At 45.1% G+C, this 126030-nt stretch overlaps 2 protein-coding genes across 4 annotated transcripts; one reads left to right on the forward strand and one right to left on the reverse strand.

Moving 5' to 3' along the window:
• Positions 1–24317: 24317 nt before the first annotated feature.
• On the forward strand, positions 24318–47372 carry SORD (sorbitol dehydrogenase). 3 transcript variants are annotated; one of them, XM_053365192.1, is made up of 9 exons: positions 24327–24563; positions 29388–29421; positions 32536–32700; positions 34817–34976; positions 36988–37106; positions 38536–38601; positions 40107–40282; positions 42370–42491; positions 45243–47372. In XM_053365192.1, the coding sequence occupies exons 1-9, from the start codon at positions 24501–24503 to the stop codon at positions 45406–45408; spliced, it is 1071 nt and encodes a 356-aa protein (XP_053221167.1). In that variant the 5' UTR covers positions 24327–24500; the 3' UTR covers positions 45409–47372. The 3 variants fall into 3 exon arrangements, with proteins under 3 accessions (XP_053221168.1, XP_053221167.1, XP_053221169.1); XM_053365194.1 differs by lacking the exons at positions 24327–24563; positions 29388–29421 and adding exons at positions 31262–31363; positions 31735–31765; XM_053365193.1 differs by lacking the exon at positions 29388–29421 and having other exon boundaries at positions 24318–24563.
• A 21579-nt stretch (positions 47373–68951) lies between these two features.
• On the reverse strand, positions 68952–121604 carry DUOX2 (dual oxidase 2). Its single transcript, XM_053365183.1, has 33 exons — positions 121509–121604; positions 118986–119069; positions 117394–117558; positions 113877–114064; positions 112006–112204; positions 110856–111022; positions 108721–108784; positions 107366–107462; positions 105564–105654; positions 104816–104918; positions 102060–102217; positions 100922–101088; positions 98351–98469; positions 97230–97367; positions 95763–95879; positions 94666–94868; positions 93544–93729; positions 91182–91407; positions 90255–90348; positions 89422–89597; positions 88539–88608; positions 86819–86914; positions 83163–83341; positions 82310–82540; positions 80039–80138; positions 78454–78503; positions 77730–77857; positions 77104–77257; positions 76102–76334; positions 75177–75335; positions 74113–74268; positions 72250–72378; positions 68952–69463 (listed from the first exon to the last, which is right to left on the reverse strand). The coding sequence occupies exons 1-33, from the start codon at positions 121585–121587 to the stop codon at positions 69341–69343; spliced, it is 4629 nt and encodes a 1542-aa protein (XP_053221158.1). The 5' UTR covers positions 121588–121604; the 3' UTR covers positions 68952–69340.
• Positions 121605–126030: the final 4426 nt, after the last annotated feature.

The raw sequence follows: 126030 nt of genomic DNA on the forward strand, positions 1-126030 counted from the left end.
CGAGCTAAAGGAGTTGTGCATCATCGTGGAAATGAGAGCAACCCCCACCCACCCAGCTACCACCAGCCCTGCCTTGAGGCCCTCAAGTTGAGGAGGGCACACTTCACAACCCGCAATACACGGTTGGCATAAACAGGCTGAGTGAAAATGATGTGCTTTACTGAAAAGATTAACTCAGCCAGTTCTGCAGTCAACACAAAATTCTGGCAACTGGCTCAGAAGTATAAAATTAAAATAAAATAAAATAAAATACAGCAGTGTGGTTTGATTTTCCTGATTGTTTGGCACAGTAGGAGCAACACTGATGCCATGTGAAGGTAGACAGACTCACGCAGAGTCATGGGAAGGCATTCACTAGCAGGGAAGGGCGATGTGCAGTGACTCCTCCTGCTGTTACTGGCAGCTGCTGCAGCAGCTGAGCTGCAAGTCATGCAGCACTGAGGCCTCTTTCACGTGTTACTATAAAAAACTACATTCTGCACCAATGCACAGCCATTTTAGGTCTATTATCCTAACTCACAGAACTCAATGGGACTTATTTCAGAATAGGCCTATCTGGGATTGCTCTGTAAAAGAATAAACATTGTCCTTGCAAGTTGGGGTTGCATTTGTTCATCACTTTTGTGTTTTATGTCCAGCCCAAAGACATCCATCCATCCGTCCACCCATCCTTCTGCCTTCAAAAATTTGGATTTTGATGTTCTCTTGTAACTTCGTTGCATTTTCTGTCTTCAACAGCCTTTTTCTTTTCTATTTGTTTCTCTACCCGTCAGTTTCCATGCTCAAGTTAGTTTGATTGTTTGAAATGTATAGGAAGCCAAAAGACAATCAACAGATATAGTATCAGTCAGCCCAAGGGGATTTCCCTGAATTAGAGAATGTTCTTCCATAGCAGTGAAAAACAGGAGGAAGTTTTTTAAAAATAAAAAAACAATAAGTTGTCTCTTTTCTTTATAGAAAACAACTGTCATTTATGAATTGCTGCTGCATTTCAGTTTCAAAAGATCCTGCTCTTGTTCCCACTTATTGAGTTTCCCTCCCTTTGCCAAGCATTTGTTCCTGTACTTCCATGTGCATCAGGAAGAAAAAGATCACGTACTAGGCATTGTTCTGAATTGTTTCCGTGTACCTCCTGCACTGTTTTCAGATTTATTTTTCTTCCTTTTTAAGCTTTGCTACTGATTTCACTTTATGACTTACAATATCATTGGCGGTGTTTGCTAAGCAAAAAAAAAAAAAGAAAGAAAGAAAGAACAAAAGCAAATGGTGTCATTATGCTTTTCAGTGTTAAAAAAAAATGTTTCAGCATTTATGTAGTCACAAAAATGTAGTAAATAAAAGGTTGGAATTTCCAGCACTTTACATTTAGTGGACTCTTGCGTTCTTCTGTTTGCCTAGGATTGGAGCACCTATGGCCACTTCTATGGTCAATGACGATAAAGGGTTGGGAGAAAAGCGACTCAACCCCCGTTAACAGAGGGATGGTGGAACTAACCACCCGGAATCTGTAAATGTTTGCAAACTTTTTCCTACCCTGCAGGAATGCCCCCCTTAGAAAAAACACTCTTGGAGAAACAGGTGTGAGTGTGAACAGTGCTGGATATACGTATAAGCTAAACAAGCTATAGTTTAGGGCCCCACCCTCTTGGGGGCCCCAAAAAAATTAAAGAAAAAAATCCTGGGTGTACATTTCCAAAATATAAGATAAAAAACAAATAAAATAAAACCTACTTACAGTTAGAGCTTAATAATTATTTCACTATTAATATACTTCTTAATTGTAATTCAGTTCAACAATTACTTTGATAAAATACATATTTTGTTATGTGCAAATGGCTTTAGATACATGTTAGGTCCATAAATTTCCATATAGCATATATTCAACACAAAAAACTGCAACAATTTGTTGTTGATAATGGACAGCTGGACATATAAAGGGCCCCATTACCTTCAGTAGCTTAGGGCTTCATCAAACCTAAATCCAGCCCTGGGTACAAAAATGACAGACCTGACCAAAATGCATTCCCAGTGAGACACGGGAACAGAAACACAAGCTGAAATGACACAAGCCATCACAAATTCAACAGAAAGGCTAAATTAGACGAATGAATTGTGTGAGGTGCCCCGTTAGAACTTGAACCGCCTACATGTCTTTGGACCTTCATGATACCTGCAGCCCAGTAGACCCCTAGGCAGCCCCAGCCTTTGGCAAAGGTCAAAGCCCTCTCAGGTGTCACCAACCTTTTAGAGCTGGGGGGAGGGAGCACATTTGAAATGTTGAAGCGCCATGGATGCAGTCACAAAATGGCTACCATAAGGGGTATGGTGTAATGTAAAATAGCTGGCATGAAGTGTGGCATAACTGAATTAGAGTGTACTTACTGCTGTAACCCAAGAAAACCTCACGCTTACAGTGGAAAGTCAGCTATGTTGTACTGGCCCGGATTGTGGCGATCACACAATATTGATCCCCTCCACCAGACATACAAGGATGTTGCTGTTGAACAACAAAGCCTTGGTCCCCTTCCTGCATCCCCACCAGTGCTCTAAGTCAAACTGTTGTGTATCTTCCACTGCACTCGCTTAGAACCTTTAGAAAAGTTCCGTATTTTTCGCTCTATAGGACGCACCCGACCATAGGACACACCTTGTTTTAGAGGGGGAGAACAAGGGGAAAAAATATTCCCCCCCCCCTCTGCTCAGCACCCTTCAGTGAAGCGGGAGAAACTGAGCCCCTTCCATTTCTCCTCCCGCTTCGCTGAAGGGGCACTGCACAGCTCTCACTCTCTGCTGAAGCCAGGAGAGTCTTGCTCTCCCGGCTTCAGCAAAAGGAACCCGAAGCCTTTGGAGCGCAGCGCGAGTTCCCGCTGCACTCCGGAGGCTTCAGGCAGCTATCCCTGAAGGCTGGAGAGCGAGAGGGGTGGGTGTGCACCGACCCCTCTCGCTCTCTAGGCTTCAGCGATAGCAACGCGAAGCCTCTGGAGCACAGAGGGAGCGCTCCCTCTGCGCTTTGGAGGCTTCGCATTGCTATCACTGAAGCCAAAGAGCCTGCATTTGCTCCATAGGATGCACACACATTTCCCCTTCATTTTTGGAGGGGGAAAAGTGTGTCCTATAGAGCGAAAAATATGGTAATTGCTTTTGTGAATCACAGGTCCACTCCCATCCAGGCTGCAAGAGTGAGAGGGAGGGTGGTGGCAGCTAGGGGCTTATCCAGTGGGGGGACGCCTACAGGTCATGTCCCTGGATGGAGAATCTGGGGGTGGAGAACCAGGTGTGTCCCCCATGCACCTGGTGCATGAGCCCCCACCTGTAAAAGTGGTGGGGATGGGCAAGGGAAAGTGAAAGTGAGAGTCCCTTCCCCTTCAATCTCACGCTCGCCCTCCCTTTCACCCTCACCACGGTCTCTATCACAATACCCCTACTTCTGTTTGCTCCTCAGCTGAACACAGTCTAGCTCCCCCCTCCCCCCGCCAGTGGCCCAGATGTTTCTAAGTAATTCACAGAAGGCCAAGGTGGAACTGGCCTCTTCCTTGCCAAGTGATTTGATTTGCCTGGGAACTAAATGATGGAGATATAACTAGCAGAGGGCTGGCTCAAGACATTTTGCTGCCAGAGGCAGAGTAGCAAATGGTACCATTTCTCCAACTCATGGTGCACACTGCCAATGTCTGGTCAAGTTATTTGGCACCAGAGACTGGAAAAGCCCACAAGGTTGGCTCAAAACGTGGTGTGTTTCTACATCAAAGTCACTTGTCTCAACAAATGAAACTGATCTGTAGAAAATGTAACTTGAAAAAAGAGACATTGCACATACTTTTGTAAACCAATAAATCTTTAATAAAAATACATTCATTTATTTTTTCAAGTCACTGTTCTGACCATATATACCTGTATGCATACTAACAGTAAACTTGGGGCATGGGAAAATGACAGAATAGGGAGCTGAGCTATTGTGACTCTTTCTGCTGATTTGACTTGATGGTGTAGAGACAACTCGAGCAAGGTTGGATTGGAGCCCCTCCAGACTGTTGTGGTTGCAGCTACTACTGCTGTTTGCAGGTATATTCCACATCCTTGATGCGACAGCAATGCACTAATTATGGTGGATTTATACTGGCCTCCCCACACATCATTCGACTTCCTTAGTTATCCCCCCAATGTTACCGCATTTTTTGCTGTCTGGAGGGGCAGGCTGGCACTTTAACACAAGAAAAAGAGGATGAAAAGGAAAGCAGAACACTTGTGAGATGAAAAGTTACAGGATTTCAGCAGGAAGTTGCAGGGCATGAACTGATTGGAAGCAAAGCTATTTGCCTGCCCTGAAACCTTTGTAGGCAGAAATATCACTGAAAGTGGAATTGTGTACAACCACCCTGATAACATCATCATAACAACATCATAACAACGACCAGACCTTTAGAAGACATCTGAAGGCAGCCCTGTTTAGGGAAGCTTTTAATGTTTGATGTATTATGGTATTTCAATATTTTTTTGGAAGCCGCCCAGAGTGGCTGGGGAAGCCCAGCCAGATGGGCGGGGTATAAATAAATTAGTAGTAGTAGTAGTAGTAGTAGTAGTAGTAGTAGTAATATGAGCACAAATCATCAAGAATGCACATATGAAGGGGGGCCCAGTCTCTTTCTCATCTTACCTTTCTGAAGATGTTATGGACAAGCTCATTTCCACGGTCAACTCATAAAGGGTGAGAATGGCCTCTAGGTGGAGCACTGAGAAAACAAATGAAAAGTAAGATGGATTGGGGGTGGGGCGGAGGGGGGAGAATGAAACATGAATGAAATATGCGGATTCACAGAAGATACTAAGGATAGCTGTAAATCGCAATTGCATCACTTCTGAATGTTGTCCACGTAATTTACAAAGTGCGATTAAAAACTGAACATCCACTCTGATCAATGTTTAAAAACTTTCCTTTTGTTGGAAATGCCAGAACTGTGCAACAAATGCCAGAAGGCTGTATCTTTGTTAGACTGTTGCAATAAGAACAACAACATATTTTATTGCCCTCAGTTCACAGATTATCTGGGTTTTTTATGCACACATGCACACACACACACACATTCCAAATTTTATTAGGACCAACTGACAGGTCACAATATAGTGAGCCAGCTTTCAAGTTTTCCAATCTATATCAGGCTAGAAGTTATACAAAGCAGGTGATAATGGGAAGGGAAGGAACCCTGCCCTCCCCCACCCCTCAAAATTGGGTTGATGTTGTAACCATGAGGTCTGTATCTAGACTCAGTCCCATAATGTGGACATTGCAGACTTGATTAGATTAGCTTTTGTGCTGCAAGTCTCATGATACACCTAAGAGTCTGGGGCAAACAGGCAATGGCTGACCTACTTTTTTAGAAGTTTACCAATTACACAGATGTGTCTCCCGCCTTAAACAAATGATAGTTTCCTTGTTATTTTGATAGCAGAAATCAAGTGCACCAGTCTTTATAGTCGCAAACCTGGAGATGAGTTTAACGAATTTTTAGTTGAAGGAAAGGGGTAGTAAAAGGCAATGACCATCAACTTTGGGGGGGGGCCAATATGTTATTGGGGAGGCCAAAGGGGCCTTGGCCTCTAGGAGTTGGCTCCTGTTGGAGAGGATGGGGATTCAATTCAGTTTGCATTTAAAGGTGAACTTGTCTACCTCAAAGGGGTAACCTCCAGGCCAGACAGACAGGCCTCAGGACTCCTGAACCACCCCCCTCAGGAGCCCAGCGTAGCAGCCTCCTTGAGTGCTTTTGGCTGGCTAGGAAAAGCCCCCAAAGTCTGCTAATGCTTCTTGCTTGCCTGGATGAAGGACAGTTGTAGAAAAGAGCTGACTGCACATAGGTACAATTTACATTTATGGCTCTGTTCACTTTTGCCTCTAGCCCCGTCCTCCAGTGGAAGCCTGCTCAGAAGGAAACGTGTCTCTCCACCAGAAAAATATTCCCTGCCCTGGTCTATCCTAAAAGCTGGCCTGCAAATCAACCAACTGATCGAGAATATTAGTGACTGCCACAGCTTTGTGCAAATGCTCAGAGGTCAGCTCACACTGACAGCAAAGCAGGGAGTGAGGGCTGGGTGGGCACAGCAGAATAATGGAGGGGGGTGGAGGGCCATGGCCCCATGCACATTTTTTGAGGGGGCGCGATGAGGTGCCACCACAACAAGCTCCCTTATTGAAGCCTGAATGGGCTCATCAAGCCTGACCCTCAGCAAGCCTGACCCGTGGATGGAGAGAGGAGAGTCGCAGCAATGCTGCTGCCCTTAGCTCTCCTTAGCTGTGGCACACTGACCGCAGCAGCTCCACCCCTGGGTCAGGCTTGACCTGGGGGGGGGCCACAGCGGGCTTCCTCTATGCCCTGTGCCCCTTGGGGACATGCCCCACATGCCCACCCAAGTGTCTCCTGCAGAGAAGCCTCACAATTGCATCATCCTGGCAGAGCCAGTGTGGTGTAGTGGTTAAGAGCGGTAGTCTTGTAATCTGGGGAACTGGATTTGCGTCTCCGCTCCTCCACATGCAGCAGCTGGGTGACCTTGGGCCAGTCACACTTCTTTGAAGTCTCTCAGCCCCACTCACCTCACAGAGTGTTTGTTGTGGGGGAGGAAGTGAAAGGAGAATGTTAGCCACTTTGAGACTCCTGAAGTGTGAAAGGCAGGATATCAAATCCAAACTCTTCTCATCCTCCACGTATGACACAAGAGGCGGAAAGGAAACACAAAGGTTAAGAAGTCTTTGGCCTCCATGTGCCACTCTCGTTGGTTCTTGACATCTCTTGAGTCAATGTCTTCCAAATAATCATTTTCAGTTTAGGTAATGGAACAGGGAAGTCAACGAAACACAGATAGCCTTCAAGCACAAAAATCACAGAAGTCATCACGGACAAGGTCAAAACCTGTGATTTAATAATGGCTTTAACTTGCTCTCTGTCCAGATACCTGAAGGGTTCCGCATCCTTTTGCCTCTAAGGCCTTTGCATTCGTTGAGCAACTGACAGGCTAGCTTACGCGGTGATAAATCTCCCTGTGTGACCCACTGGCCTCAGTTTACACACAGTGCTCAAGGTGGAATGGAAGCCCTGCTTTCAGTTTACCTTTCTGGACATTCCAACTTTGCTAAATTACATGCAGGTGTCAAAATCAGAACACAGTGCATCCTTTTCCAAGCTGGGAATTCCCCAAATATTTTGAACTACAGGTGCTATCAGCCCTAAGGAAATGATGATGTGAGTTGCCAGGGGAAGACTGTGGTTCAATGACAGAGACTCTGCTTTGCATCAAGAAGGTCCCAGGTTCATTTACTGGCACTGCCAGGTAAGGCTAGGATCATAGACCTTTATCTGAAATCTTGGAGTGCTGTTGCCAGCCTGGGTGGATAACACTGAGCTAGGTAAACCAAGGATATGACTTGCCATAAGACAGTTTCCTAACTCTGACATGGAATGAAGCATGTTGGGCAACATTCAGACTTCATTCAATTAATTCACCTTCCACTTTTCCTCCAAGGATCTCAAGGCAGCATACGTGGTGAGGCAGTTTAGGCTGAGAGATAGTGATGGGCTCAAGGTCACCCTGCAGACTTCATGGCTGAGTGGGGAATTCTATGTGGGTCTCCCCAGTAACAATCCTACACTGAAAGCCGGTCCTGTAGCCCTCCAGATGCTGCTGAACTACATCTCCCATCAGCCATGGCTATTGATTGTGTTTGCTGATGGGAAGGTGGCAGATCCCTCACATCTCCTCTAGGCATTGAATCATGCTGGCTCCCATTGGCCATTGGGTGCCAGAGTTCAACTTTCTCATTCTGCTGTGGCTCATTTGGGTGTGATCCCTAAGCAAAGGCTTTCTCATGATGCCAATGCCTTGTCTCATCACTGATGTCAGCTCTGGTGTGATGGGCGAGGCTCACCCTGGCTTCAGAACTAAGCCCTTCATTAGGGCAGCTCTAAGGCCCTGAGCACCAGTCTTTTTGGCAAAGGAAAATGCTGAAGATGGATGGGGCAATCCTGAGAACACTCTTCGAAAGCCACACCCCATTCCCTTATGAATGCCACCTTTCATCACTATTATGCAATTGCAATTATTATGACAGCCACTCTTTGTCAAGAACCAAACGGTTAGCGGAAGTGCCTTTCTAGGAGAAATGACCCTGTATGCAATGGAAAGCCTACTGTGGTTGGACCATTTGTGGGGTTCTGTAAATGTCTATGTGAAAGTTGTGGCAGTTTTGGTTGTTTTTTTAAAGGCCAGATTCACACCAGTAAACCTTTTTAACAATCACAGCTTAAAATATTTTTAAGCACCTGCATGGAACATTTTTGTTTAGGCAAGCCTATCCCAACACATAGATGTTGATATGTTGTTGTCATTCATTTCATTTCTATACTGCTTTATATTTTAAAGAAAAATCTCAAAGTGGTTTACAACCTGCATTAAAACAACAAACAAAACAATCCTAAAGAAAACACTACGGAAGAAAATCAGATATGAAGCATATATCCAAAGTGACATAATTAACAGGAAACTAAAATATTACCTTAAGAGAGTCCAAAATCAGCACATTTATACAAAAAAATTAACCAAAAAAACCCCCTATCTTTAACATTTCAAAATAAAACGTAACTAAAGGAAGTAAAAAATGCACATTTAAGGCAGCATAATGAGCAAGACAATAAAACATTATCTTAAACATAGAACACATTTGTTGCTGCCTCTGCCATGGGTGGTTCAGGGCAGTGGCAACTGTGGAAGCTCAGGCTCAGAGATCTGGGTCTGCACTAAGAGACCTGGTGCCAGAGAGGGACGCACAGGGACTTCAAGGTCACTTGGCCTGTATACTCAGTCCTGTATACCTGAAGGAGCGTCTCCACCCCCATCGTTCTGCCCGGACACAGAGGTCCAGCTCCGAGGGCCTTCTGGTGGTTCCCTCATTGCGAGAAGTGAGGTTACAGGGAACCAGGCAGAGGACCTTCTCAATAATGGCGCCCGCCCTGTGGAACACCCACCCTTCAGATGTCAAGGAAATAAACAACTATTTTACTTTTAAAAGACACCTGAAGGCGGCCCTGTTTAGGGAAGTTTTTAATGTCTGACGCTGTATTGTTTTTGATATTTGGTTGGAAGCTGCCCAGAGTGGCTGGGGAAGCTCAGCCAGATGGGCGGGGTATAAATAAATTATTATTATTATTATTATTATTATTATTATTATTATTATTGGCATGTGGCTTCCACAGATACATCTCTTACTTCAATAGCTCTCCATATTTTCCCTCCCTACTCAACCATACGACATCTGCTCCTGGTTTTACTGTTAATTCTAATTGTTTTTAAATGTTTTCAATTCTTTGAAACTGTTTTACTGCTAAAAAACATTAAGAAGAGCCTTCTGGGCCAGGCCAATGGCCCATCTAGTCCAGTGTCCTGCTCTCACAGTGGCCGGCCAGATGCCTGAGGGAAACCTGCAAGCAGGACCCCACACAAGACTCTCCCCTTCTTTGGTTTATTTTATTTTATTTTAATTTTTATTGGAAATTTTATTTACAACATAACATAAACCCCCACCCCACTAATACAGAAATACAACAAGCATAACATCCAACAATACAAACAACCAAATAAAATGCTTCCTTTAACCTGAATAATAATAATAATAATAATAATAATAATAATAATAATAATTTATTATTTGTACCCCGCCCATCTGGCTGGGTCTCCCCAGCCACTCTGGGCGGCTTCCAAAAAAATATTAAAATCCTCCAATACATCAAACATTAAAAGCTTCCCTAAATAGGGCTGCCTTCAGATATCTTCTAAAAGTCTGATAGTTGTTGTTCTCTTTGACATCTGGTGGGAGGGCATTCCACAGGGAAGGCGCCACTACCGAGAAGGCCCTCTGCCTGGTTCCCTGTAACCTCACTTCTCGCAGTGAGGGAACCACCAGAAGGCCCTCGGCGCTGGATCTCAGTGTCCGGGCAGAACAATGGGGGTGGAGACGCTCCTTTAGGTATACTGGGCCGAGGCCATTTAGGGCTTTAAAGGTCAGCACCAACACTTTGTATCTGGCCTCCTTATTTACTTCTTATAAGCTGTTTCCTTTATGAATAATTGTTAAGATTTTTCTAATCATAACTTAAATATCCACAAAGTCTCCTGCAGACATTAATCGAAACAAGTCCAGGTATGTATTTTAGGGCACTGTTTTGTGAAGTTTTCTCTGCATTTCCCCCATGCTTTTTGAAACTCTTGTCTAGTGTGATCTCTAATTGCCTCAATTTCTTTATTTCCAGTTTTTAGCAATTAGGATCCTTGCCGCTCCTGTGGCATAGAGGAATCCTCTATGACTCTCCCCTTCTTTGGTCCCAGAAACCAAAGTGTTGCTACTTCTAATTGTGGAGGCAGAGCAAAACCAAGGTGGCTACTAGCCACAGATAATCCTTTTGAAGCCATCTAAGCTGGTTGCCATCACTGCCTCTTGCAAGAGCAAGTTCCAGAGTTTAACTATGTGCTGTGTGAAGAATAACTTTCCTTTATCGGTCCAGAATCTTCCATCTCCCATATGATATGTGACGATCAATTGAGACAACCTCCCCAGACCCATGGAAGCACCTCGAGAGACCTATTGGATTTGTCTTTAATATGCATTATAAACTGGTTCTAAGTAGAGATTCCAACTTTAAGCTGCTGTTATGCCCTTTTCGAAGAAATGACGGACTAGCTGCTATTGTTGTTCACTACATTTTATGTTTAGTACATGCAAAAAAGCATAAACATACATTTTCATTTTTTTAAAAGATCTTCCGATATTCAGCTCCAACACGATGGGAGAGAGAAACTTCTCTGTATCCACATTCTCTTTGACATGCATTACGGTATTTTATAAACTTCTATCATTGCAGCTCTTATTCACCTGAAACATCCCAAATGCTGCAACCTTCCCTCTGAGGGGAGTCACTTCCACCCCCTTGTTCATTTTGGCTGCCCTTTTCTGTAGGAATAATGGAGACGACAGGAGGTTGGATGCAGGTGAGCTGTGCAGAAGCACGCTGGCAAGCATGCTCCAAGCAAGCTGCCGGCTAGCTCTGCCGAGACTCCTTTTATTAGCAGAAGTCAACAATTGGAAACTGTAGTGAAACCACCCTGAACTTAATGTATTTCCATCTAAGCACATTTCCAGCGTTAGCAAATACACGTGTCAGCAGGTGTTTCCCTTAAATGTTCCCCCGATACTTGATTACGTCTGCGTCCCCTGTCATGCTCCAGCCAAGCGATATGTCTAACAAACAAATTATGAGAGGACAAAAGGTTGGGGGGGGAAACGACCCTGTTTTCTAGCCAAGAAGGTCAGGGAAAGAAGGTGTAACGTTCCTGGACATACTGTTGCATGTCTGGTGCGAGGTTTGTCTTTGCAAAGCGGAGTGTTACCTCCACACTTTTCCACATCTACAATATTATTTCTGCATAGATGTAGCTTTAGAAAGAATTACTATCATTTAAATAGAAACACAATGCATCCCAATGTAGTGGGAAAGACTGTGGGATTGGGCGACCTGTTTGCCTGCCCTGCTGTCTAAGTGCAAACTGTTGATGGGCAACTTCAAAGCCTATCCTGCTGGGAAATGATATACAATGAATTGAAAAGGATGTTCAAAATAACTTTTATTTTAAAAACCAGAAGCTTTTCCTTTGGGAATTATAGGGACAGAACAACCTAAATTGTACAGAAATTTATTTATGTATGCAACTACAGCAGCAAGAATGCTACTTGCCCCAAAGTGGAAAGAAGCAAAGGTCCCAGTAAAGGAAGAATGCATATAAAAACTTGTGGAATTTTGCAGAAATGGCAAAACTTACCGGAAGAATAAGAAATCAAGGTAACAAACTTTTTATAAAAGAATGGAAATGGTTTATTGAATATTTACAGATAAATTGCAAACAGATAAGAACATTAGCAGGATTATTGTAATTACCTGCAGTTTTATAAGAGTATATATTTAAAGTAGATAATTAAATGAGCAAATTAAATGAATTTGGATATGCAGAAGATTAAAAAAATATATCTTGAGAAACCACAGAAAGAGGGGGAAGGAAGTCAAATTTTGAAATGTAAAACTAATGAAATGTATAAACTTGAAAAGTATAAATAAAAACTTTTTTTAAAAAAAAACCTCTTCTGCTCTGCTTTCTTAGGGTTCTTTCTCTTCAAACTGGACTTGGACTGAATAGCCCTTCAAACAGAGAACTGCCCTCCGCAAATTAGGGCACAATGTATTTTTTCCTCCTGCATTTCTATCTGATGAATTGCAGAACAGAGCAATCATGTTCATTATTTCATCCCTAGGTGCATGACCTATTGACTTCTCATTTTGTAATATTGAATTCCATTCTATTTGTTATTTTATTGCATGAGTTCACCTTGTTCCTCACAGGTAGGTTCCTGATGCCTATCTTTATTTGTAATGCCTCTCAATTTCAATAGCAAATTTCATCACATCCCTTCTCCACAGCCACTAATGAAACTGTCAGCTGTAACAAGGGCTGTCAACCGGTTAAGCTGACAGGTTTAGCCAATTTAAGAATTTCCATGTTGATGAAGACCCCAGCTTAAAAAAAAGAAATTCATCGCTGTCGGCTACAGCTATTTTATCATTGGTCTTGATTCCCCTGGCCCCCTTCATATGTTTTAGGCCATAGGTAGGCAAACTAAGGCCTGGGGGCCAGATCCAGCCCAATCACCTTCTAAATCCAGCCAGCGGATGGTCCAGGAATCAGCATGCTTTTACACGAGTAGAATGTTGTCCTTTTATTTAAAATGCATCTTTGGGTTATTTGTGGGGCCTGCCTGGTGTTTTTACATCAGTAGAATGTGTGCTTTTATTTAAAATGCATCTCTGAGTTATTTGTGAGGCATAGGAATTCGTTCATTTTTATTTTTATTTTCAAAAAAATATAGTCCAGTCCCCCACAAGTTCTGAGGGACAGTGGACCGGCCCCCTGCTGAAAAAGTTTGCAGACCCCTGTTTTAGACTATGGGCTCCTCCAGAGAGGTGTTGTATTGAGGATGTATTCTGCAGCATGCTTTTGACACAAAATAGTGCATTAGGGACAAAATAGTGCATTAGGGATGTGGGTGGCACTGTGGGTTAAACCACAGAGCCTAGGACTTGCTGATCAGAAGGTCGGCGGTTAGAATCCCCGCGACGGGGTGAGCTCCCGTTGATCGGTCCCAGCTCCTGCCAACCTAGCAGTTCAAAAGCACGTCAAAGTGCAAGTAGATAAATAGGTACTGCTCTGGCAGGAAGGTAAACAGCGTTTCCGTGCGCTGCTCTGGTTCGCCAGAAGCGGCTTAGTCATGCTGGCCACATGACCCGGAAGCTGTACACCGGCTCCCTCGGCCAATAAAGCGAGATGAGTGCCGCAACCCCAGAGTTGGTCACGACTGGACCTAATGGTCAGGGGTCCCCTTTACCTTTTACCCAGTGCATTAGTGGTAGATTTATTCTGCTTTAGCTTCTTCTGAGATTCTCCCCCAGGGCTGCCACCTTATTGCTGTCTGGAGGGGCTATTGCACAACAAAAGCGGGACAAAAATAAACCAGAACACTTGTGGAATAAAAAGTTGGGGGATTTCAGCAGGAAGTTACAGGACATGCACTGACTGGAAATGAAGCAGTGCGACCATCCCCAAATATTTTTTTACATCATTTCTGTTTGTAACAAAATATGTTTCAATTTATTTTCTGTGTTAATAGTTTTCTTAGTCTTTATTTTTTAATGAGTTTGTTTAATTAATAGATTTCCTGTGTGAGTTTCTGTTATGTACTGAAGTTCTCACCCTGGGCCAGCAGGGGGATACTGTAGATAGTTCAGGTCCACATATGCAAATAAGGGATCGAAAGTGACGGTCAGTGATTGGCTAGTTACAGAAAATGGTTACTGTTGCGTTCTAGTGGAGCTCTATATAAGCAGGCTGGCTGAACCCTTCAGTTCAGTTCTGTTCTGGCCTGTGAATAAACAAGAGCTGTTTGAAGAATCGCTGTGTCGTCTGATATGTTCACCCACAACTTAACAGTTTCCCTTTCCTCTTCCTCCTCCTCTCTTAATGGGTAATGTGTGACTAATTGTTAAATTGTGTGGATAGATTGGATTTGTGGCAAGTTGGATACAATGATGATTAACTTGAGAGGTTCACCGAGTCACGTAGTCACAGTTTGAGTGGCATAACTGACTAATTAATAACTAGCTGTGTAAATCGTCAGACTTAAATGAACATTATGCTTGTGAGCTGCTGCTATTTTTAATATTTGCCTTTCTCCTTCCACTTAGCTCTTTAAAAAAAGGAAAATTCATTTTTATTAAGCTTTTCAAACAGAATTCAAATGATATAATATAAACATCAAAGCATGAAATATCAGCTGCAAACAGAGTACATTAACTGAGGACATCTTTTCTTTTTCTTTTTAAAATAACATTTATTAAGTTTTCCAATTTAACAATCCAATAAAAGCCACCTTAAAAACATTCCAAATTATACAATAATCAAACAGTCCAAATAATATGCCAAATTGTAAATCTTTGTTTTGCTTCCCATGCTCTGAGGTCGGGGGGTGGAGATCACCTCAAATTTGTTCTGCTTCAAAGTTAGTCCAGGTGGTTCCCATAAATCAATCCAATGTTAATCCTTCGTTCATTTTTCATCCAGCAAGCGAGTTCATCCAGCAAGCGAGTTAAATCGAACAATATGTTCCTGTGTGGGTGTTTATCTTCCATGTCTTTCACTTTTGTTTCTTCATAACTAGAATTATCAGCTGCGACATGTCCCAAAATTGAGAAAATCTGGCTTTCTGCCAATGGTACCAGGCATAAGTCCAATCTCTTCATTTTAAGTCTGTCCAAAACAGATAAGCCCGTACTTTGGCTAGAAGCCCCAATTCCCCATGTCCATTAAAAATAATTGCATCTTTATAAATCTTTTCCACACAGGTAATAATAAGGTCAAAATAAGTCTCAAATATTGCAATACACTCCAATCTCACTTGCTTACATAGGCAGTCAGTCCTTCCTGGGGTTTCTTTTGCCAAATATAATAGCAAATACAGAATATATCAAAAGAAGCAAAGAAGGCTCACCCCCCCTACCAATCCAACATACCAGCTCCATTGTGATGATAATCCCCCTTCAACTCGAATCTTTTAGCACCTCAGTGGCTGAATCAATTAGTAGAGTAGTTTATTCCCCCTCACTCAAAGTATGCCCGTTAATTAAATCCAAATTATTAACTTACAAAACAGGAGTTTGCTCATGGCAGCAACTTTGGAGAGTTGCCAAAGAGACGCACGGTGCTTTCCACCCAGCAACCCCAGCACCCTCATTCCTTTCCAGATTGGCGGCTGGTGTTGGGCGATCTGCGGCTGAAGCTGCCCCTCCCGGCCCTGGGTGGGGGAGGATGATTACTCCCATCTCATCCTCAAAACATTCCATGCGAAGCGGCTCCAATGTTATAATCAGTCCCCGCCATGGCGAGCCAAAGCAGAAGTTGTTGACTGAGGACATCTTCTCACTAGCACTGGATACAATCTGTTTTATTCCTGGCCATTGATATTGGTTTATTGTAGAGTTTATGCACCGTTGAAAACTATATCTCAAGAATAATTAAAACCTGCAGCAAGGCTTGTTGGCATTCTGGAAAGTCTAGGGTTACAAATTGCTTTGATACTTAGTGAGCACCAGTTGCTTCACTCGACCATGGTTTATTGTGAAAGCCACTATAATTTCAGACACCAAAAGGAAACTCTTTGCTAGGTTTGAATGCTTGCTGGAAGGAAATGTCATCTTTCAACTTTGCCTTCTTCAAATATGGTGATGTATGAAAGGAGTTGGCCATTGTGCAAGAGCAAACCTTGGCTATACATAGACCACGCTTTTTGAGGAACAACGCATGCCATACTCTTGCATTCGTATCTAACACTATGCCAGAAATTGGGTGGGTTCTTTTCTTCTCTCCCAGCGTAAGTAAATAAAGGTAAAGGTAAAGGGACCCCTGACCATTAGGTCCAGTTGCGGGCGACTCTGGGGTTGCGGTGTTCATCTCGCTTTACTGGCTGAGGGAGCTGGCGTACAGCTTCCGGGTCATGTGGCCAGCATGACTAAGCCGCTTTCTGGTGAACCAGAGCAGCACACAGAAATGTCATTTACCTTCCCACCAGAGCGGTACCTATTTATCTACTTGCACTTTGACGTGCTTTCGAACTGCTAGGTTGGCAGGAGCAGGGACCGAGCAACAGGAGCTCACCCCGTCGCGGGGATTCGAACTGCCGACCTTCTGATTGGCAAGTCCTAGGCTCTATGGTTTAACCCACAGTGCCACCCGCGTCCCAAAACATTCGTAGTAAACCATAAAGTCTGGCTTACCATGGTTTGTGAATGAAGCTAATGTGTTTCAAGAAGGATAAGGCTATCAATGTCTACTAGACACAAGGCCTATGGTTTGTCTCCATTGTCAGAGGCAGCAGGGCTTTGCATAACACTTGCTGGGAATAATAATAATAATAATAATAATAATAATAATAATAATAATAATTTATTATTTGTACCCCGCCCATCTAGCTGGGTTTCCCCAGCCACTCTGGGCGGCTTCCACAAAGACAAAAAATACACTAAGATGTCAACATTAAAAACTTCCCTGAACAGGGCTGCCTTCAGATGTCTTCTGAATGTCAGGTAGTTGTTTATCTCTTTGACATCTGGTGGGTGTTCCACAGGGTAGATGCCACTACCAAGAAGGCCCTCTGCCTGGTTCCCTGTAGCTTTGCTTCTCGCAATGAGGGAACTGCCAGAAGGCCCTTGGCGCTGGAACTCAGCGTCCAGGCAGAACGATGGGGGTGGAGACGCTCCTTCAGGTATACTGGGCCGACGCCATTTAGGGCTTTAAAGGTCAACACCAACACTTTGAATTGTGCTTGGAAACGTACTGGGAGCCAATGTAGGTCTTTCAAGACCGGTGTTATGTGGTCTTGGTGGCTGCCCCCAGTCACCAGTCTAGCTGCCTCATTCTGGATTAATTGCAGTTTCCGAGTCACCTTCAAAAGTAGCCCCACATAGAGCGCATTGCAGTAGTCCAAGCGGGAGATAACTAGAGCATGCACCACTCTGGCGAGACAGTCCATGGGCAGGTAGGGTCTCAGCCTGCGTACCAGGTGGAGCTGGTAGACAGCTGCCCTGGATACAGAATTGACCTGCGCCTCCATGGACACCTGTGAGTCCAAAATGACTCCCAGGCTGTGCACCTGGTCCTTCAGGTAGGGTCTCAGCCTGCGTACCAGGTGGTGTTGGTAGACACCTGCCCTGGATACAGAATTGACCTGCACCTCCATGGACACCTGTGAGTCCAAAATGACTCCCGGGCTGTGCACCTGGTCCTTCAGGGACACAGTTACCCTATTCAGGACCAGGGAGTCCTCCACACCAGCCCGCCCCCTTTAAGCTTTAAAGCCTTTTCTCTCTGTTGCAGTCGGAATCCCCCACTCCATGCCTGCTATTTGCAAAGGGAAGAAAGCACCCACTGGGGGCAGTGGAAACAGGATGCAAATGTACTGATGTGTGTATATGAGAAATACTAACACGATGAAAGTGGAAAGTTAAAATCATCTGTTGATTATGATTGCTTGTTTCGTTTATTCTTCCTCCCAAAGGCACTCAAGGCTCCAAACACATCTGCAATAAAAACACAATTAAAAATTTAAAAAGTATTGAAAACATTTAAGAAATGTCAAAAACATCTAAAAGCAATAACATATCTAAAACAAATTTGAGAACAGATGCCACCAAGTCATGTGTCTGGATAAGCCGGCCAAAACAGAAACATTTTCAGCAGACCTCTAAAGCCTAATATCTATAGGCAGGGAGTTCCACAGTACAGGTGCAGCCACTCTAAAGGAATGTCTCATTTCAAATGCAGAATGGACATGGTGTAACGCTTGTTGAGTGCAAGTTCCATGGTACACATTTATATTTGGTTGGGGCTCACTGATCGGTTGGCAAGGACTCACTGTACCATACGAAATGCCAAACCACAATGGCATTTTTTAAAAATAAATAAATGGTGGGGTTTCTGGACAGTGAAACCTATTACACCATCATTGGCTCCTACATCATATCTAGATATGGTTCTTTTGAGGGGTGATTATTCAGTGACAAATATTGAATAGGGAACACGGCAGACAATACAAGCCAACTTAGTTTAAATATATGTCTATTTGGTCACCGATCACTTAGTAAAGACCTGATGTGCAATCTTTTTAAAAGCGAGCAAAGTACTGTGGCATACTTTTTCTGGGTGGAGCACCCGGACAACTGTACCTGTTGAGTAAACTTGTACATTAGTACTGCATCCTGTATCTTTTGCTGCTTAGTTTGCTGACGGGAACACTTCCATTTACAAATTATCTCACACTGCAATTTAAACATTGCTACAAGCCAACACAGCGGACTCGGGTGGTGCTGTGGGTTAAACCACAGAGCCTAGGAGTTGCCGATCAGAAGGTTGGCAGTTCGAATCCCCGCAACGGGGTGAGCTCCCGTTTCTCGGTCCCTGCTCCTGCCAACCTAGCAGTTTGAAAGCACATCAAAGTGCAAGTAGATAAATAGGTACCACTCCAGCGGGAAGTTAAACGGCATTTCCGTGCACTGCTCTGGTTTGCAAGAAGTGGCTTAGTCATGCTGGCCACATGACCCGAAAGCTGTACGCCGGCTCCCTTGGCCAATAAAGCGAGATGAGTGCCTCAACCCCAGAGTCGGCCACGACTGGACCTAATAGTCAGGGGTCCCTTTACCTTTACAAGCCAACAGGGGCTAGGCCCACAGGACAAGTTTAAGGGCCTTGTGAGCATCCATTTTTCAGTTCCACGGGGCCCCAAGAAGTACAGTGGTACCTCGGGTTACAGACGCTTCTGGTTACAGACGCTTCAGGTTACAGATTCCGCTAACCCAGAAATAGTACCTCAGGTTAAGAACTTTGCTTCAGGGTGAGAACGGAAATTGAGCAGCGGCAGTGTGAGGCCCCATTAGCTAAAGTGGTGCTTCAGATTAAGAACAGTTTCAGGTTAAGAACGGACCTCCGGAATGAATTAAGTTCTTAACCAGAGGTACCACTGTACAAGGCCAGGAATTCCAAGATTAGCGATGGATGATGCCACACAGGGAGGGGTGCGGGAGAAGTTTGATTCAGTTCTCATGTAAAGGCAAACCGACCCAATTCACACTTCTTGAAACGATGTGTGAAGAAAAACATAGACACTCCTGAAAATGCACACTTTTCCAGATTTTGCAATGCAGTTCTCCAGCCAAGTGATGTGAGTGAAAATGCACATGCTGGTGTAAAGTGTGCATATATTTCTAAAAATGACGTGCAAATATGAATTATATTAGAGAACTGCTTTGTAAAAATGTTTACATTAGGCAAAATTGCATACAAAAACAGGTATATTAGGAGAAATATGCTGTAAAATGCAGATGAGTTTTCACAAGAACTTGTTTAAAAAATGTGGAAAACTGAATTTAAGATTGGAAAAATAAGAAATGGCAAGAAACCAAAATGGACAGATCTGACCATCCCTAAATAGAGGCAGGAGGCCAAGTTGTATAATCAGGAGCTGAAGCTGAAAGGGCCAGAAAACAAAAGTAATTGAAAGCAGGCAGACCCCAAATCCTAGGACAGCATTGGACTGTGCTCAGAATGAAAGCTCAAGTTTACGACCAGATTGCTCCATCCTGTTAGCTGACAAGTGTTTGTTGAAGAATTGGCCTTTGGCGTTGCAGATTAGACAATGCCCTTGAGGCACACGGGCAGAGCTGCAACCCAGATAGGTCAGAGCCCTTAGTGAAAGTAAGGCAGCAGAACAAGTCAAAGCTTGCCTCCCACCCAAGACCTTTGCAATGAAAGTCATTCCCTAGGAAAGGAAACAAAGGTTTGCTAGGGCCACAAATGACGAACTACCAGAACTTGTGTGCCTGCCAGTGAAATCAGTCAGGCTGGTGAGCACATGGCCTTCTTGGTGGTGACCCCACAGATATGGAACTCTCTTTCCGTTCAGTGTCATTTGGCCCCATCAGTTCTGGTATTCCAGAAGGCCTTTAAAAAACCACACCTTTTTCATTACTGGATTTCCTTAAGAAAATGTTGATGGTCCATTGTTATATTAGAACCCAGAGACATATAATGAAGTTGAATGTTGGAAAAAGGACAAAAAAAGAGAACAGTACTTCTTCACACAGAAAGTACTTCCTCACACTGCGCAGTCGAACTATGGAATTTGTTCCCACAAGTGGTAATGGCCACCAACTTGGATTGCTTTAAGAGAAGATTAGGCAAATTCATGGTGGATAAGGCAATCAATGGTTATGTTCTACCTCCACTGCCAAATTGATGTAAAAATTGGGGTTTGGCTTTTGCTGCCCAACTCCCCATGGGACTCTGGGTCCCCTAAGTCCATGATTGGTCAGAAAAGAATGGATGGAGGCTCCAGTGGAAAGCAAGGCAGATATTTATTTTTCTGTTGCAACAGAGTTCCCTCCCCTCCTTCCCAAGAGGGAGAGACCCTGAACAAAAGTGTGCAGGAACCTCTAAAGACTTTTGACATTGCCCAACCCCTTTAGCCAAAGACCACCCCAAAATCATCATACATACATCATAGGAGGCAGTCTACAGCAGAAGTCCAGTCTGCCAGGATACCTGATAATGGGCGCTGATTGCATTGCCTCGGCAGTCTGGCCATTCTTTTGTGATGGTTGAATTCTTTAGTTCCTGAATTCAGGTCACAGGCTGTTATGTACTGAGTTGAATAGGATCCAAAATGCAGCAGTCTGATTGGTCCTAGAACAATAGGATTCAGAATGCAGCAGTCTGATTGGTCCGCAGGAGCCACCCAATCCAACTCCAGGTGGAAGTGAATCTGCAACCTGATTGGCCTACAGGAGAATCCCAAAATTAGCCAATCATGTGGGGCCCATTGTGTAAATAATGTATATAAAGCAGACATTTCGGGGAAACTTCCATTCCTCGCTACTATGAGCTGAATAAAGAGCATGAAATCCACACTTGACTCCGAGTATATTTCACAGGCTCACCCTATTCATACACAAATACACCCTTAAGACAGGATTTGTAAGCGGAAAGACAATGGGAAGGCTGTCCCCATTTGCCTCCCTTACTGCAGAGGAATATCTGAGGTCACTGGGAGAGTCAAAATGGCTTTAGGATTGCTCTCCTGTACTATTTCAGACACATGGTTTATATATTTAGATACGTGTGAATTTGGGGAGTTCCAAGCAGGGAGAGTGCACTCAGGTCCTGCTTGATGTTATCCCATAGGCATCTTGTTGACCACATAGGATGTTGGATTAGGTGGGCCTTTGGTCTGATCCAGCAGAACTGTTCTATCAGCGACTGAGACTTAACTTTTTTTGGCATGCAGAGCAGGTGTGCTATGGCTCTTTGTAGAGACAGGCAATCCTGCACCCATAAAACAAGGTACTTGAGTGGTCATGTACAGATCATGACAGACTAATGTAGTGTAGTGTACAAAATGGATATAGCCTATGATAGGTAATCTGGAAAATTATAGCATACGGTACAAAGGCTATAAAATGGATCATAAAATATTACTCATAACACGCACACACTCCCCAATTGATATTCTACAGCACGTAGTCTACAAGAGGTCCCCTCCAACAAAATGTTGCAGTGTACCCCTAATGTGCATGTTACCTGAGCCTGTGGTTGAAAAATAAAGTATCAAAGACAGGAGGTTCTAATTTGTGGTGTAGAGCACTCCCAGTTTAGGATTCCAGCTGCTCTATGCTATTAATACTCCCTGCTTGTTTTCAGTTTTCCCCCTCTGAACAGTCAGCATTCCACCGCCTTAAGTTCCCAAAGATTCATTGTGCTTTTGCAAACATTGGAGTTACCCAAATACGTGAGATCAGTTAACTGTATAGACAAGCGTGACTTGTGATTAAATGATTAAATGTGTTCTTTTCTTCAGTTACAGCCATTCCCTGTCCCCCCAAAAGGACTCCATTCCACTGCCTGCTCCTCCTCTCCATCGGTATTTCATGACCACTGCGAATCCATCTATATCTCAAATCTATTTTGTATAAAAATTGTATCAGGTATCCATAAAGTCTCTGTTGCACTATAACTAGGTCAGCTACAAAATCTAGGTCAACTGCAGATCCCGGGATTATTTGGGAGAGAGGGTGTGCTACAAATGTATTAGAGGTTATTGCATATATAAAATGTGCAGTTCTTAGTGGGTTTTGAGGGAGGGGGCCCCTTAGGATTTCCACAGACACCCGTCTCCCACATATGTTTTGTACTTCTGTAAAGCTTTCAGTTTCTCTCAATAGGTCAATGCTATATTGGCTTCAAAAGGACAGACACTTGGATAATTGAAATCACCCTTAGTATAAATGATGATAGTACAGTATATGATAGTCTATACTTTTATAAGATTATCTGATATGTTATATAGATTTTAGATATTTTTATTTATTAAAATTGTATACCGCCCTTCATTCATTCAGTTATAGTGCAGCAGATTTTATGAAACGCTGTAAGATACCTGTTAAGTACTGAGTTGAATAGGATCCAAAATGCAGCAGTCTGATTGATCCTAGAACAATAGGATCCAAAATGCAGCAGTCTGATTGGTCCTAGAACAATAGGATTCAGAATGCAGCAGTCTGATTGGTCCTAGAACAATGCAGCAGTATGATTGGTCTGCAGGAGCCACCCAACCCAGCTCCAGATGGAAGTGAATCCACAACCTGATTGGCCTACAGGAGAATTCCAGAATTAGCCAATCATGTGCAGCCCATTGTGTAAATAATGTATATAAAGCAGATACTTTGGGGAAACATTCATTTCTCCTCACCATTATGAGCTGAATAAAGAGCATGAAATCCACTCTCAACTCTGAGTATATTTCAATACCCAATATAAGTCTTCTAAATTGTTACCAGGAAATTGGAAGGCAGGCCGAGACCTTCTGCCGGCCGCCCCCTGCCCCCCCCCCAAGCCTTGCCTCTCCATGCTATGAGGCAAAGATCACATTACCAAATATAGCAATTCACTGATAAACCTAGCTATGTAAAGGCTCAATGGGATAACTTTAGAAATTCATAAGAAATCACATTTTGGTATCAATCTTCTCAGTTCCAATGGCATTTAGGACTCAGGAAAGTGAGGTGTAAGGGGAGAGGTGAGTGAGGCCACCATAATCTCCGAGATGTGCAGTCAAGTCCAGGGGTGATATTCTGCCCCAAGTGTCAAACAAATAACCATCTCAGTCACAATGCTTACCCACCCCATAGTGGAAGCCCAGACAAGACAAAGGGTACAAAGTATATTTGAGTATATTTGAGTGACAGGGCCATGCCTGGATCTCAGGTTCTGAGAACACACCTTTTTCAGTGACATATCTATGATGTCTTGATGATGCTTCTGGAAATGTATTCTGGGAAACTTTGAGAAACTTTAAAATACAGATGTAACCATTGTTCGGGGCTTCTCTCTGCTTTTTCTATGTGGTAGTTTGAAGCCTTGTTGCAACAATAAAGATCAGGCCTACTGGCCGCTGTTTTGCTTCTATCTCCTGGCTGAAGTCTCTTGCTTGTGACCCCCAACCTGAACCTGTGGGTGCCAAGGTTAGGCAATTGAGGGGTTGCTCCAAGGACTGCCTTATACAAAATCGACCCATAAGAGGAAGATACAAGCAGGGTTGGTAGCCTCAGATCTGCAAAAGCACACTTACAAAATCCCTAAGGGTGGTGGGGTAAATCCCACCCCCAAAAAGAGAGGTCTGAGCTTGTTCAGCAGCCAGGGAATTACTGACTGAATGCTGCAGGCGCCTGGTGAAAACAATGCAAGAAGTGGGGTGCTTGGAGCTGCACAGAGGAGCAACGACTTCTCCCAGCCTCCCCTATATATATATATATATATTAAAGATTTCTTCCTTTCCAAAAATATATGCATTGTCTCTTTTTTCAAGTTGTGTTTTCTACTTTCTTTCGTTATGAATCATTAGGTGTTGCATGCAGTATTAGGTTAGGAAGAAAAGGGGGAAAGAGGAATGGTGAGTCGGGTGGGGTTATGCTTCTATTCTTCCAATAATTGAATATTCTTCTCTTCTTCTAAGTCTGTGTGGGGTTTTGTGTGAGGACCCCCTTTTTTGCGTAAGCAAATAACACGCCCAACACACAAGAGGCAACGTGCCCTAGATAAGCACGAGGATAGCGCATGCAGGCCTCACAGGTCCGCTCCACTGAGCCGGGGCCCGGCCGCGAGGGGCGAAGTCCGAGCTCTCCCGCTCCTCGCCGCCCACCAAGGACCAAGTTCCCCGACCAAACAGAGGGCGGCGAGAAGCGGCCGGCTGCTGAGGAGGCGAAGCGGCGGCGGCGGCATTTGGAGGCGCGTCACCTCAGCGGACAGCGAAGCGCGCAGCGATGGCGGCTCCCGACGGCGCGAACCTGTCGGTGGTGGTGCACAAAGCCGGCGACTTGCGCCTGGTACGGCCCCGCTGGACTTTAACGTGCCGTTTTCCCTCAGGGAGAAGCGGCCCCGTCGGGGCGGGGGCGCGCGGGCGTTGCATGGCGGCCTCCAATTCGGGGAGGGGGGCGGCTGGCCGCGGTTTATTTTTGCCCGGGGCTGCAGCCTCAGCCGCCTTCGTGCATGCACGTTGCAAAAGCGCCTTGCAAAAAGGCCGGGCCTTTCGGCTTTGCGCGGTTTTTCCTTTCGAGCCGTGCCGGCGTGTGTGGCCCCGGTGTCGCCCGGTTGCAAACTTGCCCCCAGCTCGCCCTTGAAGCGAGAGCGGTGCAGCCGTGGCCTTATTTAAACGCCGCTTTCCCCTCAAGGGACTCTGGGTAGTGTAGTTTGCCTCTCCCGGACTTGCAATTGCTTTGCGAGGCTTCACGAACTACAATACCCAGAATGCTTTGAGAAAGGACTGTGCGCACTTACCCGGGAGTAAGCCCCGTTGAACACAGGGAGGCTGACATTCGAGTAAACAGGTGTATGCTTGCAGCATCAGGAAGCAATCCTGCCCTTGGGAGGCCCCTTGAATTCAGCAGAACGTTTTATTTCTGAGTCAGCATGAGTAGGATAGGGCTTTTAAAAAATACTCAAATGTAGGATTATTGGTCTGTTTGTATTGTCTCCATTGACGCAGCAGCTGTCCGTGTCTTCAGAAGGGGGTCTTTCCCACTCCTTCCTTGAGGTTTCACCAGGGACTATTTCCATTCAAAACATGTGCTTGTAGTGCTGAGTGACAGCCTCTCCTAGAGAATAACCCCATCTAATGTTGTGGGTCTTACTTCTGAATAAATGTGCATAGAATTGGGCATTCCATGCCACTTGCAAAAATGGAGCATTTACTCATAAGTGAGTCCTGTGCTGTTTAGTGGAATTTGATCCCAGGTACCGTATTTTTCGCTCTATAGGACGCACCGGACGATAAGACGCACATAGTTTGGGGGGGAGAAAACAAGAAGAAAAAAATTCTGAACCCCAGAAGCCAGAACAGCAAGAGGGATCTGGCTTCTGGGATAGCCTCTTGCTGTTTTGGCTTCGGGGACAGCCTTTGAAGCCTCCGCAGAGCAGCGGGGGCACCCCGCTGCCCTGCGGAGGCTTTGCGCAGCTAACCCCAAGCTAGAACAGCGAGACGGAGTGCTGCGCAGCCCTCTGTCTCCCTGTTTTTGCTTTGGGCTTAGCCGCGCAGCCTGCATTCGCTCCATAAGACACACACACATTTTCCCTTACTTTTTAGAAGGGAAAAAGTGCATCTTATAGAGCGAAAAATACGGTAAGTGTGCCTAGGATAATATAGCTGCAAAAACTCCTTTGCAGTTCAGGGCAAGGGAGTTCCTTGATGCATGGCAGATTAATGAGCACACTGCATAGACACTCTGCCTTTACCCAGCTTGTGAACACTGATCTTTTTCCCTCTTTATGGGTACACAGCATGTGCTCATTAGTTACGTAGTATGACCCAAACCTTAATAGCTCCAGTGCGTGACACATGAGGCCACCATCTTGCTGAAGCTAAGCAGGTCTGGGTCCGGTGAGTGCCTGGGAACCACATGGATGTCGCCTTGGGTTCCATGCTGGGAGCAAGGTGGTATATAAATGCATGCAGATAAATAAATCTTGTGCTGTTGATCAAATTGGGATGTAACATGAGCACCTAGCTGGATCAAAATGAAGGTCAATTTGGTCCAGAATCCTTCACCCCATAGAAGTTGATTAGATGACTCTGGGAAGCCATGAACAGGGAATGAAAGCAGTTGCCACCAACCACTATTGCTCTAAGGGTATGTCCACATCCAGTGCATTCTCATGGCTAATTCTTGAAGCTACGTACATACATTAGCCACAATTCATAGCAATCCTGTAGTTTCTTGACAAATACTTTTGTTTTATGTGGTTTTTTCTTCTCAAACCATCTACAATCCAACTAGAAAACTTAAGCTGCATTCACTTTGTATTTAATAATGGTGTGCACATTTGAGACAAGTCATTGCACATGCACAAATGAGCATGCATGCACATGTGACAGCTTTATGAATGGGCAATCCGAGGGTGGGTGGGTTACTGGGGCAGGGAAACAAAAAAGGTCATGCGCGTTGGGTAAATACATCCCTGACCCCTCTCTGGTGTGTTCAGCACTGCGAATGTGGCTTGAAATGTAGCAGGTGGGGAATGACCTTGCTGTGTTTTAAGCCACTGCTGTGAAGTATCGTAAGCTGTCGTACTGTTCTTTTCCCGTGTGCTGCTTTCCTTGCAAGAACTTTGGCTGCTGCTGTGGAATTTTAATCAACCTTAACCTCTCTGATGTCTTGAATTCTGATAAGAAAGGAAGATTTACCACTGGAGTTTAGTCACAGGGCTGATAGTGAACTATTAGCATTTTCTCCGTAGTTATGGAATGTTGCTTTCCTCACAACAGATAGGTAATGATGAGTTTAAGCACCATACATTTAAAGCATATGTTGTCCCCCAAAGCATCCTTGGAACTTTAGTTTACCCCTCAGGATTCTTTGAGAGAAGCCATATGCATAACAACTATGGTTGGATGTGACCTATTTGCAGTAAGGGCGCCATCTTGGTGTGGGCAAATGTTTCTGGTTTTTTAATGCTAGGATCACATTTTTTAAAGAGCAGGCTAAAATCAGATGATTAGCTATTTGGGTGGTTGCTCTAGCAAAAAGAACTTTTAGCTGTACAGTGGAGCTTCCTCCCCCTCTCCCCTCCCCATGTGACCCCTCATTCTGTTCTAAAGGTTCATTTAACCCACCCCCCCACCCCACCCAGAGCTGATTTACAGGGTGCACAAGGGAGATGAGCAGGCAGGGAGATTCCATCATGTAGCTAAAAGTCCTTGTGCCAGCAGAATTGTTAAGTTGGAAGCCACCAGTTGAGATTTTGTCATCTTGGACATGGATCCCTCACCCACAACCAATATTATGTTTGCTCACTGGCTAAACATTAAAGACTTACTTGCATGCTCCACTCCATCCCTACAGCAGTTTTAGGTATTTCATCACACTTTCCTTTTACTTATTACTCACTTTTCTTTAAATGGTGAAGACTGAGTTTGCAGTTCTATGGAACTCTTGTTTAGTCGTTTAGTTGTGTCCAACTCTTCATGATCCCATTGACCAGAGCACGCCGGGCACTCCTGTCTTCCACTGCCTCCCGCAGTTTGGTCAAACTCATGTTCGTAGCTTCGAGAACACTGTCCAAACATCTCGTCCTATGGAACTCACTGGGGCTTAATTCTGAATTGACATGCATAGGATTTCCCTGTGAGTGTACTTTCTCTGAAGCTTTTCAATTTGAACATTGCATTTAGAGTGTTCAAAAAGCTTGTTCCAATGTGGGCAGAAGGCAATCAAGTAGGATTGGAGTCAAGTAGGAGTCTTCATTGAAAGTGCTAAATTTTTGAACATTTCTTCTCAGAATTAAAGGGACACGGGTGGCGCTGTGGGTTAAACCACAGAGCCTAGGACTTGTCAATCAGAAGGTCGGCGGTTTGAATCCCCACGACAGGGTGAGCTCCCGTTGCTCAGTCCCTGCTCCTGCCAACCTAGCAGTTCGAAAGCACGCCAGTGCAAGTAGATAAATAGGTACCGCTCCAGTGGGAAGGTAAACGGTGTTTCCGTGCACTGCTCTGGTTCACCAGAAGCAGCTTAGTCATGCTGGCCACATGACCCGGAAGCTGTCTGTGGACAAACGCCAGCTCCCTCAGCCTATAGAGTGAGATGAGCGCTGCAACCCCAGAGTCATCTGCGACTGGACCTAATGGTCAGGGATCCTTTACCTCTCAGAATTAAAGTGGTGCAGAATCAGAATTGACTTGGAAGGAAACATACAAACTTTCTGCTTATGTTAAAAACTTTACCATTTTTTGCCTAGTGGAAAGAGGAGTTTTCATAGGTTTCGTTCTGATATATTGACGTATCTTATTTCCCTGTGTAAAAATTATTAGGAAGCAACTAGGCAAAATCTTACATCAGGCTAGGAAGATTAAGGTTGCAATCCGAATTAACCCATTAATCCTAACTTAATAGTTTTTTTAAAAAAAATCAGTTGAACTTGGTAGGATTTAATTCTGATTAGATTCAGGCTGGTGCTCGTATGTCCAGCAATGTAATAAGTTCATCCCCTTTGGATTCATTAGTACTACCCAGTCAATTCATCTAAGTTGCAGGCAAGCACAGGCCTTGTAGACTCAGCTTCACAGCAATTGGAAGAAGTTGCTCATATTTCGACCCACAAGTGGCTCAAATACCTCTGTTATGTACTGAAGTTCTCACCCTGGGCCAGCAGGGGGATACTGTAGATAGTTATGCAAATGAAGGATCGAAAGTGACGTTCAGTGATTGGATAGTTTGTATGCAAATGAAGGATCGAAAGTGACGTTCAGTGATTGGATAGTTTGTATGCAAATGAAGGATCGAAAGTGACGTTCAGTGATTGGATAGTTTTAGAAAGTTGCTACAGTAACGTTGTACTGGAGCTCTATATAAGCAGGCTGACTGAGCTCCTCAGTTCAGTTCAGTTCTGGCCTCTGAATAAACAAGAGCTGTTTGAAGAATCGCTGTGTCGTCTGATATGTTCACCCACAACTTAACAACCTCTATTTGCTTTATTCCCAGTTTTCTACCTCTGAATAGTGTTCTTCCAGGATAAGCCAACCACTGTTGGACTTTAGGATGGTGAAAAATTTGCTATAGTAGGCCACCTGAACCAGCCTTCAATATAATCCTAGACCTAGAGGAAGCAACAGAAAGTTTTCAAGAAAGCTGAATGTTATCTGCTTTGTTTCCTTGCAGGAAAACCGGCCAGTACCTGAATCAGGTCCCAACGGTAGGTCTGTTTAGGCCAGCTGTCATTCAGCCTGTGATTTTTTTTAACAAAATGTATTTTATACCTCTTGTCAGATGAATCATCACTATGTTGGTGCAAAATAAAGTCAGGCTCCTTGAGTATTCAGATTAAATCTTCAACCTCCACTGACGGCTAATTGATTGCCTTAGCAATACAGTTGGTTCAGTGAAAGGCAGAATGGTAACCATTTCAGTTCTTAATTAACTCTTCAAGGCATAAACAGTCATAATATTCAGGGGAAATGTGTCCCCTTCCCCTCCCCCGCCCCAGTGCCAATTTTGTAAGTTCTTCTTTCTCTAAATTGACACATGAAAGATGGAGCTCTCAGAAGCTTGCAGTAGACACCTCTGGCTAGGCGTAGAAAGCACCTTGCGATTTCTGCAGCCAAAGAACCAGCTGTTGTATCTTTCACATGTCTCCATTTCAGATATTCTGCTGCTTGTGCATTGGAATGAAGGTTCACCTGCCGCAGGAGTTAGTTAAAGTAAAGGTAAAGGGACCCCTGACCATTAGGTCCAGTCGTGGCTGACTCTGGGGTTGCGGCGCTCATCTCGCTTTATTGGCCGAGGGAGCCAGCGTACAGCTTCCGGGTCATGTGGCCAGCATGACAAAGCCGCTTCTGGTGAACCAGAGCAGCGCACGGAAATGCCATTTACCTTCCCGCCGGAGCGGTACCTATTTATCTACTTGCACTTTGATGTACTTTCGAACTGCTAGGTTGGCAGGAGCAGGGACCGAGCAACGGGAGCTCACCCCATCGCGGGGATTCGAACCGCCGACCTTCTGATCGGCAAGTCCTAGGCTCTGTGGTTTAACCCACAGCGCCACCCACGTCCCTGCAGGGGTTAGTTAGATGCTGCCATTTCTGTACTGTCTCATGGGGGGGGATGGAATGAGTGGCCTGAGTTATATATATGTTTATATATGTTTGCTATGGCTGTCCATGTGTTTAGCGCACAAATCAAGGGAATGTTTTATGAAAGGCCAAAGGTCCTATTCAGAATGATTTGAGTTAACGGAGAAAGCCTTGTTTTTGGTTATTCACTAATATGAGGTTCAAGAGTGAAGGATCATTTGGCTGAGAGCCAAGCAGAAACAGGCAAGACATAGCAGGCAGCAGAAGGCAAGAAGAGCAGTGTCAGTGGCAGAAATTTAGATTCATAGATGCATAGAATTGTAGAGTTGGAAAAGACCCTGAGAATCATCTAGTCCAACCCCCTGCAATGCAGCTGTCCCATACGGGGATCGAACCTGCAACCTTGGCGTCATCAGCACCACATTCTAACAAATGGAGCAGGACGGTTGATGGAAGTAGCCAGACTACAAACAGGATTGACACCTGTCTAGAGTGAAGTGGGTCCTAATTTTTAAGATGGAGGATGATCAAAGGGAGACCCAGTCTAAACTCCTCCAAATGCATCAGCACAGAGGCCTCTAGTGGCTTGCGCAGGTGTGAATCAATGAGGTCTGTGCGGTGCAAGCGTTAGGCGATTATGAGCAAGTGAAGCTCTTGCAGCAGATGAACTTTGCTCTTTGCCTCTGCTCTCTTTTGTTACCCTTCCTCACACTTCTGCTCAGCAGTGCTACTGCATTTAACAGAAGCTGTTTTCTTACAGTTCTCAAACAATGCAGCCAAAGTATCAGGCAAATGAAAAGCCAGAAAGTCAGCATAGAAAGGAGAGATGTGGATTCATGTGTTTTGAGTTGGTAATACAGATATGCTGGGTTGCTTCCTATGACTGCATGCAAAAGTCTCAAGAAAAGCTAGTGAAATGTTCTCAAATTTCTCTCCTTTGTGCTTATGTTGATTCACCGCCAGCTCAACTCAAGGTAGGGAGTACAAATCATTAACCCATTGTTGTATGGAAATTAAGGACTTCTCCTCCCAGTGTTGAAGCCCCGTGCATTTAGCTCACCGTAGGTGCACTGTAGGGGTGCGGGTGGCGCTGTGGGTTAAACCACAGAGCCAAGGACTTGCCGATCAGAAGGTTGGCGGTTCAAATCCCAGCGACAGGGTGAGCTCCCGTTGCTCAGTCCCTGCTCCTGCCAACCTAGCAGTTTGAAAGCACCCCAAAAAGTGCAAGTAGATAAATAGGTACTGCTCCGGCGGAAAGGTAAACGGCGTTTCCGTGCGCTGCTCTGGTTCACCAGAAGCGGCTTTGTCATGCTGGCCACATGACCTGGAAGCTGTACGCCAGCTCCCTCAGCCTATAAAGCGAGATGAGCGCCGCAACCCCAGAGTCGGCCACGACTGGACCTAATGGTCAGGGGTCCCTTTACCTTTACCTCTAGGTGCACACAAGACACAAACAATGGCCCAGAGGTGAATTTCAATTAACTTCTCAAGTAAATTTGATTCTGAAATTTCTGTTCAATGTACAAGGAATTCAGCAAAACATGTACATCTCTGAAATGCAGTGAGATTTGAAGATAAACCAGAGACTTTTTGGTTCCTGAAATTCATTCTGATTGTGCAGATAAAATATCACTGATAGAATTCCAAAGGATGTGTTGTTACTGTGTGGAAATAGGCAAGACCCAAGGATCCCCAGGCATGCAGCAGACATGGAGATGTCGGGCACCATCCTGGTGTCCAGTCACCTTCATTTGGTCACAAGTGACCAATAGCCACCTAAAATGTGCCTGGTGAATTTTGCATTCTGCTCATTGGACAACTCAGCACTTCTGAACAAATAAGTCTTTCCTCCAGAAAATGGTAACTCTTAACCACTCATAACAGATACAAGATAGCAAGCAGATAGATTGATGGGCGTACATGAATCAGCAGGTAATGCGAGATGGAAAACAGGTAATCTAGGCAACGGCTGTCAAACTCAACTGGCCATGACTCAAACCTGCCTGCACTAGATATTACATCTTTGAAACATTCTAGGAGCCTTCTGGCAAGAAACCAGAAAAGAAATGTCAACATTCCAGACATTTCCACCTAGAAAATAACTAGAAACACAAATATAGAAAAGCCAAGTGCTTTCCAAGCCGTCCACTGTTTTCTTGATATTGGTGTATTTGTATTGCAGATAAGAGATTTTCCCTGAGGAGATTTCACTCTCTGATTTGTCTCTTCTCGTCTAGAGGTGCTTTTGAAGATGCATTCTGTAGGGATTTGCGGCTCTGATGTCCATTATTGGACACATGGACGAATTGGGGATTTTGTTGTGAAGAACCCCATAGTGCTGGGCCACGAGGCTTCAGGAACAGTTGTCAAAGTGGGGTCCGCAGTGACTAAATTAAAGAAAGGTGAGCAGGGCCCTTCATTTATTCATTCATTTTTATTTTATTTAAACATGTATACCCCACTTCCTCCACAAAGCACCTTATAGTCTCATGTAAAAAGCAATTCCACCAGACCATGTTGTACAAGAATACAAAGTACAGTACAGTACAGCCAAACAATAAAAAAGCATAAAAGGTGGAGAACAGAATATAAAACATATTCCATAAAATAAAAAACAGTGTTAAGACATAAAAAAGCAACAAGCATTTAAAACTCCAGAAATAAAACCGGTGAATTTAGGGAGACTAGAGAGATAGGGAAAAAATGGAACGTTGAAAGCATGACTACGTTGGGCCTTCACTTCTAATGGAGAAGAATTCCAGAGGAATGGTGCCACAGCGCTACAAGCACATGACCAAATCCCAGCATGCATTGTGGTGCTTGTGGCACCATAAACAGACCTTCATCCACAGATCAAAGTGATCATGGTGATTACATACCTCCTTTTGATGGCTGGTGAGATCTCTAGGATATATTAGTGTCTTTTGTGGGGTGTATGTGGTGTTAGGGGAGAGGTAGGACCTCTGGTGGGGGACGTCATACTCCTCCTGGGGTCGTTTGTCCATTTTTGGTCCCCACCCTGCACTCAGCTCTCTCCTGCAAGCTGTCAGCAGGCAACAGCGGCCACACCCAGGAAACGGCTTTGATTGGCCAGTTGAACCAGGTGAGGGTAGTTGACGGGTCTCAGACCTTCAGCGAGTTCGGGACTTCCCCTGCATGCGAAAACAGGCTCTGTCAGATTGAGCAGACGAGGCCAATAGTGGGTCCAAGGGTCAAGAAGGCAGTTTCTGCACATGCTGTAGTGGGAAGTAAGGGGCAGGTGAGGCTTGTCCACCTGGGAAGGTAGCCCATTTAGTAGAAGGAAAGTTCTGATCCTAAACTTTTGTGTTTGGATGAAATGTCAGAAATCCTCAAAGGAAACTCTTTGTCAGACATCCGCCTCCTGAGTTTGGAACTAATGGAAACCTGATTTGAATGTTTTAATATTACAACGGAGAACATATAGCCCTCCAGATGTTGATGAACTACAACTCCCATCTACCTTGACCATTGGCCACGTTCACCAATGCAAGTTGGAGTCCAACAACATCTGGAGGGTGATCGGTTCCCCATCCCTGTGCTCACTTAAAATCTCACTGACTTGTACCATGTACTCACTAGGTGACCTCAAGCATTCGATTATTATCTAAGCCACATCACCTGAAATATAAAGGTACAGTGGTACTTCTGGTTTCGAACACTTTTGGTTACAAATGCTTTAGGTTATGAGCTCCGCTAACCCGGAAGTAGCTGCTCCTGGTTGTGAACTTTGCCCCAGGATGTGAACGGAAATCATGCGTCAGAGGTGTGCTCACAGCGGGAGGCCCCATTAGCTAAAGCGCGCCTCAGGATAAGAACTGTTTCAGCTTAAGAACGGACCTCTGGAATGAATTAAATTCATAACCAGAGGTACCACTGTAATGGTCCTGGTACAGGGGCTATTGGAAGTTTTACTGAGATAATATGTGTGAAAATGGCTTGGAGTTCACCTATGGATGCTAGGGTGTTAAGCTGCATTGTCTGAAAATGTGATTTCCAAGTATGTTTTGATATATTTTGTGCTATAATAATAATAATAATAATAATAATAATAATAATAATAATAATATATTAGTTATACCCCGCCCGCTGGGCTTCCCCAGCCACTCTGGGCTGCTTCCAAAAAAATATTAAAATACTCTAAAACATCAAACATTAAAGCTTCCCTAAACAGGGCTGCCTTCAGATGTCTTCTAAAAGTCTGGTAGTTGTTGTTCTCTTTGACATCTGGTGGGAGGGCATTCCACAGGGAGGGCGCCACTACCGAGAAGGCTCTCTGCCTGGCTCCCTGTAACTTGGCTTCCCGCAGTGAGGGAACCGCCAGAAGGCCCTCGGCACTGGACCTCAGTGTCAGGGTAGAACGATGGGGGTGGAGACGCTCCTTCAGATATACTGGACCAAGGCCGTTGCAGTCTGATCTCTGATCCCAAGACACAGGTCACCTCTTTACATGACAATTAGTCCAGTCTCTTATCTTGTTGCATCCTTGATGTGTCCCAGGTGACCGAGTGGCTATTGAGCCTGGAGTTCCCCGAGAAACAGATGAATTCTGCAAAACTGGCCGATACAACCTGTCTCCAAGCATCTTCTTCTGTGCAACTCCTCCTGATGATGGGAACCTGTGCCGCTATTACAAGCACGATGCAAACTTTTGCTACAAGTTAGTTGCAAATACCTGTCATGGGAACACATGCTAGCCAAAGGGTGTGGTTTTGCGCAAATTGTTATTGTTGATCTTGAAGTCCAGAAGTCTTCTGGTCTGGAAGTCTTGATCTTGCATATCTAGACTATACAATACCATGACTGGGGTGACAAATAAAATGGGAAACCGTATCTTAACGAACAAGTGAATAGGGAAAATGTGAGTGTGATTTTTGCAGGTGGTTTCTTGTTTTTAGTTCTAATTCAGGTGATATTTAAGAATTCCTATCAGCTTTTACGGTCCCTCTCGTTGATATCTGACAGATCATTCTTTTAAATGTTGCACAGTAGACTTGAAGCAACACAACAAGACCATTGTACGCCATTACTAATTATGGTGGGCACTGTGTGTTTTGGGGTTATGCAGAGAATCCCATTTATATAAATGCTGAAAATACAGTGTTCTCACGAATAGACTTTTTGGGGGGGTGGCGACTTTCTGTTCCCTTTTCTTTGCCAAGGGTCTTCAATCATAGATACACATTTTTGTATTAGTTCAGTTATGTCTTCTAAATATTTATCATGAGTTCTAGAGTAAAGGAATCCCAAAATATGGTACTATGCTAATCTTACTCAGGCCCCATCTGTACTATACATTTAAAGCAGTATCGTGCTACTTTAAACAGTCATGGCTTCCCCCCAAAGAAGTTTCTTAAGGGTGCTGAAAACCATTAGGAGACCCCTGTGCCCCTCTCAGAGCGGCAGTTCCCAGAGCCTCTAACAGCTGGTAATGAATGGGAGGATAATGGGTCCTTGCCCAATGGCTTCTCACATCCTTCCTCAGAAAAACAAAAGCCAGTGTTGAAGGGACCAAAAAACCCCCAACAACTCTGCCCTCCTTAGATGAGTAGACTAACTTGTGAATTTCAAGGCCCACTGGTCAACTTGGGAGGTCACAAGCAATGTGTTTGTCAAAATTTGCAGTAAGGAATTTTGCTCTTTCTTTAGACACTTAACAGCTGTGCTTCAGCAGTTCTAAGGTTAATAGTCCCAATCCAAAACAAAAATTTTTTTTCCCTTCCAGTAGCACCTTAAAGACCAACTAAGTTAGTTCTTGGTATGAGCTTTCGTGTGCATGCACACTTCTTCAGATACACTGAAACAGAAGTTGCCAGATCCTTCTATATAGTGAGAAGGTGGGGAGGGGTGTTACTCAGAAGGGTGGTGGGAATGGGTGATTGGCAGATAGCTGTGATGAGCCTGTTGACGACTCTTAATGACTGCAATAGGTCTTACAGGAAAAAGCAAGGGGTGAGAAGGTGAAAAATGGCTTTGTCATGTATAATGAGATAAGAATCCAATGTCTTTGTTCAGACCAGGTCTCTCCATGGTTTTAAGTTTGGTAATGAGTTGCAATTCAGCAGCTTCTCTTTCCAGTCTATTTCTGAAATTCCTTTGTAGTAAAACATCCCAATCCAAGTTAGTGTAGGATGACATTTCAAAGCAGAGGTGGGAACTTTGACCGGGTCTAAATGGACTTGGGAGGATATTTGTTATTCTGGAATCTGCCTCTACTGGTGTTTCTGATTCAGTAGATCAGTGGTTCCCAGTTGGCCAAGCACTGCTGACTGCCTGTTTTTGAAAAGCCAAGCTGTGTGCCAGTATGAAAGGTCCCTTCTGGGAGCGACCCACCCGCTCACTTTTCCCAGGTGGCCCCAAGGCCACTGCAGGAGGGGCTGCAGCCATGGCAGGAGAGACAGCACCCCCCCATCTACCAAAGGTGACTGAGCTGAGCAGCCCTTCCCCCAGATCCAGGGGCCACAATCCTGACACCAGGCTCCTGCCCTTCCCTGCCATGGGATGCTTAAGACACTTTAAAGGTATGTGCTGCGGACCCCCTGGGTGGGTTATGCAGACCCCCTGGGGTCCACGGACAACCAATTGCGAACCACTGCGGTAGATCATAACTTTCTTCCATGACCATTCTGATTTTTGTGTGTGACATGTTTCTCTGTCTTGTCTTGCTGCAGACTTCCAGACAATGTGACCTATGAGGAAGGTGCCCTCATCGAACCTCTTTCTGTGGGAATCCATGCTTGCCGAAGAGCCGGAGTCACTCTGGGAAGCAAGGTCTTAATTTGTGGTGCTGGTATGGAATACCCTGTTTTGCCGTTCTTTGTTTATCCAAGCTAAGTAGCCATCTCCGAGTCCAGAGGGCAGTGCATGAGGCTCACATAGAGATATGTTGCAAATCAGGAAACAGCTTTTTCATAACAAGTCATGAAGACTCAACTATTGCAATGTGCTTTATGTTAAACCACAAAGCCTAGGACTTGCCAATCAGAAGGCTGGTGGTTAGAATCCCCGCGACGGGGTGAGCTCCTGTTGCTCGGTCCCTGCTCCTGCCAACCTAGCAGATTGAAAGCAACCCCAGAGTTGTTTGCAACTGGACTTAACTGTCAGGGGTCCCTTTACCTTTATAATAATCACCAGCTGGATTCTCTGGACCAGCCCAAGGGTAAAGGTAAAGGTAAAGGGACCCCCGACCATTAGGTCCAGTCATGACCGACTCTGGGGTTGCAGTGTTCATCTCACTTTACTGGCTGAGGGAGCCGGTGTACAGCTTCCGGGTCATGGAGCCAACATGACTAAGCCGCTTCTGGCAAACCAGAGCAGCGCACAGAAACACCGTTTACCTTCCCGCCGGAGCGGTACCTATTTATCTACTTGCACTTTGACGTGCTTTCGAACTGCTAGGTGGGCAGGAGCAGGGACCGAACAACGGGAGCTCACCCTGTCGCGGGGATTCAAACTGCTGACCTTCTGATTGGCATGTCCTAGGCTCTGTGGTTTAACCCACAGCACCACTCGCGTCCCATTCTTAACATAAGATAGTATTAAAAGCAGTAAAACCAAATACCATCCTCAAAGATCCCTTCCCACAATCAAAAAAATAATGTAACCATATCCAGCAGTTTGAACAATTCCAGCAGCACAAGGTAAACAAAGAACTAAACTAGTGACAGCCTAAGTGAAGGAATTTTAAAAGAGCCAGGTCTTCCCCAACTACCTGAAGCAATATGGAGATGAGGCCTCATAGATTTACATGGCAAGGCATTCCACAACAGAAAAGGCCCTACCCTTGGATTGTGCTTTAAAATTATATTCCATTTTTCTTGTTTTGCTAATGGCTGCGCCCATGATTTCCTTGCTTGCTGATCCCAGCTACCGCAAACCCCTTGCCCAAGCCACCCACGTTTGCTCCTCACCAAAGCCACCTCTCCCCATACTCCACACCCAAATTATCCCATGGACCTTAGCAAACCTCCCTTTGCTGGCCAGGGCTACCCGCCCACCTGAGTCCCTTCTCTTCACCCCCCAGTGCTGTTGCAACGGCCCAGTTTGTTGTCAGGGTGCAGTTTGCAGCGTCTCCTGTTGGCAGTCTCACAAACTGCAGCGTGACAACATCCTTAGGAAACTATGTATTAGGAAAGCTCTTCATCTTGTAAACCAACCTGGAAACAAATGTCAAAGGGTAGTAGAACACTCCCTGATTTTTTCTTTTGCTCATCTTCCAGGACCTATTGGACTTGTGACTTTACTTATTGCTAAGGCAATGGGGGCTGCACAAGTGGTGATAACAGGTAAGTTAGATTTTCCAACTCTTTGACACCTTGTGCCGTAATGACACTCACTTTGGTCCCCTGGGTTTACATGGCGTTAAGTACTAGGGTTGTCAAGGGAAGTGCCAGGAAAAGATGAAGTGTAATGTGCTTAACTGCCCCTTGACAGTTAGGCCCAGTTCTCAGAGACTGTGGAAAAAGCAAAAGTGTTTGATTAAAACTTTGGTGTTATCTCAATATTTTCTACTCGTGCATATCACCAGAATCAGGCAAGCCAGTGGCCAGTCTCATCTACACATGAAGAGTCAAACTCCCAGAATAATAATTTACAAACTATGACCAGTTAGCAGCAATTAGCATTTTTCAGGATTCCTGCAGATTATTCTTGCAGAATTCCTTGGTGTTCTTGGTTTCATGAGGAGAGAGCAGGAAGCTCAGAAATACGATACAATATCTTTATTGTCATTGTCCCATGCAGAACAATGAAATTGAAGTTCACTGATTTGAAGCCTCAACTACAAGAAGTCTTGTGGTTCTTTAAAAAAGAAAAAGGGTTCTGGATTAGGTGGGCCTGTTCCCTGACTGAGAAGGGGTGTTCTTATCATCTTTGTCAGATGCATTGAATATTATCCAAAGCTGGCAAATATATTAACCCATGTGGGGTGGGGGGGGGGTGAAAATGCAGCTAGGGTCAAAATACCTTGTAAAGCAAAAGGTGAGATGATGTTTCAGTACAAAGCTCAAATATACACAAGATAAGAACAATTTATCAGCAGATTTGATTCTGTACTGTGGGTTTTGTTAATAATTGCTCAACCCAAAGGATAAGGAACAGGAGGAATAAGAAGCTGCAGCCACATTTCACATTGCATACGTCCAAGTTACATATGCAGTCCTCTCTCTCGCTTCACCCACTTCACAGAATTCACCCAGCTTCAAAAACCAAAGTCTTTTTTCAGAAACCCAGAATACAGAGCTACAACTCTCAGCACCCTTAACAAATTAAAGTTCCCAGTTCCTTTGGGGGAAGGCATGTGCTTTAAAGGGACGCGGGTGGCGCTGTGGGTTAAACCACTGTGCCGCTTGGGCTTGCCAATCAAAAGGTCGGCGGTTCAAATCCCCGCAACGGGGTGAGCTCCCATTGCTTGGTCCCTGCTCCTGCCAACCTAGCGGTTCAAAAGCACGTCAAAGTGCAAGTAGATAAATAGGTACCCATCCAGCGGGAAGGTAAACGCTGTTTCCGTGCACTGCTCTGGTTTTGCCAGAAGCAGCTTAGTCATGCTGGCCACATGACCCGGAAAAACTGTCTGTGGAAGCGGACAAATGCCGGCTCTCTCGGCCTGTAAAGCGAGACGAGTTCTGCATCCCCAGAGTCGTTTGCGACAGGATTTAATGGTCAGGGGTCCCTTTACCTTTACCTATGTGGTTTAAATGTATGGGGTGTGCTCATCCACAGTTACCTGCATGCTGCTCTGATGCTATCCTTGCCATTGTTTTTGTTATTTGTCTTCCCAACTCCCCTGTAGATTTGTCAGCTCCCCGCCTTGAAAAGGCTAAGGAAATTGGGGCTGATTTCGCAGTTCAGATAAAGAGTCAGAGCCCAGAGGAGGTGGCCCACCTGGTGGAACAAGCGCTTGGTTGCATGCCTGACATCACGGTGGAATGCACAGGGGCCCAGGCTGCTATCCAGACGGGGATATATGTGAGTCTCTCTCTCTTTTTTAAAAAAAAGATATTTATTAAAATTTCCAATTTTTATACAAACAAAAAACAAAAAAGTTTAAAAACACATATAGTTCACAATACTTAGTTTTCAATGACCTATTTCGCTGACCTCCTCATACCTCCCCTTCTTGTAGTCCAATTCAAATTATTTATTCAGCAAATCCTTATCTCAAAGCATTACAGCTAAAAAAACCCCTTAATTTCTATCCGACATCATTCAACATTCATTAATTTTACAATATTTCTGTAAATAGTCCTTGAATTTCTTCCAATCTTCTTCCGCCAACTCTTCTCCCTGGTCACGGATTCTGCCAGTCATTTCTGCCAATCCCATGCAGTCAATCATCTTCATCTGCCATTCTTCCAGAGTGGGTAAATCTTGCATCTTCCAGTACTTTGCAATAAGTATTCTTGCTGCTGTTGTAGCATACATAAAGAAAGTTCTGTCCTTTTTTGACACCAACTGGCCGACCATACCCAAGAGAAAGGCCTCTGGTTTCTTCAAGAAGGTATATTTAAATACCTTTTTCAATTCGTTATATATCATTTCCCAGAAAGCCTTAATCTTAGGGCACGTCCACCAAAGGTGAAAAAATGTACCTTCATTTTCTTTACATTTCCAACATTTATTATCGGGCAAATGGTAAATTTTTGCAAGCTTGACTGGGGTCATGTGCCACCTATATATCATTTTCATAATATTTTCTCTTATGGCATTACATGCCGTAAATTTCATCCCAGTGGTCCACAACTGTTCCCAGTCAGCAAACATAATGTTATGTCCAACATCTTGTGCCCATTTAATCATAGCTGATTTGACAGTCTCATCCTGAGTATTCCATTTCAGCAGCAAGTTATACATTTTTGACAAAATCTTAGTTTTGGGTTCTAACAGTTCTGTTTCCAATTTAGATTTTTCCACCTGGAAGCCAACTTTCTTATGTGAGTCTCTCTTAGCTCACCGGCATTAATTTTTCCTTGCAATGTGGAGATTATTGCTGTTGGAGGAAATGAGAGAAAACACACATGGAAATTATCCTTTTTATGCTTAGAGATCTTTATAACAGCATCTGACAAATGTATTGTCTGTGATGAAGCTGCCTGTTGTGATAGAAATTTCAAGGTCTTAGATATATGGTAATGTTCATAATCGCACATACATAGATCATCCCAGGAAGACCGACCTGAAGCCATTTTGATTCCTAAACTGAGCAAATGTTTTCTCTGCGAGGTCAAAGTCGGAAAGCCTCCCCATTGTCTTTTCCTTCACAAATCCTGTCTTAAGGGTATGTCTGTGTTTGAATAGGGTGTGAGCCTGTGACCTGGCCAGGAACTAAGTATTTATCATTACAAAAGAATGGCCAGGCTCTCCAGGCAATCCAACCCTGCCAGACAGGAGATAAACAAGGACAGGAGAAAAACAACATTCAAATTTCTGTTTAGACCGCCTTTTCTGTAATATAGGTATGATGTATCTGAGGGGTGGTCTTAGGTTACACCCCTTCTGTGATGTATGTATGATGTTTCTCGGGGTGGTCTTGATCTACAGGGTGGCAATTTCAAAAGTCTTTATAAGGCCTTGCGCCCCATTTTTCTGGGTTCCTCCTCCTTTCCTGTGTGTGAGGGGAGCACCCTGTTGCAACAGATCAATAAAGATCAAGCTTACTAGCTGCTTTGCTTCTCAATATTCTCTGGTTGGCCTCTGTTATTCTCTCCTACCAATAGGGAACCTATGTAAGGACACTATATGGGCTCTTGGATACCCCATAAGGGAAAAGGGCAATTTTTTGTTTACAGCACTGTCATTTAAGAACTTCAAAAAGGGCCCTTCTCCAGGGGACCCCAACCTCCTGAGGTTAGGTGAGATTTTTGCATTCATCGTCTGCTGCTGTTTCTCTTACAAGCTAGTTTGCATCGACGAAGCTGCCCTAAGATACTCACCTCAGACTTTGTCCCAGTTTGCAAGGCTAGAAAGAGTTCTCCCCAAGTAGATGGAAAGAGTCCTCTCATGTCATCCTTGATTGGAGATGCGCATTTATTTTGGGTCTCTCCTTTTGTCTTCAGGCAACACGTTCTGGAGGGACTCTGGTTCTGGTGGGACTAGGACCTGAGATGGTCACGTTGCCCATTGTGAATGCTGCTGTGCGGGAGGTGGACATCCGAGGGGTATTTCGATACTGCAATACGTGAGTATTTTCTAGAGATACAGATGGTGGTTTTTTTAACTGATGCAAGGAAGAAAAAGGGAATGCCTCATTTTCCCCCCTCCCCCCAATTTTATTTATTTATTTTGGTTAAGTAAGTGGTACAGCAAAACAACAACAACGAAGAAAGAAAGAAAGAAAGATTGAAAACAATCCAAAAACACTGAAAGCAAATATTACATATTTATTATATAATACTCCACCCACCCACCCACAGCTTCCCTCCACCACAATTCGACTTCTTTGAATCTCTATTTCCACCTTTATCTTTGCATTCTCCAAATGTATCATTCTTTGTATTTCTTTTATCTCTTCTCTTTTCCAAATCATAGATATACTTTACATTTTTATTCTAGGCATGTTAGCATATCTTTCTTAGAACAATATTTTAACATATAATCTTCAAAACATTTCCATTCCTTTTTTTAATTTGCCTCGTTTTTAAAAGATAGATTTTGACGCAGAGCCTCACATAAGGATGAATATGTAGCACATAAACTGCTTTGCAGAATATTTAAGCAGTGTCAGTGCAAGTCCAGATAGGGCTAGCCAGTGAAATCTGTATACGAGATTTAGAGCCACCCTTATCCCTCCAGTGAGCAACAGAGGGCCAAGGCGTTGGACATTTGTAAAAGAGTCTCCTGGTTGTTGTTGTTATTTAAACAGCCACTGAGGAAAGTGCTTGAATTTTGATCAGGAGTGCATGCAAGGGAAGGAGATTTTTAACCATTTCCCTCTGTGCTGTTTCCCCATTTGTAAGTTATTTAACAGCTACACATGAGATAGGCTTGCATATCTCCAGTGTCTCACTAAGCATTTGGCCCAGAGTGCTGGGAGACAAGAAAACGAGGATCTTATCCACAGCACAGAGTTAAAACTGGGTGCAACTTTATAGTTTGCAGATGGGCTTGGAGTCTGGGGCCTCCCAGAACTTGTTCAACTACAGCTTCCATCATCCCTCCCCATTGGCCCTGCTGGCTGGGAATGACAGATTCCAATAGGATCTAGGGGGTCATGGCTTCCCCACCCCTGGTTTATAGCTGTCACAAATCTGTGATGAGGAGCGTGCATTCTATTGGAATGTCTTTATATTTGGAAAACTGTAATTTAAAAAAAAATGATCTAGAGAAGCTTAGAGAAGAAGAAATTGCTACGTGTTTTATTTTCATTATTTGAAACTATTTCTTTAAGGGCATTCCTACTCATTAGGTTTTTGTTTGGAGGGGGGGTTTAGTCATGGAAGCAGTTAGGGTACAACCTGTAAGTGTGGTTTTCGAGTTCCTTTTGTGGTGGGTCCTCATAGTGATAAAACATGCACTTTTGAAGAGCCGGAAAGGCTGATGAAAGTTTTTTTCATAGCGCTCAGAACTGAGGTGCGAAGTTTGTTTGTGTCAATAGCTAGCTCACCATGTTTTCATTGTCATTTCCTCCTAATTTATAGTTCATTCTTCTATCTATTCTTACATGCAACATCGCTTGCTACCATACATATATAAAACATTTTGTGGTTGGGGGTTTGCAGACAAATAATGGGGCAATGCAGCATTTGTAACTAATGCTGTATTGAGGAACCATAGTCACGCTAGAGCATAACCTTAAAAAAATACGAATGAAAACTCAGGAGACAAGTACAGTGGTACCTCGGGTTACATACGCTTCAGGTTACAAACTCCGCTAACCCAGAAATAGTATCTCGGGTTAAGAACTTTGCTTCAGGATGAGAACAGAAATCGCGCTCTGGCGGCACGGCACCAGCAGGAGGCCCCATTAGCTAAAGTGGTGCTTCAGGTTAAGAACAGTTTCAGGTTAAGAATGGACCTCCCGAGCAAATTAAGTACTTAACCTGAGGTACCACTGTAGTGAAATTAATGGATGCAGTTTTATAAAAGTTGGCATTCTAGAGCCACAGGAGTCTGCTCAGTTTATAACTGTGAACAACAGAGAGGAGTTAGTTCATCAAACAAATCTCATAACTAAAGAAACATGCCTCCTGTAGCTCTTTTATCATGGTGGTGTGAGCAGGAAGCAAATGAGAAGATAAGTTTGAATCGGAGCCAAACATACCAGTAATTCATTGTACAATACTAATACAAATGTGGCATGCAGCTCAATGTGAAAAAATATGGTAACACCTATAAAGGCATTCAATCTAGTGCCTGAGCTTACAAAGTTAAAAAGGAGGAGGAGAATATAGTGAACCAACTAGTGACTTTAAAAATGATGTGAACTGTTGTTAGAGAATGCCTTTGCTTCTTACAATTAATCACTTGACCCTCTGACATTAAGATGTCTCCATAGAAATCAAACTATGCTCCTACTTTCCATTTTGGAAAGTTGTCCGTTGGCTGTGCATTTCAACACCTCTTTAGATGTAGTCACCAAATTCTGCATGATGGTTCCTGAGATCAAGGAGGAGGTTTTCATCTCTGATTGGATACAACTGAACACCATTCTGAATCAAGATGGCTGGCTTAGCCTTTGAATACTGCATTGTCTTTTTTGGTTTCTTAGAATTCTTGAGCAGAACTTTCTTATAGAAGTTTTCGTAAAATGAATAAAATTAAAACAAGTAAACCATCGAGCTAGCAGGAAATTCAACGGCATGGCATGTTTAGCTGGTCCTGGTGCTTGACTCTACCAGCTGCTGCTGTCCTCCTGTCTCTCCATTTGTTTCGCAAGAGGCTACATGAAACTTGGTGCTTTTGCAAATACCTCCCTTCTCTTTTCTTGCAGGTGGCCTATGGCAATTGCTATGCTTGCGTCAAAAAAAGTGAATGTCCAACCACTGGTGACACATCGCTTTCCTTTGGAAAAAGCTATGGAGGCTTTTGAGGCCACCAAGAAGGGGCTTGGGATAAAAATTATGCTGAAGTGCGATCCCAGCGACCAGAATCCTTGAAAAAAACCAGAATGCAACACTCTGCTGCCCTGCCAATGAGGGTAGTTCGCTTCTAAAGGACACTCAGAGACTTAAAACTACATCACCTAGGAAACAAATTTCAGTGAAATTATAAACCTTATGCTCTCTTACCTAGAAAAGTTAGCGAAATTTGATGAAATGCTGAAATCAGTAGGAGGAATTTGATTATAGGTGTTAGAGCTGAAACACACAGAACAGGCATGGAGTGCAGCTTTTGCTGTGCAGTTCTGTTTTGCACTGCCTGTGTGAGTTCCCCAGATAACAAACTCCCTGGATAAACAAAACTGTTATATCAAGGAGGAAGGTTATAACCTAACCACCTAGCTTTGTATGTCTGGGGAGCTGTTTCATATGGCAGAAAACTCAACTATGCATTACCCACCTGTAGTCTGAAATAGTTCAGCCCAGTAAGAGCTGTACAACGTCACTGCTCTGATTATATGTTTCTGCTATCGGATAACACTATGGACTTGTTCCTCTCCTAATCTTCCCCCTCTCATCCACAACTAATGCAGATTTCACATCCACTTATATTCATCTCCTAAGCAGTCAGAACTTCTTTTTGATAAACATATGTAGATCCTAAGAATCTAAGAAGAGCCCTAGTCCAGAATCTTTTATTTTCCACCATGACCAGTCAGATGCCTATAGGAAGCCCAGTAGGAAGTTGGTCACTGTGGACAGTAGACAGGGAACTGCTGCTATTGTTCCCCAGAGACTGGAATTTGGAGCCATGCTGCCTCAGACCCAGTGTACCATTCATCAACACACAGACCTGTTGCTTCCTTGCATATTTCTTTTACTACAGGACTTAGATGTGGGCTTTTGAGCTGCTTTCTCTGTAAGAAATGCCTGTGATGAGTGAAGGAGATAGTGTTGGGGGCATTTGGAAGTTTGACTAGCAAAGTTACATTCCATTCCACAGATATTTCATTTCTGGACGAAGGCTACCCCCGAATGTGACAATTTCAGTAACAGAGGAAGTACTTCTCCATTACTTCCATTATGTGCCCTATGCTTGAAAACTTATGTAATTCCAACCTAGATGGATATCTCTTGGCGTATCTAGGGATGGATGAATCTATCGGTTTCAGTTTCTAGTTTTTCCAGTCCTTAAGTTCAGATCACTACATATCTGCATCACTTTGTGATATATTTGGAACTCCTTGTGGACAGTGGTCAGCACTTAAGTGCACATTTCTCTTAATATACACATTTTGCAATTTACCCTAATATTATTTTCACCTCTTGTTTTCACTGATATATGCATTTTGTGCACATTTTTTTGATGGGAAAACTGCATTGCAAAATTCAGATAACAGAATTTTGAAGGATAGATGCACCATTTTGGGAAGTGTGAATTGGATAGATAACCAAATTTCTAGGAGCATCTCAGGGACCTCAACCAATTATTGCCACTAGGAAACAAAAGCAGGGGGTGTTTGGCACTTTGCCTGTGCGCAGATTCCCTGTGCAAACATATCTCTCGTGTTCAAATATTCTGCATTGGAAACCTGCAGGGATTACCTAAGCCCTTGCTTTTCCACAAGTGCTGTAATGAGAGCCACTTCCTCATTGTATCAAAGGCTTGAAAGGCATGTCGACATGCTTCAGCAAGCAGCCAGATTAAAGGCTGGACTGTAATTCTGAAGTGTGAAGTGGCCACATACTTAACTGACAACCCAAGATCCTGTGCCTTCAGCAAGGGCCTAGGGCAGAAACCACTAATTATATATTTCGTTCGCTGGGGTCATGTTATACTGAGTCTGTCTTCCACTGGGCTGCCTCTGTTCACTGACATACCTTGAAAAGGAAATGCAAATAGGCTGAGTCTGTTGGAAGGGACTGGAGAAACCACTCTGACTGCTTTGAATTTTTAGGAAATGTTATTTTGTTTTAAAACTCGAGAGTAACTTGGAAATAAAGTAGCTATATTGAGCAGATTTCTTTTTCAACTGAATGTCTTTACCACAGCTGGGAAAGCAGGAGTTGGCAGCTATTAGTGATCAGTTCTTTCCAATGAGCTGCATTTTTCTACATGAGGCATTTTCACAGGCGTCAGGCCCACATGTTCGGCTACTTTAATAGGATTTACTTGCCCCTTTTCCTGAATTCCCTCCCCCACATGTCCTCATCTTCTCTGATTCCTGAGGTACAGATGTCCTCGTTTCCAAATAAGGGCACCTGTATGCAGCACAACTTGCAGGGCTGGCCCAAGACATTTTGACACCCGAGGCAAACCACAAAATGGCTCCCCACCAGGGAAGAAGGGGTGAGTGAAGTTCTACATCAGGAACAAGACGGGAGTAGATACCTACACTGGGAACTGCTGCCCCGGTGAATTCTGCCACCTGAGGCAGTCGCCTCAGCTTGCCTCATGGGTGGGTCAGGCCGGACTACTTGGGCTGAATCAATGTTTTCGCCTGGCTGCTTTATTGCAGCAGTGTCTCTGTGCAAATGTTGCAAGATGGAGTTTTTCCTTAAAAAGAAAAAAGGAAGAACCACATAATAATGAAATGGAGACCATCTTTGAAGTGGGTTAAAAAAAACTTGGAGGAACTCCTGGTGGGGGTGCAGAATGCAGACATGCTTGCCTGCGAATTTATCCTCCTACCTGGTGTCAAGGCCAGCAGATCAGTGGTACATAGCTCCAGGTTTCCCCAGGGATGGTCTGACTTCTTCCTTCAGGGAGGAGCAATAGCAAAGCAAAGCAGGAAGACAATGGCAAAACTTTTACCTGCTTTGTAATTATGCCGGCTACTGCTTTTCTACCGCAGCTGGTTGGGGTGCAGACACAGATTGTGTGGTACAGGATAGCCTTACTGGGGTCCAATGCCATTGTAAAATAATTTTGCCTCCTGAATGTGGACCAAGGTGGTTTTAAAGGTGTCCGTATTTTATTCCATTGATCTTTGTCAATTTTTCCAGCCAGTCCCCTTTGTCATGTTTCTCACAGAATTTGCAAGCTGTCCATATCAGTTTTCATTAGTAATTATTATATTGAAATAAGTAGAACTGTCTTATGTAGCTTCTGGATGTAAGACTGGTTGGCTTTCCTTTTAATGGAGACCAGAAACCCTTTGACTATGTGTGGATTCTGAACTACCAGGTGATGGCTTTTGAAGTCACCAAGTGACAAGAATCAAGTTGAAGTCAGTTTATGGACTCCATTACTTCCATGCACTGGATATGGTGCCCAAATCTAGCTGATCCATTATGGCCTCTACCACTTCAGACAAATTGGTCCTGTGCAATTCCTTCTGCTAAGTTAGTGAAACTCATTGCAGAAAGGAATGGTGATTTGAGTGGGTAACCACAGCTTAAGAGAGTCATTCCTTTTTCTTTACTTTTGGTACTCATCCATGCCACCTTGCTGAATGACTGACTATTTGATCCATTTTAAATAAATATGGCATGAATATAATGATCGAGTTATGTAGGCGTAGGCATTTGGTGTTGCAATTGTGCCATGGCATGAAAACTGGGCGAAACTGGTTCACTATAAATAAGTCAGCACTGTCCCTAAATAGGAGGGCTAAGTAGACTCATTTCCTACAACAAGCAAATTGTTTGGTATTTGCAAACCCCAAGCTTCAGCTACACTTACACTTCCTCACTTCTGACTAAAGCTGAAAGTATAGTACCACACTGACATTTGAAGCACATGGCTTCCTTCCCACCCAAAGAATTATGGGAACTGTAGTTTACCCCTCACAGGACCACAATTCCCAGCATCTTCAACTAACTACGGTTCCCAGCCTTCTTTGGGGAAAGTTGTATGCTTTAAATGTAGGGTATGGGTGTGCCTGGTGGGGAGTGTGTATGCAGGGCCGATGCCAGAGTAACTCTTTGGTAATATTATGCCCTCCCCCCCATTGCACATCCTCCCTTTGGGTGGGTCTCCCTTCCCTCCTTGCATGCCACCACATTTGCCATCAGTTACCAGGTACATGAGCACGCAAGCAGGTGTTGGTGAGAAGGTGATTTGGTAGTGTCTCTGTCCTCTTTTACCTGCCCTGGGTCCAATCCTCATTTCTCCCTAGAGCAAGGAAACAGGTGTTGCAAGCAAATGGATGGGCAAGAGAACAAGTGGCTACATCAGTGAGGAGCTGTACCAGGGGGTTCTGGTGGTTACTGGGCCTTCTCAAGGACACTGGGGCCTTGGCAGCTACCTGAGGATGGCAGCCCATTTCCTGTGCCCAAAGCAGGAGCTTCCATGAAGCAGCCTGTGATTGGGAATAGCTGTCCTTGTTTATTAGAATCATACCCCATCTCAACACTCCTGGGCCCCCATGAGCACACGAGCACAAGGGCTAGGCTAGGGGTTGCAGCAGTGCCACCAGCAGAGGGTCCCAAGTGGCAGTGGGCATGGCAGGTGGAGGGTGGGCAAGGCATCAGTCCTAGAATTCTGCCAGGTTCCTTCCAACAGAGGAAGGGAAGCTTTGGATCCAACCCAACACTAACAATTCCTATGTACCAGTTACAGATAGGTTGGTCTGCCATAGTCAAAACAAAAAAATTTTTTTTTCCTTCCAGTAGCACCTTAAAGACCAACTAAGTTAGTTCTTGGTATGAGCTTTCGTGTGCATGCACACTGTGTATCTGAAGAAGTGTGCATGCACACGAAAGCTCATACCAAGAGCTAACTTAGTTGGTCTTTAAGGTGCTACTGGAAGGAAAAAATTCCTATGTAGCGATCATTGATGGATTTGTTTATTGGTTGGTTTACTTTATGGCACAATGGTTCCTGCCAGCACCACCAACTTCAAGCAGTTTTGCAGCGCTGTAAGTAATACAGCGTTTTCAGGTAATTGCAGGTGTTCCTTTTGATGATCTTAAGGATGCAGTGTGGGAACTAAGCCAGGTGGGATTAAGATAAGTGTTATTTTTGTGGCATCATTCCAAATTTTGCCCTGGCTCTTTCAGGCAGTTGCAACAAGTAATAGTTCTTAGCTATGTACAGTACTGGAGTGCCTCAAGAATACTGTGCTGCTCCCGCCACATACTAATGTTCTGTGATAGACACTTGGGATGGAAGGAATGGAAACCGGGGTTGGGGGGGTGGAGTGAGTGGGAACGGAATCGAATATCCCAAAAGAAGACATGAGTGGTTGGCAAGAGCACTGTGCAGACAGATCCTGTGGGAATGTTGTGGATACTAGGAGAGGATATATTGATTTAATATTATGCTTCCTAACTTACGCTTGCGAGTCAGCAGCAGAATGCATTCCCCAATATATAGCAGGAAGCTAGTTGGTAGATTCATTTGGATCTCTTTACTTGGTATGCCCCGCAGAGGACCTTAAGGTCCATGAATAATCATAGTTTAGAGGTCCCAGGTCCTAAGGAAGTTAGATTATCCTCCACCAGGGCCAGGGCCTTCTCAGTGATGGCTCCGACCTGGTGGAATGCTCTGTCCCATGAGACCAGGGCCCTACAGGATTTAACTTCCTTCCGCAGGGCCTGTAAGACAGAACTATTCCGCCTGGCTTTCAACTTGAACTTAGCCTGATCTTTTATTCCTGTCAGGGAACTGCCATCGGAGAAGCAGGAGGTGAAAGGGCTCACAGAGGCTGAGAGAGACTATTCAGCTGAGGAGGGAACCAGCAGGGGGAGAGGAGGAGGAGTTCCAAGGGAAAGTGAGTCGGAGGGAGGGCTCAGAGACACTTCCAGCGAAAATAGTGGGGAGGTTTCAGGACCTCCCATAGGGACACCTACTCCTCACCGGAAACTGTCACGCCGAGAGTCCAGAAGACGCGTTTCCGTTAAGGAACTTTTATGCTGGAAGAAGTTCCGTAAACGCCCACTGTCCGATTCTACGAGCGACTGATGGAGCCATGCTTAAGGAGCTCCGTCACAGACAGAGGTTTGTGGACTTAGCCAAACTCTGAGGGACTAGGACTTTACGCACAAGCAGCTCATCATCCCATCACAGCAATCGGACAGTCCCTGAAAGCAGCTTGTGCAGAGAGGCATCATGAGCAACCCAGCCGGAACCGGGGGAGCAGGAGGAGCTGGAGAGGGTCCAAGCCTGGAAGAAAGGTACAGGGTGTTGGAGGTCCAGCTAGCGCTGCAAACGGCGAGGCTAGAGGAAAGGAGGGCGCAGGATGCAGAAAAGGCAAAAGGCGCCCCACTAGCAAGAAAGATGCCAGGATTGGTGCAGAAGTTTGGGGGGGACCCCAGGAACTATCAAGCCTTTAGGACAGAGATGCAGGATGCTCTCGAGCTGCAGTTTGACGACTTTCCCGACGAGGCATCGCGAGTGGCGTTTGTGGTTGGCCATCTCGAAGGGGGGGCGAGAGACTGGGTTAGACCCCTGATGGCAGGGAATAGTGAAATGCTGAAGGACACGAGGAAGTTTTTTCGCGCCATGGATTTGATGTTTTCCAGCGAGATTGAGCAGGGACTGGTGCGCAGACAGTTGATGGCTTGTAAACAGGGGAGCCGATCGGTTCGTGAGTACTGGACTGAGTTTACAATGCTGATACAGAAATTGGGGTGGGACCTATCGGCGGAACCCATTCAAATGCTTTTTGAAGAGGGGCTTTCTTCAGCGGTGAAAGACGAACTTTCCCGGGCGCCCAGGGCGGAGTCTATGGACCAGCTGACCAAATCAGCGCTGACCATTGGAGCGCGCCAGGAGGCGAGAGCCTTGGAGAAGCGGGAAGGGAAAGGAGAGCGTTGGAGGGATTTCTGCATTCCAGAGATTCCGGAGCCAAATTTCCCGCCAGGAGAGCCGATGGAAATTGGAACAGCGCGCGCGCGCGCAGTTTCAAATCCCAGTGAAGGGTGGAAGAAGGAGGGGAAGAGCACCAAGAAATGTTATCTCTGCCAGCAGCCAGGTCACTTTGCCAGAGTCTGCCCGCAAAGAAAGGAATGGCAAGGGATGGCGGGAGCTGTTGGGGGGAAGGAGGAGGGAGTCCAGGAGCCAGTAAAAGCCAACGCCTGGCTGCCACCGTCAGAGCACAGCAGCCAGGCCAAGGAGCAGTAAAAGTGCCCACGCCGGAACCTCCAAGACCAGCCCTAGTGATAGAGGTGTTGCTAGAGCTGGTAAACGGACACCCACTAAAGACAAAGGCGCTATTGGACTCAGGCAGCTCCTGTAATTTTATGAGTAAGGAGTTTGCAGCTGAACACCAGATACAGATACTCCCTTTAAGTAACCCCCTGCAGGTGACCACGATCGATGGGAGGGAGCTGTTGGGAGGAGAAGTTAGCCTACAGACCGTCCCAATGGTTATGAGGGTGGCCAGGCACACCGAAAGGATAGCGTTCAATGTGGCCACCCTGGGAGGGGCTCCCGTTATTTTGGGAATGAGCTGGCTAGCGTTGCATGATCCGCTAGTGGGCTGGCATCAGAGAGTGGTCTCCTTTGGGTCAGCACATTGCCTGGAACACTGCAAAGAGGGAAAGGTGCCGGAAGAGGCAAAAGCCTTTCTAGCAGGGACGGAAGTAACGGACAAAGGGAAGGTGCCCAAACAATACGCTGACCTGAGCAAGGTCTTCAGCGAAAGGGAAGCAGATAAACTACCACCGCATAGAGCCTTTGACTGCCAAATCAACCTGGTCCCTGGAGCCCAGCTCCCAGTGGGCAAGCTGTACGCCATGTCAGACAGGGAAATGCAGGAGTTAAGGGAGTTTATTGATAAAAACCTGAAGAGGGGCTTCATCAGAGAGTCCAGAGCGGTGGGGGGCAGCCCAGTGTTTTTTGTGGACAAAAAAAACACGGATAAACCCAGACTTGTAGTGGACTTTAGAGCCTTAAATGCAGTGTCAGAACCAGTGGCTTTCCCCATGCCCAGAATTGATGACATTTTGACCAGGGTGAGGAAGGGAAAGATATTCACGAAACTGGACCTGAGAGGGGCATACAACCTGATACGAATAAGGAAAGGGGATGAATGGAAAACCACCATGTTCACCCCTTTGGGGGCTTTTGAATATTTAGTTATGCCCTTCGGATTACAAGGAGGCTCAGCATGTTTTCAATCGTTCATGAACCACGTCCTGGGACCTCTGCTCTACAAGAATTGCATGGCCTTCCTCGATGACGTGTTGATATATTCAGAGAATGAGGAGCAGCATGTAAAGGATGTCAGGGAAGTGCTGAGCCAACTGCAAGCAAACCAGCTGTGGGTGAAATTGGAGAAGTGTCAGTTTCACACCAAGGAGGTGGAATTCCTGGGGTACCGCTTATCAGACAAGGGATTAGCCATGGATCCAGGCAAGGTCCAGGCGGTGCTGGAATGGAAGACACCGAAAACGAAAAAGGATGTGCAAAGGTTCTTAGGGTTTGGGAACTTTTACCGTAAGTTCATCAAGAACTTTGCCCACTTAACGGCTCCCATCACGGACTGTCTCAGCAGCAAGAAGAAATTCGTTTGGACGGCGGAGGCGGAGCAAGCATTTGAGGAATTGAAAAGGGCATTCGCTTTGGAAGAACAGCTCCTGCATGTGGATTTACAAAAACCCATGAGAGTGGAAACTGATGCCTCAGACCGGGCGGTGGGGGCGGTGCTGCTTCAGCCGGGGAAGAATAAGTCGGAGTGGAGACCGTGTGCCTTCTTTTCGCGTAAGCTGAACAAATCCGAGAGGAACTACACCGTATATGACCGAGAACTACTCGCCATTCACGAAGCGTTCCGGAGATGGAGACATTTACTAATTGGCGCACAGCATAAGGTGCAAGTGTGTACGGACCACAAGAATTTGGAGTATTGGAGAACGGCACGAGTGCTCAACCAACGACAAGTGAGGTGGGCCCAGGAGTTCTCCAAATTCCATTTTGAAATTTGCTATGTGCCAGGTCCAGAAAACATCAGAGCGGACGCTCTCTCACGCAAACCTGAATATTTGGAGGGGGAGGGAGCGCCTGAAGAGAGACATATCATCCCAGAGGACCGCTGGGTGTGTGGGGCGGCCTGGGTGGGGCAAAGGGAACTGGTAGAGGGAACGGTAAATGATGAATACGCCCAGAATAAGCTCAGAGGTTTAAGGAGAGAGGGAGAAGACCCCGGAGGTTTTGAAGAAAGAAACGGGGCATTGTATTACAAAGGGGCACTATATATACCCGAAGGGGAATTGAGGGGGAGAGTACTCAAACAGCTGCACGACAACCCCACAGCGGGGCATTTTGGGCAACACAAGACCATGTGGTTGGTGACCAGGGAATTTTGGTGGCCCAAGGTGAGGGAGGATGTACGGGAGTATGTAAGAGGGTGTGACCAATGCCAGAGAGCCAAAGGAGAAAGGCGGGCGCCGGCGGGGTTATTAGAACCGTTACCCACACCAGAACGACCGTGGGAGGCGGTATCGATAGATTTTATGACTGATCTGCCTAAATCCCAGGGGGAAACCGCCATACTGGTCGTAGTAGACCTGTTAACTAAGATGGGTCACTTTGTAGCTTGCTCACATGCAGTCACGGCGGAAGAGACAGCGAAATTGTTTGTAGAACATATTTTTAGGCTGCATGGCGCCCCCTTGAGGGTGGTCTCCGACAGAGGGAAACAGTTCACGTCCAGGTTCTGGAGGAAACTTATGAGCTTACTGCACGTAGAGGTCAATTTTTCGACTGCCAGGCACCCTGAGACCAATGGGCAGGCGGAGAGAGCAAACGGTATCCTCCAACAATACCTGAGGTGTTATGTCAATGACAGAGAGAACGATTGGGTCGAAAAGTTGGCGCTAGCGGAATTTGCCTACAATAATGCGGAGAATGTGTCCACCGGGATGAGCCCCTTTTTGGCTAATTATGGGTGCCACCCCAGGGCGTTTCCAGGGGGAGGAGGGGAGAGATGGAGTGTCCCGGCCGCCGAACATTTTGTAGAAGAAATGGAAGCGATCCATCGTCAACTCCAACTCAACTTAGAAAGGGCCAAAGAAGAATATAAGAGGCAGGCAGACAAGAGCAGAAGGGAAGGTGAAACCATTAGGGTGGGGAGTCAGGTCTGGCTGTCAACCCAAGGGTTGCCGTTCAAGGGGGGTTGCAAGAAATTGAGACCCAAAAGATTGGGACCATTTGAGGTCATTCAACAGGTCAACCCAGTGGCTTTCAGACTCCGGTTACCGAACCACATGAAACTGCACCCAGTATTCCACAGGTCATTACTGTCACCATATAGGGGGAAAGGTGAAGGGGTCTCCACACGGGGGCCAGTCTTAGAAGAAAGGGAAAGCAGCAACCATGTGGCGGAGATCATCGACTCCAGGTGGAAGGGTAATCAGGTGGAGTATTTGGTCACGTGGGAAGGGGAACCGGAGTCGGAAAACACCTGGGTGACGGCAGAGGAGGTCAGTGACGAGATCTTGATCGAAACGTTCCACCAAAGGTTCCCCAGGAAACCTCAGCCAGTAGCGAGGTTCCGGAGGGAGTACTTTGGCACCACCGACGATGAGGAGGAACTGGAAGGATTCAGGGAATCGGAGTTGGAAGAAGGAACAGACTCCGATGAGGAGGAGTACTTAGAAACCGGAAACAGCAACCGGTGGAGGGAAGTGTTCGAAACTTCGGAAGATGAGGGAGGTTCTTTCAGGGGTTTTGCTCCCTCGCCTCCCGCAGAGGAGGGAAGGGGAGGTGGTGAAGGGGGCCCTGGAGGGGAGGTGGATGTCAGGGAACTGCCATCGGAGAAGCAGGAGGTGAAAGGGCTCACAGAGGCTGAGAGAGACTATTCAGCTGAGGAGGGAACCAGCAGGGGGAGAGGAGGAGGAGTTCCAAGGGAAAGTGAGTCGGAGGGAGGGCTCAGAGACACTTCCAGCGAAAATAGTGGGGAGGTTTCAGGACCTCCCATAGGGACACCTACTCCTCGCCGGAAACTGTCACGCCGAGAGTCCAGAAGACGCGTTTCCGTTAAGGAACTTTTATGCTGGAAGAAGTTCCGTAAACGCCCACTGTCCGATTCTACGAGCGACTGATGGAGCCATGCTTAAGGAGCTCCGTCACAGACAGAGGTTTGTGGACTTAGCCAAACTCTGAGGGACTAGGACTTTACGCACAAGCAGCTCATCATCCCATCACAATTCCCCTTCCTTCCCTCCCCCTCCCCTTTTTATGAAGATTACCTGCTCTGGGATCCCACAGCTAATTCTCCCCTGGTCTCCTCGCTGGCCCAAATAGGACTAATTTAGCCAGCTAGCCCTGGTGATCATCTAATGTTTACTGGATGGATTTTCCTCCTAAATTGATTTTTGATTTTATTGTTATTCATGTTTTATACAGTATTTTATGCTTTTTTTGTAGCATCAATTAAGTGTTTTAAATTTGTTGTTAGCCGCCCTGAGCCCGGTTTTATGAACCGGGAAGGGCGGGGTATAAATTAAAAAAAATATTATTATTATTTACTTAAACTATCTAATCTGGCTTTGTTCAGATTGGAGTATATTCCTGGTAAGACCCCTTTTATCCCTCCTCAAAAGAATAAAGACACAAGAAGCTTCTTTTAAAAGTAATAGAAGTTTACTCACATTCAGTTCACAGTTGGATCCCTGAAGGCAGACTTTAGCTTTGAGTTACAGAAGAGGGTTTGAGTTCATCCCATATAATGAGCCCATGTCCTGGTGGCTGAGAGCCAACAGACAGCAAAATACATCAGTATCAGGAGAGCATGGCATCAAGAGGAAGAAGAGACGAAAGAAGGGAAGATGGCTGCGTGACCAGCCCCTCTTACGGGGTCTCCCAGGGTCACGCCCACCTACCTGGTCACATGCAGGGGGAGCGAAGCTCCAGACCAGATGTGACAAGAAGTCCTCCTGGCTGTGGAGTAACACCCTCTGCGTGTCCACTCTGGGCAAACAGGAAGTGTTGTACTTGACTGCTTATGTTACATCCCACACATCCCACTTAACATAATTGACAACAAAACATCATCTTATGATGTGTATTTGTTTTAAAATTGCTGGTTTTATGTACACTTTTCTATCAAACTGCTTGATCGCTCCCCTGGATGCAGCTGCACACTTTCTTTCTTTCTTTCTTTCTTTCTTTCTTTCTTTCTTTCTTTCTTTCTCTCTCTCTCTCTCTCTCTCTCTCTTTCTCTCTTTAAATAATCTTTATTAATTTAAATTACGCAATTATACAAAGAATTTACCATCTCATACTACAAAAAGAAAATTAAAGAAAAAACAATTAAGAAAAAAGAAAAGAAAATACAGAAAGAAGAAAGAATAAGCAAATTTACGTACATAAAAAACCCTTAATCTTCCTAATTAATAATTAACCACTTAAATAAAAAAGACTTCTGACAAGCTGCACACTTTCTAGCTCACTGGCCCCCCCTCCTCAGGTTCTCACATTTCACCTCCCCCCCCCCCAATCCACTGGAACCATAGGAGCCAACTCAAGCCATATCTCAAGTAATAGCCAGGCAAGACAATGTATTTGGGTCAAATAAGGCCACAACTTTCTTGATTCCAGATGTAAGAGGTTCGGCGTAGGCATTGGGTACAATCATTGACTTCCAGCCTGCCTGCCTGCCAGAATTATCACCTGCAGGGTCAATTCAGAAGTGGGAAAGTCCTATGACCTATATCAAATAGGAACCCCACCTGAGGGGTTTCTGTCTGGAGGAGTGCTATGGCCCTAGTCCTAGCCTGGGCGTCTGGACAGAAGCAGCTCCCCTGGATTCCTTTAACAGGGTACCCTTTCACTCAGAGGGGCAGGCAGAGGCGACAACCTCCCCTGAAAACCAATACTAAGGCTTGCCCAATCCTAAACCGCCAAAGGTTTGTGACAATTGCTATGAGGTAGGCAAAACCGCAAGGCCTATTGACCATCCGTAGATGGGGGTGGGGTGTGTCAGCAAGCTTAGAGGAACTCCCAAGTTTCTCAGAATACAAAAAAAGTTAGAAGAAACAGTTCTGTGATGACCTGGCAGGCTTAATGGGCAAAGGATTGAATGTTGCAGGGGATGGAATATCCTGAAAAAGAGCACAGTTGGATGACAAAACTGAACAGTAGCGTTTTTTTGTGGCAGATCCCACTCATTTATGTGGCTTGCGCTATGGATAAAAGACCAGGAACGTGGCAAAGGGAAGAAGCAGGTAGCAGAATCACATCCAAATATTGATTATGAATAAGTAAAAGGAAGAGAAATATTTGCTATATATAACATTTTTATTACGAAAAAGCCTCTCTCCTTTAAGGAAATGTGAGGACACGTTACCTGAAATGTGTTTTGCATGCAACATTTGTTGTGACCAACGTAACACCACAATGAGCAATTTACATAGCATAAATGTGTCATCATGGGCTGTATCCAACTAGGTTTTGCTTGGAGTTAGTCTCATTGAAATTAATGTACATTAGTTATGTCAATTTATTTCAAGTCTACTCTGAATGGGGAGCCTCTGAAACGCAACCTAATATTTATTTTGCTATTAACTAAATAAGACTGATGAATAGAGGGAAAATGTGTTCCTTCCTGATCACACTTTGCTTTTGACATTTATGGTAAACTGCCTGGGTTAGACACCAGTGATTCACCCTATGCAAACAATAAAAATCTTCCTTACTGTTATTCATGCAAATTATGAATGTAATGAGGAAGAGACCTCCGTTTTATCAGCATTTGGTGGTAATATATTTTCTATACTGTACTTTCAAAGGCAAAATCGGGAGGGGATCGAATGTTCTACCCAAGAAGATCTTCTAGACATGTGGGGAGAAGGAGGGTACATTTATTCATATGTGGTGGGAGGGCAAGAAGGTGAAGAGTTTCTGGGAAATGGTACACAACGAGTTAAAGAAAATGCTGAAATATAGCTTTGTAAAGAAGCCAGAGACCTTCCTATTGGGAATAACTAAAAATGACATAAATAAGAGGGACTGTAAACTCTTTCAGTACGCAATAACAGCAGCGAGAATACTGATGGCTCAAAGGTGGAAGCAGAAAGAACTACCAAATCTGGAAGAATGGAGAGCAAAATTAACAGATTTTGCAGAACTTGACAAATTAACTGGGAAAATCAGACTTCAAAGAGACCATAAGTTTTTAGAGGACTGGGGAAAATTTAGAGATTATTTGAAAACTGTATGTGAGGAAAATACAACGCTAGTGTGTTTCAAAGAAGCTTTGTGAAAAAACAAGGAATATCGCAAAAATGTAAAAGAGGATAGAAAAATATATTAAAAGGCGATATTATAATTAAGGAATGTGAAGATAGGAATTCAATTATGGATGATTGTCAGAGGGGTTGAGGGAGGTCCAATAATTTAAAATATGTGATGTTAAAATTGTATGATTGGAGATATTATGGAAAATTTAATAAAAAATTTATATATAAAAAAAGAAGAAGAAGAAGATCTTCTAGACATCTTTTAACTAATACTGTGAACAGTGTGATAGTCAGTGATTCCCTTCTATAACAGCTTTAAATCACAGAGTTCACTGATTGAGGAAGAAGTATATTTTTGTGACCAACGTAACACACTCAAGCAACGTATGTTTTATTGTCCTGAGCTCATCTGAGTTTGTTACTGAGATTCATTCTCAGTTCACCACATGAGAAAGCAAAAGTATTAATACAATAAAGGGTCATTAACCTATTGTCTATTTTCTTGGAGAGGTCTTTAACTGAAATTTGGGGGAAACAGAGAAATCCTAAATCATCTTGCATGTCACGCTTCTGCCATTTTGAAAAACTGTTGCCAGATAATAAAACTATGGGGAATTATCTTCAAAATGATCTCGAACAATGTATACGAAAATGAAAACTGGGTTTGCAGGTTGAAGTTTTCATAGAATTCCCTGGGGACAAGTTAATCGCATGGTCCCAGACTGAGCTCTGCAGGTGAAAACAAGAGCAGGAATTAAACGTCAGCCTCTTCCGCTGAAAGTGCTTTGCTGCCTCCCTTCCGAGGGCATTTCTCCTTCAAAATCTAGCCCCGCAGGAACCTTTTCTCTTGCCCCAGGCACTGCAGCACAGCGTTCACCCTGGGAAGGGACACACCCAATGTATGCAAGACTCAGCGCTGCTTCAGTCTTAGACACAGATGATTTCTTGTAAAGCAATGACCTCTGTGTTTCCTTTCCGTCCACCATCAAGCGGGAAGAGGGCTATAAAATGTGCCTGGGGAATTCCACCCCTTGTGGAATTGAGTAAGATGGGGTAAAATCACAACTGTGATCTTGGTGGGGCTCATTAATTCTCCCCAGCCATGATTCCCAGTCTATATTTAGCACTGATTTGCTATATACGGTATTTACTTGAATCTAATGCTCACCTCTTTTTTGGCCAAATTACTTTGCGAAAATTAAGGTGCGCTTGGATTCAATGGCACATTTACATTTGCTAGCAAACCCTATAAGTCAGGGGTCAGCAAACTAAGGCCCAGGGGCCGAATGTGGCCCCCCAGGCTCATAAATCCGCGTCACGAAGCTGGAACCCGCTGCGAAGCTGAGACTCCCGGCGATGGCGATGGGAGGAAGAGGCCGAGCGGTGGTGGCTCTGCCACTCAAACGCCTGGTTTACCTCAGTGGCGTTTGATTGGCAGAGATGCCCCCGCGTTGCGCTGAGGTAAACCAGGCACACATCGCTGGGAGTCCTGGCTTTGCAGTGGGTTCTAGCTTTGCGGCGCAGCCTCTTCCTCCCATCGCTGTTGCTGCCCTGGTGCTCCTGTGGGCCAGAGAGCAGAGCAGATGAGCTCACTCTGCCTACCCATGAAAAGCAGTAGCAGTGGTGGTGGTGGTGGTGGCGGCGGCGGCAGCAGCCCCTGGGAAGGTAAGTGCAGCAGCTGGGGCTGGGGCTGGAGAGGAGGACTACTTGCTCCCTTCCCCTCTTCTTCCAGCTCCCCCCTCCCTTGGTGCTGCTTCTCTGTCCCGCCACAAGGTCTGAGGGACAGTGGACAGGCCCGCTGCTAAAAAAAAATTGTTGACCCCTGCTATAAGTGGTACAGGGTCATCAGAGCTAGGAGTTGGCAAGACAGTTAGAGGAAATGGAGTGTGTCAGGAACACAAGCCCAGCTATACTCATATGGTAGTGTAAAGGGAATTGGGGGTTGCTTGTGCGTAAAGGGTGCTGCAGCTCTAGGCAACGTTGCCTGGATAAACCTTTCCCTGGCTGGACAGCCCTTTCTCCATGGCTGTGTCAGTCACTGGCAGAATCCATCAGTGGGCGTTTCCTGAACTTCTTCCAACATAAAAATTCTTTGACCCCAAGTCTCCGCCTAGCCTCTCTGCGTGGAAGTCTCCTGCGCAGAGTGGGCGTGCCCAACGGAGGTCCTGGGCTCTCCCCGCTGCTCTCTGTGGAAGAGTCTCGGAGCCCTCCCTCCGCAGCCTCCTCTTTCTTCCTGGTGTCCCTCCTATTTCCTTCCTCAAATGAAGCTTGCTCTCTCTCCCTGCTGGTTCCTTCTCCTGCATCGTTAGGGAGCCTTACCTCCACTCTAGGCTCCGATGGCAGTTCCCTGACAGGTAGCTTCTACGCCAACCCTTGGCCATAATAATAATAATAATAATAATAATAATAATAATAATAATACGAAGAAGAAGAAGAAGAAGAAGAAGAAGAAGAAGAAGAAGTAGAAGAAGAAGAAGAAGAAGAAGAAGAAGAAGAAGAAGAAGAAGAAGAAGAAGAAGAAGAAGAAGAAGAAGAAGAAGATTATTTATACCCCTGCCACTCTGGGCGGCTATGTACACACCAAACAGTTAGAGCATACAGTGGTACCTCAGGTTAAGAACTTAATTCGTTCTGGAGGTCCGTTCTTAACCTGAAACTGTTCTTAACCTGAAGCACCACTTTAGCTAATGGGGCCTCCCGCTGCTACCGCGCCGCCAGAGCACGATTTCTGTTCTCATCCTGAAGCAAAATTCTTAAACCGAGCTACTATTTCTGGGTTAGCAGAGTCTGTAACCTGAAGCGTCTGTAACCCGAGGTACCACTGTATTTCCCCACACACCCAAAATGTCATGGGAACTACAGTTTGCCCTTCATAAAGCTACAATTCTTGGCACCCTTAATAAACTACTGTCCCCAGGATTCCTCAGGAGTCATACTTCGACTGTATGGGGTTGTATTCAGCTAACTGTTACTGAGAGTAGACTCATCAAAATGAATGGATCTTAATCTTGGAATAATAAATAGGCTACATTTCTTTTTCTATATTATTATGGTCTTCCTCACATTTATTTATTACATTTGTATCCTACCCTTTCTCCCAAAGGAGCCTAGGGAACTCAAGTACACTCATACCTTGGAAGCTGAACGGAATCCGTTCCAGAAGTCCATTTGACTTCCAAAACATTCAAAAACCAAAGTGCAGCTTCTGCAGGAAGTTCCTGAAGCCAATCGGAAGCTGTGGAAACCCCGTCAGAAGCTCAGCTTCCAAAAATGGATCGCAAACTGGAACAGTCACTTCTGGGTTTGCGACGCTCGAGAGCCAAAACGTTTGGGAACTAAGCTGTTCCACTTCCAAGGTATGACTGTACTCTGAGTTTTGCATGATTTCTGAAACTTTTTGTATTTCTCATTTTCCTAGTTTGTTTTCTTCTACCCTTTTCTGCTTTGATAGCTTTAATACTCAATAGACTACTGTTCTAAATTCACTCATACTTGTTCTCTTGTTTATCTTTCTTGGCAACTTAAAGGTGTGTGACGCTTTTGTAGCTTTCTTGTGATTGTGTGTATGTGTGAGAGTGAATAATCTTCATCATGACTTTTTTTTAAGTTTTTTTATTCAAAATTAAAACAAGACATATTATCCAAAAACATATCATCCTTGTCCCCCCCCCATTTTTCCTCCCTCCCTCCCACACAAAACCCACCCACCCCCACCCCACCCCCCGACTTCCCTCAGTTCCAGTCTTTGGTTTCTGTGAGACTGCTGTTTTCTGCATGTTACAAAGTTGTATAGATCCTCAAACGATTTAGCTGATTTTTATCAATAAAAAATTTGTGAATGTTTATTCAAAAATCTTCATCATGACATTTAGGGCTGCTTCATAAAATATTTTCCGTACGCAGGTATGATCTCCAAATAGAAAATTCACGTACTGTGTATATGATTCAGTGTTGACACACACGCGCACACACACGCACACACACCCTTGACTCCCAGTGTTGATTTTGAACCCTCAGCTGTATTTCTGAAAAGGAAGAAGCTAAAATGTTTAACTAAGCAGTCCTAATCTTTGTTTGATCATGCACACACACAGAAGCCAATAATCAGTGGTGATGGGTGCTGTAATTGGGTTGGGTACCCTACAATCCAATTCTGGGCCTGATCCAGCACTTACTTCCGAGTGGCTCTGAACTAATGCAGGATGATGTGGGACCAACCTGACCCCGATCTGGGCCCAAAAGCAATGCAAGAAATGCATGATCATGAGGTCGGGGTGGGGAAGAGATGCACCCAGGCTGCTGCACATCCCCTTTCGCCCAGTGCCTCACTTGCCCAGCTTTGGGAAGGCAGCGTGAGGGTTTCAAATTTGGGCCTTGCTCCCCCGCCCACAAAGCAGTGTGTGGCTCGCGGGTTCTGTGTTGAAGAACTCTTGAGGCCCACTTGGTATGAAAAGTTGGGCCATCTTGGTCTAGACCACTGGTGGTCTGATCTGAGGTGGGTTGCACCAGGAGCGTTTAACATCATTTCAATATATGGTAAAAGATTAAGAAATAATAATGATGATAATAATAACAACAACAATAAAAAAAAATATTTATACCCCACCCTCCCCAGCCAAGACCGGGCTCAGGGCGGCTAACAACCAATAATAAAAACAAGTTGATTAAAATACAACTTAAAAAACAAGATTAAAATACAACATTAAAACATTAAGATGCAGCCTCTTCACAGGAGGAGAAAGGAAAAAAGAAAGAGGGGGAGGGAATCAAATTGATTCCAAGCCAAAAGCCAGGTGGAACAACTCTGTCTTACAGGCCTTGCGGAAAGAAATCAGATCCTGCATAGCCCTGGTCTCATGAGGCAGAGCGTTCCACCAGGCCGGGGCCAGAGTTGAAAAGGCCCTGCCTCTGGTTGAAGCCAATCTAACTTCCTTAGGGCCTGGGACCACTAGGGTGTTGTTATTTATGGACCTTGAGGCTCTCCGTGGGGCATATCAGGAGAGGCGGTCCCGTAGGTACGAGGGCTCCCATATGCCTGTTTGGGTTGAAGGTGGGTCCTGGGTCTGAGAAAGTCAAAGGCTACTGGTCTGGACTGACTGGAAGAAGCTCTCTAGCGTTTCAGGGAAATGCCAGGGATCGAAACTGGGACCATTTGTATGCAAAGCAGATGCCTTATCTCATGTTTTGTGTTAAAGAGTATCAGGGTGAGCCGATCAGTGCCAACTATAATTATATTTATAATGGTGACAAAGCCTTGGTCATTCATAAAAGTAGTTATATGGCATCCGCTCGCAACATCATAAACCTTTTAAAAACAGGACAAAACAATCACTAAAACGAATAGCTACTGGGTAGGCCTGAGGGCACAAAAAGATCATCAAAAGACACCTTAAAATCCAAAGTGAGGGTATTTCTAAAGGTGCCTAAGGCAGAAGCTGAGGCTCACTGACACAGGTTTTCAAATTTTGTTAGGCTACAAACCAGAAATGTGGAGCATGGGTAGCCCAGCGTAGCCTTTTTAACAGACAAGTCAAAAAGTGAGTAGTCTGTTCTTTTCTCATTAAAGGAGGTGTCATAAGGTGTACAGTGACACTGATAAATGTGTTTTTCGTGTCAATCAGACAAACTGAGATTACCTCACAATAATAGGCCAAAGGGTTATTCTTACGTTACACGGAGTACAGTTACAAGCTGTCTCTGCACCTCTACCAACCTTTTCATCCAGGTGTGGTGCAGGATAAAAAAAAATCTGGCTCTGCTGAAAGGGTGTTTGCAGGCACTGCCAACCTTGGCCTGCAAAGCTGCTTTCAGGTGTCATACAAAACAGCTCTTTGAAAGGAGCTTCCAAAGCTTTTGCTCGGCAGCCAAAAACGTTTTCTTTCAAAAGGTGCCCTGATGTCACTGTGATGTCCAGTGAGTGGCCTATTCCCTTGCCCAGTGCCTGACAAGAAAAACTTGTATAAATTTCAGATGTTATATAACCCACCTCTTCAAAACACTTTGCAAACCAGAACAAATTGAGCAGCTATTCACAGTGGACTCGTTTTCCAGTTGAAGAATGTGCAGAATCTGCATATGCCTCTTCCAGAAACGCAAATCCTAACACAAATTGCTCAGATTTGGTCACCATCCACACCATACATTTAATCCAGGTAAACAGAGCTTTGTTAAGTGTGCTGGGAACTGGAGCTCTGTGAGGGGCAAATGACAGTTCTCAGGATTCTTGGGGGGAAGACATGTGCTTTGAAAGTATGGTATGGATGCGACCTGAGGCAGTGGCTTCACTCTGCCTTATTGACAGGGCCGGCCCTGTAAGCTCAGATTGAGGATCCCCGAAGCCACAGGCCGAGAGAGTGGAAGAGAGGCATTTGCCATGAGGAGGAAGCGTCTGACAACATGATCTTTTTGCTTGCATGGCCAACCAGTTGGAGCAGAACAAAACAATTAGGGCAAAATGTTTAAGCCACATTGGTAAAGGCACCCAGCACCCTCAGCTCAACCATCTAAGCCCCATGGATTTGAGGGGATTAGGATGCTCAGCTCTGTGGAAATAGTCACTAAACCCTGAGCTGCTCTGAACTAAGCGTTCAGTCAATCCTGACTAAACTTGCCCAGCTGCCCCTTGGTCTAGAAAATTATAACCCTTCCTTACAGCAGAGAGCCCCAGGGCTTACGAATGTGGCTTCAGCCCAAGAGGAAGCATACACCACTCAACAGCCGTCCCATGAGCTGGCAAGGATAGCAGCTGCTCCCAGCAAGAATCCATCAATGGAAACAGCTCTGCAGATGGCCTTACCAAGAAAGAGGCCAGCTAAGGCACGTTGGAGAAGAGCAGCATTTTGGAGCAAGTCTTGCCTGGCATTGCTGTTGCTCAGGCTTCCTCAACCTCGGCCCTCCAGACGTTTTTGGCTTACAACTCCCATGATCCCTAGCTAGCAGGACCAGTGGTCAGGGATGCTGGGGAATTGTAGTCTCAAAACATCTGGAGGGCCGAGGTTGAGGAAGCCTGCTCTTGCTCATTGAAATAAAGGATGGGCCACAGAGGTTCCTCAATGGAATCATTGCAAAGGCTGGATCTGGGCTCCCAAAGCTATGTCCCCAAGCTCTCATGCAAACTTGAGTTTCAAGAGGATGCAAACTTGAGTTTTAAGGAGGAATTGTAGGTCAGGTACAGAACGTGCTGTTGGTTGTCCTCTTTGAGGGATGGTGTGTTCTCAGGACCATATTCTGCCCATCACACGTGTCTGAATGGCAAGGAGTTCTAGGCGTGCAGGTTGTGTTTATTTTTATCCAGGTTGGGTTTATTTTGTAAAGTCACTGGAAGCTTATTGGAGCTGCACCCAATCATTCCCATGTGTGCCACCCTGAGTTCAATGGAGGAAGGATGGAAATAGAACTACAAACATAAGGTACTATGTAGAGTACACAACCTGGCATTTCACATGCTGTTGAGGCTCTTTATGAACTGTTCATATAACAGAAAGTAGGACAACCGTGTTCCCCCCCCAATATTTGTTTAATGTAAAAAACATTTGTGTATTTAAATAGAAAAGGCTATTGTCAGGTTGATTAATGAATACGGCATGCCCTATATTGTAACTAGGGATGGGGTAGAAACTCAGTTCCATTTGACTTTTAATGTGGACCTAAGTAATTAGCACTTACCTAAACAATATGTGAAACTAAATACAGCTATCCTTCAAAATTTCCTTGAGTTTTGTGATGCAGTTTTCCAAACAAAAAATGGGTACGAAAAGCTGTATCATGGGGAAGTGTGCATAGAAATGGACATATTAGTGAAAATAAGTAATGAAACTGCAGTACATTAGGGGAAACTGCTTGCAGAAATATGTATAATCAGGCAAAATTGCAGACAAAAGTGTGTGTGCTGGGAGAAATTTTCATGAGGACTTTAAAAAGAAATTGCAAACAGGTGCATAAATGTGAACTGAATTTAAGACTGCAGAGAAAATGGGAAATTGAGAAAAACCAAAACTGGCAGATTCATGCACCTCTAATTAAGCCACTTCTGCGCGATTGGGGGGATTCCTGGCCGTGTTACCCCCTGGTCGGCCAATCGGCTGGCTCAGGGGGCATGGCCTGCACTATTTAAGGCAGGATGCGGCCGGGGATCTCCCTCTTTGCCGCCTGCCAGCAGGACTCCCTCCACTGGTGGTTAACCCTTCCTGGACTTCAAGCAGATGGGCTGAAGTCGGATATAGTTGGTTAGGACCAATGCCTAAGCCAATACCGCTCATCACCTGTAACCAATAAAGTTATGGCTTTAGCCCATTAACCTTAATAATTGTGTCACGTGTCATTATTTCCACTGGCAGGGGGAGGGAACCTGCCACGCAATAACCCCTCCACTTTACAACACTGGCAGACACTACAGTGGTACCTTGGTTTGCAACCGTTTTGTATTACAACCATGTCAAACCCGGAAGTATGTGTCCCTTTTTTTGGATTACAACCCATTTTTTTGGATTACAACCCTTTTTTTTTGGATTACAACCCATTTTTTTGGATTACAACTCACCCTTTTTTTGGAGGTCCCATTGGCAAAAGTGTGCCTTGGGTTACAACCTGTTTTGGTTTACAACTGGACCTCCGGAATGGATTGTGGTTGTAAACCAAGGTACCACTGTATTCCTGATCATAACACTGAACTTTCTGCAAAAAGATAAAAGAAAGGACTGTACCAAAGTTGTGCTCCCCCAAGTTCCTACTCCACTACATCACTGGCTGTTTGACTCCAGCATCTGATCCTCAGAGCTAAACTGTTTCTGTAGTAGTTATTGACTGAGTTATCCACCCTAAGTCTCCTTCTAAAGGTGAAAGCCATCAGCTAAACATGACAAAGGCAAACACAAGCCATAACAATGCAGTTAGGTGATGTTCAGACACCTAAGCTGGTCAAAGCTATGTAACCATTTCAGTTCTCACCTTAGGAACTGTAGTTGTATGAAGGGAATGGGAGATCCTGGTGGTTGGGGCTGATAGGAGTTGGAGTCCAACAACAACACAGATTCCCCATCCCTGTGAAGAGTTTTCCTAAATGAGTCATCTAACACCCTGACAAAGTTACAGTATCTAGGGTTCTTTGCAGAAAGCCTAGACCCTTAAACCTCTCTCTCTCTATAATTTTTATTAAATTTTCTGTTTTACAATTTTGAATACTCATTTAAAGATTCTTAAAATATCAGTGACTTCCCTTCTTCTCTTTCCATGGTTCATTTTGCATATCATAAATCCCTGCATAGTTTACATAAACTAAACCATTCAGTATCCCATTATTACATCCATCATAAAAGGTTATTTATGGATGCCACTGCTGCGGCCCGTGTTTTGTTAGTCCCAAAAATGGAAAATGAACAAAGTCCCAACTAAAGAAGAATTGCAACTTAAGCTGATGGAATTATGTGCAGCTTGCAGACTTAACATATAGAATAACAGAACAAGAAGAACACACGTTCAGAGAAGATTAGAAAATGTTTATTGAATATACGGGGGGAAATTATGTACACTTAAAAACGTTGGCAGCATTAAGATAAATTCGACCCTTAAACCAGTTTCACACTGGTTTACCATTGCACTAATGCTCCATGAATAGGATGTCACATCACTTTCCATCTACACACAAACAAATGAGTGCTACAGCTATGTTTCCAGTCCATGCAGCAGTAACTTCTCAGAGGCATTAAAATTCTACGCAGGGATAAAAAGTACAGCTGTCCTTATGGTGCTAAAAGTAAGAATCCAATGTAAACCACGGTCAACAATGCACACTGGAAAGAGGACAGCTGATTGGGGAGATGAACATTCACCCCTCGGAAGCCCAGCAGAGTCTGCTAAAGGGCTAAAAGTTCTCATAGTGATGGATGAAATAGGCTTGATCGCGCTTGTTGATCTTCTGACACGCTTTCTCCACATTCTTGGTCATGCCTGGAGGGCCACAGCTGAACACACCAATCTTCCTCACCTGGAAACAACAAACCAAAAGAACTTGGTCACATTGGGCAGTAGCAGAAGAGAGGGGAGAAAGGGAACAGACACAGCCAAGGGACCAGCAGCTTTGGGCCCCTTCTTAAAATTTTCCACTCTAGCGGGTCATTAGAAAAGCATTTTATGTATTTATTTCATGAAATTTATACACCACTTGATTTTCATCATCATCATCATCATCATCATCATCATAACAACAATATTTAAAAGACTTAAAGCTAAAACAAGAAAATCTGACAGCAATAGTTAAAAACATACAAAAAGTTAAAATAGTAAAATAGGTTAAAATTCACACCAACTTTCTAAGCATCTTGGTAGGTTTGTCTAGACAAGAATATTTTCAGCAGGTGCCAAAAAGAATACAGGGAAGGCGCCTGTTTGATCTCGATAGGCATTCTTTAAATAAATGAATGTCTCAAAATAAGTGAACAGCAAAAAGGAGAGCGCCAAGTCCTGCTTTCTTCGATCAGGCTCTAAGCTCCAGGTGATACCTAAATGCATCCATGGCAGAGGCCTGCTCTAGAAGGAGAAAGAGAAGGAGAAGCAGAAGAAATTGCAGACATGAGCTGGATCATTTGAGGTCACACGTGGGGCACGCCAGTTTGAAATGCTCCCCCATGTTCTAAAACAAAAGAAATAATAGAAAGCTGCCTTATAAGAAGTCGGATTATTTCAATACGTAGCCTGGCATTCTCTGCACATACTGCAGGCTAGCCGCCAGTGTAAATGTCTTTCCCTGTCATCTGTTGCCTGATCCTTTCAAGTTTTAACTGCAGATACCGGAGGATTGAACCTTGCTCCTTTTGCATATAAAACATGGGCTCTACCACTGAGCTACAGCTCTCCCAACATGTGAACAGCAGAGAGGACATTTTTAAACCCAGGCGCCCCTCTCCAGACGAGTGTTTTATTCTGGATGTATCCCACAGCACGTTCTTGATACAACAACAGTGCATCAGTGGGTGATTTATTCTGCTTTAGTTTCTCCTGCGATCCTTCCCCAACCATATCCCATTATCGCTGTCCAGAAAGGCCATAACAAAGGACATGCTCCAGAACATTTGTGGTATAAAAAGTTACCGAACCTTTGCAGGAAGTTACAGGATATGCACTGATTGGAAGTGAAGCAGTGTGACGGCCCCAAAACTTCTGCAGGTGCAAAAATTGGAAATGGGATTGTGTGTGGTGGTCCCAATAGCATTGTGAGCACAAATAATCACAAATGTGGAATAAAATGGAAGTCCTTTTCTACTTCCATTACTTTTTTTTAGTTTATTCTACCACCTCAAGTTTCTACCACCTCATTCTGCAGCATGTGTAGAGGAAGGCTTTCCTAAATGCAGATTTCTATAAATACCCACTCACCCGCTTGATGTGCGTCCGCTACAACTGCAGAGTAAGGGCTGCAACTCCACACACACACACACACACACACACACACACACACACACCCCGCCTGGTTGTCCTGGCCCTGCTTCTGTGCGTTAAGAGCAAATCCCTTCCTCAATCAGGGAAAGACACACATAAGGGAGGACCCACAATGTTTGCCATCTAGGCAGGCAGCTGATTTATAGATTTCACATGACCGACTTTTCAACCGACGATTGCTACTGTGTGACATACATCGTGCTGTAAAACCTCCATTGCATCAGCTGATCTTTCTTTCTTTACACGACATACAAATGGAGCACTGCAATGAGGAAAGGAACTAACTCATGGCATACTTTTTATGTGGTAAAGGTCAATCCGACCTGAGAGTGCTGTTAAAAAAAATAAAAAATCCTGGCACAAGTTCAATGGTCTCTCACCCGTCTAGTCATCTTTTCATTTTTTTATTTATTAATTACGTAATTCCCTGAGTTAGTTTCAGGCATAGCAGATAGCGAGAAGAATAGCAGGTTTTAGCAGAAGCGGGAGTGTAGTGGAAGGGGGAAAATGCTGACTGTGACAAATGTAGGAAAGGGTGGAAATTGCTGCCTGCTTACATCCATGTACATGAGGTCAGGATAGGGGCAAAGAAAGTTGTGGCTGGATCAACAGCACAACTGAATTCCCTACGGGGGCCTTGAAAGAATAAAACAAAGTTAACTTCAGGCAAACGTCAGAGCACAAGCTCACAGGCACCCTCTTTGGAGTCATGAGGTTAAAGGAAACGGGTCCTAACACTAGGACAAAGGAAGGAAGACTGGCTGGAGGAGAAGGAAGAAGTCAAAGCATGGAAGGAAGCGATCTATACACCAACAAGAAGGAACTAACAGGAGTAAAAATAGGTCCCCTTTCTGTCTATCGTCAGCCGTCCCTTGTACAGGTAACTGTCTAAAATGCATTGTTGCTTTTTGTCCCAATAGCAGGAGAGATAGGAATCTGACCCAGTGGCTGGATCAAATTCTCTCTTCGGCACCAGAGGGATGCTAAGTGATGAAACATCACAGGCAGCACTGCTAATTACTCTTTAGGAAGCTTGTTGTGGTAGCTCTCCTCATCCTTTGCTCTGTGGCTGCTGGCCTGCTTTGCTTGCAGAAAAGCCCCCGGTTCATTCCCTAGGATCCCAATTTAAAATAATCTCAGGCAGCAGATGATGGGGAAAATATATCAGTGAGCAAACATCTGAGCACGGAGGAGGCAGCTTCCTGTGTTCCATTTAGCAAGCACGCTTGGCTAGCATAAGATCCCCTCTGTCGCATGAAGCCTGTTCATATGCAATGCACAAAACTGAATCCCACAACTGCCCACAGGAGCCCTCTGCCCATTGCCAGCACTGACCTCAGGGTGGACCTCTTGCAGTGAGCAGAAGAAAGGGACAAATGGCGGTCGCCCAAAGTGGGTGACAGACCGCAGGCCGGTGAACAAGCTCTGGTTGAGGACCTTCTGGAAGTGCCGCTCACAGATGTACTAGAAAGAGAGACGGTGACGGTCAGAGTATGGCTTGTGTCGGGGGAAGGAACCCACTGTTCACAGCCACCATTATCACCACCTTGTCGTTCTAGATCCCCCAACGTAGAAGCAGGTCTTGTTAGAACAAGCAATGTTCTGATCCAGGCATGTAGCCAGGAACATGATGTGGAGATCTACGGGTATACTAGTTTAATTTAATATACAATACGATAATCTTTATTGTCATTGTCTCATACAGAACAATGAAATTGGGGGGGGGGGGAATCTACATAAGACATTCAAAAACCAACAAGCCTGCTATCCCAGCCTGGTTAGCACCCTAAAAACTGTGATACCCCATTTTTAAAATACAATACACTCCCATAGAGACGCCTTACACTGCATTAAAAACCAAAATCGCATTTGGATAGAAACTGTTTCTCAGGAGGCTAGTCCGAGTCTTTATAACCCTGTACCTTCTTCCAGAAGGCAGAAGCTGAAAGTGATAATTTCCGGGGTGTGCACTATCCTGCGCTATCTCTGCAGCTTTCTTATAGCACCTGGAAGCATAGATTTGATCCAAGTTGGGAAGATTTGTGTCTAGAATATCTGAAGGACCACCAGCTTTGGCACAACTCTGCCTGCCTGTTAAGAGCTTTGGGGAGGCTCTGCTGCACAATCCCACCAATGTCTCACGTGGGCTTGGTGGAAATGCAGGACAGGGCCTTCTTTGGTGGTCACACCTAGGTTTGGAAACTCCCTCTTCTGGAAGGCTTCTTTAATTCCCTCCTTTCGCATTTTCAGAAAGATCATTAAAACCGTTTTTTTTAGACACACTTTCCATACTTCTTCATGCTTGGAGGCTTATGACACTGCTATTTTTAGTGTTAATTATGGGTTTTAAATTTATTTTCTTCTCACTATTTTATTATCCTTGTGAACTGCTTCAGAGAGGGAAACTATGTGGAAGTGAAAAGTGGTATATAAATTCATGCATAAACTAATGATTTTTTTTTAAAAAAATGCATGTGGGTTGGTGGGAAAACTAATAAGGTAACAGCCAGAACAGCTCAGGTAATATGTCTAAAGTTATTAAATATAAATAAAGTAATATTGAATTTTATACATAAAAGAAGGACCTACTAATTAATAATACTTAACACTTGTAGAGTATATCACTTTCACATGTTCAAAGCACTCTGCACACAACTTCAAGCCTTACAACCACCTTTTAAGGTAGGCATTACTATTAATTATTATTATTATTATTATTATTATTATTATTATTATTATTATTATTATTCTGCTCCCTATCTTGCAAATGCGGGGACTGAGGCTGAGATAGCATTCATGCCAAAGGATAAATTCAAACCAGGGATTTCCTGAATTGTAGCCAGTCTCATATACACTATGCTACACCAGCTCTAGTATTTGTCAATTGTGCACAGCACCATTTTTCTCGTCTGGCAGAAAAAAGAGCAGGAGCAACTGGGAAGGTCACTGGTGTTGTGCTTTTGCTTTTATCTTCATATGTAAAAAACTTAGGGCTTATCCAGACTTAACCTTTTGCCTTGCTCCTTCCAGGCAGATGCCCCCACTTTAAGACTCGGTGTCCAAGCATTTTTTTCTATTTTGCCCTGAGCTTTCCCTGCGAAAACCTGCTCTTTAAAGCGGAATCAGAACCAACGTCAATTCAGGTTTTCTGCACATATGTGGTGGGCTGCTCTGCAGTTTTTGCATGTAGGGGCTCACCAGCATGGTGGTGCGCAGGTCAAACTTCTCCGCCAGCTGTGTGATGTAGATGTGCACGGAGACCAGATCGCACTGATCGTTCTCCTCCACCTCTCGGATGATGTCGGCCATCCACTCAAACTGCCGCTGAGTCCGCGTCACCCAAATGAAATAGATCTGGGAACAAGGGGAAAGTGAGCACGGCTGTTATCAGAAATCCCCTGAAACGACACCTGCGCCTCCTGAATGGGCTCCTCCTTCCAAGCTCTTGCATCAAAACCTCTCTGCTCACCTGGACCCTCTCATCCTTTCAACTCCATGGGCTGAATCTAGAGGCCTGTCACTGACCTCCTCTGGACTTCTAAATTGCACCAGGAAACATCACTGGGTCATGTCAGAACTTCATGCTTTGACCTCTATATCCATTATCATTTCACCATCACTTGCTGTGATCCTTTTGGATCTTCTCATCCGAGCCCAGTGATTGCTTGTGCATACCAAGCTAAGCTTAGTAGAGATGCAACTCCTGCAATTTTCAAGGTCTAATTCCAAGTGATTATACACCACAAGTTGTTCATCATGGGAATATTAAGCATCCCCGTATTAGGGGAAAGCATGCTGAAGCTTCTATGGCTGGGGTAGCAAATGTGGTGTCCTCCAGATGTTGCTGGACTACAACTCCCATCATCTCTGACCATTGGTCATGCTGGTTGGAGCTACTGGGAAATGGGGTCCTACAATATCTGGCCGGCACCAGCTTGGGGGAGGATGGTTTAAGGCTGCCAAAGGAGAGACTGTAAAGTCAGGGAAAACTATGAAAGAAATATGATTGCTCATTTTCTGTTACTTATATAGTCCACAAAACCTCCATGGGAACAGGATGATGGCATATGTGCTCTGTATTAGGTTCTCTAGAGATATTTTTAAAAGGGTGCAAGAGGACTCAAAGTAAAGTTCACATCTCTTCTGCTAACTGCTATGAGAGACACATCTTACGCTTTGAGAACCACACCAAGCCCCTTAACACTGACTCAGTGGCTAGCAAGGACAAGAATCCAGCCAGCTCTCCATTCCTTCAAGCTCACCTTCTTGCACAAGATCCTGGACCCAACTGATGACTTGAAGACGAGATCTTTGAGGATGGAAGCAAAGGGCGTCACCCCAATGCCTCCTCCCACCAGCACAGACACTTCAAACTTGTTCCATTCCTGGTGCCCCTCTCCAAAAGGTCCATCCAGGTAGAGCTGGAGAGAGAGAGAGAGAGAGAGAGAGAGAGAGAGAGAGAGAGAGAGGGAGAGAGAGAGAGAGAGATGAAAACAAAACTTCACTTGCTTCCAGGGCTGGCGCCAGAACTTGGCACTATTGAGCCCCTGCTGAGCCCACACCCCAGAAGGGTGCCCGCTGGATCATTTCCTTTTCCTCCCTGGTGTCACTGCCTGCTGCCCTGCCCTGCCTTAGCATTCAAGAGGAAAAAAAACAGCATAGGTGCAGACTGGTCTCTTAAGGCAGCGGTTGCAGAAGGAGAGGGGAACAGAATAAACATTTCATGAGACATGAGGAAGAGGGACCCACTCAGGGAGCCTGAGGGCCAGCACGGCTTGCTCCTTTGCTCAGATGACAGAGCAGGATGACTCCCACTAAGTCTAGTTAGCAAGAGCTGACTTCTGCCTACAACTAATAGTTTGGGGTAGGTATTGGAGGGATGGCTTTTTGCCAGGAATGGGGAACCTGTGGCTATCCAGGTGTCACTGAACTCCAACTCCCATCAGCCCCAGCCATGGTGGCGAATGGTCAGGGATGATGGGAGCTGTAGTCTAGCAATGTCTGGTGGGCCACAGATTCCTCTTCCCTGTTTAGTTTTCTGAATTGGTAGCAGAGGAAGCAATTTTGTCGTTGGAACCAGAAAGCACAAGTGCTTTTAAGTATCTATTGAAGACATTTCTGTACCGCGGTTCTTTAAATCTATGCTAGGGTGGGTGAGGTGGAGAGAACGAGACGTTATAGCCTTACCTTGGGATATTTGCCAATTTCTGCTACGCTTTCCGGGGAGTAAAGCTCCCGCAGCCGAGTTGTCCAAGGCCCAGCTGCTCGAATGTGCAGGCTCAATGTGTCCTCATGGGGGGCAGAGGTCAGCGTGAAGGGGTGGTACTCAGTGGTCCCCAGAGATAAGCAGGCAATCCGAACCCATTGCCCAGACCTGTAGTCAAAGTCCTGGGGCCTCTGGAACTGGAGGCGAGTGACTCCTGAGCCAAGAAAAAGGAGAGGCCTGAGCATGTTTGCCATTAAGGCACGAATCATAGAACTGGACCGACTCCAAGGGTCATCTAGTCATCAGGAATCTCAGCTAAAGGTATCCAGTCCCAATACCGTCCACTCAAGTCCCAGCTAAGCAGGCTGAGCTGCCCCTGTCTGGGCCCAGTAAGAGCCCTAAGCTGCTCCTGTTGTCAAAGTTGTTCCTGCCCAGAAGGAGCATTTCCTTCCTCCCTGTCCGTCCCCTGAGAAAGCTCTCTTCAAGGCAGCCCTGCTCCCTCGAAGAACAGCTCCGCCACTGACAAATATGGCAGCCTAGCACCAGAGAGAGAGGATAGGGTCATCTCAGATCAGGGGTGTGGAACCTCAGCTCCCATGGCCAAATGCAGCTCTCTAGCCCTCAGAAGTTCTGCCAGGCCACGCCCCTCTCCAGGCCACACCCCCTCATTGGCCCTGCTTCAAATCAGGAGTGTTTCTGCCTGGCTGGAATGGGTCTGTGAAGTCTGACAGGGCTTCTTGCTTGTCCAGATGAAGGAGTGGTCTGTGGAAGAACACACCCTACTTTACATTCCTTGCTCCACCCACTTCAGTATCTGGCCCCACCCACCACTGGCCTGTGACTCTTGGAAGGTTGCCCAGAATGTGGTCCCTGGGCTAGAAATGGTTCCTCACTTGTCTTAATGTTACTAGTGATAGATCAAGGACAGGAAGTTCCTCCCACCGTATTTTAAACAGAGAGAGGATCAGCACCAGAAGTTGTACCTGATGGGAGAAGTTCAGCCTTCACAACAGCAATTTCCACCTTCTTCCTGCTCAGGCTGATGAGTTTGTCTGCCCCATAGATAAGGGCTGGGACAATGAAATAAATGTGGAAGCGGGGCTGCTGGATCAGAGCGTAGCTGCCGTGGATGATAACCTGGAGGAGACATCACAACCCAACACTTCAGTTATATTGCATTGAGCAGAAAAGAAAAACCTCTTCTTCCACGACTGTGCTCAAGTGGGCAGGCAGAGCACCAAAGGATCTCGCACAAGCAAAGAGCTATATATTTCTACCTAGAAGCCTCCATGAACATCCAAACCTGCCTCATGCCGAGCCAGAACACTGATCCATCCAGCACAGCAGGATGGAGAACATGGGCTTCCTCATTGCAGAAACTGCGAATGCCAATCTCCCCCAAATCCTGACTCATTGTGTATTGTTTACATTTGGTCACATCCACACGATGCATTTAAAGCACACGGTTTCCTCCCAAGAATCCTGGGAACTGTAGTTTATTAAGGGTGCTGGGAACTGCAGCTTTGTGCAAGCTTTAAATGGATGGTGCGTGGGTGTGCCTTTTGTTACAATTGCACTAGGGTAGAGGCAGGGCTCCAGAGTGAATTACCAGGATATAGAGAAGCACGTAGAGATGGTGAGTGATCCAGAACCCCTGGAAGCTGATTCGCCGGAAATAGTGAGTTGCAAAGACATACATAATGGCGAGGACAACTAAAAGCAGCACCCCAGTCATGCCTGAGAGAGAAAGGAAAAAAAGAGGAACACGTGTTAAAATAGACAGCCGCCATGTGTGGTCCTGCTCATAGCTGTCAACTTACAGATCTGAAAATAAGGGACTAGCAGCCTCATAAATAAGGGATCAGCAGCCAAAATAAGGGATTTTCCAGGCACAGGTATGTTCATCTTCTGAGCCCCTCTGAGCCAAAGGCAGAAAGCCCAGCCAGCAGCCAAACGAAGCCTCAAGCGGTGGTTCCCACAGCGCAGCAACAGGGCAAAGGGGATGCAGCAAGGAAAACCACTGCGGCCGATTTGATTGGCACAAGGCATGCAAGCTCCACCCCCCAGTCGTTCTTAGACTCCTTATTGGATGAGCAACGCAGCCAAGCAACACAGTTGGAGCCTCCCTCCTCCCTGGCTGGCAGGGAGGGAGGGAGAGGAGCTGCTTCCTTTGAAACCCGGGAAATTTAAGGGACATCATCAATAAGGGACAGCAGCGGGACACAGCGCTGGGATAAGGGAGTTTCCCGCCAAATAAGGGACGGTTGACAGTTATGGTCCTGCTGCTGCAACCCACCCACCCTCCAAGAGCCCACACCTCCACTTGCCCTTACCTGGGACAGTCTCAAAAAACCACCAATAATATTTGCGAGGAAACTGTGACCTGGAAAGAAAAGAAATGATGGCACAATGTAAAGCCTTGATAAGCACAAGCAACGCAGACTGGAACGAAAGCGCTATTGACAATTAGGATTGCAGCCCAAGTGTTATTTATTTGTCTTAACTGCTGTTTTTGGAAATAAGCAGCTCCACGTGATGGCATTGAAAAGAGGGGAACTGCAGGAGAGAAAGAGAACCCTTGCCTTTGCCCTGTGCGGTTTCCCCCCAAAGTCATTGCTTACTATACAGAGGAAAAACAAAAAAAGTTTTGAAGGTGCAGTGATACAGACTTGGGATACAGAGGAAAGGATGAATAGCACCGCCACTCCCTGATCTTGAAAGAAGTCATGTATGAGTCATCATTACAGTGGTACCTCTGGTTACGTACTTAATTCGTTCCAGAGGTCTGTTCTTAACCTGAAACTGTTCTTAACCTGAAGCACCACTTTAGCTAATGGGGCCTCCCGCTGCTGCCGCGCTGCCGGAGCACGATTTCTGTTCTCATCCTGAAGCAAAGTTCTTAACCCAAGGTAATATTTCTGGGTTAGCGGAGTCTGTAACCTGAAATGTCTGTAACCTGAAGCGTATGTAACCCGAGGTACCACTCTACTATTATTTTAAAGCAAGGAATCTTGACCTCTCCTTTGGGCCTAAGTTGAAGAAATCTTGTGAAAATAGGGTATGTGCAGACTGCGATTCAATGCAGCTGGTTTCAATGCCTCTGTTACAGGGGTCAGCAAACTTTTTTCAGCAGGGGGCCAGTCCACTGTCCCTCAGACCTTGTTGGGGGCCGGACTATATTTTTTTGGGGGGAGGGGAATGAATGAATTCCTATGCCCCACAAATAACCCAGAGGTGCATTTTAAATAAAAGCACACATTCTACTCATGTAAAAACACACTGATTCCCAGACAGTCCAAGGGCCAGATTTAGAAGGTGATTGGGCTGGATCCGGCCCCCGGGCCTTAGTTTGCCTACTCATGGTTTAGAATGTTGCCTAGACAGGACTTTTGGAGTATTCACAAGACTGGTTCAATATTTCAAAATCCACCAAAGAAGTATTGGGCTTCCCATGCTAAAACAGTGGTGAGAAAAAGCTCTAACTGCACAAAATGCTTAAAGATCATGGCTTCTGTTCTTTCTCCAGCCATCTGGGTTGCCCAGCTCTCCTTTGTGTTCTTCAGCTATTACCGTGTTTTTCGCTCTATAAGACGCACTCCCCCCCCCTCCTAAAAAGTAAGGGGAAATGTGTGTGCATCTTATGGAGCGAATGCAGGCTGCGCAGCTATCACTGAAGCCAGAAGAGCAAGAGGGATCGGTGTGCAGTGATCCTGCTAGCTCTTCTGGCTTCAGGGCTAGCCACGCAAAGCCTCTTGAGCACAGCAGGAGCACTCCTGCCTCTTGGCTCAAGAGGCTTTGCATTGCTTTCTTGTTTCTTGTTTTCCTCCTCTAAAAACTAGGTGTGTCTTATGGTCAGGTGCGTCTTACAGAGCGAAAAATACGGTATGTATGAAGGGGGAGAAGGCACTCCCAACTTACCCATCGTTTGTAAAGGTGTTGGAGAAGAGGCAGGACAGGACGCTGAGAGGGGTGACTGAGAAGATGTAGACATTCACAATATGGCCCAGAGTATGCAGAACTGCAGGGGGCAAAAGTAGTGAGAGAATGCATCCACAGCAACAACTATAAAAGCAATTTCAAATCTGTTCCGGGCTGTTTGCATTCTCTCCCCCCCCCCTTTTAAAGCAAATTCACAGTCCTTGAACTGAAATACAGCTAACTCTTTGAAAGTTGCACTTCTCTGACTTTCATTGTGCAGTTTTCCCTCCAAACAACGTCTATGAATTAAATGAATATATTAGGGGGAAACATGCATAAAAGATAACCGTGAAAATAACATAAAATGCATTCTATTAATACACGTTCCTTGCAAAAATGTGTGCATTGATCAAAACTGCAGGCAAGATGTGTTCATTAGGAGAAATAAATAAAATTAGGAGAGATAAATGAAGAATTTTCAGGATTTATTTATTTATTTATTGAGATTGCAGATGGCTGTGGAAATGTGAAAAACCGAATTTTAGATGGGAAAAATGAGGAAATTAAGAAACGGAAATTAACAAATTCACCCATCCCTACATAAACTGCATGCCGTTTGGAACCCGCAACCCTCAGGAGTGGCTTTTCTGGCAGCTGGAAGGGGCTGCAGTAGAAATGAAATGTGGGGAAAGTCCCACTTTGCAACCAAGCATTTGTTTTGTTGTTACAAAACAGCGTTGATCATGCGATAGCTGCTGCCAGCCAGAGTAGACAACACTGACTTACTATAAAGCAGCTTCCCAGGTTCCTCACTTGGCACCTGCACTACTTTCCTATTAAAGGGGTAAAGGGACCCCTGACCATTAGGTCCAGTCGTGGCCGAACCTGGGGTTGCGCGCTCATCTTGCTCTGTAGGCTGAGGAGCCAGCGTTTGTCCACAGACAGCTTCCGGGTCATGTGCCCAGCATGACTAAGCCGCTTCTGGCGAACCAGAGCAGCACACGGAAATGCCGTTTACCTTCCCTCTGGAGCGGTACCTGTTTATCTACTTGCACTTTGACGTGCTTTCGAACTGCTAGGTGGGCAAGAGCAGGGACCGAGCAACGGGAGCTCACCCCGTGGCGGGGATTCGAACCGCTGACCTTCTTATCGGCAAGTCCTAGGCTCTGTGGTTTAACTCACAGCAAATACTTTTTCGTTGTGTGCCAAAGCCCCATGACCCGCAGTGATCCAGTGAGGGGCAAAAGGGTTCCCTGCTGCGTTGCGCTTTAAATTCCCCACGGAGCCGGCCAGCTGAACCCGCTCCCCGAGCGCAGCCCCACCCAGCTCCATCGGTGTGGCCAAGCACCAGCAAGCAGGACGCCAGTCTCTGCCCCCTGGCCAGATCACCGTGGGGGCCTGAGGCCTGACCGCAAAGCCACCCACCAAAGGAGGTAAGCGGACTTCTCTTAGGTCTTTTAAGGTGTTTTGGCTGGTGGTCTTCAGCTCCTGTATTTGATGGTGATCTTAGCTGTTGTACTTTTTATTGTATTTTATCGTGGCAACATTTTGCTCTTAGGTGGATGATAATAATAATAATAATAATAATAATAATAATAATAATAATAATAATTTATTTTGTTTATACCCCGCCCTCTCCAGCCACAACCAGGCTCAGGGCAGCTAACACCAGGTATAAAACAATTGATTAAAATACAACATTAAAATGCAGCCTCATTTCAGTAGAAACTCAAATCAAAAACTTGTTGGGGGTGAAAACGTCAAGTCTCCACCAAGGCCAACTATCCAGACTGGTCCTACGTGGGTCAGAAAAAAGCCAGGGAAGTCCCCAAATAGGAGTTCCATCACAGAAGGAGAAAGGAAAAAGGATAGAGGGGAAGGGGATCAAGTTGATTCCAAGCCAAAGGCCAGGTGGAACAACTCTGTCTTACAGGCCCTGCGGAAAGAAATCAGATCCTGCAGGTCCCTGGTCTCATGAGACAGAGCATTCCACCAGGTCGGAGCCAGTGTTGAAAAGGCCCTGGCTCTGGTTGAGGCTAATATGACTTCCTTAGGGCCCGGGACCTCTAGGGTGTTGCTATTTATGGACCTTAGGGTCCTCTGCGGGGCATACTGGGAGAGGTGGTCCCGTAGATACGCACTTTCCTCATATCATTATTTAATCGTTATAATTTATTTTCCCTGGAAATTTTATTTTACAAGGTGCCTCGCCGACCCAAGCAAGATGTGCATAGGCATTTGAGCACGTGTGCAGGACCTCTCAGAATCTACCTGAAAAGATCAGGGCTCCGGTTGCAATCCAGCGGTGGAAGTCCACAGCAGAATCAAAAGGGATGTAGCGATTGAAAAAGGTCTCCCGCAGAAAAGTGATGAGGTTTCGACACATGGTGAGCAGGATAAATGAGTACATGAAGGAGATGCTGGCTCCTGCTCCCCGGGAGATGAGGATGCCCACAAAGGTGGTATCTGCAATTCCTGTGGGTGGCGATGCAAATCCATAATCTAGAGACAGAGGAGAAAGGGTTTGCTGCAGAATGGGAGTTTACATGCTCCCATTCTCCCCTCTCACCAGGCTTGGGTTATAAACATGCTGGCATGCCTTACAAGCCCTTTACTACTTCGCGGGAAAAAGCAAGGCAATGCAAAGCCATTCTAAATAACATGTTTTGTTACTATATATGCTCACACCCTGAAAGAACTTCCCTCCTGCTTCTTACTGCGTGCTCAGTGGGGTGGGGTCTGGGTTATAGTGGAGCTATTCAGCTTCATTTTACAGCAACAGCACTGCAACTAAAGTTGTGACCCTATAGGTCTGGGTCTCTAAAGCAGCCACTAAAAAACAGGACCGGGACGTTTAGCAACAAACTTCTCTCGTTAGCGATTAATGAGCTCTACTTGCAGCAGTCTTGGGTCTCGCTTTTTTTGAGTCTGGCGTTAGTTTGTGCTGCAAGCAGATACATACGTGGTGGCATTCTTAGCTGGGGCTGCCACTCACTGCCTTCTCTGGAGACAGACATTTCTCCTTCCTCAATGAATGAGGATGTGGAGTTCCGGCCCTGGCTGGCCACGCTAGGTCCTGGGCGCAGCGGTTGACTTGGTGGAGCTAAATAGGCTGGTAACTCACAGTATGCCCTCTCCACAAAGACCCCAACCGTGATGGCTGAGAATATCACCACGCAGATGATGTGGCGACGGTAATTCTCAATGAAGCGCTTGAATTGCTGGACTTTCTGGTGAATTTTGCTCCTCTGGTACTTCTCCCTCCGCGCCTCTGTGTAGAGATATGGCTGGGGAAAGGACAGCCTGCAACAAGGGAGTGAAGGTCCATATGAGGGTTTGCAAGGCTGCCAAGATATGAATTGACTAGGAGAGCCCCACCCATCCTGGGGCCAGTGCCCTCCAGATGTTGGGGCACAACACCCATCATCTTTGACCACCAACACCAGAAAACCCATCTCATTTAGCTCACCATCACACCTGAGATGGCAGGAGGACACAAACTTGGTCCTCAGAGAAAGAACCAGGCAAGCTGATATATTCATGGGCAATAAGTTTGTTCTTAAAGTATCTTGGAGCTTGTCAAAGATTATGAAGTTTATGTATATAACCAAAAGCTGAAAGAAGATCTACAGAGCAGATGATGGTTTTATGTATAGCAGACATTATTTACATACATGGACCACTGACCTCAGTAAAAATGAATTGCCTAACTTTAATACACCTTCAAAATGTATCATAAGAAAATGTAAACCTCCTTCTGAGGAACTGAAAAAATATTTACTAATGTGCTGTTTAGAAGGCACTGATTTAAGATATCAGGACAACCTAACCTAACTAGGAATCCCAGAACAGCTAGTCATGCACACAGCATTGCTCAGCAATGAAATCTACGCTAATTATTTGCCAGTGCATTTGACTGTAGTGCCAGAATAATGTACTGTACAGAAATCTCAGTGTAAGATGTTTGCAAGAAGGAGCAAATCCAGAAACTGATTATGCCCCATTATTAAACGTTTATTTGCCAACTCAATTACATTGCAGAAATAGTTCTTGAGCACAGCTGAAATGTATAAACTAATTTTGGTCACGGTAGGATGAGTCACAGGACTTTGTTGTTGCGTTAGGAACACAGCAAGATGTCAAAGCACCACCAAAAAGGCCTGTTCTCATGTTGCCACCTCAAACGGCAAGGGCCAGGTACAGGCTGGCTCATGTGGGGAGATGCAGTCCTTTAATTAAGTATACAAAGCCAACCTGAGCATTGATGCAACACGTACATTGGCCCTCAGACCACAACGATATAAAGTCCATTAACTACTTTCCTCTGAGGTTAGTGCCAAGGCTTTGTCACAGACGAGACAATGATATATTTGGATACTTTCCAGGGATTGATTTTGCTCTGTGGCCTAAAAGCTGACCACAAGGCAAACAAGTCATTGATATCAACAAAACTCAACAGCGTATAAAATGAGCATTGTGTGTTTGTCTAAGGGAGAGTCCGTCAGAAATGGACAACAATTCTTATCAAAGCGCTGCATCACAGGCAGAGGCGATAAGGTAGAAGACATTTACAGGAATATGGAAATATTATGACGCTATAGGCACACAAAGGCTGGGCATTTCAGAGAACAATCATAAAATGCAAATCAGCTGTGATGCTATCTGAATGTTTACATCTGCCACCCCCCACCCCTGCCCCAGGGACTGTTTTATTTCCCTTATGTACTATAGCAGAATGAAGTAGCAACTTCAGAAGAAATGATGCCATCTGCATGTATGTTTTATAAGTTTCCTTTCCGACCTATAAAAACATAAAAGTGCGTCATAAGATCCCATAGAAGAAGCCAATGTCTACTCAGAAGTAAGCCCAATGGAGTACAAGCCCAATGGGGTTCACTTCCAGGTAAATGTGCACAGGGCTGCAGGCCTAATCTTACCGTTGGGGCATCCGGAATAGCATGCAAAATGGATACCTGCCAATGGCAACAGCCATTATTGACGTTTGGCACTTCTAGGAGCATCCCTTGCCAAACCTCAGACAAAGCAGAGAATTGGCATGGAAGGAAGCCCACCCACCTTTAAGAATGGTGCTTCTGCATTGCCTTCTAATTTAACAATTCCCCCCAAGGAGCTGAGAGCAGTAAGCATGGTTCTCTCTCTCTTTAACAATTCCATTTCACCTTGACTTGTTATGAGGAAAGGACAGCAACCAGCTTCCGTATGACCTGTTTCTGAAGCATTCACCCCAAATTGTCTGCAAAAGGGTTGAGGGAAAGGTTAGGCAATGGCGGCTATTTGTTGAGCCTTCGTTCCAATTTTTTTGCAAGGGGGGGCGTGACGAGATTCTGCACCAAACAAGTGTTATTCCACGTCTTCCGGTGCATTTTCCATCTGCTTTTCTCACTGCCTGACTTGAATTTGCCGGTATGCGATTGATCCCATTCAAAAGCAGCAACAGTCTGGAAGTGCCATCCCTCAAGGTTATAAAACATGCTTGGTGGAGATTTAAATCTGGCTCTTCCTGCCTTCAGCCCAACACTAACCATTACTTTATACTGGCTCTCAGGGTAGCACTGTTTTAAATTAATTAATTACAAGCCTTTATAAACTGCTTAATGATTAAAAATATGTGTAAGTGGTGTACAACAACAACAAAAATAAACAATGGGCTGAAGCTGTGAGATCACCTGATCCAATAGGTGCCCATTTGACCCAACAGATTCCCATTTGATCAGGCATGCACCTTCAGTGTACTCTTTTCAGTGCCTGCAAAAAACATTTTTATTCAGGGAAGCCTATCCAGATACGGAGAATGATGACATGTGCTTTAATCTGGTTTTTAGCTTAATCATGGACTTTAAAAAAAATGTTTTAAATTGTTGTTTTCAACTGTTTTCACTGATAATTTTATTCTTTTTGTAAACTGCTTTGATTCTTTTTTTTTTTTTACAACCAGGTGGTATAGAAATGTTGATAAAATAAGTAAATAAACCCAACTAAGTTCTAAGGATGCGGGTGGTGCTGTGGTCTAAACCACTGAGCCTAGGGCTTGCTGATCAAATCCCCGCGACAGGGTGAGCTCCCATTGCTCGGTCCCTGCTCCTGCCAACCTCACAGTTCGAAAGCACGTCAAAGTGCAAGTAGATAAATAGGTACCGCTCCAGTGGGAAGGTAAACGCCGTTTCCTTGCACTGCTCTGGCTTCTCCAGAAGCGGCTTAGTCATGCTGGCCACATGACCCGGAAAAACTGAGGACAAACGTCGGCTCCCTCGGCCTATAGAGCGAGATGAGCACTGCAACCCCAGAGTCATTCACGACTGAACTTAACTGTCAGGGTCTTTTACCTTTACTTTTTTAAGTTCTAAAGAATAGATCTATTGAAATGAATGGGCTGTATGCAATACTACTCCTAGTCAGATTAGACCCATTGAATTGACCAATTTAGGTCAATTTGTGCCCTTGGGCCTACTCAGAGTACAACTTGGCTACAACTCAATGTTATTAAAACAAAAATCCAGAATAAAACAGCACTTCAAAGGCATATTGAGAGCAGGAATCAAGAAAGTGGAGAGAAACAAAAATAGGGCCCTGGACAAAAATATGACTCTACATGAGATCTGATGTAACTGATGGTTTCTGCTTCACGTATGGCAGAGGGAAGGGAGTTCCATAATGCAGTTACAGCAGCAGAAAATGCCTGTTTTGGGATCACCATGATAAATTCTAATCTAAATAGATGTCACGTTGGAAGGCTATTAAGAAATACAATCAGACACTTACTTTTTTCCTGGCCTCCTCCTCAGGTTTTGCCCTGGCATTCCCCCAGAGGTTGCATCTCCTTCCAGAATCAGGGGCTGTTCCCGATTTAGGATGATGCTTAAGGAAGCAGATAATAGCCTTTCAGAGAACAGTCTTATCTATTACACGACTTGGAACCAAGAAAGCTGACCCAGGCCCTTTGATTTTATGGTTGCTTAGAAGGAAAAGGTTTGCCCTCTGCAAGTGAATGACACCAGCCTCCCTAAATATTTCTGGCAGAAGAAACAACTCATCTTCTTTAGCATTTTGTTTTCTGAATAACAGCTGTAGCTCTTCTAGAGAAAGTGGGTTTGATAATCGGAAAATGCTGAAAATCTAGTTGCATGGAAAACAGAACAGGCATTCCTCTTAGGGTGTTTCTAGGGATGTTTCTTATGACATCTGTTTTGCAGCCATAAGGTTGTGTTTAACATAGCAGCACCTACACTGGGGAATCAATTATTAGAGGGGTCGTCAGTGTTTTGTTCTATATGCTGTCTTAAAATGATTTTATTTACCCTGTCATGTGAGCGAGTTTTATGCCATTTTTTCCACTCTTGAGAATATTTTTTTCCTTGATTCCTCAGCATGCAATTTTATTTGTAAATATAATAAAACAAATAGAGATATAGGACGGCTGCCTTATACCAAGCCAGACTACATTGGTTCGACACTGACCGGCAGCAGCTCTCCAGGGTTTCAGCAAGGAGATGCTAGCGAGTGGAGTCAAGTCATTTTGCATGCATGACCTATGGATCAGGTTGTTTTTCTACGTGACTGGTAGTCTGGGCTGGCTGCTGCTAGCACCACAATAACATCACATGCTGGGTGACACCCTTTTACAGCACCCGGCACTTTCATTGGCATTGTGTCTGGAAGTGCCCTTAGGCCTAGCGTCGTTTACTCTTTGGAAACAAAGATCTCCAGTTAACTGCTGCTTAGCCCATGCAATAATACTGTTCAGAGGAATGAGTAGGTTGCAGTTAGACATATCTTTGGCACAGTGGTAGCCCAGAGGGCATAATGGCCTCAGCACTCTCTCCAGGAAACACACAGTGGAAATTCACTCAGTGCCGTTTAACGTGGCTCTTCCTCCTATCTCTCTGCACTACCTTAAATATGCAGAAACAAGTTCATCTCACAACCTTTCGTTCCTCCTCCAAACCAATTTAAACACCTTACATAGCAACCATTTAAAAACCAGGGGAAGTGGCAGGGTATTTTTGTTTTTTGTTTTGGCAGGGTAAGGATTTCAGCTGGAAAATGGAGAGTGCGGAAATGGTTAAAAGACCCTCCGGAGCTATGTTTCATGAACGAGAATACCCTATAAACAAAGCTAAGTTTCACTCTCAAGCAGCAATGTGTGGGAAATTCTTTCAAAACCAGTAGGTGAATTTACTCTTTCACTTAACTGTAAGGAACGGGCTGATTAACGGAACTATAACCACAGCGAAAAGCTTAGCAAAGAAACGGAATACACATCATACTTTTAAAACACATTTAAGGCACATCCCTGACACACACACCCCAAAATAGAATCCTTGTAACTGTAGTTTGTTGAGGGTGGTGGTAATTGTCCCTGGGATACTTTAGAGGAGGAAATGTGCTTTAAATGTATGCTGTGTATCTGTGGAGCGAGTGCCGGACGGCGCTTGAGATGAGCCCGGCTCACAGAGGATCAGTGGCTCAGCAGACAGCTTACTTGTTGCTTCTGTCCTTGCCGATGACGGAGGCTCGATTGCTCACATTTTGTCTGAATCTGTCAGGAATTCCTTTGAGAGACAGAATAAGGAAAGTCATGTCTGTTCATATGAAGGATTTTGCAGAATAAAGGGAAGAGAAAGAGCTCACTAACTTCTTAGGGTTATGTCTCAGACCAGAAGTCCATATAGTCTGTTTCTGACAGTGGCATTGTAAATATAGATGGATGAACACATGCACAGAGGCATTTCTAGCAGGAAATTGGTGGTGGAAAGAGATGCTTAACCCGTGTCAGACAGCCAGAGCCATAGCTAGGTGATCTTACGCCCCTGGCAGAACTGTCCAGAGTGTGCCCCCTCAGCCACTGACATATTAGGTCTTCTTTCCGCCTCTCCTCCAAACCCCTCCCCCCATTTAATTCACCCTCTATTTAAAACCTTTTCTTCTAAGGCAATAATCAATATTTTTATTTATAGACATATTTATGGACATATTTTAAAGCTGATTTTGAGGGGGGTCCCTCACCTATGCCCCTGGAGGGGACCCACCTCACCACTCCCTAGCTATGGCCCTGCAGACAGCCACCTAACTGGCTGTTGGGCGCTTGGCAATCCCACACAAGGGCGTTATGATTGATGCCATGGGGTCGGAAGGTGGTTTGTCCTGCCCACTTGTCAAAGTTGGCTTCAGGAAGAGAGGTGGAGCCAAAAAGATTCTCCACCGGTGGAGTAGAAGGAAGGCCGATTCTCCATTGCAAGTCCAACCACGTTCCCCCGGTATTGTGAGGGTTGGAAATTCCAATTTACCTAATAATTCAGTTGCTTAATTTTGCCTTTCCATGCCCCCCCCCAAAGCTCAGGCCTGGGCTCTCCCTTTTCCATTACCTTTAATGCAGAGTTGAGTGAAGCGGAACTCCTGGTCATGGTCCCGCAGCATGTAGTTAAAATCTTCCCAGGTGAGCTCCTCTTTGTCTTCGAACCCCGACTCCTTGAACAAGGACTCTATGACCTTCTCAGTCTGATCTCGTGAGAGGCAGTTGTTGTAGATCTCAATGAAAGACCTAAGAGGCAACAGAAGACACAACACGGTCAGCAAACAAGGAGCCTGTTGCAAAAGCTGCCATGAATCAAAGGGCTGTGGGCAAAGTGGCAAAGGGGCATGGGCACATGCAAAATGTACTGAGTCAAATTATGTTGAGAAAAGGGGTCCAGAACATCTGAGTCTTCACTAAGAACCTTGCAGTCAGATGTCCACCCTAAGCATTTCTGGACACTAACAACATAACCTCTACCTGCCTCATTTTCCCTTACATTATGCATTCTGTTCTCAATTGCAAGAATTTATGATATTAGATGTCATATGTGTACTGAGCATTGATTATTATTTTTTTAAAAAAGAATATCAGAATCCATTAGGGAGAAACTGTCACCTCGTATGAATTTCAATTTCAAAACTGGGGCTGGAGAATCCACTCTCGGTCACTGGCCTTGTTCCTCACCCTGTAGGGCTTTTGCCCAGAAGGAATGTGTCCTTGCATTTGGATAACACACTTTGCTTGGCTGGATGGAGGGTAGAGAGAAACTGGCCTGTTGTACAAAGTTACTGTTTACATTTCTTGACCTGTTTTGCCCTGCCCACCACTGATATGCGGCCCTTGGGAGAACAGAATGTGGCCCTCCAGCTGAAAAAGACTCCCTTCCCCGGCACTAGACAATACCTCAACATCCTGAAGAATTCTTCCTTTGAAAGAAAGCCATTTCCATCTATATCATACATGGTGAACATCAGTTTTGACTTCTCTTGGGGAGATCCTGGTGGAGGAAGAGTAAGATGAGTAACATCAAAAATGCTTGCCATAAAAATGCTTATCATAAAGCCCATTTGATAAGGAATTTTTATGAGAGCCCAATTCTCCAGCCCCACAATAACTTCAGAGGAACTGATAACTGAAGGGAGGGGATTTGTGTTCCAGGAAACTGGTGGGTGAGAGGATGTGGGAGAGACTATTGTTGCGGCCTGACACATGAGGATGACGCAGATCTCTGTTTTCCTTGTTTCCACTCTTTAGATTCAGTTCTTCACATCCCAACATCAGCTGGCAATTTTATTTAAAATCCTCATAAAAATCTATCTGCACTTTGGTGCAGAATACAATTTTGAAATGCAATTTCACTTAATCTATACATTCCTAGAAAGCAAGTTCCTCTGATACAATGCATTTTTGTATGTTATTTTCACTAAAATATGCATTTCTAGGCACACTTTTACCCTGTTGGTTTTTCCACACATTATTTGGTTGGAGGACCAAACTGCAAATTTTGGGTAGGTGTGAATTTTGAAGAAACGGCTATGTTTTGGTTGGCATACTGTTTGGAACTGTTTGTTAAATGTGAACTGAATCAAATTTCTCTCCCAGCTTTATTGGGAATGGCCTTCCCATCATTATCCTGATCAGTGAGCAGGACTCACTTCCTGCTGAACCAACATGATTCCCCATTGACCATCTGGCTGCTGGTCTCTCCTACTAGAGATGTTCCTTGATGTACACATGATGAACACCTGGAATGTTTTCCCATGTAGAATTCTGAATGCCCTGATTAGGCTCTATTCCCTCCCATACTTTTTCGCTGAAATCCAATTTCACCTTTCATAAAGACCACGAAGATGTCTAGGAACTCCCGGAAGGAGAGATATCCATTGCCGTCTTTGTCAGCGAGTGAGAACATGGAGTCTACAAACACAGACTGGGGCTTGAGCCCCAGCGCATCTGCAAACTCCTCCCTGCTCAGCTCACACTTCAACGCTTCTTTGGCTTTCTGGGAAGTTTCCAAGCTGAGCTCCCCAGCATCTAGTCTGTCAATGTCTAGAACCTGGAAAGGACAAAGCACATGGTGAGGTTCCTGGAATAACACTTCTCAGGCTTCGCAGGAATAACAGAACTGCAACAAACCCAGGACGCCTTTCTCTCTGCTCTGCAAATATTAGTTTAAAATAACTTATCAACCAAGGTTTGATTTCTATCTCCATAGTTCAGAACATCGATCGGATCATCTAAGCATTATGTAAGTGCCTCTATTTGATGTTTAACAAAAAAGAATGCAGGAAATCCCCAACAATTAAAAGGACACAGTTCCACGTTGGGGGACAAGCTGCTGTAAGGAAGAATGAGCAATGACTTATTCATGCCACGTCTGGGCAAAGGTTTCTGGCAAGAAGTGTAAGGGAACGTTCTTTCATAGGTGGTTGTCTTGTAAAAGGATAGAAGAGTAGTGGGAAATGATCCATAATGAATTGGAAAAAAATGTTTAAAAGTACTTTCCAAAAAACCCAGAGTCCTTCCTGTTGGGGGTAATTCAAACTCAAATACCCAGGTGTCAAAAAAGGTTGTTTATCTATGCTACTACTGTGGCCCGTGTTTTGTTAGCCCCGAAATGGAAAACAAGCGAGGTCCCAACCAAAGAAGAATGGCAACTTAAGTTGACAGAATATACACAACTTGCAGACTTAACATATAGAATAAGAGAACAAGAAGAACCTACTTTTAAAGAAGAGTGGGAAATGTTTATTGAATAGATGGGAAATAACTGTGTACAGCTGAAAACACTGGCAGCATTAAGATAAATTCAACAGTGTAAATAAGTTTTGATGGATACAATAATGGAATACTGAATGGTATAGTTTTTGTAAAACATGCAGGGATATAAGATGTGTAAAATGAACCATGGAAAGAGAAGAAAGGAAGTCATTGGTATCTTAAGGATGTAAAATGAGTATTTTAAATTGTAAAACAGAAAAATTAATAAAAATTATCTATATTAAAAAGAAGTGCTGGCCTTAGCCATCTTTCCCCCACCCTTTTGCTGACTGCAATATTTGAGGGGCAGTATTTGGAGGTGGGGTTAGAATGCTGGGAATAGACAAAGGACAGCAGGTTTCAAATCTCACTGGGGAGATCTTAGGCCTGCCGCTGTCTCCAACTCTCACTGAGCACCCAGGGTATATCTGTGAGGATAAAAATGGAGGATGTACATAATTCTGAACTCCTTGGAGGAATTGTGGGATTAAAAAAAATATGAATGTAATGAAATGAAAGAAACTACCATGCTCCTTCTTGCCATGCTCATCAGGCTCTGCATTTTTGAGGGGGGCTTAAAAAAAAAAAGAATTATGCCAAATTTGCACAGGATTGTACCCAGTGCTAGCCCTACACAGAATGCACCCATTGAAATGAGTGAACACGAGTTCTTCATTAATTTCAGTGAATCTACTCTGAGTAGGACTAGCATTGGATACCACCAACAGCATCACTGACATGCACTCCTCTTGGTGGGATGAGCATTTTTCGAGGAGGAAGTCATGATGGGAACACATCCCCTGTGGGACTCTGAAAGTGGCTGTCCTATACTGATAGGTTTTGGTCAAATAGGTAGGCACATGCACAGATCTATCCCTGAGAAGGGCTATTTAAGGAAAGAGTTGGAAACATTTGCCTGAGCAATACAGTGCAACACTGAGGCTCTTTTTCACGTACACATGGCAAATTACCTTGATTATACACAATAACATCGTCACTATGTATGTGCTGTCAGCTTATCTTGTTTGCCCTCTACATGTTCTCAGAGACAGATGTTTACATTTGCAGCTATTTATATCTTAGTAGGGAAGAAGAGCCAAAAAACAAAGTTTGGATGTGGTTATTCGATGCATGGCTTTCTTTGAAACAAGTCCCATTGTGTTCAGAGGGCCTTGCTGCCAGGTTTCTGTGGGTGGTGTTCAATGCTAGTCCTACTCTGAGTAGACCTATTGTAGTTAATGTCCATGGCTGGCTAACTTAGGTTCATTCCTTTTAATGGGTTTACTCTGAATAGGATTCAGTTGAATACAACCCAGGGCACCAGATTCAATTAACCTGGTACGCCAGCAGAAGTCAGTGCTCTTTTGTCTGTCCTGAATCTTTCAGTGGTCAACTTCTTGGATGTCCCCAAGTGCTAGTGTTATGAGAGTACCTGGGCAAATATGTGCCTGAAGAAAATATCTAGGATGTCCTTTCTCTGCTCCTTGGTAACAGCCTTCTTCAGCAGCTGCTGTTCCTTCATGTCGGATATGTGGAGAGAGAGTCCGTTTCTTTCAAGATAGACCTTCAGACGATTAAGAAACTCCTTTCGCTCTGCCTCTCCATCAAACTGCAACACCTATGAATAAATGAGATGGAGAAGTTCTGATTCTGGAAATCCCTTCTCAGGAATATCTCCTTTTTTGATCTTTCTACATAGCAGCTAAAAACAATGGATGGACAATGTTGCTTCAGCTGCTGTTAATTGATTTGTTTAAAACTGAGGCTTAATAAGGGATTTTGGCTGATAGGAAGTCAGGATTTCAACAGACATTACATTCAATGAGTGTTTGGTGTTTGTACACAAATATCTGAGCTGCACGTTCAGTGCTGGATTGAAGCTGAAGCTTAAATATTTCAAAGGACCTGTAAATACATCTTTAAACTATATTTAAAGTTTAGCATAATTATCTTTCTGTATGTCAACGTTTTCATATATGCTAAGTAAGAAATCAGAAGGCATTTCTGTTTGAAAGCATTTCAAATGCAGATATGCTTACTGGACGACAAATGTCTTAGTTTTTTAGTTGCATCCTCATCTATGTATCAGTATATAAAGGCAAATATAAATTTTAATTATTTCTATTCCATTTCTGTTAGAATGATGCATATTTTTGGTAATGCAACTGAATAGGGCCTCTTAAAACTGACACAGCTTAGAGCAGGTGCTGGGAACCTTTGACCCTCCAGATGCTGCGGAACTACAACTCCCATAATCCCTGGGGCCGTTGGCATGCTTGTTGGGCCTGATGGAAGTGGCAATTCAGCACTATCTGGAGGGCCAAAGGTTCCCCACACCTGGCTCAGGGCTTCAGCATGTCTTAATCTGGGCCTGTGCGCACTCTTAAAGTTATTCACATACAATGTCCAAGGAGCATACAGTCTGTGTACACAACATTTGAGCTGTACGACACTTGTCCATGGGTACAGATAGCAGCATGTGAACAAGTCTAATGTTTTCAATTTAGTTCATGAATGAGTAAACAAGCAGATAGACACCGTACAAGTTGCATACCAGGTCATATTCTTTGGGGATCTTCAACAGCAAGGTTTTGTTGCCCTTGTTGTTGGAAAGGACAGTCTCCACCTTTTGCTGGCTTTTCAAAAAGATGCTCCGAAGCACGGCCAACTTGCTGTCCAGAACTCTGATCCCCTTGTCTTCCTGCAGCTGAAGGTAGACTAGAGAGCTGTCTGTCTTGGGGTCTTGCCATTCAAACGCTGGGAGAAATGAAAAGATTTATTGATATCTCGCCTTGGGTGCAGGACCCAAGGAGGCAAGTGGGATAAATTAAAACAGATACAACCAAAAACGGACAATAATTTTAATAATAATTTTAGCACCAGAGCTTTCCTTCTTCTAGATGGGCTACCTTCCCAGGTTGGCAAGCTCCATCTGCCCCTCACCCCCCTCTGCGGCAGGTGCAGAAACTGCCTTCTTGACCGTTGGACCAATTATTGCATGGGTAGACAAACTAAGGCCCGGGGGCCGGATCTGGCCCAATCGCCTTCTAAATCCGGCCCGCGGTCAGACAATCAGCGTGTTCTTACATGAGTAGAATGTGTCCTTTTATTTAAAATGCATCTCTTGGTTATTTGTGGGGCATAGGAATTCGTTCATTCCCCCCCAAAAAATATAGCCCCCCTCCAAGGTCTGAGGGACAGTGGACTGGCCCCCTGCTGAAAACGTTTGCTGACCCCTGAATTATTGGTCTCGTCCACTCAATCCACCGGAGCCTGTCTTCGTATGCAGAGAAAGTCCCTAACTCACATGGTTTGAGATCCATCAGCTCCCCTCACCTGGTTTAGCTGGTCAGTCAAAGTCATTCCCAGGGTGTGGCCTCTGTCACATGCTGACAGGAGCCACAGGTGAGAGCTAAGTGCAGGGGACCAAAGGTGAGGGACCAGAGGTGGACAAACTACCCCAGAAGGAGCATGGCATGTCCTTCACCAGAAGTACCTCCCCGAACACCCCATACACCCCAGCACAGATGTAGAGAGGAAGTAATAATATTGTTTGCTGAACAAAGAACAAAAGATATTCAAGGAGACTTTCCCCGCTACTCCTGCATCTGCAGGAGCATTTGGTTCCAGATGCTTTGGGAAATGCCTCACCGTGGATAGAATCTGCAGATATTTCTGCCTGCACCGAGGGGCTTTGCTTCTTCTTCTGCAGCTTCTTGAACGCTCTCCTCCGAAAGGCAGCAACAATCCAGGCGACAAACAGACTCACTGCAGAGACACCAATGGGACAGGCCTTGATGTGAAGCTAAGCCCTCGCTGCCAGGGTTGCTTGCCGCTAATGACTGTGCTGGGGGTTGGCATTGCTGGGCACCTGCCACAGCCCGCACCCTGCAGGGGACCCACTGACAACTCCTGAAGCAGCCTTCTCCAACTTGGTGCTCGCCAGGTATTTTGGGCTGCAACTCTCATCAGCCACAGACAGCAGGGAGGATGAGTGTTGCAGTCCAGTAACATCTGGAGACACACATTCCCCATTCCTGATCAAACCATACATTTTATGAAATAAATAATGAATAAACAAACCATGGGTTGTTTTTTTTAAGTGGTGTTTGGTCCTAGACAGGCTTCCTCAAACTTAGCCCTCCAGATGTTTTGGGACTACAATTCCCATCATCCCTGACCACTGGTCCTGCTAGCTAGGGATCATGGGAGTTGTAGGCCAAAAACATCTGGAGGGCTGAGTTTGAGGAAGCCTGGTCCTAGAGATAGGTGAATATGTCAATTTCAGTTTCTCTCAGTTTTCCAATCTTAAAATTGGTTCTCCAAGTTTGCAATTTATTTATATTTTTTAAGAAAAAGCTCTCGTGAATATTCATCAGCATTTTAGTGTGAATTTCTCCAAAATTGCACATTTTGAGAGGCAGCTTTTCCTAATATCCTACATTTTTGCAAAGCAATTTCCCCCAATATAAGGAACTTCTATAGGTTATGTTCAGCAATATATGCATTTATTATACGCACTTTTCATCCTAGCATGTTCATGTTTGCACATGTTACTTGGTTGGAAAAACTACACAGCAAAATTTGGAGAAGTGTGAATTTCAGAGGACGACTGTGTCGGTTCAAATGTTGTTTTGGAAATTGTGAATTTGGTAAATTTGCCTTTTAATGCCTAATGAACTGAATGAAAACCCCAATGGCTGTTTGCTCCAATTCAGCTTCAAAGAGTGGGTTTTCATGGGGAAAGCTCCAGAGCAAGAGAGAGAGAGAGAGAGAGAGAGAGAGAGAGAGAGAGCACTTTAAAGTGGGGACTTGTGCTTGGAAGGAGCAACGCAAAAGGTGTGGCATCAGTTTCAGCAAGAACACATGTCTCTCCTCAAAATAGTACAGGTTAACAGCTGCATCATCTGGAAGCTGCAGAACCGGCGGCAGTGTTTGGGGTCGCCCACTGATTAGATCAGCTTAGACTCAGTACCAATGACTCATGGAAGACTCGTCATATAAACATGGTCATACTTTGCAGAAACTTTTGATAGCAATGCGGCACCCCTAAGGACATGGCCCCAATCCAACCCCTCCTTGGGATGTAAAGTAAGCAAAACCTGATCTGAAACAAACCCAGAGGGAAGCAACAGAGAGCAATGATGGTGATCACAAATCCAGGTACACTCCCTGCGAAATAATCCAGTACGGTTAGCTTGACACAGACAGGCAGCTGTTGTGAAGTCACTTGCTGGGGCTGAGAACATGGCGCACCTGGGAAGACAGACAAAGTGGCCGGGGCATTAGACCAAACTGATCACCTGTGCCCTCAGCCACCCAAGAGTTCCTGAAGATTGCATAAATGCAGCAAGTATTTTCCTCCCCCGTAGTTGCAATTCGTACGCAGACCCACCCCACTCCAGCAACGCTTTGATCTGATGTCAAGTCCCATCCAGGCCAAGTGCCAACTTGCTCCAAGTTCTCTGGCCAAAAGGGATGGAGCTCGCTTTGGCAATGGCATTTTCACTGCTTCTCTATCTCTCTAGCAGACAGAAAGCATCTCAGATGATCTAGGTTTATAGGTGTGGGTAAGCTGAGGGGATTGTGTGTTGAAATTCTGGAAATTACTCCATACTGCAACAATGGACTGAAGAGATTGTGGCACCTAACATCAAAATAAATAAAGCCGCTCTTGCAGCAAGATGGAAGGAATGTCATAAAAATGCTCCCACTGAAAATATCACAAGGTGCAAAAAACAAAACAAAACAAAAAACCCCACCCTACCATGGTTTCCATCCAAAATCTCCTCCTGGAACATTATTCCTTTTTTCAAATGACATTTTGATATATTTCAATTGCTTCAAGCCTTTTGAAGATCGTTTTCAATCTGGATCATATTCAATCATATTCAGTCTGGTTAAAAACTCTGGCTGTATTCAGACATAACCCTAACAACCATAGCTTAATGTAATTTTTAAAATAAATAAAAAACCCTTGAGCTTATATGCTCCCATCTCCCCTTCTCTAACAGAGCTGCAGGGAACAGAATAGAAATATTCACTTTCCATTTCAACACAGTTTGCTGGTTTGTTTCCAAACCATGACAAACTGTAGTTAGTTTTAATTCCAAATTAACTGAAGAAGCAACACCAAACCATGGTTTCTGGTCCTGGTCTATTTGGAGAAGTGGACAAGGGTTATGGAACAGATCCTGTGGGGTTGCTCTACCAACTGGTCAACAGAACATAAAACCCACCATCATGCAAGAAAAACACTTCTGTCTGGATGTCTTTTGACTCTGCATCGGTGACAGCTTCCAGGATGTCGTGGAATGTGGTATTTTTAATTTCTTTAATCTCGTCAGAGGAGAATAACCTGAGAAAGGGAGTCAACAAAAGGGTTAAGTGAAGCCCCAGCCTGTTGCAGTCTGTGGGGTCTTGGGCAGAAGCCCACTTGATACATGATCCCTTTTAACTGGTGACCCATTTCCCCCTTCCCTATGGCCCCAAGCTTCAGATCCAAATTCTGTGCCAACAGATATGAATTATGCAATGTATGTACACTGTGTAAATTAAACAAGTTTGTGGGTGCTTGGAATTTTTGTGAAGTTCTGCAATATGCAGGGGGCATCACGATATTATGCAGGACGTGGAAGCCCTTGCCTGAACCAGTGGAGATCCTATTAAGGCATCTTATGGCTTTGGAGATTTCAGTCAGCACTGCTCTGCATTTTCAAGTGTGCCTTTATACCCATAAGGTCTAGAACCTTGGGCAGTAGAACCTTGGGCAGCTTTAGAGGGTTAAATGTTCAGGTGTCTGCATTTTACATCTAATATTCAAAATGCTGTGCTTGTACAGATTTGCAACATGCGCACAATCTTGCCATGCCCCATTGAACTATTCCTTGTACCAGCACAGAAGCTGGAGAATTTATCATGCAATGTGCACCACCTGGGTATATATGACTTTTAAGAAAATTAGCTTATCGATGTTGGCTTCTTTTTGAAAAAAAGATATTGCACAGGGTCGGTGCAGTTATGAAGTCAGGAGAGTTCAATCTTTCCACAAGCTAGTGCCTCACTTTCAAGAGAAATACATTTTCCCATCACTCAGCCTGCAATTTGCTGCTGCTGTGAAAATGTGATTCTTCCCACACAGCAATTAGCACTGAACTTCCAACACTCTCATATCCACAGCCCCAGTGTCTTTTTTCCCTTTCCTTTTAGAGTTGCTTGCCCCACTGCCCTCTACGCTGAGAAGATTTATCATTGTTGTAACAACAATGCCCATTCCTTTAGACCAGGGATAGGGAACCTCAGCGCCGGAGGACCAATATTGGTCCTACAGCCCTGTCTGTCTCCACAGAACACACCCACTTCCAAAAGCCACACCAGGAGTGCTTTTGCCTGGCTGGTCTGTGTCTTTGAACTGTGATAATGCCTCGTTTGCCTGGATACGTAAAAGTGTGTCTGTGGGTACAGAAACGTCTGACCTCTGCATGGCGGGAAAGTTACTTACTGTATAAAGCTCCGCCCACTTTTGCATCTGGCCCCTCCCACCACTGGTACGCGGCCCCCGGAAGGTTGCACGTGAGGCAATGTGGCCCTCAGGCTGAACAAAGTTCCCCATCCCTGACTTAGACAGGTACAGCTTCGGGGCTTGGCATTTTCAAGCATTTCCAAAGGCTCATATCCTACTAAGAGGCCCACTGCCAATCCCTGGAGCCTCCTGGCCCTGCTGCTGCTGGAGGAGCGAGGAGGAGGAGGAATAGCAGTAACCACAACACATTTTGTTTGCACTCATCCTGTGGGGGGGGGCAGGTTTGGCCCAGACAGAAGGCAAGTGAATTTGCAGAATGAGGCAAGAATAGGAGGGAAAGGAGGAGAGGGAAGTGGCTGTACTCAAGCCCTTGCTGAAGGGCTCTCTCAAAACCTGAAAGCCAGGGATGGGGAATCTGTGGCACTCCTAGTGGGGCTGTATTTGAGACATTAAAGAGCAGGGTGGGGAGAGAAACTGTGGTCCTCCAGATTGCTGGACTACAACTCCCATCATCCCTGACTTTTGGTCTTCCTGGCAGGGGATGATGAGAGTTCAAGTCCATTGACACCTGGGGGGGTGTCCACATCTTTCCAACCTCTGTCACAGAGTATGGATACACATGATATGGTTAGGTAAAGGTAAAGGGACCCCTGACCATTAGGTCCAGTCGTGACCGACTCTGGGGTTGCGGCGCTCATGTCGCTTTACAGGCCGAGGGAGCCAACATTTGTCCACAGACAGCTTCCGGGTCATGTGGCCAGCATGAATAAGCAGCTTCTGGCAAACCAGGGCAGCATACAGAAACACCGTTTACTTTCCCGCCAGAGCGGTACCTATTTATCTACTTGCACTTTGATGTGCTTTCGAACTGCTAGGTTGGCAGAAGCTGGGACCGGACAACGGGAGCTCACCCCATCGCGGGGATTCGAACCGCCAACCTTCTGATCTGCAAGTCCTAGGCTCTGTGGTTTAACCCACAGCACCACCCGCGTTGGTTAAGGCATATTAAAGCATATGGTTAAAGCATATTAAATGCACATGACTTCTATTAAATGCACATAACTGTGGTTTGTTATAAAGGTGCTGTACACTGTAGCTCTGTGAGGAGGAAACTACAGCTTCCCATGAGTCACGAATATGATGTAAAATTGTAGTGTGAATCTGTCTAGAGTTTCTGGTACTTGGTGGCAACGGCAAGAAATTTCCTCCCTCTTTCTGCAAGCTGGCCTTCCCGTTGTTCATGCGCCCCATGCTTATGAATGTTTTCAAAAAGTTGGTTAGCTGTTACCCATTCTTGGTGTTTTCAAACCAGAACCGGTCTCCATCCCGTAAGCGAAGAAACTGGTCCTGAATGATGCTGCGGAAGAGCTTTCTATCAGCTTCCAACAGGCCCCCAAGCAGCAGTTCCAGGCGGTCTGTGTCATTGCCGTACATCTCTGCAAGTTCTCTGCAAAGCTGGGAACAAGCCGCAAGGTTAGGTTGCTGCGTCAAGACAAATGGGAGGCTTTCCAGGCTGCTTGGTTAGTTAGAGGGGCAGGCTACATCGACACCGCACATTTAAAGCACATGACTTCCCTCAAATAAATCCTGGGGACTTTATGAAGGCTAAATTACAGTCCCCAGGATCCTTTGGTGGAAGCAATTGTGTATATGTATGGCATATACACAGAAAGAGAGGGGCTGCTTTGAATCTGTCAGCCAAAGCAGCTTCACTCTGATCATACAGTAAAAGAACAAAAGCCTTCAAAACATTTTTCTCCAGATCAGCAGCAGGAGAGAAAGTGCTCTGTGGCTTTTTTGAGTTTGCACATCTCCCAAAGACCTTGATGCCGCCTTTCTTAACTTTGGGCTCTCAGATGCTTTACTACAGCAAGACTAATGGTCAGGGATAGGAATTGTAGTTCAACAACACCTGGGGACTGGAGACTAGGGAAGGCTGTCTTAAAGAGGGCAATGGGCAGGCCTCAAAGCTCTGGAGCAGTGATGTGACAAGAGGACCATGGAAGCTGACTTATAGTAGGTCAGATTATTTATAACTAGCAATGTCTGCTCTGACTAGCAACAGATCTCCAGGGACTCAAGGAGGCAACTTTCCTCTCATCTGATACATGTTTCTTCAAATATACCATGTCAAGGATTGAACGCGGGAGCTGATGTGTGCAAAACAGGTGCTCCTCTTCTACCAAGTTGAAGGGCAGCAAAATGTGAGGCTTTGCCTCTCCTGCAATGTTTCAGCTGCCTGGATTTTCTCAGGTAATGTCTGATTTTCTATGGGATGCAGCACAGAAATGTAGGGTTGCTCTTATAGGCACTTGGGAAAATGTTCCATCTCCACGGATGGTCCTGCTTGCAGGAGACAAAATGCACCCTGTTTCATGCCTGGCTTATCTATGCCCCCACCCCCTGCAAGACCTCTGACAGAGTACCGTTTCATTTGGGTGGATGTCCTGCCATTTGGTAGCAATGGAGTGGTTGAAGAACTCCCTGGCTTTATTATAGGTAGTCAATCCAAGGTCCCGCCCACGATGAATCCAGTTGGCTACGAAGTCCATGCGGGAGTACTTCAGGGTCCCATACCAGTAATCTGGAGAACAAGTGCAACACAGGACCATCAGGGCACTGCAACACAGAAGAATCCCTGCAGGGAGCAGAATGGCGGCCTTGGCAAGGCACCTCTGAGCACTCAGATGGGCATCTGTTCTAGAAGGAACCCAGAAGGACCCGGCCTGCTTCCACATTAGGAGTCCTTAGTGTTAGTGCTAAGGCATCCCTGTTCAGCTTTAAGCTGTAAGTGGAAATGTAAAAGTGGTTCTATTGGTTAATGTTGAGTTTCCTCTCCATTCTCAGCCAGAAATACTGATCCACATGGAACAGGAGGAGGATACAGGACTGGTGTATGCATCATTTGAAGCTAAGTGGCGCTGTGGGTTAAACCACAGAGCCTAGGACTTGCCGATCTGAAGGTCAGCGGTTCGAATCCCCGTGACGGGGTGAGCTCCCGTTGCTCGGTCCCTGCTCCTGCCAACCTAGCAGTTCGAAAGCATGTTAAAGTGCAAGTAGATAAATAGGTACCACTCTGGCGGGAAGATAAACGGCGTTTCCGTGCACTGCTCTGGTTCGCCAGAAGCGGTTTAGTCATGCTGGCCACATGACCTGGAAGCTGTACGCCGGCTCCCTCGGCCAATAAAGCGAGATGAGCGCCGCACCCCAGAGTCGGTCATGACTGGATCTAATGGTCAGGGGTCCTTTTACCCTTTACCTTTAAGGCCCTGATGGATCACAGAATCATAGAAACATAGAATTGAAGAGTCGGAAGGGACCCTGAGGACAATCTAGGATCATCATTTTTTATGCTCGCTACCCCAGTATATGCACTTTTAAGAACATTACTTGGCTGGAGAATGACATTGCAAAACTCAGAGCAGAGCAAATTTAAAGGATGGCTAAATTTCAGTTTGCTTTTTTTCCCCTTAAAGGGGGGGGGGCAAATCAAGTTTGCTTGCCTTTAAATGTGAACTGAATCAAGTTTCTCTGCCATCCTTATTCATAATAGGCCCACTGAAACTAATGGACCTAAGTTCACGGTGAATTAATGGACCTGGCCAAGTTCCCGCTTTTTTTGTTTTGCAATTAGGTAAATTCAACTTTACATTTTCATTGAATCAAATTCTTCTGCCATCCCTATCTGATAGCAAGGGGCACCAGATCTGAGGGGACATTTGAGGAGAACAGCAGCAGAAAGAGTTAAACTGTTCCTCCACCCCACTTCCCTGTTGTACTAAAACTTTGCAAAAAGGGTGAAATGTCTCAATATTTTGCAAAGCAACCAAAGGCTCACTGCAAGGAAGAAGGATTCCCATCTCCCTTCTGTGACTTGCAGTGAGGTCAGTCCTGTGGTTTTCCAAACCAACCCAATTTAAGGAGGCACAGGCACCCGGTCCTCCCCACTTTGTGGGTACCTGGAGTGGGCCTGTGACATCACATGCATGGCGCGCATGTGACATCATGCAGCTAGAGGCCTGTTGCGGCCTCCAGAAGGCCTAATGGGGTTCAACGGGGCCTGTTTTGACCTCTGGAGGGCCTGATGGGGCCTATTGCAGCTTCTGGAAGGCCCGATGAGGCCCATCACGGCTGCGGGAAGGTCTGCCAGGCCTTCCCAGAGCCATGGTAGGCCTCATCGGGCCTTCCCGTGTTTGCAATGGGCCTCGTCGGGCCTTCCACAGGCCCCAGCAGGCCTTCCCGTAGCCATGATGGGCCTTCCCGCAGCTGCGGGGGGGGGGTTGGGTTTTCCAGAGGCCGCAATGGGCCTCCAGAAGGTAAAGAGGCATGTGGTGGAGGGACATAGTGGCAGCGCGTGGAGCCACTCCAGGGCCCCCTGGAGTTGGCCGCCCCTCTCATCAGCTGGGCAGCATGTCTGGCCAGGCTGGGCTTCCTCAGGGGTGCACTCGGCGAGCGCATACGCTCTGCCACTGGGCATGCTGACATCAGTGCAAAAACGCCCCCGGTGCATAAAAATTGTGGGTGCCCTGCCCCTTCATGGGGAATGTTGTGGGGGCTGGAGCACCCACAGCCCCACACACTTGGCGCCTATGTAAGGAGGGAGAAGTCAAAGCTCCATATGTTTCCAGAGAAGTTTGCGTGTGGAAAATCCCTTCACTTTCACTGAGCCTCAGAGAGATTTGCAACACACTGAAATCTTTCACTGTTTTGCAAATCCCTTCCAGTTCAGCGCAATACCAAGTTCCCACCCTCTCCAGTTTCAGCCTAAGGATGTAGAGGGAATTGATTACATGCATTGCTTGCATTTCAGTGCAACAAGGAAGCAGAGAGAGGCAAAACCTGGGCTGTAATTGTAATGGAGGAATGGACAGGAGTGCAAAGGGATGGTGATCTACACCAGTTTGGATTGTCCTGGTCTTCCATTCTTTATATTTTCTATTAAAAAAAAAGTTGGAATAAATGAGCCCTGGCAGCATCTGGATGACAACCCACATTTGCTGAGCCCACAAAGTAACTCTTCCTTGACTGATTCTGGGCAAAAGATTAATTGTTTTTTTATTGCCTTTCTCGGTTTGTAGACAGGATCAAATTGTTTTGCAATTAAATCAGAGAGAGAGAGAGAGGAGAGGAGAGGAAGAAGAATTAAAAACTGGCAGGAATAAAGAAGGAAGGAAAAATCTACCTTGGAGATCTTCAACCACTATGTTGTCTTCCTTCTCAGCAATTTGAGAAGCCATCCCCAGCAGCAGATCAGAAACATCCTTATCCGTTTTGATATTGGGATTCTGAACAGGATAGATAAAAAGACTCAGCATACAGCATTAGCACACCACAAAGCTACACCCATTGCCAGTTCTGAGCTAGGATTAGCAGCATGGCAGGGAAGCCGCCAGTTCAGATCTTTAGATCAGTAGCCTGGCCCACAGCTAATAGAGACCAACACAACCTTACTGAAAACATTATTTGGGTCCAGAGTTGCTACATGCCTTGCTGAGGTTACCTGCTTAACCCGTGATATAGGAAGCTGCCAGGCACCAAGGCAGACAATTGGTCCACCTAGTTCAGTATTGTCTGCACCAGAGATGAGGGAATTGTGGTCCTGCAAATGCTGTTGGACTCCCATCAACCCTAGCCAACATGGACAATTGTCAGGAATGATGGGAGTTGTAGTCTATTAACCGCAGGAGGGCCACAGGTTCTCCATCCCTGGTCATTACCGACTGGCAGTGACACTCCAAGGTTTTAGACAGGAGTCTCACCTCAACTTGGAAGTGCCAGGAATTAAACCTGGAACTTTCTGCATGCAGAGCATGTGTTCTACCAGTGACCAATGGCATATCTGTACCAACAACAGAAACCAATTTACACCATTTAAGTGGTGTAACATGTGCCTTTGGTTAGAAATTTATTCTTAGTTGCAAGCCCCCTACCTCTCTGCTCCAATAACTGTTGCACAACCGGAGTACCGGGGAGCGGGTGCCATCTCTGTTAATCACTTCTCGGAAGTGACAACTTGAGTTCCTGAAAGAAAAGCAAAAGAAGTGAAATGATGCTCTAAACAGGAAAGGAATGATATCCAAAGCCATGAGCATAAGAGCCCCTCCAGGTGTATTCTGCAACATGTTATTGACACAGCTATAGTGCATCAGTGCAAACCATATTGAAAGTAGTGTCACAAGCAACTCTCCCAATAGCATGATGAGCTCAAAACATTGTGAATGCACAACAAAAGATGTTTGGAGGGGCCCTAGGGAAGCCAGAAGGGGAAGAGGGAAAACCAAACAGGGCTCCATTGAACAGAGTGAAGAAGGGAACACAGCAGCCTTATCTAAAGTGAGCCCTCTGTAAGACCATTAAAGGTAAAGGTACCCCTGCCCGTACGGGCCAGTCGTGTCCGACTCTAGGGTTGCGCGCCCATCTCGCTTAAGAGGCCGGGGGCCAGCGCTTGTCCGGAGACACTTCCGGTTCACGTGGCCAGCGTGACGAAGCTGCTCTGGCGAGCCAGCACCAGCGCAGCACACGGAAACACCGTTTACCTTCCCGCTATAAAGCGGTACCTATTTATCTATTTGCACTTTTTGACGTGCTTTCGAACTGCTAGGTGGGCAGGAGCTGGGACCGAACAACAGGAGCTCACCCCGTCGCGGGGATTCGAACCGCCGACCATGCGATCGGCAAGTCCTAGGCGCTGAGGTTTTACCCACAGCGCCACCCGCGTCCCGTTGTAAGACCATTAAGTTGAGCCTAAGATTACCTTACTGCACTAACAAAAGCAGACGGGTGGGGGGAACTTTTTAATAAGCGCATGCTCATTGCATTGCATTGCTTCTTAAGAGCTAAAAGGGTTTTGTGCGCAAGTATTGCTTATAACGACCCTGTGAGGCAGGACAGCAAATCCTCTCCTTATCACCACGGTGTGAATAGGTCAAGAGAGAACAGTAGTGAGAGGTTTGAACCAGGGCTATCCAGGGTCACTCATGCGCCTTTCAAAGAGCGTTCAGCAACTGCAGTCTCTTCAGAACGTAGCAAGGCAGATTGCCATCCAGTAAATACTACTTGGAGCACGTAACTCCAGCATCATTCCATCTGCATTGACTACCCATTTGTATATAGAATTCAGGGCTTTTTTCAGTAGCAGTTGTCTCCTATTTCCCCCCTTGCCCATGCCAATACTTTTGCTGGCACCCATGACATTTTTATAAATATATGAGCTCTGGTACCTCATTTTTGGTATTAAAAAGTACAGTACTATTATTTTTATTTACTTATTTACCTTTGAAGGCCCCACATGATCTGGTAGCAGAATATCTCAAGGACCTCCTCCTCTCATGCAAACCTATACATGCACTGACATCAATATCAGAAGGCTTACAATGTCAGAGATGACAGGGGGTTGGGACATGAGAGGGCCTTGCAGATATAAAGCTGCCTTATACCGAGTCAGATCATTGGTCTATCTGGATCAGAGCTGTCTGTTATGATTGGCAGTGGTTCTCCAGAGTCTACCCAAATTGGTGGTGACTCTACAGAATCTCTCCCACCACCTGCTGCTAGATCCTTTGAGATGGAGATGGTCAGGAACTGAACTTAGGACCTTGCACATGTGAAATGTGTCTTCCGGCAAGGCTACCATTCTCCAATTGACATGCATGGTCCAAGCCTCAGAGGTCTGCTCATCCAACTGATGTATCAGCCAATCCATAAGGAGGCTAGAAGTAAGGCAGATTCCTACCTCATGTACACACCAGGAGGAACCATGGTGCCCAGAAAGAGCGCTGTAGTCACTACAAATTCAGGCGAGATCCTAGCATCCACATGTTGCTTGTAACCTGAAACAGAGATGAAGGGCAGGGATGGCAACTACAGCAGGATGAGGCCCCATTGCTGCATGGATGATCAGTCAAGTGCAGACACACTTTTTGGACAGAGTGTGCATGTTTGGTTAATGAAATCTATAGTTTATAATTCAGAGGTATGCAGAATCCCCAAATACAATTCAGGCTCTGTCTGCACTATAGATTTGACACTGTTCTACCACTTTAAATACTCATGACTTCCCCTCTAAGAATTGTAGCTCTGTGAGGTGGTCTTCTAACCATTCTCAGTCTTCTCAGAAGTAAAGCCCCACTGAGTTCACTGAGATGCACTCCCAAGTCCTAGGTTAGCATGCATAGGATTGTAGCTTCAGATTCTCTTGCTGATTACAAAGATATTATTTGTCACTGGATTACTGTGGTCTAAACCACTGAGCCTCTTGGGCTTGCCGATCAGCGGTTCAAATCCCCGTGATGGGGTGAGCTCCTGTTGCTCTGTCTAACTTCTGCCAACCTAGCAGTTCAAAAGCACACCAGTGCAAGTAGATAAATAGGTAGCGCTGTATCGGGAAGGTAAGCAGCATTTCCATGCGCTCTGGTTTCCATCACAGTGTTCCGTTGTGCCAGAAGCAGTTTAGTCATGCTGACCACATGACCCGGAAAGCTGTCTGTGGGCAAACGCCGTCTCCCTCAGCTTGAAAGCAAGATGAGCGCCACAACCCTATAGTAGCCTTTGACTGGACTTAACCATTAAGGGGTCCTTTACCTTTTTACCTATTTTGTACATGCAAGCAAGCCCTTCTTATACCTTTTATCATTCCTGATATTACAATTCCTTTCCTTGATATTTATTCATTAATCTGCATACCCTATTATTCTAAACTGCACCCCACACAAAAGGGGCTGTATTATTAATTTTAAAATGGAAATGAGTAACGTGAAAAATAAAGAGAAGGTGTTTATTAACATGCTTGCTTATTGATTGATTGATTGGATTTGGTTTGACTTGTTAGCTCCTTGCTACCAAGGTCTCCAAGGGGAAAGTGGTGGTTCAAAACAACAGCCAAAGTTTGAGTAAAGGTGAAAACTGAGAGGAAAATTGTGGTTTTAAATAACGGGAGAGGCTCAGGTAAACCTCTAGTGCATTTATATTTATTTAAACGCATATGCATGCCCAAAACCCCACACACTAACAGCAGAACAAAATCAGCTCAGTCCACTGGCCCCCACTGAACAGCACCCACTTGCACACGCCATGATTCCTTCTCCTCACCTGTGTAAGGTTCAGCGGGGCCATTCCCAATGAAGGCTGGCAGCCATTCATAGAGCACAATGTTCTAGGGAAACAAGGAGGAAGAGGCAGCTGTGACACACAGGAAGTTGCTCTACGCGCAGTCAGACTATCTGCTGCAGTAGCTGATGCGCATTGGGAAAGGTAGGGCAGAAGACGAAGACCAACAGCAGGTGGAGCCAGAGCCAATGGCAGGAAGAGCTACCCCCTGATTGGTTGTAAATAGAAGGGCACTCAGATGGGGATTGGGTGAGATCAATGGGACAGTACCCCATTTGCCCTAATGGACCACAATCCACTGACTGGTTACTGTATTTCCCCATGTATAAGATTATGCTTTTTGCTTTAAAAAAAATAGGCAAAAATTGGGAGTCGTCTTATATACGGATAGTGAATGCAGAGGGGGGACGTGCGATTAATCGCAGCAGCAAACAGGAGATTGGCAGTGGCGATTGGGCGGGTGATTGCTGGCTGCGGCAAGGCCTGCTGGTGATTGGCTGTGGCTGTGGCAATGGGGCAGGCGATTGGCGGCTGTGGCGAGGCAGGCAGGTGATTGGCGGCTGCAGCAAGTGGGCGGGTGGGCTGTTGTTGGCGGCGAGCAGGCAGACAAGTGGCGGCTGCGGCGTGGTGTGCGATCGGCAGTGGCAAGCGATTGGCAGTGGAGGGCAGTTGGGTGAGTGATTGGCGGAAGTGACCTCCCCCACCCCCCCAAAAGCTAAACAACTTAATTTCTTAATTTTGGGTTAAAAAAAATAGGGGGTCGTCTTATACACGGAAAAATATGGTATCTACCCAGCCCTGGTCTGTTCAAGCCTTATTTATTTAGATCACTTGCTGCTAAAATAGGCTTCCAATAGCAGGCAGAGATCTTTCCTGGTATATGGGTCCTAGATCTTCGGGAAGGGTCATGGCTTTCCATGCAGAAGGTCTTGAGTTCAATTCCAGGCACCTCCAGGTAGGGTTCAGGGAGACAGTCAGTGTGAACAAAACTGTGCTGGCTGTACCAATAGTCTCGCATCATTCTTTCTTTAGAAAAACAGGAACTTGGAGATGTCATGGACTAGAAAGACCTTCTGCATGAAAATCGTAAGAGCTACCACTGAGGTGTGGACTCTTCCATAAAGCTTAATAGGCAGAGGTGTTGAGAGAGGAGAGTTTTCTGGGATCTCAGCTCTAAGAGTTTTGTTTCTCCCCCCACCACCACCACCACCACCAAACCTGGAGTCATTTCTTCATCGGCCATAGCATCAAAGTAATGGAGAGGCCCTCTTTGCTCTGGCCAAATGAATGAGGTGATAACAAGGTTTCCAAGTTTTGCTATTGCTTGTGACGTATGAGCATGAATTATGTCAGAGACTGAGACCAGCTTCCAATTCTATGACTAGCAGCTGGTGGTCCATATATCATAAAATGGACCAGCACAACTGCCTGCATTTTTGTATTTTCTTTAGGTGTTGGGAGGCTGCCATGATAAACTTTTATATTATACCATTTCCCACAACATCTCTCTACTTAGGAAGCTGCCATACACCAAGTTTTTCTAGTTCTCTGCTGAGCCCAGTTTTGTCTACCATAATTGGCTTCTCTCTCTAGGGCAAGATTGAAAAAGCTCATCTTTTATTTCCCTTCTCTTCCCTCCCCCTCCACTTTTTATGAAGATTACCCGCTCTGAGACCACACAGCTAATTCTCCCCTGGCCTCCTGACTGGTCCAAGTAGGACTAATTCAGCCAGCTAGCCCTGGTGACTATCTAATGCTTATTAGATGGATTTCCCCTAAATTGGTTTCTGAACTTTGAATTTTATTGCTATTCATGTTTTTATACCATATTTTATGCTGCTTTTACAATTAAGTGTTTTAAATTTGTTGCTAGCCACCCTGAGCCCGGTTTTTGAACCGGGAAGGGCAGGGTATAAATAAAAAAATATTATTATTATTATTATTATTATTATTATTATTATTATTAAACACATGCTCTGCCACTGAGCTATTGTCCCTTGCTTAGAGACAACGAGGACACAAAATACAGTCTAGGGGTTTATGTGCCCAGAGAGGTTTGCTGGGTGCCTCCCCCCGCCCCCCAGCCACACACAGTCTTTCTTCCATGCCTCGCTCACCTGGTAAGTGGCAATAACCCGCTTGCGCACGTGCTGAAACACATCTTCATCAGACCAATCAGGGTGATCTTGGGCAAGCTTTGCTGCCAGGACGTTGTGGTAGCGGAACCAGACGATGCCCGTTGCTTGCAGGAACAGGTCTGCATTACCTTTGGCATTTCCAAAGTCTAGAAGAAGGGATTGGGTGGGGGGCAGAGAGAGAAAAGAGCCAATTCTAAACTTCCAGATCCTAAGATCAGGTACAGATTTGCTGGTACGACCTCATGAGAGGAGTGTACCATCTCATAGTAAATATAGTAAACATCAAGCACGGACATTTTATGGCCCAGCCTTCTTTCAAATGGTTTAGGTTTCCATATATCATTTGTTGTCACAGACATATATTTCAAATGGGGGAAGGAGAGGGAGGAAAAAACAAGCCCCTCTCTTGCCACTAGTATGCTATTAATTGCCCGTTCTCAAACTGGTTCCTAAAAAAACAAGCAAATGTGCTATCAGAAATCACTTATATACAGTTGCCTTTGCAGATGATGTGCCGTTTTGACCTTCAGAATTTGCCATGCTGGCGCTTTCAAACTAGTGATTCTCCAATGCCCATTTAAAAGATACAGGACCCTAGGGGATGTGCAACATTTTCTACTTGTCTGTGCACTGGGGCTCTTTGCTACTGACATTCTGGAACCCTTATAGGGAGTTTTTTTTAATGTTTAATGTTTTATTATGTTTTTATATATGCTGGAAGCCACCCAGAGTGTCTGGGGCAAACCAGTCAGATGGGCAGGGTACAAATAATAATATAATAAGTGCTATTGTTCTAGAAAAAGAGGTGCCAGAACTCTCCATGAACGCCTCCCTTGTTCTCTTATAATGGCAATTACTCTCACCTGAGAGGTGCCAGATCTTTCTTTTATCCTTTGCAGAAAACTGTGGCTGAGGGTCTGAAGAGATGAACCCTCTCCCCTCCCTATTTCTGTTTTCTCACAGGCTCTCAGCTTCAGCCTGTATCCAAAATTACGCATTAGAGCAAACGGTGCTCTGGACCACCAACCTCCATCTGCTCTCATTGCCTCTGGCGCCCCCTACTGTTGTCCTCCTGGCCTTCCACCCTATCAGTCCCAAAGGGGCACCAGCTGCCACCAACCTTCCTTACCATAGAGACCCTGTGGTCCACTTTGTCCTGTGGACGGATCCAGAGCCTTCCACATTAAGCTGTTTGCCTTTGTCTGCCTTGGGAAACCATCTTCTCCGGAGAGCAGCTTCCCTCGTGAGAAACTTCTCAGAGAATCACTCCAGGAATGGGATGAGCCATAGATGGCACTCCCATCGAGCCATCCTGTCACGCCATTTAGCTGGTGAAAGAAGGGGGGGAAGCAGGTGGGTTAGTTCCTTCTAAATCTTTGGCCAGGGGGCCATCAAGCATTCTCTACCGCAGAGGCATTGAAGAAAGCAGCTTTGTGCAGGGTGGTGAAGGGACAGAAGATTTAGCTTATCATACCCTTGCCAGAAAGGGACGCGGGTGGCGCTGTGGGTAAAACCTCAGCGCCTAGGACTTGCCGATCATCAGGTCGGCGGTTCGAATCCCTGCGGCGGGGTGCGCTCCCGTTGCTCAGTCCCAGCGCCTGCCAACCTAGCAGTTCGAAAGCACCCCCAGGTGCAAGTAGATAAATAGGGACCGCTTACTAGCGGGAAGGTAAACGGCGTTTCCGTGTACTGTGCTGGCTCGCCAGATTCAGCTGGTCACACTGGCCACATGACCCGGAAGTGTCTTCGGACAGCGCTGGCCCCCGGCCACTTAAGCGAGATGGGCGCGCAACCCCAGAGTCGGACACGACTGGCCCGTACGGGCAGGGGTACCTTTACCTTTTTACCCTTGCCAGAATGACTGTGATATACTGCCAGGTTATTCCATAGGCAATGAGTCAATGGAGTCAAAAGGGGATGAAAGATCCTCAAATGCAACCTATTGTTTTTTTGATGGACTGCTTAATAACATTTTAAATAAGGTAATTTAAGGAAACGGGGGAAAGGTCACAGCTCAGTAGTGGACATCAACTTTGCATTCAGAAGATCCCTGGCTCCATTCTTATGTTCAGTATTCCACATTTCCATATCAATTTGCGTTGGTCCTTGTGAACACACACTATCAATTTAAAGTGAATTTCTCCTAATATAAGCGTTTCCATGCAATTCTGCCTGACATACACATTTTTGGAAAGCAATTTACCCTGATATAATGCATTTGTGCATGGTGTTATCACTAGTCTATGCGTTTTTATTCACACTTTACCCCCCCCCCAATGTGTCTCTTTGCTTTCCTTTGAACTACATCAGTGAGGCCAAGAGGGGGTGGGGTTGCGTCTGGGCAGCGCAGAATCTCCATACACACTGTTCAGGCTTGTGCCCCGGGGAGGTGCTGCTAACACAGCGGTTTGACTTCACCCCCTGGAGGTGCACTTCATTGTCTCTCAAGACAGATGGTTGCCAACCAACCATCGCCCCCATACAGGCATTTCTGAACACATTATTAATCTGGGGAGCTGCAAAATTCGGATGAGGGCAAATTTTGAAGGATGGCTGGAATTTCAGTTCTCACATAGTTTAGGAAAGGCAGGCAGGTTCACCTTTAAACGTGGACTAAATTTAATTTCTCCCCCATCCTTCCTCACTAGCACTGCTGATAGCCTTTCAAACAGAGGACTGCTCTCTGCAAAGATGGACATCTTAAACCCATCCCCTAATTTGCCCATTCTGTTTATTCATTTTAGTACATTTTCCTTTTCAAAGGCACACTGTTTTATTTTTAAAATGTCCCGGGCAGAAAACTGAGCAAACCATTGCAGAGCATTCCATTCTGCATCTAGACACCACCCTTAGAGACTGAATCTGACTGCTCTCCCAGCAATGCTGCCACTGCATGAATCCTCTGATACACGCCCTGTATTTGCCCTTTTCCCCTGCGAAATGTACTGTGCAAACACGTGCAAAGGGATAAACACTGATTTGCAGCCAGCTGGATTTTACCTGCTCCCGGGGCCTGTTGGGGCTTTGTCCTGTACCTGGAGCCCACTGCATTCGCTGGAATGGCAGGACAACATCACCTGAGCCAGCAGGGTCAAACACAGGATCTCCTTCAGGGATCTGTATGTTTAGGAACTCGGCAGGGCAGCCAGGCTTGTCGGCTTCCAGAATCTCCGAGAGCACATGGAAACCTGGCAGACACCAAAAGGGACAGAACTAGCAGAGGGTGGATGAAACAGGACATCTAGTGAACCATGACACCTATGAAATTCAATTCCGTGAACTCACAGGGGTTGAAACCACACGCCACGAAAAACCTGCTGCGACTTCTCTTAAGAAGCTTCTCTAGAGAAGCTTCAATATTTGCCAGTTTCAATGCACGCTGACCTGATCTGCACCTCTCAGACTAAGCTGCACCGGAGTGTGCTGTTCCCCAAATGTGCCAATGTAGTTCTCCCCTATTAACCTCAAAAAAAGTATCAAAATATATTTTAGAATGCATATTTGGATAGAAAGCATGTTCCTGAAAGACCTACATTGGTTCCCAGTACGTTTCCAAGCACAATTCAAAGTGTTGGTGGTGACCTTGAAAGCCCTAAACAGCCTCGGTCCTGTATACCTGAAGGAGCGTCTCCACCCCCATCATTCTGCCTGGACACTGAGGTCCAGCTTTCTGGCAGTTCCCTCATTGTGAGAATTGAGGTTACAGGGAACCAGACAGAGAGCCTTCTCGGTAGTGGCACCCGCCCTGTGGAACGCCCTCCCATCAAATGTCAAGGAAATAAACAACTATCTGACTTCTAGAAGACACCTGGAATCAACCCTGTATTGGGAAAATTTTAATGTCTAATGTTTTACATTTTTTTATGTGCTGTAAACCACCCAGAGTGGCTGGGGAAATCCAGCCAGATGGGTGGGGTGTAGATAATAATAAAATCATCATCATCACCATCATCTTGTCCTTCTTGCCTCAGGCAGCAAAAAGTCTTGAGCCAGCCGTGCTCACAGAGTGTAATCCAGCCACATGCCATCATATCTCATTGCCTCCTGAGGAATCTCTTCTCCTCAGACAATGATTCCATAAACTATCCAACAGTAACAAGGGATACTATTCTGTGGATCAATTTCAGTGAGGTTTAATAATGTGTGCATAAACTTTTAAAGTGTCTTTTAAGCCCGGTTTTAAAGGCTTGGCAATTTCCCCCAAATGGGAGCAGACAGGAAGTATTACAAACCCTGGAAAGGGCTCTCAGCCAGTGGCAATTATGAAGGAAATAACTGGCTGTGGCAGCAACAATGACTACTACCACTACAATAATAATAATATAACAAATTTGACAAAGGAAAACGGAAGAAAGTAAAAGAAAACAACAACCTAGGGATGTTTAATATCAATATAACCTATCCAACTGTCCAAAGAGGAATCCACACAAAAGAGATGCTTATAAGAAATGTGTTCAAATGTGGTAAGAGCATGTGAAATTATTATTAATTATGACTAATGTTATTATTACAAACTAGGTTTCTTATCCACCTTTCACAATAAGTGAAGTGACAGCAATTTAAAAATACAATATTAAAATTGGTTTAAAACAAATTAGTCAAAGGAATAGGGTGGGTCCTATGATATATATGTCAGAAATGTCAAAAGTCCAGATAAATAGGTGTTTCTCTTCAGCGCATGACAGGAACTACATAAAAGGAAGGTAACAACACCCCTCTGAGGAGTTGGAATTCTACAACTTAGGGGTTTGGCGCAAAGAATGCTTTCTCCTGGGTTCCCACCCCCCTGAACCACTAAGGGGCTCAGAAGTGCCAAAGAACCCATTTCCTCTTCGTCCTACTCTCTCATCATGGCTTCTGAGAAATCCACAGTCTTGTTTGAACATATTCCAAGGGATTAAGCTCCAAGCATTACTCAGCCTTCAGCAGAAATGCCTAGCAACATCCAGGCTCCCAAACATGCCCGGATCACACTGGCAAAAGCTAACCCAGGGGGAAGTAGGTTTAAGTGACCAAATAATTCTGAGGTTTGGAGCAGAAATCCACAAGGAGGGGCAAACATGACCATTGCTAAAATAAGACATAAAACCAGTCATGCAAGGGTCTAGTAATCCTCTTGGTAATCCTATGATCTAAGGGTTTGAGCCAGAGGAAGAGAAAAGGGGGGAAACTGTGGTTTGAATTACAGTCTCTGTGTTGCTGTCACAAGGTCTGGAAACCTTGGCAAATCCCTCACTCCCAATACTATAATTCTGTGACCAGAACCTCCCCAAATCCCGTAATTGAAAGAATTAGGCACATTACTCCATTAGTTACAGGCATCGATTTGAGGCCTGATTTGTGGTAGAAAGTGGGCCTTGACTATATCAAGAGCCTCGTTTCTCCAAAATGTCAGTGCTGTGAAAAGCAGAGTAGGCCAGCCTTTCCCAACTAGATCCCTTCCAGGTGCCTTGAACTACATCTCCCATCAGCTCCAGCCACTATGCTGCATGGGGCTGATGGGAGTTATAGTCCAAAACATCTGGAGGGCATCAGGTTGGTAAATGTCTGGAGCAGACACTGCCGGAGTGGAAGCGAAGGAATTTGGGGGCAGTTGTGAAATCAGGAATCCATTTTGTTTTTTCCATGATTGAAAGGTGCTCTATGTTGGAGAGGGGCCAAACCAGATAAATCAGTCCTGTTCCCTATAATGATGCCAATTCCTTCGTAAGACTTTTGCTGGAGATTTGCTGAAGGGGCCAAAACGTTTATTTACTGCATCTTATACCATCCTGGCAGTTTGAGCTTTATGATTGCTGTTTAGAATCTTTAGAAACACGGCACAAAAGGAGGAGGAAGAAAGAAGACATGCACAAACTCAGGAACCTGCTCTTGGAAGCCTCTACATCAATGGTCATGCAAGCAGCAAAACTGGGTGGGGTTAGGTTTGCAGGTTCGATCCCCGTATGGGACAGCTTTGTATTCCTGCATTATATAATAATAATTTACTATTTATACCCCGCCCATCTAGTTGCGTTTCCCCAGCCACTCTGGGCTCCTCCCAATCGAATATTAAAAACACAATACAGCATTAAACGTTAAAAACTTCCCTAAACAGGGCTGCCTTCAGATGTCCTTTAAAAGTAGGATAGTTGCTTATTTCCTTGACATCTGATGGGAGGGTGTTTCACAGGGCAGGGGCCACTACCAAGAAGGCCCTCTGCCTGGTTCGCTGTAACCTCACTTCTCACAGGGAGGAAACCACCAGAAGGCCCTCGGCGCTGGACCTCAGTGTCTGGGCAGAACGATGGGGGTGGAGACGCTCCTTCAGGTATAGGACCGAGGCCATTGTAGGGCGAGTTGCACTCAATTGGAAGAGTCCCTTCCAACTGTACAATTCTAGGATTCTATTATATCAAGGAGGAGCCAGATGGCCGTTGGGCACATGGAGGGGGCCTTGCTGCCTCACCCCTCCCTCAGACGCAGCCCAGTGGCATGGATGCTGATGGAGGCCATCACTCAAGAGTTCTCAGCTTACCAAAGAAGACGCCCAGCACAGTTCTGTTCTTCTGAGAGGGTGATCCAGAGTCCCCTCGTGCCACCACATGGCTGAGTCTCCGTGCACTGGGGACATTTGGTTCCTGGGGGGCCTGGTACACGCCGTCCGCATAGCTCGCAGGAAGGAGCCGCGACAACCACGATCCTAGTGGTGAGAAATCAGCATGTCAGCTTGAGGTAGCCAGCTGTGGGCAAGACTTAATTTTTGCAAATTTCTTCAGTGAAGGGGTCTTAAAAATATGTCTCTGAGGGTGAGGAATCTGCAATTATCTTTGTGACATTTAGCTTGGTAAGTCTACATTAGATGAAGAAGCTCATACAGTGCTTTTGGAAAACTGAAGAATTTAAATTTTACCTTACGAAAACGTCAGTAATGCTAAATAATATTATTAATAATAAATAATTATAATATAACTGCAAGTACTTGGGGCAAAGCATTTCTAAGTATTTCTATGGAATTTCCAGACATTTTACTTACCAAGCATAACTAAATTATATTAATTTGACCAAAATATATTTTGAATTCCCCAAGTGATGTTAGACCCTTTTAGCACCTGTCATTTTTGGAAACTGAAAGCTGAAAAATTCAACACACCCTATTGAGGTCATGTGGCCAGAATGACTAAGCCTCTTCTGGCGAACCAGAGCAGCGCACGAAAACGCCGTTTACCTTCCCGCTGGAGCAGTACCTATTTATCTACTTGCACTTTGACGCGCTTTCGAACTGCTAGGTTGGCAGGAGCAGGGACCGAGCAATGGGAGCTCACCCCGTCGTGGGGATTTGAACCACCGACCTTCTGATCGGCAAGCCTTAGGCTCTGCTCTGTGGTTTAACCCACAGCGCCACCCGTGTCCCTAGGGTGTGTCTTAGGTGCTGTGCAAAGTATGTCCTGAGAAACAAGGAAGGAGATGGACGGCTGGACCCTTTGTGAAAGTGAAGCCACAACTGAGACTGGGATTCTGCTCCTTTAAGACATGCTTGGATGCAGTGGTGAGCCTGCTGTGGAAGCAGGCTCCCCAAACTCTGATGCACATATGTCCTGCTGTGAACAGCTGGGAGGAAAAAAGTTGTGAAATGCACAAGGTGGAGGAACACAACTTCCCTGCTCTTTAAGGCAGCATTGTGAACCCTAACCCAGGGATCGCCTGGGCTCTTATATATCCCACCTCAACCCATTGCATGCAAGGCTGTTTCCAGTCTAGTCCACCCAAAACAACACTGTTTGACTCGCTGTTTGCTGTAGCCAAATTTAATGATATGATTAATTCTGTTATTGACGTGCAGCTATTCCACACCATTTATTTAAACAGGAGTGTGTTGGAAACGTCATCAATAAGCTTGGTGCCGGTGGTGGGGAACAAGTGTGAATTTAGGACTGCGAGAGGGAATGAAAAAAAGAATGCTGATCGCCTGCCTGATTTTCCATCCGTTTGTGGAAAGACGTGTGAACTGGCACAGTACCATTTTGCAAAATTTGCCAATATTCCCCGTATACATGGACCCAATGCTTGGCATCAGAAATGGCATTTGCAACAGCATTGGAGGCCTGAAAGCCTCAGGGACGCTCTCACCTGCTGAGTTGTGCCTGTGGTACATGAGGTTGTTGTACCAGCCGTCGTAACGCTGAATTTCCCAGTGGATATTCTTTTGGGCACCTGAGAGTAAACCACACATGAAGGAAATGAAGTTATTGGAAGCAGAGCTGGTTATTCATGAAAAATCAGGGCTGATTCGGGTGTTGGCATGTTGGAAGATGCGCAAATTTTCGTATGTGGTGAACTGGCAATGTGTCTTCATGGTGGCCATACCTGGCAGGACTCTGTAACAGCCCCCTCTGGTTCAAATATATGTATGACAACCATGGGAGAAGCTCTGGAACTGGGATTTGAAGTTTACAGCATGTTATACATTGAAAGAAAATTATATGAAAATGATGTATCGTTGGTACTTAAGTCCTAGTAAACTACCTAAAATGTACAAAACCAGGTCAAATACATGCTGGAAATTTAAGGAAAAAGAAGGCAACTTTTATCATATGTGGTGGACATGTAGGGTAGTACAAGAATTCTGGGAGATGATATATAATGAACTGAAAAATATGTTCAAAATAACCTTTTCTAAAAAAACCCCGAAGGAATTCTAGGTGCCAAAATTCTAACGGATCAGAAAATACTATTTATGTGTGTGACCACTGCTGCTCGGATGTTACTAAACCCACAGATGGAAAGAAGACATTGTCCCTACCGCAGAAGAATGGCAGATTAAGTTGATGGACTATGCCGAATTGGCAAAAATAGAATAAGAAATCAGGAATGGGGAATGAGGAAAATATACAATTTACCTTACAAAACATTGTAAACAATTAAAATTATTAGTAGGATTAGAATGACACTTGTAGTCTAATGTTGAATTTTGGGTATGATGGAGATTTAAAAGATTTGGATTAATAGACAAGATGCAGGAGGAAAAGGTTAATATAAGGACCCACAAAGGGGGAAGTCCAGGAAATTCTTTGGAATTCTCTTTTTTTGTTGTTGTTGGTTATGTGAAAACTGTACATTTTTAAAATCTGAAAAACTAAATATTTTTTTTAAAAAAAAAGAAGAGAAAATATATCTATGGCTTAACTAAGCTCACCATACATTTAAACTACTTTTATGCTACTATAAGCTGCTGGATTAGTTTGGTGGTCCATGTGGTTCAGCATCCGGTTCTCACAGTGACTAACCAGATGTCCATGGGACATGGCACCATCTCCTCCTGTTGTTTCCAGCAGCTGGTTTTCAGAAGCATTCTAGAACATAGCCTTCTCCTCCATGAACTGGCCTAGGCTGTCTAAGTTGGTGACCATCGCTGCCAATTGTGGGAGTCAATTCCACAGCTTTATATTATGCCATGTGAATAAGTCCTTTCTTTTGCCTCTCCTGAGCCTTCCAGCATTCTGCTTCACTGAATATCACATGGATTCTCATATGATTAAAGAGGGAGTAAAACTTATCTATCGGCTCTCTCTTCACCATGCATAATTTTATAGACTTCTATCATGCCACTTCTAACTTGCCATTCCTCTCTAAACTGAAAAGCCCAAAATGTTGTAACCTTTTCTCACGGGGTTAGAATCATGACTTCCCAAAAATTCTGGGAACTGTACTTTGTAAATGATCTCCTTACAACTTTCGGTATTCCTGACATGCTCCATTTCCCAGGATTCTTTGAGGGAAGCCATGACTCTTAAGTGCACATCTTATATTCCAGTGGAATAGAAATCTTTTGATAGCTATGGGCACCTGTTAATGACCAAGAAAATGGAAGACTTGGCCACATTGTCTGCTTGAGAAAGCACCAAAAACAAGATCACCGTTTGGATCTAGTCTGCAGCAAAGTCTACATGTGAACCGCAAGACTCACAATACCATCCTAACAAGAGTTAGTAAAAAGGTAAGGCTAAAAGACCCCTGACAGTTGAGTCGCGAACGACTCTGGAGTTCTGGCGCTCATCTTGCTTTACTGGCCGAGGGAGCCGGCGTTTGTCCGCAGTCAGTTTTTCTGAGTCATGTGGCCAGCATGACTAAGCAGCTTCTGGCGAAACCAGAGCAATGCAAGGAAACACCGTTTGCCTTTCCTCCAGAGCGGTACCTATTTATCTACTTGCACTTTAATGTGCTTTCAAACTGCTAGGTGGGCAGGACCTGGGACCCAGCAACAGGAGCTCACCCCGTCACGGGGATTCGAACCGCCGACCTTCCGATCGGCAAGCCCTAGGCTCAGTGGTTTAGACCACAGCGCCACCCGCGTCACTCTAACAAGAGTTATACCCTGTGAAATCAACAAAAAACCCTAAGCGGTTTCCATAAAACAATGTGAAATACACTTAAGAAAATATAGATAAAATCAAACATTAAAAACAACTAGACATGAAACGCATCACAATAGAGACAAATTTCTAAAACAAAATAGACATAATAAAATTGCGCGTCTGGGTAGGCTTGCCTTCAACAAAAAAAGTTTTTATCAGTCAAGTAACGGCTCTAAGAGGAAATCCATTTTAGGAAAACCAATTGTTAACTGGACAGGGAAGAGTTGGAGAGACTTACCAGTCGAGTGCCATAAACTTGCCAGGACAAACCAAAGCAAAATAAAGGTTTTAGTTCCAGTCATGAGATCAGTCCACATTTCTTTGGGGGACCTTTTCCCTGAAAGACAAAAAATAAAAAAGTAGTTGCATCTTACAGCCCTGGAAAGCCTGAAAACGCATATTTCTATTTTGTGGCGCAGCAGTTCAAGTGTTGGACTAGGACCTTGGAGACCAGGGTTCAAATTCCCACTTAGCCCTGAAGCTCATTGGGAGCCCTGCCTCTCAGGCTAACCTACATCACAGGGTTGTTGTGGGGACTAAACAAAGAGAGGGAAAACTGAGTTCCTTGAAGAAAAAAGTGGGATATAAATGCAACATATAAACATATAAAACGACCCAGGTGGAACCTCATCAGGGGATGCCTTGGTAGTATTGCCTGCCCACAAAGTGAGCGATGCTCCCCTCTGGAAACAAACGATGCCAGAGACAGAGACATTAATTTTAGATCTAGACATTTCAACTAAGCCCTTTTCTTTTCAGACTGATTTTCGCATTGGTCCCCTGCAAAGCAGATACATTGCAAATACCTAAAATCTGCCCCTCAGAAGGAAACCAATTCCTTTTGCTGGTTTAAATTCAGAAAAATTCTATAAAACTTCTAATTTGCACATTTATTTGGGTGAAACCATCAGTACTTGTTGCTGAATTTGAAATATTTTGGCAATAATTGTTGGGAAGAAAGGAAGCACGGGTCATTCAAGATGGGCAACGGAAGCCAAATGCTATGGGGGTGGAAAGATAAGCCCCACACTTGGACTTGGACCACTGCTCCCTTTGACAAACACTAACCATGCAAAACAAAAACAAAATTTCCTTCCAGTAGCACCTTAAAGACCAACTAAGTTAGTTCTTGGTATGAGCTTTCGTGTGCATGCACACTTACCTTTCTATAACTAACCATGCAATTCCACTTTTTCTTCCTGCAACCATGAGGGCTACTTACCTTAAACCTGGGTTCTTACTCATGCAAAGCACATGCTCTGATATATTTTTTCACACTCAGTACATATTACACATGTTCAAGTGCTAACCATTTTTAATTGTGTTATTAAAAAGAGCACCATCTATGAGTTTTAGAAGAAAGTAGCAAAGTGCAGATACTCTTAAACGTGCCTGGAAAATTTGCATCTTTCCCATACCTCCTATGCAGCAGAAACGATGCAAATTTAAGATCTCTTTTGAAAGGATCCTAAACCAATATCTAATGCAGCCAATGCAAGTATGCCTCTACAAATAATTATACACAGGAGATTTCCTCCTATAATTAACCATGAATACGAATGAGAGCAGATGTGACTGCTACCACACAGTGTGGTGAGCCTAACACTTCTTGTGGGTGCAATTATCTGCAATCATGAATTTGTGCCCACAAAGTTTTTGAGAATGCTTTAGAGTTCCACTTGGGGGAGGGGGAGATGATATGTCTAGAAGTAGTCTGATCCTTCTCTTCACAGACTGTTAAAAAAAGGGGGTTTGGGGGAGGCAGAGCAATTCAAGAGTTTTAGAATAGAGCTGCCATAGAAGAAAGGAGATGTAGCCAGTATGGTTTGTTTTTATTACAAAAAACAGAACACCGCAAGTTTTGTGTTTTGTTATTTACAAGATTTGCTTTTCGTCCCCCATTTTAAAAAAAATCAAAGAGCTACATGAACACTTCAGCTGGAGTGGTATCATGGTTGAATGCTGTTTCAGCTTGAGAGCCCCTGCAACTTTCAAAAGTCCTCTTTAAGAAGTTATCAAAATGAGGCGGGGTGTGTGTCAGAGAAATGAGACAGTGCGTCACTTTATTATTATATGGGCATGAGAGTGCCTATATTGGAGTAGCTACTAAGTGGGTTAAACCACAGAGCCTAGGGCTTGCAGATCAGAAAGTTGGCGGTTCGAATCCCCGCAACGGGGTGAGCTCCCGTTGCTCGGTCCCAGCTCCTGCCAACCTAGCAGTTTGAAAGCACGTGCAAGTAGATAAATAGGTACCGCTCTGGCGGGAAGGTAAACTGTGTTTCCGTACACTGCTCTGGTTCGCCAGAAGTGGCTTTGTCATGCTGGCCTCATGACCCGGAAGCTGTATGCCGGCTCCCTTGGCCAGTAAAGCAAGATGAGCGCTGCAACCTGAGTCATCCGTGACTGGACCTAACGGTCAGGCGTCTCTTTACCTTTAAGCCCCAGCCCAGAGGCCAGATCAAGCCCACCTTTGGTGGCCTCAACAGCAAAATCAGTTTCAAAACTGAAACAGACATAACCTTGGGGCTCTGTCAAGCTCAGCATCCTTAAGAGAATGTGATATGCCCCCTCACTGATAATCAGACTGATCATTAGATGAGTGGAAATTACCCATTTTTAAACCTAGACCCCTGTGCAGATGGGCAAAAAAGTCAATCCATTTCACTCGTAAAGGCCAAACCTATTTAATTCATACTTTCCAAAAACAATGTGAGAATCCAAAGCACAGCTGCCCTTTGAAATTTGCAGTTTCCTGACCAGCTCTTGTGGTAAACAGAGGTTTAGCTCCACCTGGAGACAATTTTTCATAATAGCAGCCTTGAACAGCCCTGGGATCTCTGGCAATATAAAAGTAGAGACTCTGTATAACTTCCAATAAACCGCATTATCCTGCTATCAATGTGCTAAGCCTTATGGGATCTGCAATAAGGCACCTAAGGGTGCACAGGTGCTCACAAAGGCTTTCACTCTCCCTCCTTGGAGGTTTTAAAGCAGGGCTTGGATGGCCATCTGTCATGGATGCTTTCGTTGAGATTACTGTATTGCACAGGGTTGGAATAGATGACCCACGGGGTCCCTTCCAGCTCTGAGTCTATGACTTAACTGGGTTGTTGAGTGACGAGTCAGGTGGTTGGGAAGAGGAGGGTGGGAGAAAGATATAGGGGTGGTGCATGGAGGGAATGCAGAAAGGAGAAAAACCAGTCTCCCTCCAAGCAGGAAGGAGGAGAGAGAGAGATGAAGATCTGGGGCTTTCCCAGATCCATTCTGCAAAAGGGAAGTGCAGGTTATTTGCAGTCTATTGCAGCAATATTTGCAGGGTTGGGGCGGAAGGGATGCTGAGATTTACTGGTCAAGTTTAGAAGCCTTGGGCAATCATCTCCTTGCCAATTTCAAGGTCCAAACTACAAGGAAACAGGCGATAATATTTACTTACACAGGTCCTCATCTTAACCGATGAGTAAGAGCTGTGACAGTAAAAGGAGTGGGAGCTGATAGAGGCACCATGACACCCGTCCTAACACTGTCTCAGAATGATGGAGGAGATAAAAGTCCAGAAAAGTTACTAGCCAACAAATGCAATCCAGAATTGTCACTAGCCCAGAGACTAGCCAACTTGCCCAAAAGTACTTTCCAGTATACAAAGCTTGTGAGAATTCCCCCAAGTTAGCTAGAAAGCAGTGATTTGCCCCATTCATTCATTCATTCACAAGGTCTATAAAAAGTTTTTTTCCTAATTATACTGCAAGTGAAACTCACTGGTCATTATTACCTTTCTCAAACGGATGCTCCTAGACTTACTTTTTGCATGCCATTAAATCAGTGGTGTGAGGGACGTGGGTGGCGCTGTGGGTTAAACCACAGAGCCTAGGGCTTGCCGATCAGAAGTTCAGTGGTTTGAATCCCCGCGACGGGGTGAGCCCCGTTGCTTGGTCCCTGCTCCTGCCAGCCTAACAGTTCAAAAGCACGTCAAAGTGCAAGTACCGTATTTTTCGCTCTATAACACGCACCCGACCATAACATGCACGTAGTTTTTAGAGGAGGAAAATCCGTAGGCATGCCACCCGTAGGCATTCCCTCCATAACACGCACAGACATTTCCCCTTACTTTTTAGGAGGAAAAAAGTGAGTGTTATGGTGCAAAAAATACGGTAGATAAATAGGTACCGCTCTGGCGGGAAGGTAAGCAGCTTAGTCATGCTGGCCACATGACCCGAAAGCTGTACTCTAGCTCCCTCGGCCAATAAAGCGAGATGAGCACTGCAACCCCAGAGTCAGCCATGACTGGACCTAATGGTCAGGGGTCCCTTTACCTTTAAATCAGTGGGGTGGGTAATCCCTCCCAAGTATGGCTCAGCACCACTGCAGCATATGCCTTATAGCGACTTCCCCCTCTTCTCTTCTTAGAAGAGATGCCAGCAGAAGCACATTGTGGGAGGGCAAGTTTGATATTATGCCACAGCCAGGCCAACGGGAAGACCTCCTGGACCCAACACTCCTATGCCACTTGTGGTTCCCATGCCAGAAGGAGGGCAGCAACATGAATAGTCGAAGGTGCACTGGAGTGGGGAACCTTTGACCGCCCACCCCCCATGTTGTTGAATTACAAGTCCCATCAGCCCTAGCAAGCATGGCCAATGGGCAGGGATGATGGGAGTTGCAGTTCAGCAACATTGGGTGTACCACAGGTTCCCCACACCTCCTCAGCACCCAAATGGCCACCCCACAAGGGCTTTGCTATGGGGTTCCTTTCAGCTGCTTTT

This window comes from Podarcis raffonei, chromosome 14 (assembly GCF_027172205.1).
Source record: "Podarcis raffonei isolate rPodRaf1 chromosome 14, rPodRaf1.pri, whole genome shotgun sequence".
NCBI lineage: Eukaryota > Metazoa > Chordata > Lepidosauria > Squamata > Lacertidae > Podarcis > Podarcis raffonei.

Excerpts from the sequence above, each read along its gene's own strand:
- SORD (XM_053365192.1), top strand. The coding sequence starts at position 24,501 with ATGGCGGCTCCCGACGGCGCGAACCTGTCGGTGGTGGTGCACAAAGCC. Across the intron at positions 32,701-34,816 it reads AGTGACTAAATTAAAGAAAG|GTGACCGAGTGGCTATTGAG; the intron begins GTGAGCAGGGCC and ends GATGTGTCCCAG. Across the intron at positions 42,492-45,242 it reads GTATTTCGATACTGCAATAC|GTGGCCTATGGCAATTGCTA; the intron begins GTGAGTATTTTC and ends CTTTTCTTGCAG.
- DUOX2 (XM_053365183.1), bottom strand. The coding sequence starts at position 121,587 with ATGTGGACTGATCTCATGACTGGAACTAAAACCTTTATTTTGCTTTGG. Across the intron at positions 117,559-118,985 it reads CCACAGGCACAACTCAGCAG|GATCGTGGTTGTCGCGGCTC; the intron begins GTGAGAGCGTCC and ends TCTCACCACTAG. Across the intron at positions 74,269-75,176 it reads CCAGGATCTTGTGCAAGAAG|ATCTATTTCATTTGGGTGAC; the intron begins GTGAGCTTGAAG and ends CCTTGTTCCCAG.